Below are 141,512 nucleotides of genomic sequence, written 5' to 3' on the forward strand. Positions count from 1 at the left end.
CTTCGCGAAGGAAGGGTGGAATTCGACGTGGTAAGCGGCTAACGGGGAGTGCACCTGCCCCCTCCTACCTAAAATGGAAACTGTTTTATGCAGTGAGTCCTCCGCACCCAGTGCAGAGGCAGGATTTGTTTCCGTTGGCTTCCGGCCCGTCTGGAGGGTTGGTTGCTTAGCCGCGCAAAGAAGCCTGAGCCGACAGGCCTGCGGGCTCGAAGGATTTCAGATCGGAGAGAAGCCAGCCGGGCAGAAAGAGAGCAACGCTTGGAAAGATGAGCATCAAACCTCGGCAGGGGTGGCGGGACTTCGGAGGCTCGACGGGGTTCCAGAGCGCCTCGCGAGTTCCGTGAAAGCTTTTCACTTCCCGCTCAGCTCTGACTTCAAGAGGCGTTGTTTGGTGTGGCCACGTGGTGGTCCCCGAGTCCTGGGGCCCCACGTGGTTCGGGGGGGGCAGGGCTGTGCCCGAGCCGCACCTCGCAGAGACGCCAGGACCGTGAGCGCGGGCCTCCCTGCCTCCTCGGCCTCCAGGTCCGGCCTGCAAAGGTTCCTCCCTCAACCGTGGGGGCTGGAGGTGAGGGACTCTGGCTGGCCTGCCCCGGCAGGGACCCCTGCCCCGAGCGTGCGGTCAGAGTCAATCTCAGGTTCTCTCTCCAGCCCACAGTAGTCTGGTCTGACGCGGTGGGGAGGGTCGACGCCCTCCAGCCCCCCAGCTCGCTTTCCAGGCTCACGTCCCGTCAGTTCTGCGGCCGGTCTCCCCTCCTCAAGACCCCGGCGGCCCGTCTGGTTTTGCAGAATCTGATACAGGAAACTTGGGCTCCTTTTCACCGTGGGAGCCACATGTGTCCATTAAAACATTCTGGAAGATTCTGGGGCGCCCGGTGGGGGGGGGCTTCAGCTCAGGTCACGATCTCACGGGGCGTGGGTTCGAGCCCCGCATCGGGCTCTGCGCTGACAGCTCGGAGCCCGGGGCCTGCTTCGGATTCTGGGTCTCCCTCTCTCTCTGCCCCCGCCCCCCCCCTCAAAAATAAAGAAAAATCATTTAAAATTTTTGAAAAACAAGAGTGTGTGTGGACTGAAGATCACTTCCTCAACGGCTCTCCTGAGGAACCACGAAATCTCAAGGGCATGACGCCCTTCTCTGTGACCACCTCCACCGTCTCGCAGGTAAGTGTTCAGGAAGCTTCCATGTAACTCCTCCAGCGACCAGGACTCGGCGCCTCCTTCCTCTGCGGGACTCGACGACCTGCTAGAGACGGGTTGGCTGAGCCGCCCCTACTTTCCGGCAACAGCTGCCCATCAGTCCCTGCGGATCCCTCAGAACCGAAGACTGAGGAGAAGGCGGGAGTCCCCCATGAGGCGGCCGGCCCGGCTTGTCTCCGCCTCCCCGGCTTGCCTTCTGCACGGCGAGCACCTTCGGCCCTTCTGAACGTCACTCTCGTGACCTGGATTCCGGACATACCCTGTTCTGATGGAGGAGTCCCAGCGCACGTGTTAAATTGTCAGTGCGTGTGAGCGGGTGTGGAGGGGCGCGTGTGGAGGGGTGGGGTGTGGAGGGGTGCGATGTAGAGGGGTGGGGTGTGGAGGGGCGGTGTGTCTGGAGGGGCCTGTTTGGAGGGGTGCAGTGTGGAGGGGCACGTGTGGAGGGGTGGGATGTGGAGGGGCACGTGTGGAGGGGTGTGGGGTGGAGGGGTGTGCGTGGAGGGGTATGTATGGAGGGGTGTGTGTGGAGGGGCCTGTGTGGAGGGGTGTGTGTGGAGGGGCCTGTGTGGGAGAACATGTGTGGAGGGGTGTGGCCACAGGTCAGCCTGTTTCAGCAGGAAGGTTCTGGAAGCCAGAAGATGCTCAGGATGAGCAGGGGGCCTGAGAGGGCTCCCCGAGCGGACTTTGGAGGGAGCAGGAGGGGAGGAGCGCATCTCGGATCTTGACGACGCGCATGTGCGGAACGTGTTCAGACCGCGCTGGATAAACAGGAAACTGTCAGGAAGGAAAACAAACGGCTCGCGTGAACTCGGCTTTTGTCAGCGAATGGGATCCCGCGAGCAGCGCCCTACTCCGGGCTCTGGGGGACTCGCTGGGGACTCCAGGCCGTGCTCCCATGGGGGTGTCCCCCCCTCCCCCGGCACCTCTAACTCGGGGCCCGGGGCTGGGGGGGAACGGAGCTGCTCTGCACCCCATCCCCCACCAGCCCACAGCTGTTCAGCGGGGCACCCCGTGTGTCCCCCCCACCCCCACACAGCCACAGCCACCACGGAGGGTCGCCCAGCTCGCCAGTCCCACCCCCACCTGGGCCCCACACGGAGCTCCCCCCACTGCCTGGAGCCACCATAGCCCCAGCCTGATCCCGGGCCTCAGTGTCTTTGCACGTGCTTCCCTCCCCGCCCCCCCCCCCCCCCCACGACCCTCTGGAGAATTCTGGATGACCTGACCCCTGACCTCGGGTGGCACCGCCTCTGCAGAGCCCCCCTCAAGCGACCTCGTCACCCTCCCGGGTCAGGCGCCCCGCTCTGCGCCCCTCCGACCCCCACAGGACATTCGCACGGTGCACTGCCCTTGCCCGCTTACCTGTCCGCCCCCACGCCCGCCTTGTCCCTGGGTTCCAGTCCTGGCCTGGGTCCTGCCCTCACTTTTCCTAACCTACACAGCACAGGTGATCCACGGACATGCCTGCCCCCCCCACCCCGCCCCCCCTCTGGTTGTTGCAGGGGTAAGGTGGTGCGGGCCACCAACCCGAATGGACGGCCGCCACGGCCCCTGCGTCCCCTCAGGACGGAGATGCAGCGAGCTGGGGCGCCTGCGTGGCTCATGGGACGCCTGGGTGGCTCCGTGAGCATCCGACTCCTGATTTGGGCTCAGGTCGTGATGTCAGTTTGTAAGATCGAGCTCCGGGTCCAGCTCTGCGCTGACAGTGTGGAGCCTGCTTGGGATTCTCTCTCTCCCCGTCTCTGCGCCCCCCCCCCCCCCTTCACCGTGCCCTCTCTCTCTCTCTCTCTCTAAATAAATAAGTAAACTTAAAAAAAAAGCAGCTGGCTGGGAGAAGCCAGGAGGGGAAGGGATCTTAGGCCCCTGGCCTTTGGGGGCGCCTGTCCTGCCCAGCACCGGCCAGAGGGGGGCGGCCTCCCCTGCGGGCGGGGCAGCAGGCCGTGGGCGGCGGTAACAGGACTAAAATTGGGCGCCTCTTTTCCACCGCGGGTAAACAGGGCTGCTGTGTCGCCAGCAGGTTGCCCCGGTGAGACACTGATTGCCCAGGACTTGCAGAAACTGTTTTTAAAAGAACCCAAATGCGTGTTGCCTCATCGAAACCCACAGAACTTAGCGTGGCCCTCCCCCCCCCCTCCATCCCCCCGTGCCACACCCCAAAACCGCTCTAACTCATTCACAAGTTTGGGAGGTGCGGGATGAAAGGTAGAGCGGGAAACAGCCTGTGATGTTAGCAACGGGGCTGGGGACCGACGTGTGTGTCCCCCAAATTCACACGTGGGAGCCCCAACCCTCCTCGCGACTGTATTTGGAGCAGCGCGGGCAAGAACCCCTCTCAGGCTAAGGCGGGGGGCACGGCGGCGGGCCCCGCCCAGGCAGGCGCAGGGGCGCGTGGAGCCCAGCACAGGGTACCTCCCCGACTGATCCAGGCTGATCCAGGCTGATCCAGGCTGCCCAGCTCCCCCTGGGCTCGCGGGATTCTGCGGCCCAGCCGACACCCCCAGGACAGGGCCACGCTTGGGACCCACATCCGCAGCGCCTAATCAGCGTCATAGCCACCAAAAAACCAGGACTCCTGGCTTGGCCCCAGGCCGCCCCCCAAATTCTGTGACGTAGCCGCCGGCCCAGCGAACCGCCCCCCCCCGGCTCGGAAGGTAGACTCAGTCACGCAGCGTCACGGAAATAGCTTGAGCTGTGGTTCAAAGCCGGGGTCCGAGTTGCTTACCAGCTGCGTGATCTCGAATAAGTCGCTCACCCCCTCTGTGCCCCTGCGTTCTCAGGTACAAAATGGGGGTGAACGGGGCTCATCCCGCAGGGTTTTCGTAAGGATTGTCCTGCTTAGTCGTCAACCACCTCGTATGGTGCCTGGCAGGTGGTAACTCTTCCTCAGTGGCCCCTGTTCCTTTGAGGCAGGGACTGGCGGACTTTTCTGTAAAGGGACAGATAGTATTTTAGGCTTTGCAGCCACTGCAGCAGAGGAAAGGGTTGTGATTGGAGGAGGGACGGCCGCAGGGGGCGCAGGACCCAGGGGCCAGGGAGCCCACGCCACCTGTGAGTCATTCTCCTGCCTGAGGACGAGCGTTCGTGCACCCAACGGCCGTGGTCACCGAGGGCGCTTGGGGACCGTCGGCACACGTCCACTAAGCACCTGTCACGTGCCTGGCGCCGCTAGGGGGTGAGGAAACAGCAATGAACAGGGCAAGCCCCCGCCTTCGAGGTGACATCCCAATGGAGCGGACAGAGCCTAAGTCCTAACCCTAAACCCCGTCGGTGGCCGCGAACACGGAGGCGGTGTGGGTAGGACGATTGCTGGGAGACGGGGCCTGGGGGAGCCTCGCCTTCACCCAGCGTCCACACGCCTTTCCGAGGGGCCGACCCTGGAGCCAACTCGGCTGGCGGTTCTTCTGTTCAGACTCTCCGGGAAGCAGCCTGACGTTCTGGGAGACGGTGTAACCCCAGCCTGCGGAAGCGGGGGGGCCGAGGCCAGGAAGCGCCAGGCCCCCTGCTTCCGGCCGGGGACCCCGGAAAGACAGGACAAGGCCCTCCGCCCGCAGGTGCTCCCCGGGGAGGAGGAAGACAGCACTGGATCTGAAACCGGGCAAAGCCTGCTCTCCGAATCTCTGCTCCCCATTTATTTCCCAGGTCACAATGGATCCAAGCCTCAACTTCCCCGTCTCTAAAACGGAGACCACAGAGCCCTGTTTGTGGAGGCGTCTGGGGGCAAATGGGGGGCACAGAGGCGAGCAGCCCGCACCCGACCTTGCACAGAGCTGCGCTCCATACGTGAGGACCTCGCGGAGCTGCCCCAGACCCAGGGGTGCGGGACAAGCACTTTGTGGAACTGCTACGCAAACGTTTTGTGGAGAAGGTTGAAAGGCTTAGTGTTTTGTTTTGTTTTTAATTTTTAAATATTTATTTTTGAGAGAGAGAGACAGAATCGGAAGCAGGCTCCAGGCTCCGAGCTGTCCGCACAGAGCCCCGATGCGGGGCTCGAACCCACAAACGGTGAGATCGTGACCTGAGCCGAAGTCGGACGCTTCACCCACTGAGCCCCCGCCAGGCGGCTCTGAAGTGCCTAGTTTTGAAAGGTGTCTTCAGTCCTTTGCAGATCGAAACATCCAATCTGACCCCCACTCCCGGGGACCCCCGCAGTCCCAGCGCGACCCCCCGGTTCCCAAAGAGCGTCAGGACCACCCATCCCGAGGCGGAAAGACCACACTGCAGACGGCACGGTGGTCTCCAGGGCCTTTATTCGGGAAGGTACAGAGCATTGCAGTCTGTTCGACAGGCACTGTGTGTGTGTCGGCGGGGGGTGGGAAGAGTCTGTAACAGTTCAGTTTCCTCCAAGGTGTCGTGTCGCGGCGAAAGGGGTGCAGAGAGAGGGGGAGCCCTCTGGGGGGGGGGTCCTGTCCTCCGGAGGAAAAGCAACGGCAGAGGGTCTCTTCCCGAGCCAGGGGCCTGGGTTGTATACACACGGGGGTGGACGGGATGCAGGAGAAACTCAAAGCTAGATACAGCTCACAGAGGCAAGAGTCCGTGGGGGGGGCAGGGGGGCGGGGAGGGGGGGCAGGGCTGTGTCCAGGCTCTTTCCGCCAAGTGGGAAAGGGAATTCAGAAAGAAGGCACAGCTTTTAAGGACACACAGGATCCCCAGCCTCCCAGTCTTAGTGTTTTGTGCAATTAAAAAACCGGAAAAAATAAATATAACTTAAAAACTTCTTACATGGCGCTAAAGGCAAGTCTGCGGGCAAGCAGTTGAGAAACTTTCCTTGAACGCTAAGCACGCTGACCACTGAGGAGCCCCCCCCCCCCCCGGGGGACCCGGCAAGGACGGGGCGGGAAAGGACGTGGCTTGTCCCACCGTCCCGGCACCTGCAGCCCCAGGAGTCCCTCGGAAGGGTTCTGGTTCGGGATCCACCTATCCCTCCAGGATGGGGGGGAGGGGACAGGGAAGAGGGGAGGGAAGGTTGCGAGAGCAGGTGCAGGAGAGGAGAGCTAGCGAGTAAATACAAACCCCCCCCAACCCCTAAGAGAATAACCCTAAGAAAAAAATGCCGCTTTATACCACCTTCGCGGACAGAATGTCACCCCAAGCAACCGGTCGCCGGGAAGAGGCCCCACGGACCTCCTCTAATAAACACGTCGCTTTGCCTTTTTTTTAGCACGCTGTCTGCAGACAACGGGTGCCTGTTTAAAGTGCTTGGAAAATGTGTTCTCTTAGGAGATCAAGCTGGTCCCCTGCACTTTTTTGTTCAGAGCGTTCATTTGCTTTAGCAAATTTCCTTCATCGATGGACTGAGGGTGACCTGTGGTCCACCCACGGCGGTGGAATCGGGACGTCCAACTGAGCAATGTCCCCTCCCTGCGGACTGCTGATGCCCCGGTCCCCCCTGAGCCACGAGCGACTCCAGCTGGGGCCACCCAGCGCTGGCTTTGGTGCTCCCGCCTTTACAGGGTCACATGCTGTCACGAGGTCTCTCGCGCTCGGCCGGGACGGGGTGTGACCTTTAGCGAGAGCCCCCCACACAAGCTCCCCACTGTTTTGAACCAGAGCCAGGAAGTTTCAGACTGATTTCCTTTTCTAAAATCTGTACTCAGATAGCCTCATGCGTCCCACCCTCCGCCCCCACCGACTGTCACTCACCCAGCACGAAAGGGGAAATGCCGGGGTCACGTGCTGGGGTCAGAGGTCTCCCAGAGTCCCCGGGGCGATGGGGGGGATGGGAGGGGGGAGCCCCGGAAACCCTGACTCTTGGATCGGCCCCTCTGGGCTCACGCTCTGGGGTACACGGACCTCCACCATGTCCCCGACCCGGCTGTCTGCGGATCGCTACCCCGTCAGAGCTCGGCTCTGGGCACCGGTGCGCCTCTAACAGCCCCAAAGGGCCACGGAGCTGAGAGGTTTGTTCTTAAAAAGTCATGCCAGTTTCACGTTCTTCCCCATAATACAGACTTGCCTTGCTTTAAAATGAGAACACGGCCTACTTGGTTCCCCAGTCATCTTCAAGCAACTTAGAGGCCCCAGGACTCTTCCCCCTGCCGGGAGCACCCTCCTGACACCCGGCACCCACCACCCGCCCTGGGAGCTGCCCACACCGCATCCGGGGAATGTGGGTCCAAGCCCTTCGGACTGGAAGAGTTACTTCACGGGAGAAAAATGAGGCCAGGAAGGCCAGAAATCTGCTTCTTCCCTGCCCAGCGCTGTCCCCCGAACGTGCTGGGGACTTGACCTCGTGAAACAAGCCCAGGGATGTGGGGGGTGGGGGTGAAGGGACGTGAGACAACCGATCTTCCTCCGGGGGCCGGCTGTGCCCCGGGCCGACCCACCCAGTGCCGCGGACCTGGTCCCAACAAGGTTGGGAGCCGGAGGCACAGGTGGTTCTGGGGGTAGGGGTGGGGGCGGGGCCTCCCCCAAGGTCAGGTTTGCAGAGCGTCCCTCTGAAATCCTGGGTGATAATCAGATGGAAGAGGGGGGCTCCCGCCTGCCCCCTCCCGGGAAGGTCGAGGTCAGAGAGCACAGCCAGTGGACTCCAGCATTCTCCTGGCTCCTGGGTCCGGCCCCCAGCTGGAGGGTCTCACTGCCAGCTGGGTGGGGTCCCTGCTTTAGCAGGCCACCACTCGTCTGTGGGAGCCCCTGGGCCGCTAGGCGGAGAATGCTTTACTCGTGGCCAACGTGCACTTGCCAGTGGCTTTGTGCCCCAACCCGGAGATGCTCCAGGCGGGAGGGATGGGGCCAAGACAGGTTGAGCTCGGGGGCGGCCACCAGGGGGCAGCAGGCCCCCACTGGAAGGCTGGGGCCGGCTCCTGCGTTGGGGACCTCACTGCCACCTGAGCCTGGCTCCCCCCGCCCCCCACTCCTCTTCTGCCAGCAGATCCTGTTTATAAAGAGAAGTGGGAGCCCGGCAAGCTCTCCTCTCCTCTCCTCTCCGATCTCCACCTGGTCTCTTACAAAGTGTCTCATAGTGCAGTTCGGGAGGGTCGGCTCTGGGGCGGCACCAAGGGGAAATTCAGAAGGAGAAAGGAAGGGGGCGGCAGGGAGGAGGGGTGGGGGGGCGAGGCGGGCCGGCCCTCAGGCCAGCGGGGCGGCCTGGCACATCTCCGTCAGGATGTCGATGAGGTTGTTCAGGCCCGAGAGGTAGCCGTCCTCCCGGTTCCCCTCCTGCCAGGGGACGTTGTGCTGCAGAGTCTGGCCCTCGGGCAGGGGCGTGGTTTTCCCAAAGTCGATCATCCACACCTTGGCCTGCTCCTTCTGGTCGTGGATGAAGAGAAGAGAGCTGCCGATGACCTGAAGGGGAGGGGGCAGCTGAGGAGGGGGACTGCCGGGGGGTGGGGGTGGGGGGGGGGAGGCCCGCCCCAGGGTGGCCACCCAGGGGACAGAGGACACCGGCCACCAGGGCAGCAACTGCCTTCGGGGAGGGAGGCTGGATGACAGACCCCTGGCCGCCAGCTGCGGCTGCACACTGTCCTCTAGTTCAGGCCACGGCTGAACCTCAGGGCCTCTCCCTCCACCCTCCCCCCTTCCCCCCACCCCCGCCACACTCCACCCTGACTTCTCCTGTCCAGGAGCCCACACTGTACCCGTGGGGCAGAGGAAAGGACCTCCCCAAATGCGCACACGGCACCCCAGGGGGGTGACAGCGAGGCCCAGACCGGCCTCGTTCCAGCAGCAGGACCCTGGGCAGACATCCCGGGCAGGACAGGAAAGACCCTGGAAATTACCCCTTGGAAACACGGAGCCCACACAGGGGCTCCCTCCACCCGGGCGGAAAATACCAGAAGCCCCAGCTAATCTGGCCTCTTTCTAGGCCTGAAGCTTCTTGAGCGAGACTCCAGAAAGAGTACGGCAAAACCAATTTTCCAGAAATAACAGCAAAGCCTGGGTGCTGACGGGGGTGATGGGGTCCTTCCGCCCGGTGCGGCGGTCCTGGGGCTCGAGGCCCCCAGCCCACAGCCCTGTCCTCTGGAGCAAGGAGGCTGGGGGGGAAGGGAGGCTCCAGCAGGCTGCACCAAGACCTTTTATCAAGCTGAGAACACATCCTGGCCCTGCACACCCTGGGCCCCAGGGAGGTGACCGAGGAAAGAACGTCCTGAGAGACCTGGGTGCCACTGCTCAGGGCAGAGACCACCCAGTCTGCCCTCTGGGCACCCCAGTCCCTCCTCATGGGCGGTCCTGGGGTCAGAGCCACCACGTGTGGTGGCACAGGTGCCCCCGGGCCGAGGGGCAAGTCGGGGATAAAATCCAAGGGCAAGCTGGGCTGCCTGCCTGGAGGAAGGGCCAGCCAGGTCACCTGCACAAAGATGCTGTGAGGCTTAGCAGGGCCTGGCCCACCTCCCTTTGGGGGCACTCCCTCTGCCCGGAGCCCCGGGACCACCTGTCTCCTGTTCCTCGCGCTGGACCCCTAGCCCTCCCGGTGGGCAGGGCTCGGGCTGAGGCTCCCCCCACACAAGACCTCGAGAGGGGCTGCCTTCGGGACAGAGCTTCAGGCTTGCAGGGGCGGGGGACCTGATCGGAGGGGTCTGCCCGCGGTTGCACCACCCTAAAAACGCCGCTCCGGCTTCCAGAACGGGCAGGTCTACCGGCGTGGGAGGCCAGCAGGCCCGAGGGTCACGGCTGACCACACAGAGCGTGGCTCTCTGCCCAAGAGGACAAAAGCCCAGTATGTACCTCGTGGCATTTGAAGAAGGGAGAAACTTCCAGGGTGGCCCGAATGTCCTTCAGCCGGTCCCGGTAGGCGATCTGGGAACAGAAAAAGGCCAGAGCTGTAAACACATGGGGGGCGAGGTGGCCTCTAAGCCCCGTGTGGCCCAGACTCTTCAGGTGTCAGAGCGGAAGGGAGGCTACACCCTGGGCATGTATTCCAACCTCCTCCTCTCGACACGAAGGAGCGGAGGCCCAGATGGGGCTGTGCGCACCTGCCCTCCTTCGAGAGCGGGAGGCGCCGGAGGGCAGCCCCTCGGGGCTCCCCCCAAGGGTGGCGGGGGTTCTGGGACGCCGGCGCAAGTGCGGGGATAGCAGCGGAGCGGGCCCGTTGCCACGGTGGCCTCCGGAACACAAACCTCCGTGCCCCTGACCTTGCGACGGGCAGAGTAAGCGGGGGAGCCGCCAGCATCTCTCCAGAGGCCTCTCCGCGGACCAGGGGTGAGCTGTGCCGGCTCTGGGGGTGCCTGCCGTCCCCAGGGGCCCCGGGGTCGCTCGACACCATCCCGCGGCAACACGGTGGCCTGGGGCTCAGCACCTCGAACAGGCCCGTGCAGGCACGGGTGTGCGAACTCCGTGGCGGGCCCGGCTAAGGAGCAGGTGACCGGAAAGCAGAGGGCTCGGGCTGTGGACAACTCGGGTGCGCGCCCCACGACCAAAGCCTCCTTGTGGGGGGCTAAGGGAAGCCCAGCCCAGCCTGAAAAGGAGGGAGGGAGACTCAGGGCCAGCGAGGAGTCCGCCCAGAGAAAAGGCGGTCCGGGTCCACCCTTCCCTGCTCCACACCCCGGGAGGCTGTTCGCAAGGCACCTCTCCCAGGGGGTCCAGGACCCATGTCCCCGGGGCCCCTGGGTCCGTCCCAGGGTGCCCTTCCCTAGGGACCTAGAGGCTCAGCACACCCTACCTCCGCCTGGGGGTGGGGGGGCCTTCAAGGTCCTGACCCCACAGGTCAGGTGTCTGTCCAGCCTGTCTACCGTTGCAGTGGCAAACGTGAAGTCACTTTGTCACCAACTTGTGACACTCACAGCCCCGGGCTCGGAGAGGCTCCGACCCCCGCCCCAGGCACTTCCCTCAGGTGGCCTCAGCGCCTGGGAGAGGCCCGGGAGGCCTCGGGGAGCGCGGGGACCTGCGTGTGAGGTCCGGCTCTGTCCCTGCTGTGTCCTTGACCCCTCAGTGTCTCACCCGGAAAGTGGCACAAGAGCCTACCCACCCCAGAGGGCTGCCTGCGGCTCTGATGAGCACACCATTCTCGACGGGCAGCGAGGCTACAGAAATCCACCGAGGGAACCGTCCTCAGTGCGGAGAGGCAGGCGGCCAGGGAGAGGGAGGGCAAGCCCACCGAGTGTCCCCACATATCCAGTTGGAGGCTGGCCACCAACTCCCGCTTCATCTTTTGGGGCCGGCGTTTTCCATGCGGGCAGAGTGGCCCAGTGTGGTCCCGGGCTGGACAAGAATGTCTGCAGGGCACAGGTGTCCCTGCGCGGCCGGCCCCTCCCGGGGGGCGCCCCGACTCACCAGGATGTTGCGGTTTCCTTTAGTGAACTCTCTGAAGGCCTCGGTGACCTGCTCCCTCGTTTTGGTCTTCTTGAAGTCTCGGTTCACGGAGCCGTCTTCTTTCTGAGAACGATACGCGCCCCGGAGGGGTCAGGCACGGACCCCGCCCGCCAGCAGCTCTCGGGGGCAGTGGAGGCACCACGGTGCCCGCGGGCAGTCCGAGGAGACCCGCATCTGCACCGCCGGGCACAGGGCGTAGTCGGGTGGCACCGTGGAGCCTGTCCTGAGCCCCGACTGAGAACAAGGAGGGTGGCCTCAGTGTGCCGGGCAGAGGAAGGCGGTCAGGGAAGGCCTGGGGGGTGCGGGCCAGGACTGGAGGAGGGGGCTGAGGGCAGCAGGGGCTGGAGGAGACACATATGTCTCGGCTTCCCTTGGGGCCTGGCCCTGGGAACCCCCATGAGTGCCCCACGGGTCCCTGCCATCTGGGGGCGACCTCCCTCGCCAGACAGAAGAGAGGTGCTCCCACCGCAAGTTCAGTGAGGTTCCTTTTGTAGCTTAAGATCTTTTACCATATGTTCCCTGAACATAACCAAGATGTCACTGCCTGCCCATCTCTGCTCCCTGACCCGCCTGCTGCAAGAGACTACTCATCTTCTTAGCCTGGCGCTGTGTCTGTTCCAGGCTGTTCCCGGAAAGCACATGGAGCTTAGCTCCCCCAGGAGGACATGTGTTCTTTTTTTTTTAATTTTTTTTTCAAGTTTTATTTATTTTCAAGAGAGAGAGCATGAGTTGGGGAGAGGCAGAGAGAGAGGGAGGCAAAGAATCCGAAGCAGGCTTCAGGCTCTGAGCTGTCAGCCCAGAGCCCGACGCGGGGCTCGAACTCACAGACCGCGAGATCACGACCTGAGCTGAAGTCAGATGCTTAACCGACTGAGCCACCCAGGCGCCCCGAGATCTGTTCTTAGTTAAGGACAAAGGGTGAGGAAGCAGGGCTCCACAAGGAGCCCCCAGACTTGGGTCTGTGCATCACCAGGCCGGAGACGAGGTAACGCAATGTGGCTGCCTCTTGAAGATTAGGACGGACCCTGGGGCGGAGGGGGAACTTGCCCACAGGGGCTCGTCGCGGGGCGTTTGCCCAGAGCAGGGGAGGGGAGACGGGCTGCTGGCTGTTCCTGCAGCCGGACAACGAACGGAGGCTTGGGCACCCAGCCTGAGAGGGAGAGGTAAGGGGAAAGCGGACTGTTTCGGAGACATGAAGGAAAACGAGCACATGAGAGGGAAGCATGAAACTTGCAACCCGTACGAGGGCTGGATGCAAAAAAGGAAAAAAAAAACTGGTTTCAGATGACAGGGGAGGGACACATGGCTTTCTCAGCCCAGAGCTCACAAAGCAGCGCTGGGGAGGGGCGGATGCCCGGAGCGCCACCCTCGGCCCAAACCCAGACGCTAGGGCTGTTCGGTGACGACCCGGAGCAGGCAGAGGACAGAAACCCAGGAAGGCCGCAGGGACCGCTGTCTGCCCGGCCGGCCGGCACCTCGCAGCCCGCTCCCCAGGGTGAAGTGCGAGCCCGCACCTGCTCATCAGATCCAGGGCGGGGACACTTGGGGACGCGGAGGAGGGGCGTTTGGTCCGGCTGCCCGGGCAGAGGGAGGGTCCTGGCAGGGAAGTCACCGCAGCCCGCACGCCCCCGCCCCTGCATCTCGAGGCCCATCCCCAGCTCTCAGGCCACGGGCAGAGTGCGCGGCCCCCGCACTGGCACGCGGGTTCCTAGGTGGGCTCCCGGTCAGGGCTAGGCATGGTCAGGGCTAAGCGTAGGGTCCTCGGCAGAGGGCTGACCCCTGGGGCCGGCTAGAAGCCACCCTGTTCCGGGGCCCCGGTCCCGACTAAGAAGCGGGCGGATTTCCCCAAACACGCTGGGCCTGTGAGGAAGGAGGCTCGCGGCCTCGGAAGGCCCTGCAGGCCGCCGCCGCCCCCGGGGCGGATACGGGAGCCTCCGTCCCTTCCTTCCCCAGGCACCCGGCGGGCCTCACCTTGATGCCCTCGATCCTGAAGCCGAGGGTGGCGGTGGAACTGATGGTCTCCCTCCACTGCATGTACCGAGGCTTGGTCACAGCCCGCTGGGCTTTCTCCTCCTCGGTCGGGGCCTCGGGGTCCACCTCGATCATCTTCTGGTACATGTCCTTCCGGAGGCTGGGCTTCTTCCGGGCCTTGGTGAGCTCCTCCTCCAGGTAGGTCCTGCGTGGGAAGGGGGGCGGTGATGAGAGCCGCAGGCCGCTTACTCGGGATGCGCACACGCTCTGCTCAGGCCGGGGCCGGCTCCCGACCGGCAGAACTGGGGGCGGCCCTGCGCATGGGGCGACCTCGTGCCAACACCAAGCACTAAGGCCGAGCCAGAAGGTGGCCTCGGAAGGGGCCACGGTGGCAGAGAGGGAAGCCTGTGCCTGGGGTGGGGAGGAAGCCCGAGGGGGGGCCACACGGCCTGCCCCGCCCAGCCCGTGCCTCCTCACACCTGCCCCCCAGCCCGAAGGCCCGAGAAGGCACAGCCAGTGGAAGTCGCTCACTGTCCCGCCGTCGAACCGGCAGGGGTCCCCCGGAAACCGGAGTAGGGGCGGGACAGGACTTCAGCAGCCTGGGGCTGAATCCCCGGCCCGCGATGCCTCCCCTACCCCCATCGCCAAACAGAGATGGGGCGTCACCCCTGCCACACACACGGGCATCCTGCACGTTGCAGACGCACCCCTGCTCCCCAGTGAACCCCCCTCTTCTCCCCTGACCCCGGGCTCCACCGCTGCCCCGGACCCTTCCTGAAACAAATCACAGGACAGAGCTGTAGCGGAGGGAAGATTTCTGTGCTGGCCCATTGTGGGCGGCGGCCGTGACGGCGGCCCGGCCCCACCCTCCCCTCACACCTGCTGCTTGGGGACCCAGGACAGACTGCGCGTCAACTCATGATGCCTTCAGAGGTCGAGTTTTCACCAACCACCGTGTCAAATATAAGGAAACGACAAGTCCTGGGTTGCGAACGTGGGCCTGGTCATTTAGAACCTCCCGCAGCCCTCGCCTGTACCAGTGCACACCTCCTCCACGGGCGTGCGCACCTCCCACGCACACGTGCATGCACACAGCCATGCACACACCCACACACACGTACGTGCAGGTACACCCCCATGCACGTGTGCACGCACGCACACCCCCACGCACACGTGCACACAGACACACGTGTGCACACAGCCATGTACACCCACACCCCCACGTGCACACCCCCACACAAGTGCGTGCACACACAGCCATGTACACCCACATACCCACACGTGCACACACCCACGCACGTGTGTGCACACACAGCCATGCACACCCCTAAGCACAATTATTCACACCCACAACGTGCACTCATGCACATGCGTGCACACTCATGCACATACGCAGTGCACGCAAACCATGCACACACACGTTCATACCCCATGCACACGTACACCCACACACCCATGCACACACCCCCCACATGCACATACACCCCACACGCACGCACATCCATGCACCCCCCCACACAACATGCACACACAGCCATGTACACCCCCACACATGCACACCCCCACGTGCACACCCCCATGCACGTGCATGCACACACAGCCATGCACACTGCTACGCACACACATTCACACCCACACTGTGCACTCATGCACACGCGTGCACACTCATGCACGTACACAGTGTGTGCGAGCCATGCACGCACACATGCACACCCCGTGCACATGTACACCCACACCCATGCACACCCCACACACACGCTCATGCACACACAGCCATGTACACCCACACACACGCACACTTGCACACCACCACGCGCGCACAGAGCCATGCACACCCACGCACGGGCTTGCGCACAGCCACGCACACCCTCCATGCACATGTGCACACAGCCATGCATACCCCACGCACACGTGCATACACACACGCACACACGCACGTGCGCACACAGCCATTAACACACACGTGCACCCACACCCCCATGCACACACTCATCCCACACGCACACACCCCCACGCACACGTGCGCGCACACTCATGCATGCACACAGCCATGCACACACACCCCCCACGCACACACGCACACACGCACACACCACGGTGCCCGCCGAGCCAGGTCAGGGATGGCAGGAGCTTCAAGGCAGAGGCCGAGGGGCAGGATGCTTTTGCGTGGAGTCATGTCGGGCCGGCCCGGGTGCGGCTGTGTGTGCGTGCCACGTGGCCGGGGGTGGGCTGGCCGCCCCACATGCTCGGGGGCCCACTGTGGGGGCCTGCGGGGCGGGTGGGCGGCCGCACTTCCGCAGAGAGCTTTCAGTAGCTCCTTAAACAGGAAGCAGGCCTGGGGCTTTTTCCAGGAAGGGCCCCTGCAGCCAGTCTGGGTGGGGTCGCTCACCCTCCGCCCGGGGCACCGGTCAGCAGCTACACGGCGGGGCCTGAGCTCCCCAGTGCTGGCCTGGCCGGGCCTCCCGCCTCCGTCCGACAGCGGGATGGGGGAGCAGAGGCCTCTGCGGGGGACGGGGGTGGGGGGACGGCCACTCGGGGCGAAGGGTGGGTAGGCGGCAAGCCCGTGGGCACCCACAGCTCGCGCACCAAAGCTGGGGACGGTCCTTGTCTCCACCCCCAGCCCCGACATCAGGAAGACTCGCGTGACACACAGCACACAGGCTTACGGGGGAGAATCTAAGAAAAGTCCCTGGAACACAAGCATACATCCACGTGGAACCGCCGTCCCCGATGCCCCCGATTTAGGACACTACAGGTGCCACGTCACCTTTTCCTGAGCGCCCCCCACCCCTCCCCCCAGCTTGTGGCTGAAGCTGGCTTGGCTGGTCAGCCGTCTACTGCTTCCCCGTGACAGGTCTCAACCCCTCATGCCTGGGACTCAGTGATGGTGGTGGCCCTGGGCTCCGGCCTCCTCCCTCTGGCAAGCACTGGGCGTGGCCAAGGACTGCTGGTCTTAGGACGGGTTCTGTCTGGGGTTAAGGGTTCTGGATCGACCCAGCATGGACTCGGGGCCCCACGGAGCCCCCTCGGGGCATGGTCTGCAGCTGGAAGCCTGGCACGGACCCGGGGCCCTGCTGAGTCCGAGTCCCCGCACCTCTGTGTTTGATGTCCCCTGCTCGGACTGGACCACGCAGGACCCACGGAGGAGGGCCCATCCCTTGCATCGTGAAGCGGAGGAGAAGCTGGGGCAGGACCAGTTCTTCCCTCCCCTCCACACAGACCGCTCTCTCACCCCACAGCCTCCGCCTCGAGGCCCCGCTCCCAAGTGAGCTAACGCTGTCCCAGCCTCGCCGGTCGCTCCGGGGCGCAGTGGGACAGAAGCTGAAGACACAGGCAGGGCCCAGGGGGCGCCAGTCCCCAGAAGCCTCCCAGGGAACAGACAGCTACACGGGGCAGCCTCGTGGGACGGACTTTCCACACATCCCTCCCGCAGCGCGTGCTTTTTTGGGCCACGGTCTGAGTGAACGCTAATCGGAATATTTCTGTGTCTTCCCTTGAGAGGGCCCATCCTGGTGCACCGGGGAGGGCCTTCCGGGGACAGAAATAAGACTCTGGGGAAGGGCAGCGGCCAAGCGGTGGCTGGAGGGACATTCTGTTTCCTCCCTGTGGGCTGGAGCGGAGGGAGGGAGGAAGGGTGCGGGGGAGGGAGGTCAAGGACAGCGAGAGAGCAAATACAAGGGCCTGTACTTCCCCATCTCCGGTCCCTGCCTGGGGGCCTCGCGACGAACACGGCCTGCAGGGTCTGACTTGAGGACACAGTCCCAGGAGTGAGGAGGGAAGGAAGGGGGCTGTCGGGCCCTCTTGTCTCCTGGCCCCTGCCTGCCTTGCACACGTGTGCGCATATGCACACACACACACACACACACACGCTTCTTTCTCATTCTCGTAAGAATAAAAACCATCCAAAGCAAACCCAGGCCCCAGCTCTGAGCCGCTCCCCGGAGCCCGGTCTCCCCGGCGAGCCGTGGGCGGATGGACGAGCCGGGCGTCTGGCTGTGTAGCCTGGGCGGCTTCCCCCGCCGAGGGGAGCACGGCACCCCAATACCACGTGGCCAACAGCCCGGGAGGACTTCACGAGCCCTGCCCGCAGCAGGAGAGAGGGAGCCGCTCGGTGACTCCTTGGGACGGAGCGGCCCAAGGCCGAGATGGAGGAGAAAACCACGCCGCCAAAGCAGGGCCCAGAGCTGCGGGCGGAGGGGTCTCGGGTCCCCTCGGCTCTGCGCATCAGCCGGTCTCCTCCTGGCCACGCTGCCGGTCTCCTTCCCTCCGAGTCCTCTCCAAGCTCGGGCTTATCTCCCGGGGCAGGCGCCAGGAGTCGGATCCGAATCCGCGCACAGGCCCGAGCACCCCCTTCCGGCCTCTGTGCCCTCTCCGGGCCCCCTGGAGCACCCCGGCCCGTCCCCCGTGAAAGCAGCTCCCGGGCTCCCCCTCCACCGCACTCGTAGGGCAGGGGCGAACCTTCGTGGGCACCCCAACATATTCCACTGACCAGCTCCCCCTTCCCATGGGTGGGGGCGCGGGGGGGCGCTAAGACCCTCTACCCCAGTCTCCCCGTGCGGCCACCACCTTGCTGCCCGGCGATCCCACCCGCCCAGAAAGGCAGTTCTCTCTGCCCCACCCCTCCCAGGGAGGCTCAGCACGGAGCCCCTCTTCCGGCCCCACAGCTACTGGCTCTGGAAAAGGGGGGAGGCCGTGAGGGGCAAAGCCGGCGTCCCGTCCCCTCTGCGGGATGGCGTCACCCACGCCCCGAGCCTGCCCTGCCGCACCCCAGGCCCAGCTCACCTGATGCCCATCTTGCAGTCCATCACGCAGGGCGAGTCGAAGGCGGCCAGCAGGTCGTCCATCTGGTTGTAGCGCTCTCCGTCTTTCACCACGTCGCCGTGGTAGGCGGGGACAAAGGGCTTCAGCACATCGGCCATCAGCCGGTCGAGGCAGCGCTGCTCTGACTCACAGTGCTTCTTCAGGATCCTGCCGTTGGCAGCCGCCTTGAAACTCCCTGCAGAGCAAGGTCGGGGGAGACCCTGGGTCCGTGTCCGAGACCCTCCCCGCTCTCACCTCCCCCCACCTGCCCGCCAGCCCCCGCGGTAGGTCTCCCGGGGCTGCTTGCCCAATAAGCACCGGGGCTGAAGGTGCCCCCAGGTCCCCACTCGTGGACCGAGCACTGTAAGGGGAGTGGAGGCAAGTCCTGGCTGCAAACCGGGCTGGGTCCCCAGCTTCCCTGACCCCAGGCTCTTCTTCTGCAGATGGAGGGGCACCAGCGCTCACTGCAGGGTTCACGCACGCGAGACCCAGCCACTCCTCTTCCTGTGTCACTGTCACCACCCCCACCCCCTCATCGGTCCAGTCCTCGGGCAGTGACGGTGCCTCCGGTCTCAGGGCAGAAGCTCTGATGGGGCAGGTTCAGTCCCAGGGCAGGGACGCTGGCTGAGAAGCGGGGGTCCGAGGCCCGGCACAGGCCACCCGCGACGTGACCCTGAGTCACGCCGTCGGGGACGTATTTATTTAGGAAGGGTGTCCACCCAAGTGCCTTGGGCCCACGTGCGGGGGATATAAAAGAGGTGTCGGACCCTGGGCTGGTCTGTGGTCGTGAAGGTCAAGTCCGGGGCAGCCACGGAAACCTCCCAGGGGATGAGGCCCACCAAGGGGCCCCCGCACGTGGACCAGCCAGCGCTCAGGCTCTGGCTACAGATGTCCCCTCGTCCCCCGCGGGCGACGGGCGCCCTGGCCGCCTGCACCCAGGACTCTACACTGTCCTTCGCTTGTGGGGTGATCTGCCTGCACCTTCCACCTCCTACAAGCTCCGTTGGGGCAGACCCCCACATCTCCACGAATGCCGTGACCCCTAAGACCATGGCGACGTGGGGATACGGTGGGCGCCCAATGGCACGCTGAGCCTTGCCTCTTTGTCCAAGATGGCAGATGGTGGGCGAGCTGGAAGATGATGCTTTCGCGTATTTTGCTGAGGTGAAGCGGGAGAGAGACAGAAGGGGGAGACGGAGACACCGAAAGAGACAGAGACGAGAAAGGGGGGCTGCGTGTGCGTCTGGGGACGGGACAGGCTCCGGAGGGGGTGCTGTCCTCCCGTGTTCTCAGGGCAGTGCTCGGGCCGCATCCGGGGAGCACGCCACTGTCTCCGAGAGATCCCGTTCCAGATGCTTCCACCTCCAGGAGCATCGGGGGCCAGGCCCTCCCTGGAGAGCAGAGGGTCCCGGGGGAACTTCCACCAGGGCCTGCAGCTACCTGCGTGTCCTGCCAGCTGGATCCAGGGGTATTTCTTCTTGAAGGACATGACGAAGGGGGACCAGTGCACCATGTTTTTTATTTTCCGCCATGATTTGCTCTAGAAACAAGCGAATGAGAAAACTCTCCGTTAGCAAGGAAACCACAGGGGCGCCCGGGCGGCTCAGTCGGTTGAGCGTCCGACTCTTGGTTTCGGCTCAGATCACGATCTCGCGGTTCGTGGGATCGAGCCCCGGGTCGGGCTCCGCGCTGACAGGGCAGAGCCTGCTTGAGGTTCTCTCTCTTCCTGTCTCTCCACCCCTCCCCCACTCACATGCCCAATTTTCTCCCCACCCCCCACATAAATAAATACACATTTTAAAAAAGGGAACTACTGCTTTCTGGCTAGGACAAATCCAAAGCCAGCGGACTCGCTGCCTGTGGCCCCAGGATGACAAGTGTCAAGCCCACAGGGCTCCAAGGACGTCACCTCCCTCATCTACGCAGCAGACGGCCAGCGAGAGCTCGACAAAGCGCCCAGATGCAAGGGGACCTTCGGGGGGACGAGGGTCTGGCAGGTGCACGTGACCCCATCCCGGGCCACTGCCCCGTCAGGGAACAATAAAACCACGCTCCCCTTCTACACACCCCTCTCGGGCCTCAGTTTCCTCCTCTGCCTCGTGAGGGAGGGACAGCTGGGCCACCGGGCTCCTTGCACTGACTGCTGGACCCTCAGGGGCCCGGGGACATGTATCCCAACTGCAAAGCCCCTCGGAGGAAGACTAGAGCTGTCACCCGGCTGCGGTATGTCACCTCACACTGTGTCTGCAGACGTTGCTGCACAGAGGCCCTTCTTGCCTGCGGGCGGTTTGAAGAGAGACCTTGCAGGGAGTTCCCCGGGGACAGCACCCTCCACCCCGCGGTTCGGGTGCACACAGGGGTGAGTGGGCCCGCAGTTCCCTCCTCTTCAAGGTACTTCTCCTTCTGAGGGTGTTTCTCAAGTAAGGAGAGTGTGTGTGTGTGTGTGCGTGTGCGTGCAGGAGGGCGCCCTGGCAGAAAGGAGAACGGACACTTATTTCGCACCCGACTTTATCGTCCCAACAGGCACACAGGACAGTCGCCGTCCCGTCGGCGGGGAGAGCCCGAGCCTCAGGGACACGAGCGACGGGGACGGTTCTGGAACCTTCACCCACACCACTGCTTTACAAAAATCCCCTCCTCCCCCGGCAGTCAACGTTTCTGCAGAAGCACACAGGCCCGAGAACCCGAGCTGCAAGTCAGAGCCAGGGGACCACCACCGGTTCCTGAGAAGGCGGGTCCCTGACTGGCAAAACACAGAGCAAAGCCACGAGGCTCGGCGCCGGGAGAAGGGGCCAGAAGCTGTGCGGGAGGGGGGGGCGTGAGGAGGGGCCCGCTTCGACCGGGGACCCCGAAGACCCGGGGGGCTCGCTCCCTGCCCCACGGCCGCGTCGCTGCGGAGGCTGCGGGTGCCCAAGGTGAAACCAAGGTCACATCAGCCGCCGCTGTCACCCGGCTCTCAAGTGAAAATCTGTTTAAGGAGAAGCGTCTGCTGGAACCTGGCAATCCTCCTCCGGTGCCAGAAACCCTCACCCCGCCACCGAGACCTGGTCTATTCTTGCACGAGGCCAGCCCTCGCCAGCCCACGTGACGGGAGGGCCGGGCCTCTGCTGGCAAGGTTGTTTTTCTAGATCCTTCCGATGGAGATCACCAAAGAAGGCTAAGGAAGGCCGAGGAGTTTCTTATCTAAGCCCCCAGAAGGGCGCACAAACAATGCAGGGGGAGGCACAACGGGAAAACCTCACTGCACGAGATGAGCCGGGAGGGGGGAGTGGGGAGACGTCAAGGTGGGTCCAGAGGAAACGTGCACAGCTGGCCACCACTTGCCAGCCACGTCCCGCCATCAGAGCTCGGGGGGGGGGGGCGGGGGGACGAGGGTCTGGCAGGTGCATGTGACCCCATCCCGGGCCACTGCCCCGTCAGGGAACAATAAACCCACGCTCCCCTTCTACATGCCCCTCTCGGGCCCCAGTTTCCTCCTCTGCCTCGTGAGGGAGGGACAGCTGGGCCACCGGGCTCCTTGCACTGACTGCTGGACCCTCAGGGGCCCGGGGACACGCATCCCAACTGCAAAGCCCCTCGGAGGAAGACTAGAGCTGTCACCCGGCTGCGGTGTGCGACCTCACACTGTGTCTGCAGACGCGGTGGTCCCTCGGCCAGGGAGGGGCGTGCAAAGACGGGGGAATGCTGGGAAGGAAGGCCTTCGTGTTGGCTGCGCCCGGCAGAGGCAGGGTGGGGGCAGGGGGAAGACTGTCACAGGCAGGGGCCTGTGTGACAGAGCCCCGGCCCGGGTCTGGAACGGTTGGGTCCAGGCCTGCTGGGAAGGGCAGCTGGAGGCAGTGGGGGACTGGGGGACGAGGGTGAGCAGGTGAGGCCAGGAGGCCCGGGGCAGGGCAGCATATGCAGTGGGAAGAGGCTGGTCGGCCTGGGCCGGAGTCCTGGCTCCAGCCCCTCCTCACTGACTGACCCTGGATAGGCTCCTGACCCTCCCGGTGGCCTTATTATCTTGCCTGTAGGATGACAGCAACCCTCGGTCCCCCCCGCCCCTATCCCAGGAGGTAAAGCCATTCAGCGATCACGGGGTACGTGGGGGAGGGTCTCAGCTCTGCGTTCAAGGAAGGGGGGGTCTCTGAAGTTACCCCGGGGAGCAGCCCGTCTGGAGCTAAGCGCAGGCGTCGCCGTGGTTACTAAGGAGTAAAGACCACCGAGCCCGGGGCTGGTCAGACCCACTCAGTGTGGTCGCGGCTCCCGGAGACGCGTCCCTTCCTCACCTCCCAGGACACCCGGGGTGGTCGCTGCCCCCAGTTATCCCATTCTCCGCTCCCGCCCACAGGCGCCGGCAGGTGCTGGCTCACCCCCGGGGACCGGGCCCCAATCCTACAGCGGCTGCGCCTGACGCCGGGCGAGGGCCCTGACCCACGGTCTCCGCCAGCCCTGAGGACGCCGCGCCAGGTAACGGCAGACGGGCTGGGAAGGGCAACAAGGAGGTTTCTTCGAGGCGGGTCCCCTGGGCAGTGGGGCTGGCAGCCTGCTCTGGGGAGTCTCCTGAATGCCCCTTTAGCAGCAGGGTCCTGAGCCCTTGGGAGACGCGCCGAGGCTGGCCACCAAAACCCCGAAAGGTCCCACCTTGGGGCTGGGCAGGGGCAACTACGGGATCACACAGGCCTCTCCCAGCAGGCAGATCTGCCCGTGGCTGGAGTCGTGCACTTGGGATGTTCTCGGGAGCACGTCAAGGGGAAGGAAAGGACCAGAAGCCAGCAGGACGGGACAGGTGAGCGGCCTGGAGATGCCGGATGTTTGGAAACCGCTCCAGGCAGCCCCCGCCCCTGACCTGACAGGAGCGGAGAGAACGTGGGCAGGGCTGTAGGGGGAGAACACCACCTGGCCGCAAGCCCCGACCCTCCTCGAGGGGACGGAAGAATCTCGGTGGGACGGGCAAACCCCAGACTGGGCTTCTCCGGCCTTGGCCAGCCAGTGACGCTCCCGAACCTGCCAGCAGGGACCGGAGGCTCAGGACACAGCACCTTCCGGCTCCCCTTGCCTCTTCAGTCTAGAGGTGCCCGGCCTCACAGCAGAAGCGACTCTGGGGGCCAGGACCCGTGTGGGGCGGACGCCTTCACTCAACACCCAGAACCTCAGAGCGCACGGCTCCGGCCTGTGGTTCTCGGCCGCATCTCTCATCTTGGACTCAGAGATGCCAGAGCCCCTGAGAGCCTGGGCAGAAAGTATTCACCGGCCAGCGGGCTGCAGGGCCCAGGCTGAGCCCCAGGGAGGGGGCCCAGGGGGTGTCTGATTCTGTGTGTGTGTGTGTGTCTGTGTTTTAAAGGTTTTATTTATTTTTGAGAGAATGAGAGAGAGAGAGAATAAGCAGGGCAGGCGCAGAGAGAGGAGACAGAATCCCAAGCAGGCTCCAGGCCCCAAGCTGTCGGCACAGAGCCCGACGCGGGGCTCGAACTCGCGGACCGTGAGATCGTGACCTGAGCTGAAGTCTGACGCTCAACCGACTGAGCCCCTCAGGCACCCATCTGTGTGTTTTTCTAAACCAGACCCCAAGCCTCCCCGTGATGCTTGTGGCTCCTGGGAAAACGCCATCCTCCGGCTGGGTCCCCCAGACACCCCACGTCTGTTGCAGGGAAACCCCGCCTCCAATGAATGAAAGGGCTAATGACTAGGATCACCTCAGTCTTCCATAAACAGACAAGGAGAGTGGCGAGGGAAGGAGGGGGAGGAGGAGGAGGGGGAGGAGGGAATGGCGCAGGGAAGAGGGGAGGATGGTCACGAGTCAGCCCTCCCCTCGTTCACCTTCTGCCTGTTCCTTGGGTCTGGACTTGCTCTGTCTTCCCTGGTGGCCTCCTTCTTGCACATGGAGAGGACACTAGACCCCCAGGGGGGTGTCAGAGCCTAGTGCCCATTCCCCGCCCCTGCAGGAGCTGCCCAGGGCTGGCACTCTCTCTCCTCAGCTCAGCCCTCAGGGCCCTCTGGGGTCTGCCTCCTGCCTTCTTTCCAGCCACCGCCTGCCCCTCGCAGCCAATAAAAAGGGTAGTGATGCCGGGGACAGAGATCCCTCTGGTTCCAGGGCTGCCTCACGCACTATGGGACGTTTAGCCGCCTGGTGCCCCCTACCCCCATCCACAGGCGGCCGCGCGGCCGTTCACCAAACACGGTGTCCCAGGCCCGTGAGCCTGGCCCCACACACCTCCCCGCACCCACCCTGAGACACCTGCCAGGTGCCTGTCTCTGCCGTCAGGGATCTCTCCCCAGAACGGCTGCAGAGAACTTCGCTAACCCTGCGCAGCCCGGTGCCCCTTTCCCTGGAAGCCCTTCCTCTGCTTCAGCTGCCCCCTTCCCCCCGGGTGTTTCTAGAATGCTCTGGGCACAAGACACTGCATGCCAGCTCCTACCCGGGCAAGCGTGAGCCCCCTGAGAGCCGGGCCCCCAGGACCTGGCCCCACCGCGCACTCCCTTGCAGGGGGTCCCCGAGAGGCCACCACGGCCCTCCAGGCCTGCAGGCTGAGCACAGCCCCAGCGGTTCAGGAAGAGGGAGACCAAAGCCAAGAGGCATGCGAGGGAGGCTGCATCTGCCCATTGGGACCCACTGGGAGCCTCCTGGCACAAGCTGAGGTTTCCGGACAGGTGCGGGCTCTTCGGGGCCCTGCACCACCCCCCCCCCCCCCCTCCCATCGGCCACGGCACTGCCTGGACCGTCTGGAGAAGCAGGCCTCCTGAAGACAGCTACTCATGGCCCCATGTTTACCCCAGCGCGGCCAGCCCCTTCCTCCAACCTCCCTTCCCTCGACGTCACCAGGCCCGGGCTGGAAAGGCTGGCCTTCATGCTGGAATTCGCTGCCTTCTGGAAGGCAGCACGATGAAACAGAGCGCGATCCTGTTTGGGAGGCAGAGGGACCCCTCGGTCTACCTCCTCTCGGCTGCAGCTGCGAGCAAGCCTTTGCACCTGTCGGTCAGCGTTGGCATCTGTAAACTGGGCTCGAGAACATCGCACATGCCCGGCCCATAAGGTCGTGGGGAGGACTGCGGAGGAAAGAATACATATGTACAGGGGCTCCGTATACGGTCACGGGGCAGGCGAACCTTAGGTGTTCAGTTTGCTTTGACTTCTGTGTCTTTTTTTTTTTTTTTTTCCTTTTTAGTTGAAACAGTTTTCACCTCCAACGCACGGAAGCCTGGCAAGGATCCATCTGGGCACTTCCAGAGGATCGGATCGTGGCTAAGTGGCAAGCAGATGAGCTCATTGTGCGGTCAGCCGCTTGCAAAGCCTCCCCGTGGGTGCTCATGCGGTGGGAGCCCGCACAGCACCTCCCGAGGCCCCAGATGCGGGGAGAGTCCGAGCCGGCCGGGCCAGGCCAGGCCAGGCACTGGCAAAATTTTCGGGTTCAGAGAATCCGTAAAGCTGCCCAAGAGAGAAAAGTTTCCCAAATAACCCCATCTGCCAAGCACCGCGGAACACGGCTATTTGGGGGGGCAAAGAGATTACGGAGCAAGTTTCATTTTATAAAGGGGATTTTATATCCTTTCCTTAACTTCTCCCCACCTAACTTTTCCCCCAATTTTCCACTTTTTCCTCCAGCACGTCCCTTTTTATCTAAACAGTCTGACTACTTGGCTACCTGGTCTTTGCAGAAAATCACGAGAGTCTCCATTTTTTTCTTTTAAGTCTGAAAGAGACGAGGGCAAATCTCGAAGACATCAGAAAAGGGGAATCTTCTCTGGACCCCGCGACTCTCGAAAACACGCTGGGAACCTGGGCTCCGCTGCTCCCGTGCGCGTACGCACGAGCGTGTGTGCGCGCTGGTGAGTGGCGGTGACTGGCTTGCGGGGGAGACGGGCGAAGACATCGCCCGTGTCACACGTCTGGCGTGTTGCCGGGCATATCAGTAACACCTCACGGTCACCCTCACGCACGACGCTGCTTCTGCGAACGATGACACGCGTCCGGAGAGGTTAAGTCACTTGCCCGAGGTCACACAGCTTCCTGGTTCACACCATTTAACTCCGAGGATGTTGTTGTATTTCAGCCAACAGGGTAACTAGGCACCCCCCCCACCCCATCCTCTCTCCCCGTGCTGGGGCGACGGGCCTCGCCCCCAGTTAAAAAACAGCCTCAGGCCAACAGCAAGGGCTTTGTCCAAAGAGTGACCTTTCAGATGGGGGAGGCCTCAGTAGAGGCCTGCCCTGCCTCCTTCCAAGTCTGTTCCCAGCACTGCCTCCCCAACACACCCTTAACAAAGCCCTGCAAATGGATGGAAAAGGTCCCGGCCCGCGGATGGCCCGCGCCGCGTCAGCGCCTTTGTTCCGATCTTGCAAAAGTCTGAACGCGACTCCTTGACTTGTCCATGTTTGGAAAAAACGCTTTTTTTCTTCCTTCTTCTTTCGGTCTAAAACAGCAGCAAGGGTTTCCCCGGTGATGGTTCTGTCTCCGGCGCTGGGGGAAAGCCTGCGCTTCTCTGAGTCCCGGGGCCGGCCAACTTTGTTCATTGTGTTCCCCCTGGCAGAGCGCTCCCGTGGGGCCAGCTAGGCGAGCCCAGGCAGGTAGAGCTCCCCCCCCACCCCCCCAGGCCCAGCGGTTCCCTCCTGCAACCCCGGTTAGAAACCTCGCTGGGGCCAAAATCGAAACCCGCCCCTGCCAACAGTGAGCTGTGAGCTTGGAGGGGGCGGGGGGGGGGGGGGGGGGGCGCGGCGGGGCGGGGGGGAGGTGAGGGAAGGCCTTTCAAAACCGAGACCCCGAGGATCGGAAAAATTAAGCCCGAGGACTTGGCAGGGCAGGTGGCTGCGGCTAGGAACAAGAGCCTGGCTTTGGAGACTAACTGTCCTCCCCCCCCCCCCCCCCCCCCCCCGCTTTAACAGATAAGAACAGTCCCCTGAAAACCAAATGCAGAAACACTTTTTTTCAAGAAAGACCCGAGGAAGGTTTTCTGTCATTCCCGCCTCCCCCGCGTGACGGCCCCAAAGCTGGAGGGGGTGGGGGGTTCAGAACACTTTCCACAGAGGTTAGGGCTGGGCGCGGGTCCCCTGCATTGCCCCGCACCTGTCCTTTGGAGAGCCCAGCGACGGAGGGAGCCCCACTCTGGGTCAACGGCTGGGCTAGGCCAGTGCGGCAAGGATGGGCCTTCCTCTCGAGCCTCTTGGCCACTGTGGGTGCGAGAGGCGGGCACTGCCCGGGGTCCTGGGCTTGGCGCTCTGTCCTCTCTCTCCGAAGAGGGCTGCTGCGCCCCCAGGTCCCTGCGCACACAGGTGCAGGCGCCCTGCCTGCAGTGGCCCCCTCCTCCCTCCCGCTGATCTGCGTCCTATCTGCCTCCGAAGCTGGGACCCGCGAGCCGGCCCTTCTGCTCCGAGGGGTCTCGACACCAATCCAGCCACGCGCCCGGTTCCGGGGCCCTCCGCGAGGCAGGGGAAGGTGCGAGTGCTTCTTGACTGTGTGTTCGGCGCGGTGTCTGCCCATGAAGGGTGAGCTCCTCCCGGCACCGCCGTGGGCCCCCCCAGGCCCCGCACACAGCAAGGGCTCGGGCCCTGCCACATCCCTCCTCCTGCACGACGAAATCCACCCAAGCTGGCTCACGCCTCCGTGGACTCACCTGCCGGGGCCTGGACTTTTCCAGAGACCTCTCCAGGGAGGCGGGGGGGAGTGGGGGGCGGCATATTCGCAGGAACTTCCTGCTCAGTCTGCCTGGTTCTCTACACCCACTAACCACCCACTGTGGTTCCTGGACACTTGACAGCCTGGCTGGCCCCAGGGGTCTCTGACACACACGCGTGAGGGCTTGGCGGCCGCCCCCCCCTCAAACTGGTCAACCGAGCAAAGAAAGCTCTCCTAGTCCTGCATACTCCAGACCTCCCCCCGCCCCAATTCCTAGCTTCACAGGAGCTGGCATCCGTGGACCCACAGTCTTGCCAAATCAGCCTTTGTTTGGCTACCCAGGAACGGAGGGAGCTTTCACTCATGGAGATGTTCCCAACCCTCCCTACCAGGCGGGGCCCCACAAAGCTCCGTCTCTGGTCTAGAAGGTCCCCAACTTGGCTCCTCCTTCCTCCTCCCTCCTGGGTTCCATCCTCTTAAGAACTAAAAATAATGGAAGGCTGGAGGAAACACAGAGGGGTGGGGGGAGGAGGGAGGGAGGGGGAGGGCAGGGAAAGCCAGAAAGAGGGGCACAGAGAGGGAGGGAGGGAAAAGTTGGTACAGGCAGAGGCCCAGTGCCTCTCCTTCCAGGAGCCAGGGGGCCTCCAGGCTGTGCCCTGCAGGCTGGAATCAACAATAGGAGGAAACCGGGGAGAGGCCAGAGGCGGGAAGAGCTGGGGCTGGGGGAGGGCAGTCTCCAGCAGCTGACTTCCCAGTGGACAAAGCTCACGGGACAGAAGGGCCCGGCTCTTCCTCTGGGAAAGGGCACCCGGGGCTCTGCCCAGCTGGAGGGGGTGGTGGGAGGGGGGTCCACCCCTGCAACGCACACCGGGTCCCTTCCCACCCTTCCCCAGAGATCTTATTTTCACTTTGGTAAGATGCAAAAAAAAAAAAAAAAAAAAAAACCAAAGCTGGGTTACAGAGGGTGGAAATTTACTGAAGGTCCTCACTGGTCAGCGGACACGGGTGCCAAAGGGCTGGGGCCACTCGGTGCCCCCAGCGCCCCTCACCCTGGCCAGTTCCTCAGGGGGCCAGCCCTGCCCCAGCCCCGCCCCACACACCTGCTCCCCTAGCTTGGGGGAGGGGGGCCGGAGGCGCTGGACCCCTCCTTCCCAGCTCCCGGACACTAAGGGCGAGGCCGCGCAGGCAGTGTGGTGACGCCGGCAGCCCGTGGGCCATGCCAGTAACAGAAGCACCTAACCCGTATGGACGACTAGAGCCAGACACGGTGCTTGGCTAAGTACTACGTTATCATGTAGGTGCCGCACGAGTGTCTCAGCCTACCCTGCGGGGGCTCTCACTGTCGCGCGTGGCAGATGGGGACACAGAGGCACAGAAGACTGGATCGCCGGCCCAAGGTTCGATAGCTGGTAAGTGGCAAAGGCAGGATTCGAACCCGGGCCGTTTGGCTCCAGGGGTGCAGACGCTTCGTCACTCTGCTGGGCTGCCCCGTTGTCATCTGTGGCAAATAAGCTCACGGCCAGATAAAAGCGGGTTTCGATCCTGTCACTCCTGGCTGGCGGTGTAGTCAAGTTAGCAGCCTGTCCGAGCCCCACCTTACTTGCACAAGGTGAATGCCACCCCACCGCCTACCCGGCAGGGACTGAATCCCCTTCCCGCAGCGCCTGCTGGCGGACAGAAGCATCCAGTGCGGTGAACACTGCATACCTCCTAGGGGTCCTGTCTTGCTCTGAGCCCCGAAGGGGGTGCCTCTTTGGGGGGTGAAACAATGGCAGAGGTTCCGCCTGTGTGGGCTCAGCAGATGTGAGCCGCAGGGGCTGGGGGCCCCCTCCTCTATCCCCGGGGCGCTGGCCTTGGGATCCCTCCTCCCGCTGAGGCAAGTGCAGGGGGTGAAGCCCACAGCCTTCAGGAAGCGTGTCCCCACAAGGGTCCCATTCCTCACCATGAAATGAACCCCGGTGGGGCCTGGGCTCACCTTAAAGAGTCTTTCTGGAAACCCTGAAGGCCCCGGAGCCGCGTTCAAGTGCGAGAGACAGCAGGTGAGAGGCAGAGGCAGCCTGGCACTCGAGCCACCGGCCTGTGTCACCAGCTGCCCGCACGACCTCCTTCCCACCCCCGTCCCGTCCTCCCCTGGGGACCTACGGTCTGAAAGAAGCCGTTCCCGGAGGCTCGACCAGGTGACGGGGCCGGGCCGGGCCGCGCACCTTGGTCCCACGCAGGGACGTGACATTGACACCGCCAGGAAAACGGAAGGCAGTTTTCTGCAAAACGGCTGAAGGATCTAAAACGTCACGGCAGAGCACAGCCCTGCTACCCAAACAAACTTCCGTGTTGGAGTTTTCACAGCGCCCCCCCCCCCCCCCCCGTGTATTTCTCCCAAGATAGCCCGGGATGGAGAGTCTTGGGGTTGGTTATAAATCAGGAAGCTTAAGGACACGACTGCACACGGCAAAGGCTTCCTCGACCTCTAGCTTGCTGAAAGTTTACTTCTCCAGGCCAAGAATGTCCACGGACACAGCCCCGCCTCCTAAGTGGCTTCTGAGAATCCAGAAAGTGCTCTTAAGACATTGGCCAAGGGGGTTGCTCTGGGCGAACTCCAAAGCCAGATTTTTGGGAACTCCCACGTAAGGAATTTCCAACAAGGAAACTTTTCAGGAAGAGCCTTGCATACCCGCATGAGAACTTACAAGCAGTATCGACCACGGAGCTATATTTAGAAAATTATTTCCCAGCAAGATACGTTGGTGCAATTCGGACTTCTGACAGATTCCTCGGGCTTGCCCCTGGCTAGCTGGCACGGAGCAGAGGGCAGAGACGGTCAGAAACCCCGAGCTCGTTTCCAAAGAAGCGCCACAGCCCTGCCCCCGAGAGGCTGCCGATGCCTGGCTCTGGGTTTCGCCCGTGAGTCACCCGGCCTCCTTGTCCCGACCAGAGCCGCCCGGGACAGAGCCCGTCTCTGCTCACGTGCAGACCGCCGGGGGCACAGGAAACGGGCCGCTAAGAAGACACACCCGTGGTCCCCCAAGTAGGAGCCAGACTCGGCAGCTGTCCCCCGGGTCATCCTGACGTCTGCCTCCTCGGTAACGTGTGATTTTCATAAACAGATTGACTCATCGAGCTTCCCCCAAGCATCTCTGTCAACTGGGCCCTGAGTGCTTACTTAGCACTTTCCCACAGCTCACGAGCCTCTAGGCCAGGAGGCAGGCTTGCCTCGCCTCCCAGGGGAGCGAACAGGGGCGAAGGGACTCCCCATCAGAGGACAGGCGTGGGGGCTGCACCTCCACGTACCCCTGGCACCTGTCGGGGGGTGGGGGAGGGAGGGGGCGTCCCCACCCACCGCAAGCAGAGACACCACACCTGTTGGCTTCACTTTTCGCTTTAGGCTACAATGAGTTCACACTCCGTTCATCCGGAGACCCCTTCCAGAGGCTCCCGGGATGGCTCCAGGCGGGGTGGGCTTCGACAAAGCAGCACCGGCCGTCCTTCCTTAGACGGGGCGCACAGGGGCTCCACCCAGCCCCGCCCGTCTGCTCCCTCAGAATCACCGAGAAGCCGGCCAACGGACACGCATCTCCGTACGGCAGCCGGGCTTTCTGTCCACCTGAGACACAACGCCCTCTGCCCCGAAGCCTGAGCCCCACAAAAGTCCCCTGTCGCCTGCACGGCCTGCCCGCTTGTTCTCTCCGATGCAGTTCGCCTCCTTCCCACTGAGTGAAGGGAAATAAAACACTAGTAAGAGACATGAGCGGGTTATCTGAAACATGGCAGAGGCTGAGGACCGGGCTTAATGACCTCGGGAAGTCCTCCCCGCCAAGGGCTTGGATCCTGGACAGAAGGAACTAGAGAGACACTGGGAGGTCGGGGCTGCTCCAGGCCGGCGGGGTCTCCCCACGCGCCAGCCTGCCTCCGGGCACAGGGAAGAGGCGATGACCGTCCACATGCCTCGAGCCGGGCAGTACACGTGTCCTGGAGGAAGTCACCGAGAGAGAGCCCTGAGGACGCGGTCCCGCAGACAGGGATCCGGGATCTCATAGCGGCCGCAGCCCCCTCGCAGGCTCGGTCCCTCTGAGGCCTCTGGGGACGGCCCACATGTAGGAACTTTCTGACATCACTTCTCGGGAACAGAAACAGCTGGCTGATTTATTCCTCTTAACTTTCAATGCTATTATTAGGGCACATCTGTCTCCGAGTGAAGTCACCAAAGAAAAACCCAACTGAAGAAAACATTTTCTTTTTTTTTTTTTTAACGTTTCTTTATTTTTGATAAAGACAGAGCACGAGCGGGGGAGGGGCAGACAGAGAAGGAGACACAGAATCGGAAGCGGGCTCCAGGCTCTGAGCTGTCAGCACAGAGCCCGACGCGGGGCTCGAACCCACGAACCGCGAGATCGTGACCTGAGCCGAAGTCGGACGCTTAACCGACTGAGCCCCCCAGGCGCCCCCGAAGAAAACATTTTCAAGCCGCTGTCATTTCAATTTTTCGAAAAGGAAGCAAGGCGATAAACCTCCAGGGACCCCCCCAGATTCCAGGCTGATGGAGGGAGATGGGAGCGTATTTGTCCCAGAACGCAGGCGGCCGACCGACTCACACAGCACTTGGCCCCCAGGTCGTGACCTGACCGGCAGCTTCTCAGAGTTTCCTCTTCTCTGCCCCGAAGTAGGCTCTCTCCTTCCCCCTCCCAGCAAAGTCTGGTAAAGGTCCCCCTCGATGCTAAATCAGGCCCAGAGGAGGGCCACTTCGTGACAAGCGACCAGATAATTCAACGCACACACACTCCAGCCAGTGGCCAGCTGACTTTATTTTCTTTGTCAGAATTTTTCCTTTTTTCTAAACCAGCGGCCGACATTTACAAATCAGGGCATTTCACACAAAACTCCAGATCTCCAGCTGTCTTTGAAATAACCTGGCCCACGCTCCCGCGTGGCGTCCATCCACGGGCTGGAGCTGAGCAACTTACCTGGAGACGGGGCTTCCCTTCCGGTCACCAGGCCCTGTTCCTACACTGTCACCGGCCCCGCCGCTGACAGCGTGTGGGTCCCACCCCTGGACTTAAAGAGGGCCGAACGCGAGGATGGCCTCAGGACCTCTACTGCTCTTAAGTAGTCTACTCAACTGGCCACGTGAGCGTGGACAGACTTGTCACCCTTTTCTCGCACTTCTCCATCTGCGAGAGATGCCGGCCCCGCCTCGAAGACCGGAGGAAAGATTACACGGGGAGATGAGGGGGTACTCTGAACACCTGACTGGATCACACGCCGCGCGCGACACCGGCCCTTCAGGTCTAAAGGAAAAAAAATCAAATGCCCCAAGAAAGCTGGCCTCTCTGGTTAGATTCGCAGCCGGGCAGGGGGGCGCGGCGGGTAGGGCACAGCCGGGCATAGAACTTGAAATAGAACCTGGGACTTCTGAACCGCCCAACCGTGTGGCCGCGGCTGGCGCTCCATTGTCTGCGCACCGGAGACGTGGGACACGGCTCGGTCACAGCCGAGCAGACAGAGCTCAGCAGATTCTAGAACCGGGGCACCTGCTATGGGGCCGCTGCCAGCGGCGGCCCAGCCTGGGGGAGGGGACACGACGGCATCCGAGGTCGGCCCAGAGGAGGCCCGACACGGGTGCTAGGGGAAAGCCAGGGGACTTCAGAGCACAGCGGCCAAGTGCACCCTGGGTGCTGACCCACACCAGACCCAGAGGCCCCGGGCCGTCCCCTCCCCCCACAGCCTGCTGGAAATGAGAACGGGATGGCAGGAACGGGCACAGAAGGTTCCTCACGGACAGGGACCCACACAGGCCAGCAGGTCCTCTGGGGGAAACGCGGGAGGCACGGGCTCTGTGCGGGGCAGGCTGCAGGGAGGGGGCGCTGGTGACGGCCTGGCACCCATGACCCGGGGGCTGGCGGGCAGGACGACTCAGGGTGGGGGGCTGCGAGTTACCAGCCGCCTCCCCCCCCCCCACCAGTCCCTCGGCCCAGCATCCCGGGTGGCGGGGCCCCCAGCGCTGGTCACCGCCCCCAGTCAAGGCCTCCTGGTGGCCCGAGGGCACCCACACCTGCGGTCTGACGCCCTGCGGAGCTAATGCGGGTCACCGAGATCTCCCCGGGGGGGTGGGGTGGGCGGGCGGGGGGATCACTACCCATCAGCCTTTGCTCTTCCCTCTCCCGGATGATGACAACCTTCCCCGCCTCCAGGCATGTCCTCGGCAGCCCCTCTACACCTCAGCCCGAGAACTTTCTAGAACGTAAATCTCAGCACGCCAACTCCAGGCACCTCCTTGCTTTCAAGTTTCGCAGACTTCCCGAAAGGTTTTGTGTGCTTTGTTTGTTTGTTTGTTTTTAATTTTAGAGAGAGTGAGTGTGAGCGGGGTACAGACAGAGAGAGAATCCCAAGCGGGCTCCGCACTCAGCACGAAGACCGGGGCTCCCCACACCCAGCCCCACGCTGGTCCCACCAAGAGGCCACCTCCTTTCATGAGCCCTCCCCTTCCAGAAGGGTCAGCCTTCGTGACAGTGCTCCCCCCCCAATCTCCCTGGGTTTTCCTGGAAGAAGCAGCCCCCACTGCTGTCTCTCCTGTCTACGAAACCCGAAATCTAGTGGCAATCCTGACTATTTCCCGTCCTCCTGGCCTTCCCCGGCTGGGACGATCTGTACCCATTCAAATCCAGCAACACGTACGGGGCTCCGTGCTGCGTCCTGGGGAGCCCACAGTCCATTAAGGAGGACGAGCATGGGGCTAAATAACATAAAAGGTGGCCGGAAACATCAGCGAGTCTACGGAGGCACAGATACCGGGCCACGGCGAGTTAGTTTCTGTGGGAGGCGGGAAATAAATTCAGGGAGCTTCATGGCAAAGGTGCGTTTAAGCTACCCTGTGAAAAATAAGGAAGATGAGCTGTGTGTGCGTGCGTGTATGTGCTTGTGTGTGTGAACCGGGTAGGATTTCGGGCCTGGGGCAAAAGCATGAGCAAACGCAGAGAAAAAAGGGCACAGATAGCTCAGCGCGGCATCCGGTGCTGGACAGTTTGTCTCAGAGGCAAGCGATTCAGAGGGCAAACTGAGGGGAGTTTAACGCAGTAGAAAAGGGATCAGCTTTCTCGTGGTGAGTCGGCAATTCTGATCGCACACACTCCCACCAGCTTCTGTCCAGGCCGCCGAGCCTCCAGCCTTTCTCTCTACACCTGCTGCCCTACGGCTTCATTTTATCAATACGTGGAAGCTTCCATTTCCCGGATGTGTTAGCTATCTTTGATACGTAGCACACCCCACACAGAAGGTGCTTCAGAGAACTCTCGGGTATAAAGTCAGCCCTCCAAGATTCAGACCCAGGGGGGCCCGTGTCCCCAAGTCCTGTCCTTGAACTTCAAGAGCGGGCCAGAAACAAACGGTGGGAACGCAGAAAAAAGACAGAAGCCGGGCTGGGGCTGCTAACCTCCATCCGGTTCTAGGAGACCCCTTGCTGTTTTATTTACGTTTAATCAATCCCGAAGAAATACAGGGAAAGACAGAGTTACAATTTTTGGATTTCCTGTGAAAGGGGAAATTTGTGAATTTCTGCCAAATTTATCTTTAAGATTTTTTTTTTCCTGTTTGTATTTCTGTTGCTTCGGTTGAAAGAGACTTTTCGGGGCGCCTGGGTGGCTCAGTCGGGCAAGTGTTCGACTTCGATCTCACCGTTCGTGGGGTCAAGCCCCGCGTCAGGCTCTGTGCTGACAGCTGGGAGCTTGGAGCCTGCTTCGGATTCTGTGTCTCCCTCTCTCTCTGCGCACCCCCCACCCCCAGGTGCGCTCTGTCTCTATCGAAAAGGAATACACATGACAAAGATTTTAAAAAAGAGACTTTTCGAAATTAAAATAAGGAGTACTCTGCAGGCCAACCAAAAAGGAAGAGAGCCAGCCAAATCTGGCTCAGCCCACGAATGTGAATAGGCAGGGACCAGTTTTTATGAAGTCTGACAAATCCATACAAGACTCAAAATAGAAACTATGATGTTATAATTCATTACCACCACCGGCAGATAGAGAAGTGTAATTTCCCCCCTTTCCCAAGCATGCATTAATGTATCCAAAAGCATGACACTGGGTGACGTACAGAAGTGTTGAATCATTATATTTCATGCCAGAAAATAATATAACACTGTGTGTTAAGTATACCGAAATTAAAATTGAGTTAAAAAAATACAAAGTATTAAATCCTTTACTAACCGCCCCCGCCTCCCCCCCCCCCCCCCCACACACACCGTTTTTTTACTGGCATGATCACATACACGAAGTTCAACAGGAGGAACTAAGTTTCACCATCTGCGATGATTTTCCGGCCATTTTCATTATTTGTTTTATTTCTTGATCATTACCGAAAATAATTTTTTCATACAGGAGAGAGGAGTGCTAGAAAAATCATCCACACCCAGTGCCTAGTTCGGCTTCCAGATGCGGGGAACAGAAGGTGAGGTTTCTGCAAAGGGGAACCAGGCGATGTCCCAGGCTGACCGCAGGGCTAATGCCCTGGGGCCAGATCTCCAGGTAGGTGGGCAGACAGGGAGGACAGCACCAGAACTTTCTTGGACCCTCTAAAATGCAACACTATAAGGATCAAAGGCAAAGAAATCCCCAAACCCAAGGCCAAGTCAAATAAACTGGAGAAAATATTTTATAAAATACATTATTGTGGAAGGGTTAATGAATTTAGTGCATAAAGAACTCAACAAACAGGTAAAAAAAAAACAAAACAAAAGAAAACTCTAAGCGTCTGACTCTTAATTTTGGCTCAGGTCATGATCTCATAAGATCGAGCCCCACAGAGGGCTCTGCTTAGGATTCTCTCTCTCTCTCTCTCTCTCTCTCTCTCTGCCCCTCTCCGACTCGCTCACGCGCGCTTTCTCTCCTCTCTCAAAATAAATAAATTAACATTAAAAAAAAACAAACCTCTCAGATGCCAAGAGATAAACTTGGCACCGGGCATATAATTCAACGTACACGTAGTGAAAACAACAATGTGCTATTTCCCTATGAAATTAGCGAAAACCCAGAAAACCAGAAAAATACGAGCACAAGGGCTCATGGCGGGGAGGACCCAGAGGAACACCCAGCGACGTGGGCCTGGCGGTGCCCCAAAAGCACCCAACCCGTGGGGTGAGCAGCCCAGGGCTATGTGTCAAGGGCCGTAAAAAAAAGTCTGAAACTTTCCTTAGTTATTTTACCTCTGGAAATCTACTTAAGGAAATATGGAAAAAGTTACCAGCCCAAAGATGTTAATGATGCCATTGTTTACTTAACAATAGCATTGAAAATAGCCTAACATCCAACAATAGAGGAATGATCAAGTAAATCAGAGGCACATCCTTAGGCCTGATCATTAAGTCCTCAGCGGCAGAAAGACACATGGAACTTTCTGGATACTATGAAGTGGGGGGCGGGGGCGGGGAGGAAGCAGGATAGGCTGTAAAACTCGTACATACTTTATTAGTTTTTTTAATGTTTACTTTTGAGAGGGGGGTAGGGGCAGAGAGAGAGAGAGAGGAGGACAGATCCAAAGTGGGCTCTGGGCTGTCAGCACAGAGCCCGACGCGGGGCTCAAACTCACAAACCTGAGATGATGACCTGAGCCGAAGTCGGACGCTTAACTGACTGAACCACCCAGGCGCCCTGCCCTCCTCTTAGCTAGTTCTCACACTGCCCCGTACTGCGTGTAAGTTTCTAAGCACTCTCGAGTCCTTTCTGAAATCAGATGGAATGCCATTAGCCAGTGAACAACCAACAGAATCGTCAGGTTTAGTGACGATGACAGGGTTACGATGATGACATGCATCCTCGTCCTTTATTTTCAAAATGTCTCTCATGTGGTCAGTTTGCCGTTACAATTTAAAAAGTGTCCAGCTCCCCGCGACGCCAGGGAACGTGAACCCACCGCGGCCCTCTTTCACCCAGCACCTTCTCCCTGCTTTTGATCTGAGAACACAGCCCCCTCCCTCCAAGATGTCCCTTCATCCGAGGGAGGAACAGGGCTTCCTTCCCCTTTGTGCACGTTCCGTGAGGTCAGGACTGGACACTGGTCCCCGAAGGGGACCCCGTAGAGGTCCAGGAGCCTGAGTAACAATCGGGTAGAATCTTCCGGTGCCGGGCCTCCCACTATTTGAAAAGCGCCCGCAGAACAGGAGTGGTGAACGGGATGGGCAGAACCCTCCCGCCGAGAAGACAAAACCGAGCGCCCCCAGGACGGGGACTGTGGGATTCCTCTTTGTACCCTTGCTGCAAACACGAAGCCCAAGCACAAGGTCTAGAAGCCCCCTGTGCTAACGGGTTCCCGTATCCCTTCACTGCTGGACCGATGCTTCCGGGGCACCCACCGTGCGCCACTGTCCTGGGCTCAGAGGACAGAGCAGCGGACACAGCAAAGTCCCCGACGGTTCTACGCGGAGAGACGCAGACGATGAACAAACATACGGTCCATCCGGAGGCAGCAAGTGCTTCGAAGAAGCCTCCGCTCTTGCCTCGCAAGGAACCTTCCTGAACTCTCTGCGTGTGTGGACATCTCTGACGGGGCCTTCCAGAAGCTCAACACAGAGACACAGGGTGGCACCTCATACACATCACACACATTAGGCACGGTGTATATTTCTATTTCTTGTTCTTTCGGCTGCGTTATCTCTCTCGGCACAAAGCAGGAGCCATGACGGGCCCGTGCACAATTTTCGTTTCCGTCTCTGGGCTAGGCAACTGTGCCAGAGTTTTACCTTTTGATTTCTTTAGGATCCCCGTTCGCTCCCTTTCCCTCCAGTCCTGCCCACCAAGCCGTGCTCTGCTCCCCCCGCCGCTTCCAGAACAACTGCAAGGTCTGCTGCTTATCGCTCCGGGTGACCCACCCAGTCGGTGACTCTGCTGCTCACCCACACGCCTCTGGCTGACCCCGTGGTCCCTCCCACATTGAACGGCCTCGACAGTCCTACTGTGTGGACCCCAATCCAGTTCTCCCCAAAACGAAGCAGGAGGAGACAGCATCTCAGTTTAAACTGCACCTGACCTAGGTGGGGGTTTTCTGTTCCCAGGGGAAAAGTAAACCAGAGGGACAGGAGACGGGTCCTTCAGAACCAGGCGTGTGTGTGTGTGTGTGTGTGTGTGTGTGTGTGTGTGTAGACGCGCGCAGAAGACAAGACAAAAAAAGAAAAAAAAAGAAAAAGGAACCCAGCGCAGCTCTCAGAAGGGAATACTCTGCTGTCACCGGTGTTTACCATGCACCACTGGGTGCTGAGGAGGAAGTGGTTACTCTAACCCCAGGGGGGAAATGCTCGCTTGAAACAGGAAAATGGAACTCTTACAATTTTCCACTAGCGACGCGCACCGAGCCGCCACGCTTGGAAACCCTTGCACAAGCACTCTCCAGAGCTGAGTGCCTCAGACCCGGTGCTATTGCCCCAAACCCTATAAAAGCACAGATGGGGACCTAGATACAGGTCCGCTGGTGCCCAGAGGCATCTCAGCCCTGGAAAAATTCCCGTGGTTGCTTCCCTTACCCTGAGCAGGTGGACCGGCTGGGAGCCCCTGGGAGCTCGGGGGAGGAGGAAGGAAGGGTCCGCAGACCTCGGCTGGGGTCCCAGCCCCGCCATTTACTAGCTGTGGAAATTTGGGCAAATTACTCAACCTTCCTGCTTCTCGGTTTCTACTTCCTCTCTACGAACTGGCGATATTATTAACTGCTCTGCTCACATCCTTGCTTGTTGAGAGACTCGGGCGCCAGAAGGCCTCAAGCCGGAGGCTCCCGGGGAGCCCTAAAGCGCGTGCAAATGCAGGGGGTCACCCTCAAAGGTTGAAGTTCAGCAAGCTTTCTGCAGCGTCGACCCCCAGCGCTCCACCTGAGCACCTGAGGACGTACGTCCCCGCGCCACCCTTCTGAGCCTCAGTTATAACGCCGCCCCCAGTTCTGCGGAATCGTCCAACATCCCACGGGGTGTGTGGTCGGACCGGCTAGAAGCGGGGAGGAGTCCACGCCACGGGCTTCCCGCTCCCACAGCGCCCGACCATCCAAAGACCCAGCCTTCACCCTCGCTGACTAATTTGCCTGCTTGGAGGGCCAGGCTGGCTCCAGTTCTGAGTCATATTTTCCATGTATTAAAATGAACATCTGGCCGCCGCCTGACGCCTCCCGTGCACGGTCTCAAGGCTCGCTCACTGCTCGCTTGCAGAGGCAATCTGAGGCCTACGGCAAGGCGGACAGAATCATCTCGGCCACCCGGTGCGTGCTGATCCGTGCCGCGTGGCCCGGCGCAGGAACCTCCAGGCAGCCACCTGGGTTGCCATCCCACAGGCACATCCTAACGAAGAGAAGCCACGGCCTGCAGGAGCACGCGCATGCGTGGAGAACCGGAGAACCGCTCTCACCCGAGCGTTCCACGGGGGCTCGGGTCTCAGGAGTCACGTGCTGCGTCAGCTCAGGGCCACACAGCACCCTCTCCGTCCCTGCTCCCGTCCCCGTGTGACCTTGAACGGGCCACCCACCCTTCCGGAACCCTGGCTTCCTCCTCATCTGTAAAAAGGGGATAAGAGCGGGACAGGCCCTGCCCAGCTCCCAAGGTTACTGTGACAAGCGCGAGTGGAGACGGCTGAGAAAGTGCTCTGGAAACCACCGACGTGGTCTGAGTGCAGGGTACCCGCCAGAGTGCCTTGAGAATAACCCTTGAACCCGGAGATGTTTTATTTGAATCCATTAAGGGACGTAGGTCCTCCCTAGATTTGGAAAGAATTTAAGCTAGCCGCCCCGAGGCATTCACAAACAATTTCTAAGTTTATCCAAGCGAGTCACAAAAACAACAAGCTGGAGTGGTAAGCCGGCTTTAGGTTTTGTGTGGTTGTTGTTGTTTTACACGGGAGAACTACAATTCTCCCACTTTTCTTCCCTGGCTCTGACTTCAGCTGGAGAGCCACGAAAAGGACAATCTTAGTGTATTGTGTTGCCTTGTAGCTACAGCCGGAACGAGGTCCCCTTGGACTCCACCCTCCGCCCTCTCTGTTCCAACCTCTTTGCCTGGAACACCTTGGCCGCTCCTGAGCCAAACCTACAAGCCCTCCCAGCCCGCCCCCCCCCCCTCCCACCCCCCAGGCTGGGTTGGAAGCCCAGAGCTAAGTTTTCCTAAGGTCTCCAGGCCAAAGGCAACCCCATCAGCCTTCCAGGAGGGTGTTAACCCTGGGGGGGGGGGGGGGGAGAACAGAAGTTTCCAGGACGCACAAAAGCTTATTCTGCTCACAAAGGATATTTACCAAGTCAGCCCCACTAGAGTTTGCCAGGATCCCGGCGAAAGAGCAGAACTGGGTCGGCCTTCTGATTCACTGCCTAGCAGAGCCACCCTTGTCTATTATTAGCACCCCAGGCAAGATGCCACGGGGCTGGGGAGACCTTTGTGTCAAGGTAGAGAAGGCAGGAAGAGGTGCGTGTGCAGGAGGCAAGCAGGAGTAGCTAGCTGTTTGAGGTTTCCTCCAGAGAGGGAGGAGGAGGAGGAGGAGGAGGAGGAGGAGGAGGAGGAGGGAGGGGAGAGAGAGCCAGAGAGAGGGAGGGGGGGGAGAGGTGGGGCTTCAAACAGTCTCTCCTTCCTCCTTCCTTCTCTAACCTCATTTGACCCTCAGGCAAGCCCAGCCCCAGGATCAGAAGCCCTGGACCTCAGACCCACCTTGGCTGGGGCCCCAGGTGGCCGAGGTGTGTTCCCCTTGTGCCTTCGGGGCCTGGCCCGTCACCCAGCAGCGGACCTACTCACCCTGCTGGGCTCTGGGCTGTCCCCGAGGCTGCAAAATGGAGGCGCTCAGAGAAACGGAGCGGGAAAGTTCGAGAACCCCTCCGTCCAGAGCAAAACCCAACGTACTGCAGGCCCGACGCAGAGGTGGCCTCCACGGAGCCAATGCCGTTTAAAGAGCAGCTTACAGGGGCGCCTGGGTGGCTCAGTCGGTTAAGCGTCCGACTTCAGCTCAGGTCACGATCTCGCGGTCCGTGAGTTCGAGCCCCGCGTCGGGCTCTGGGCTGATGGCTCAGAGCCTGGAGCCTGCTTCCGATTCTGTGTCTCCCTCTCTCTCTGTCCCTCCCCCATTCATGCTCTGTCTCTCTCTGTCTCAAAAATAAATAAACGTTAAAAAAAAAATTTAAAGAGCAGCTTACAGGTACACCGCCCTTGGTCCTTCATACAGGGGGGCACCATCCTTGCATTACAGACGAGACACCGGCCTTGGGGACGCTCAGCTGCCCAGGAGAGGAATGGAGCTAACGCAGACTGAGGGGACAGGGTTGAGGCGATGGCTAGCGTCACCCTCATACATCCACGAATGCATCATTCCACGCGTGCAGGCATTTACTTGAAATGCTAGACCAAACCTGTGCAGGCATTACTTCTTAAATACTTTGAAGAACATAAAAAATAAATAATAATAATAAAATGCGCTGCCAGTCGCTGGTGGTGTCTGTGTTTGATCAGAGTGCTCCAATTCCAGAAGAGGCTCTCTGGCCACACCTCTACACTTGTCCCAACCCAAAGCGGGGCATGGAAGCTGACAAAGATGACTTTCCTCACATGACTCACACGAAAAATCCTTGCAAGAGCACCGACCGCTAAATGCCAGTTATTAAGAATGACAACGATGGTCAACGGAAAACAAAATGAAACGCCAGGCAGGGGCGCCGGAGTGGCTCTGTCGGTTAAGCGGCCGACTTCGGTTAAGCGTCCTACTTCGGCTCAGGGCATGATCTCGCGGTCCGTGAGTTCGAGCCCCGCGTCGGGCTCTGTGCTGACGGCTCAGAGCCCGGAGCCTGTTTCGGATTCTGTGTCTCCCTTTCTCTCTCTGACCCTCCCCCGTTCATGCTCTGTCTCTCTCTGTCTCAAAAATAAATAAACATTAAAAAAATAATAATAAAAAAAATAAATGCCATGCAGACTTAGGGCAGTGCAGAGAAACCAACCCGGTGTTGTTGCAAGGCCTCAGAACTCTCACTCAGAAGGGGAGAAAGGACAAGGCCGACGCGGATGGCTGGGGATGTCACAGCCCGCTGCCACAGGGCAAGGGCCGGGTCCCCGCGGGGAACCAGCTAGCCTCGCCTCCTGGTTAGAAACACGGCGACTTTAGGCGAGCTGGTCTTTGCCCCGTATGTCTCCCCATCTGTAAAACGAGCTGGGGACACGTGCTTTCTAGATGTGCCTTTTTTTAAAAAATCAATTATCTGTCCCGGGCAGGGAGAAAAAGGAGGAGTTAGTTACCTATTCCAAAAGGAGCAAGGCTGGGCCGAGGCTTCGGTCAGTTTTTACAAGGTCTGGACACCATAGACTTATTCCAGAAGGAGACGTCCCTGTGTGACGAGGGAGGCCTCCCGGGAAGTGACAACAAAGGAGTCAATGCTCCCAGCAAGAGAGAGAGGGCAGGTTCAGAGTGGGTGCTGGAAGGAGGCGCCTCCTCGGGGGCAGGTCCCAGGCAGGTGCCATTGACAGACCAAAAGCGAAAGGTGGCTGGCCAGACGGACAGGGCATGCAGCTGTCAGGACCCGGGGCTCCCAGAGTGTCTGGGCCCACCTCTGCCAGGGCTGCTCCATGCGTCCCAGAGAAGTGGGCGCCTCTCCAAGACAGAGCCCCCGCCTCTCCCCGCAGCTCCTTGCTGCTTTCTCCCAACGGGGGCAGCGTCTATTTAGAATTTTACGAGATGACGCTTTGTTTCCATTTGTAAGAAGAAAACAGAAGGAAATGCTCCCTTTCTAATGTAACTGCCTGTATCCTCTGCCCTCCTCGGCCTTTCTTATCAGAAGCCTCCACCCAGAAAGGCCTGTCCCCAGTCAGCAGTCCGGGAGTTTGGGGAGGAGCCCGACTCTGGACACAGAACGCCCGGGGCCTGCTGGGTCCCAGGTCCACGGCTAATTCCACCACCCCTGGCGGGTCAGGCCACTTCTGAGTGTCAGTCCACAAAACGGAAGGATTAACCACATAAGCGCAAAAATAATGGCTGGCCCTGACATCCCGTGGTTTGGGACAGTCTCAGAAAAGGCTGAATTGTGAGGACTGACCGGCCTGAACATTCTGCTTCCCTTCTGCAGTGGTTTTTAAGGGAGAAAGCACCTAAAAGAATGGAAGTTTTCTTCCTTCTCAGAACAACACAGAAGAGCATACTGAAAATTGCATTTTGACAACACGAAACAATTTTCGCCGGTGTTCAGGAAGAAGTGTAACAGGGTGCGAACAGGTGACTTTCGTGCCTTTGCAGTTTTCTGGGCGTATCCAACGGACGCACAACGTGCGTTAAATCATCAAGGGTTACTGTCTGCAGTTCTGTGTCGCGGGGCAGACGTTGAAGGGTCTCACTTCTGAAGTCCGGGTCTTCCCCAGTGTGACGCGACGCGGGAGGGGAGGAGGGAGGAGGGAGGATGCGGGAAGCACCCCCCCCCCACCCCCACCCGACCCCCCGACCCAGATGGATGCTTCCCACCCAGATTGACACCTGGGCCCCGGGTCTGCGCCTGGGACGTGCTGGCGGGAACCAACCCCCTCCGGGCCTCACACAGGTGGCCGGGGCCGCAGGGACCGAGCCCCAGGCCGGGTCCCCAACAGCCAGCGCGGGGCGCGGAGCGCCTTTCACAGACGCGGGACCGAGCCTAGGGCAGGAGGGCAGAGGCGGAACTCAAGGGGGCGGGGCAATGGGCGTGGCTCAGGGCAAGGGGGCGGAGCAGGGGCGGGGCGGAGCGCAGGGGGCGGGGCGAAAGACTAGACTAAAGGCGAAGGGCAGGGGACCCTGGGACCCTCGCACCCTCGCTCCGCTGTTTGGGCCCAGATCAGCTGAGACCCCCTGAGAGGCTGCTCCGCTTCTTGAGATCTAATTCGCATTTCTTATTTTTTTAATTAAAAAAATTTTTTTTCGATGTTTATTTTTGAGACAGAGAGAGAGACAGCGTAAGCAGGGGAGGGGCAGAGAGAGAGGGAGACACAGAATCCGAAGCAGGCTCCAGTCCCCGAGCTGTCAGCACAGAGGCCGACGCGGGGCTCGAACCCACAAAGTGTGGGATCATGACCTGAGCCGAAGTCGGACACTTAACCGACTGAGCCGCTCGGGGGCCCCAGCAAGCTCGGCTTTGTTGAGACGCAAGTCAAGCCCAAGAAAAGGCAGATGGAGGGAAGTACCGTCCAAGAGGCATCTTCCATGCCTTCCCTCACCTGAGGATTCGTGCTGCCCTCTCACCTTGAAACCCACTGGGCAGGAGAGCTAGCCTGTTCCTGGGAGAAACAATGTTGGGTGAATGCAAGGCCTCACCACACCCCCAGCAGACAGAGAGACCAACACCCCTTGGGAGTAAGCTAAGTGCGCGTGCTCCTTCCTATCACTACGAAAAAGTCCCCGAATAGAAAGTGTCTACCTGTGATTGAAGTCACTGCACCTGAGAGGCACCGCCCTCCGAAACCCAAATTCACCCAGGGTGGCCCGAACGACGCACGCCACGCCCACCCGACCCCCGGCAGCCTTTCAGCTGAGCACCTTGGTCAGACAACTGACCGTGGGCCTCCTGTCACCGTGTCACACGCAGTGGTCCAGCGAGAAGGTCTAATACTGGGCACTGCCCAGTCCAGTGGGCCTTTGTCACTTCCCCCGGGAGAAGCCACGTGGCTTTCTTCCCAGCCCGAGGATCACACTCTGGCCCAGGCCCGCCCTTCTGCTCTTCGGCAGTGTCAGTGTAGTCCCCCCGGAGCTGGCTGGCAAAGGGACTGTCACAGAGCAGACATGCCCATCTGTGAAATGGGGCAGAGAAGGAAGGGGAAAGAATTCACGAGTGCCAGGTGCACACGGGGTGCCGGCACGCTGCCGGAGCCCGTATCCGTCCTGGGTCCTCACCAGCCATGCTGGCAAGAACGCGGGGTGGAAGCGTAGAAACTGATCCCAGCGAGGCCCAGAGACATCAGGCGGCCGTCCCCCGACTGCCTGCGGGCGCACAGAGGACCGCCTACCTCAAGGTCAAAGAGTTGATTTCAAAATTACGGTCTTTTCTTTTAAAGGCCAATTTGCATAGTTTTGCATCGTGCAGATGTGGATCCGGGTTTTATCCCTTGCCACCTGCAGCAATATTTAAGTGCCTCAACCCGGGCCCCCGAAAGAGGCAGACCATCCTCCTGGCGCCCCCCCCCCCCGCCCCCCGCAGAACACAGCTCTCCTGGCCACACCTCACTTCCCCCTTCAAAACAAGTGTCTGTAGTCTAGCGTCTGTCCCCGAGAGGCCCGGGCTGGGAGTCCAGGTGCCGCTCGTGAGCCTCGAAGAAGAATTATAGGAAGGACGACACCATTATATAAACAGTTGGTAACCGATGTATCGGGGGGCCACCCAGAAGGCTGGCTGAAGAATTTCTCGGCCTCCTGAAGGATCCCAGCAGGTGCACGTAGCCGTCCTTGACCTCACTGTGAGCTTTGCCTGGGTCCCTCACCCCCCCGCCCCCCCGGCTCAGGGATGCTGACTTAATCGGCTTGGAGTGCACTCTAGCACAGGCCTGGCTACGACCCCCACATTTCCACCCTCCCAAAGTTCCCACACGTTTCCTGGGCGAGCACCACGGGGCCGGTGCTGGGTCACGGTGGCCCGAAAGAACTAGGAAGAAGTGAGTGGCCGCACTGAGCAAGGCACGCGGGGCTCGTGAGAACAGAGAAAGCCCCGAGGGACTTCTGTGTACTGGCGGGGACAGTGAAGGCGCGGTGACAAGGTAGAGCACAGGCTGGGATCCTGGCTCCGGCACTTTGGCCAGGGTGTGACTGTGACTGAGGCCGAGCCACTCGGGGGTTCCGAGACGGAGTCTGCTCATCTGTAAAGTGGGGGCAATCAGACTTCCCTGACAGGACTGTCTTAAGAACTAGCCGTACTAGGACACTGCCTGGCCCACCGTAGCTCCTCAGTGGATGATGTCGATGACCGTGAACCAGCAAACTGCACGGGAGCTTAGCCTGTTTGGTATGAAGAGAAGAGACGCCGTGGCCGACAGCACCCTTTGGAGGGCACCCCTGGCGAGAGTGACATCCACGCCTCCTCGGGGAGGCCCGGCACCAACAAGACGCCGAACGTGCTGGTGTGGGAGACAGGCAGGACAGCGACAGTCTGCCCAACGCTCCAGCGGTCATTCCCCACCTCCAGCCCGCTTCCTCCACCTTCTCCGCTCCCAAGTTCAGCCTCAGGGGGCAGGTCTATTTTCCGGGGAGAGCCTGGGCCGCAGCTCTGCCTCCCACAGTGGGTGGCAGTGAGACTGGATTGTGTCACCCCGGATTGTGTCACCCCAAGCAGCTCTGCCCGAGACAGGTCGGTCCGCTCCAGGACCCACGCCCGTGCGCTCCCTCCTCTGCGCCTGTCACCTGTTCTGTACAAACTCGGGCAAGCCTGGTGGGAGGGCTACACCTTGGGAATCTGTGTGACAGGTGTCCCCGGGCACAGAGCACGGGGGAGCCCAGCTCTGGAGCGACAGTCCCCCAGTTGTGCTCCAAGGAGCCCCTGGAGCCCGATTTCTCCTTTTCCTTTTCTCCTTTCACATACGGTATTCTCACGACGCTCAAAACAGCCCGGTGAGGCAGGGGACAGCAGGGGCTGAGATGGCCCTGACTCGCCAACGAGAAGACAGAGGCTCAGCAGATCCTAGGACTCGCTCAGAGTCCCCCAAGTCCTCAGAAGCAAGCCCAGGACTTGAATCCAGGTCTGGGCACCTTGCTCTCTGGGTGGTATCCAAACGGGAAATGGGGGTGTGGGGCTGGCTTCTCAGTTCTAAGACCGTGCACTTGGGCCACACATCACCCCCTTTTTTCTACGCCTCTCTTATCCTGATCTGAGAAGCGGCAGAGCCACCTGCCCGGGGCCACGGTAAAGAAAATCCCACCGTCACACACCCTGCAAAGTCTGTTCCAGAGAACAGCGCTCCTCTTACATTCGTGCCGAGGCGTCTCTAAGTTGCTGGTCCAAAGTGGAAAATGTCCGATTCCGGCCAAAGAAGGCAGGTCCACCCTGCTAACGCCCTGGGGCATGGTCCGGGCGACTTGGGAGATTGCCCCGCCAGCCTGGGGACCCCACTGTCCTCTCTCCGAAGCCTGCGTGGCCTCTGCCTACATTTGGACTCACAAAACAGTCTTTATGTCCGCGCGCAGGGGAGGGGAGAGCAAGAAAGAGCTGGTTTGGGGTTGTTTTTTTTTTTTTTTTTTTTCCTGAGCGGGGCACCCAGATTCGGCCCATACGAACCCGAAATCATTCCGGTCCCAGGACCGGGATCTCAAAGATCAAAGAGCCCACGTCCTTGGGCAGAAAGTCCCTCCCACCGTGGAGGAGGCTGGCCAGCAAGCCCCTGGGAACATGTGAGGATATCAGGCCTCGTGCTCTTCAAGTGACATCCACGGGCCCTTCGTGGGGACTCCCCACGGCAGGCAGTCGCGCACGTGTGACCGGGGATAAGAAGACCCAGGCACAGGGGGTCTAAAGGACTTGCATGGGGACGCACGGGTGGGCTCAGAGTCCAGAGGCACCAGGGCCATCGCGCTGCCCAGCAGGGCACGCTGCCCCCCTCCCCCAACCCCGACCCTCCACAGGCAAAGGCCGGCATTGGTGGGGGCGGAAGACGGAGCTCAGGATCGGGCCGGTCCACTGGTCCTGCCCGGGGACGGCACGACGGGGTCAGGAAAAACTGATTTCTGTTTCCCTCTTGAAGCCTGAGCGGACACCGACACCGAGGTGGAGGATGAAGGGGGCTGCCTTCCACGGGGCAGGGGGGAAGCAGTCCCTAGATGGCACAACGCAGCTCGAGGCATCCCCAGGTCCCCGTGCTCAGAGGTCCTACCGCTCTCCACCTGGCTTCGCTGATGCCCCTTTCAGAACCAGACGTGTCCTCCGGTCACCCCCGGGGTCTTTTTGTTCCCTGAGGGCGCGCACCCCCAAACCCAGCCCGCGCCGTGCTCCATATCCAGGATGCTCGGGACACGGGCCCCAGCGCCCCACCCCCTGCTCCCCGGGGGATCCCACTCACCATCTCCCGGTCCCGCCACATCGTCTCGGGTTTGGGCTGCGGGATCTTTCAACCCGGAATCTTTCCTCCCTCCCCGTCCCGCCATGGGAGCCCAACTGGGCGCTGACGATCTGGCCTGACCGTCCCCGCTTCTGGGAAGCCTTCCCAGCTCGTGCTGGGGAGCCTCCCCGCACGCCCAGGGCAGAGGACACCCCTCCCTGGCTGTGCCCCACCGCCCTGCCCCTGGCTCTCCCGGGCCCCGCCATCGGATGGCACGTCCCTGTGACCAGCTACCCCTCCTGCGGGGCAGGTCCTGGACGGTACCAAGCATCTGGTTCAGTGTCTCCAAGACGAACTATGTAGCAGAAGGGAAAAAAAAAAAAAAAAAAATCCCCTCTGGTCATGAGACTGCGGATCCGGGGAAGCCAGGGGCTTGCTTCGGAGCGTGAGGAGTGGGGGGAGAGGTTCTCCCCTGGGGCGCCAGGGAGCCGAGGACCGTGTGGGCAGCGGGCGCAGAGGCGGGGAGGAGAAAGATTAACCAGGCGCCTGCCGTGGGCGAGAGAACAGCCTGTCCGGCCTGCCGGGGAGGCCCACGCGCAGAGCCCAGCAGAGAACCTTGGGAGGACCCATGGGGAAGCCAAGCGAGCAGGCCTCCTAACCGGTCTGTCTGCCACAACAGGAGGCGGCGGAGGTGGGCGGGCAGGGGCCAGATCAGCAGCAAGGCTCTGACGGTGCCCCAACCTCCTAGGGAGCCTAATTTCATTTCTGGCCCGGACGGAAAGGAGGTGATGGTTAGTTACCAAAGGACGTGGAAAAATTCCTTTCGGTTCACGGAGACCCCACGACCGGCCTCGGATCCCCCAGAGAGAGCATCTCCCAGGCCGGAGCCGGGGATCCCCTTCGGGCTTGGGGGAAATGAGGACACATTCTCAAGGATCGGGCCGTTGAAGCCTCCCGAGCTCCCGCCCTGCCCCTCCTTACCCTGAGAGGCCCGAAGCCCATCCAGCTTGCCGTGTGATGGGCCCTCCACCCCAGCACTGACCGACACCAGCAGGAAACCTCATTAAAGCCACGGGCCAGTGTGCTCTCCAAACCCAGCCAGGGCTGACGGGGGATCTCTAGGCGCGTACCTCCTAACTGGGATTCCTTTCCGGAAGGTACTATGTAGCTGTGCGCAGTGTTGGACAAGAGCTTGGGTGTGTGTCCGGCCCTCCTAAGGCTTGTCCTGGGTGAGAAGTGTGCACCTGCCAGGGTGTCCTGGGGGCTCCGGGTGGGGATGGTGACCAGAGGGGGACATAGGGCGACGCTTGGCTACTCCCCGAGGCCTGACTGTGTGCAACAAACCAGCCCCCTGGGGCAGCCAGCCTCGGCCGGGGGGGCCCGAGTCCGAGCCTCCGGGGAGCCGCGACGGCCTGGACCGCACCTGCCTCACCGATGTGAGGCGCGGGACATTTATCGCCTTGGGTTCCTAGCACTGCAGCCAGTGAGCAAACAGAATTGGCTAAAGAAGGGATCTCTCTAGGGCATCACTTACACTGGGGCTGAAGGGAGTTCAGCACAGAGCAAACTACCCTCTGGTCAAGCCGACAGGGCAGAAACGGGGCGGAATGCTGCTGAACCACAGGCCGTCTGTGAACGCTGCTCTTTCAGAGCCACGAGGCTACAGCTCCCATCCTCGGATGAAAACGAAAAATCTCACCCACCGCCCACGCCGGGGTGTCCACGACGGGTCTAAAAGAGGGGGGCCGGCGGGATGCCAGGGCCACGTCACCCCCAGACGCCGGGTGTCTGTTCTCCAGCTCAGGGGCCGGCCCGGGGAGCAGACCGCGTTGCATTCCGGGAACGGCGCTCTACACGGAGACAGGTGCACGAGGCGAGCTCAGATCTGCTCAGCGGGGGCCCGGCCTGGTGCAGAGATGGGGCCACAGTGGCCGCTCTGCTTCAAGGGCCCCCTGCGTGCGGCCCTCTGCTCAAGGCAACGCAGACCGAGGTCACAAGACACCATCCTCGAGGACCTCACCAACTGCCACAGGCCTTTGGGGAGAGGGCAGAGCTGGTCCCGCGGGCCAGGAGTCTGCGGGGCCAGCAGGCGAGTTCCTGCAGCAACTTTTCCTCCCACAACAAGAAACAGGACAGAGCCCCCAAGCTCCCTCAGCCTTCCGTAAGTGGAAGCCGATACCAAGTCTGGCCCAAGTCCAAGTCTCAATGCTTCCGACAGTCTTAACCCTCCTGACAGGGCCGAGCTAGGATTCTGAGTCCCTCTGAGAATGACACATCGGGCTGGGGACGTTCCTATAAAAGAGATCCCTGCAGGCCTCCAGCGTCCCGGGAAAGACAAACACCCCTTTGGAAGCCACCAGGGGAAGAGAGGACGGTCTCCATCACAGAAGCAAGCCCGAGAGCGTCTCACTCAGCCCGTCCAACCCAGGGCAGAGCTTTTACGCAGGAACCTGTGTTTCTCCACCGGACGTGCGGAAACCCACCCACGACCCCTGTATTGGTCCTTCTCCCTGCCCGAGCCACAAACTACCCACGGAGGCTGGCTGGTAGGATTCACCGACCAAACCAAAGACCCATGCCCTCGGTGGGGTGGGCATGGGGTCCAGAAGGAATGGCTCGAACGCTCTCTGCTCCCATGAGCAGCCCTTTGGTGTCCCCCCCCCCCGATACACAAGTGCTCCCCACTCCACGGACAACCACATGCCAGGCCACCGGCTTGGGACCGGGTGAGTTCGCGCTCTGACCTCCTCGGGGTATTGTTTGGTGACTCGACCAAAACAGCCCTCTCTGAGATGTTCAGCTTTATGAAAATTCCTCAAGACATCGGGATATGCCTTCCTGCCAAGACAGCTGACAACTGGCCTATTTCTGAAGTCCCAACCAATAATCTTTTTAAAAGCACTCTACGCGCGGCCAAGGAGGGGATGACCAAAAAAGTAATGGGGCCGAAAATTAGGTTTGTGTTTCTCAAACAAGCCAGGATCTACCCCTCCAAATAAATAATGGTCCCTTTAGAAGGTCCTGCTCTCAGTCCATGGTGCTGTGTTTGCTCAGAACGTTTCTGTAAAGTCCTGCTGTGGGACAGCCTTCGTTTCAGAGCGTTGAGGACAACGTTCATAAGCATTCAGGTGGAAGCCTTACTGTGTGTGGGGTTCTGTTGAGGCCCTGGGGGCCCTCGAGGTAAGTCAAGCAAGATCCTTCCCGGCAAGGGGCTCAGGGTAGAGAAGGGAGGAGAATGGAAACCAAAGATTTTCTGAACACGCACCACAAAGCAGTACTGGGCCGACAGCATCGGAGAGATTGTCTTTATTTTTTAATGTTTGTTTATTTTTGAGAGGCAGAGACAGCGTGTGAACCGGGGAGGGGCAGGGAGAGAGGGAGACACAGAATCCGAACCTGGTTCCAGGTCCTGAGCTGTCAGCACAGAGCCCGACGCGGGGCTCGAACTCACGAACCGTGAGATCATGCCATGAGCCGAAGTCAGACGCTCAACTGACTGAGCCACCCAGGCGGCCCTGGGTTGTTGCCCTTAACACGCACAGAGAAATTCTTTAATTTTTTTAACATTTATTTTTGAGAGAGAGCGAGCAAGTGAGCACGAGTGGGGGAGGGGAGAGAGAGGGAGACACAGAATCCGAAGCAGGCTCCGGGCTCTGAGCTGTCAGCACAGAGCCCGACGTGGGGCTTGAACTCACGGACTGCGAGATCATGACCCGAGCTGAAGCCTGACGCTTAACCGACTGAGCCACCCAGGGGCTCGGAGAAATTCTCTTAAACGCAAAGGGTGAGATTGAGGGAAGCCAGGTCCTAAGCCAATGTCAGCCAACCCCCGGCTGCCTGCGGGGAACGGCTCATCCCCGTGCAGAAGGCACTGGCCGAGGCTGGGGGGAGCAGCTGCCCCCAGTGGGGGAACTCCACCTGCGTCATCCGGGACCCGGGGCAGGAGCCCGCCACGCGTCTCTGAGACACCGAGTCCGGCCTCCGAGCACCTCTTGTTTACCCTTTCATCTAGAGTCTGTCACAAGCCAGGTGGCGGGGAGAGCTCGTCCAGATAGAAAACAGGACTTGTTCTGCCCCGTTTACGCAAACACAGACAGGCACTCAAACGCGCCCGCACATACCACACTTAGTCATACGGAGGACGGGCAATTCAACCTGTCGACCTCACGGGGAGGCAGGGAAAGCAGGACTTCATCTCAGCACGTCAAAACGAGCTTCTTAGGGGCGCCTGGGTGGCTCAGTCGTTGAGCGTCCAACTCTCGATTCCAGCTCAGGGCGTGGTCTTCCGTCCGGTTCATGAGTTCGAGCCCTGCACTAATAGGAAGGAGCCTGCTTGGGACTCTCTCTCTCTCTCTCTCGCAAAATAAACTTAAAAAAAAAAAAATGAGCTTCTTATAAGAGCCACAAGGTAGGAACAACCCAAGTGCGCGTGGACGGACGAACAGGTGAACAAAGATGGTGTATACACAGAGCGGAATATTACTCAGCCTTAAAAAGGAGGGACGCGGGGACGCCTGCTACGTCACGGACGAACCTTGCGGGCGCTGCGCTGGAAGACTCCGTCAGGAGGCGGGGGCTGTACGATTCCACCCATAGGAAGCGCGTTGAGCAGTCAGGGTCGTAGGGACAGGAAGCAGAACGGTGGCTACCAGGGCTGGGGGACGGCGGGGGCTCACAGGGACAGGGTTTCGGTTGGGGAAGATGAAACGAGGGTCACCCAACAGTGGTGCACAGAAATGCGGTTTCTAATGGTTAAAGTGGTCAACTTTAGATTATGTGTATTTTACCACAAACTCAACACGAGCTTGTTCTCTTTCAGGGCCAGGACGCACATTCTTTCCCCCACACTAACTGTAGACGCTTGGCTAAGATCAGTGTGTTCTCTTCTCTTCCCAATCTCGGGCTGTAAGGCCTCGCATGCCAGTGGGGGGCCAGGCTGTGGTGCCGAGCAGGCCCGGGAGGGCTCTGTGCTGACGGCTCGGAGCCTGGAGCCTGTTTCCGATTCTGTGTCTCCCTCTCTCTCTGCCCCTCCCCCGCTCGTGCTCTGTCTCTGTCAAAAATAAACATTAAAAAAAAGAAAAGAAAAGAAAACTTGGTTCTCTGACCCGTTTCAGCCTTCCCGACACGTAATAATGCTGTAAGGCCAAGCATCCGTGTACGTTGCCTCCCTCTCTCCCCTCACGTCATTGTACTGGACAGGTTCAAGTTTAAAGGCCCCCAAACCAAAACCCAAGCCCTGGAGAGTGCTGGAACAGCACTAGATTTAACGGACCCTCATCCTGAAGGCTGGCGTGCCCAGGTCCCTGGAGGCCTCCCCGCCCCCTCCGGGCCCACCTGGCGTGCACAGCACCCTTTGTTCTGGGCTCCCGGGCACCTGTCGAAATCCAGATGGGTGATCTACCAAGAGCCAGTGATGGAAAATAAGTCTCAGGAAGACAAAGATACAAGGCCTGGGAGCATTTGTCAAGGGCCTACTGTGCACAAGGGGCTAAGGGCCTACTATGCGCAAGGGGCTATGCCTTCATTTTTCACTGAGCTTTCGCAATCCTATAATTATCATGTTTTTTAAATAATGTTTTAATGTTTATTTTACTTCTGAGAGAGACAGAGAGAGAGAGACAGAGACAGAGCATAAGCAGGGGAGGGGCAGAGAGAGAGGGAGACACGATCCGAAGCAGGCTCCAGGCTCTGAGCTGGCAGCACAGAGCGCGACATGGGGCTCGAACCCACAAACTGTGAGATCATGCCCTGAGCCGATGTCGGATACCTAACTGAGGCACCCAGGCAGCCCTGTCGCAGTTTTAAGAAGAAATTCAGCAATATGACCAATATGACTCCCATCATGAGTCACCTGACCCGAAGTTTACATTCTTTCTATCACACTGGACTGCCTCTCAGAATGAGGTGTTTTGTGTTTTTGTTTTGTTGTTTTGTTTGTTTGGGTTTTCTGGTGGGGGGAGGGGAATCCCGCCTGCCTGGCTTCCAAAGTTCTCCATGTTTTCCGTAGGCCCGGCCCAGCCCAATTTTCCATTTGGGTAAAAAGAGCCTCGTCCCAGTGCTCGTCCCAAGTCACGTGAAGTGGCGAGAAGAGACTTGATAAACACAAGCCCCAAAGCCTCTTTAAATAAATAAGAAAGTGGAAATCACTTTTACAGGGTGAGCTTCCCCAGAAAGCGCTCCTGTTCTGCAGCCCTGGAATCCTTAACATAAACCAGGGCCGCTCCTCCCCCGCCCTGCACGGAGCAGCTGAGGCTGAACTCGGCCTCCGAGGCCTCCTTCCTCCTTCAGAGAGCCTGGGGGTCCGGGCAGTACCTGGGCAGGCCGTCTCTGAGCAGGCCCCGGTCAGGCAGAGCCACATCAAACCACCATGGGTCCTGCTGTCGGGAAGAGAGCCTGAGGGTGCGTGTCCTTTGAGGGATTTACCCTTCGAATGCAGAATTATTAATGCCCAAAGTAGAAATACTGATCATCGAGCTTGAGGAGGATGCCAACTTCTTTAACATGAAAGGGGAGGGAGGGAGGGAGGAAGGGAGGAGAGAGACAGGGAGGGAGGAGGGAGGAGGGAGGCAGGAGTGAGGGAGGGAGGAAGGGAGGAGAGAGAGAGAGGGAGGGAGGGAGGGAGGGAGGAGGGGAAGGAGGGGAAGGAGGGAGGAAGGAAAGGAGGAAGGAGGGAAGGAGGAAGAAGGGAGATAGGGAGGAGGGAAGGAGGGAGGGAGGGAGGGAGGGAGGAGGGAAGGAGGGAAGGAGGGGGGAGGAAGGGAGGAGGGAAGGAGGGAGGAGGGAGGAAGGGAGGAAGGAGGGAGGGAGGGAGGGAGGAAGAAGAAGAAAGAAAGAAAGAAAGAAAGAAAGAAAGAAAGAAAGAAAGAAAGGGAGAAACAGAGAGGGAGGGAGGAAGAAAGGAGGGAGAAAAGGAGGAGGAAGGAGGGGAGGAGGAAGGAGGGAAGGAGGAGGAGGGAGGGAGGGAGGAGGAGGGAGGAAGGGAGGAGGGAGGAAGGGAGAAGGGACGGAGGAAGGGGGGTGGGAGGGAGACAGTCCCCACACAACACTGTTCCATGTATTTTTACCAAGGCGAACACTGTCGTTCATTCCTCCTTTTTCCTCTTTTCCTAACAAGCACCAACAACCAGCAGACGACACAATCTCAACATGTGGCTCCTGAGTTCTTGGCCGTGGCCCAGTCCTGGACCTGAGGGCGCGGGCCTCGGCTGAAATCCCTGACAAGCAGACGTCTGGTCCCCGTGTGGGCGCCGCTCTCGTCCAGGGACCCAGGAGCCCCCCGAGGCAGCAGCACTGGGACAGACTCTTCTGGTGACCTCCTGTGAGCAGACGGCACCGGGCCGGCTTTCTCAGGAGGATGGAGGCGGCTGCTGGGAGGGGAGGGGGGAGGGCAGGAGCCTCCCCCCTCCCCCCAGCAGAGCTGGGGAGCCCCGGAGGCTCTGGAGGTGCGCAGGCCCCTGCAGCAACCCTTCCCCGGCTGGTCTAAACTGACCACCTGCCAGGCAAGGCCGACAGCCTGTCACATGCAGAGATCACACAGGCTGACAGGGTGGCGGGAGAGCTTATTCTAGACCCTGGACCCACTTCCTACGTGGGTCCAGAGACCACTGCCGGCTCCCACCCAGCCTTGTCCCGTGACCCCTCGGAAGCAATCACATTTGCAGCGTGCCCCGTACATTCCTCTCTCTCTCTCTCTCACGCACCACTGGTAACAGAACTTACACTGCTTTGAGCGATGCACTCGGAGAGGTGTTTTCTCCTCTAACTCGTTAAAACTGACTGGCTGTGACCTCGACCCCCACTGGAGGTGGTTGTAAAACCGCCGTGGCTCCTGCAGCCAGCATCCTACCTTCCCGGGCAAACATCGTGGGCTGACGTCATAGGTCAGGCAGAAATTCTACACCAGGGGCTTGGTTTCTCTCATTGCCCTTTTCTGGAAATTTCCCCGTAGAGCCCCGCGCCGCCGGTGCTCTGAACAGAATTCAGATAAGCCCACGGCCCCGCCCCCGCGGGTTCTCAAGGCACACCTTGCTTGCTTTCCTGGTCTTTCCAAGGAGAATCCTGTAAGATCTCCACTCCACCTTTAAGACAGCACGGAGAATGGGAGAAGGGTCAGAAGACTAAAGACGGGTAAATATTTGTCTAACGTTTTTGCCAAATTGGACTCTGGAGGCTTCTGACTGGCCGGGTGACAGAACAAGTGATTTGTGAACATTTACAGGGAAAAGCAGAAATCACTAGCCGTCTAAATGGGTTCAGTAAGAAAAAAAATCTCAACAAACCAACCTCATTTCTTCTTCTGGCGCGGGCTATAAAACCCAAAAGAGTGCCACGGAGAATATGTTTGGATCTCCTTGAGTTGCATGAAAAAAAAAAAACCACAAAAAACAAACAAATAAATCTGCTTCGGGGAGGGGGTGGACAATTTTGGAGGCTACTGATAACAGAGACCCTTAGGAACCCTGAGGAATGCTTCCAGGAAGACCCGAGTCCCCGGAGTCTGGGGACTCAGACTGGTCGCGCTGGCCGTCAACGACTTCTCTAATCTGTGAACCAATGGTAATGGCGTGGCATGCCTTTGATCGTAACTGATAAATGCACGAACCGGCCCCACACCTAGAACTTCACAGTTTTACCAAGTACGTTCACATGCCTTACCTCATTCCGCCCTCTCAAGGCAGAGGGCCAGGCATCATCAGGCTCGGCCGTCGGGGTTTCTCAAGCCCGGCCGTGCGGACGCTTTGGGCGGATGGACTCCCTGCAAGGATGCCAGGAGCACTCGCCCCACAGCGGCGATGGAAAAACGTCTCCAGACCTTGTCACACGTCCCCCGGGGACCAAAATCACCCTGGTTGAAACCCACTGGCTTCAGTGGCTTGATCACGGTCCAGAATTAAGAGGGTGCTGGGTCAGCATCTGCCTTCAAGTCTCCTCAATTCAATTCCTCCTACGTTCTCCGAAAGCTGGGAGGGAGAGCGGAGATGATGGATGGTGGAGACCAAGAACCAAAGCTATCCTGACTGAAGTGCTAGGCCGAAATCAATGCTAGAGGAGCCCAAAGGTCCGTAATCTGGCTTTAAAGGGGTCCGTCTTTGTTCCTCCTCTGCTCCTCCCGCTCCTCACCCAGGGCACCTGCCGACCCCCAATACCCATCCACGAACGTCCCCATCTGGGAGTCTTGGGGATCCAGTACATTTGGTTAAAATCCTGGCTCTGCCCCCCGGTTTCTGTCGCTAGGAAAGGATTACTAATATCAGCCTCCTGGTTTTGCTTCTGGGATTCAGAGAGAATCCACTCGGCACACGGCAAGTTCGCTGGGAGCCGGCGTCAGTGATGGCAGGTAAACAGGCAAACAGCGAGCACGTCTTATACCCCAAACGTCAGCCCCCACCTCGGACAAGGTGAAGGTCAGAGAAGAAAGGACAGCAGGCCTGGGCCTGGACTTTCTCTCCCATTTCCTGAGAACACCGTCTTGTCCTCAGAGCGTCAACGGCTACCATTTCTCAGGGTCCCTCTGGTGACAAAGTGACCACGAAGAGGACGGACTCTCTCCAGAGAATTCGCTGCTGGCTTCGGCAACGAGAAAGGCCAACAACGCAAAGGTTAACATGCGGTGAGGGCTCTGAATAGTTTCTAAGTGTTTCATCACACTCACTAAGGTCACAGGCTCTCAGAGCTGAGACACGGCAGAGGTGGTGTGGTCCGGGCCTCCCCGGCGAGGCCGGAGTGCCGCCTGCAGCCCCCTACCAGCTTCAGGGGGGGCCGGTCACCGCCCGTCCCCCACTCCCAGGAAAATATCTGGGCCCAGATCACCCTCAGGGATGCCAGCTTCCTACAGGGAGGACAGGCACAATATCCCGCATTAAAAAGAGGGCATATCCTGATGTTCACTCGTCCAGGCCTCCCAGGAACAAACCATACCAGCACCCACTGAGCAAACTGGCTCGATCGAATTTGGAGGTGTTATCATCTGAGAGTAACAAAATACAGTTCATTGAACCAGAACACGTGCGCAAGCATCAACGAAAAGCCGGTAGGTCCAGGAAGAAATCCACGGATTCAGGCTACGTGCCTGTCACAACTCGGTTAACCTTCTGGAATCTGTTTCCTCGTCTGAAAGGTGACGGAAATGGACGTAAGGCGTGATGCGTTCAAGGGCACAGTACAGCGTCTGGCTAACAGTCAACAAACGTTAAGTTTCTCTCCCCTTCCTGCGCCAACAGGCAGATCTGAGACTATCACAAACACGCAGTGCAGAAAGTACGAGAAACAGAATTTCCCCCTTTCAGACAAGCAAGCGTCGCCGAGTCGAGCCTGGGCACAAGCAATGGGGTGGGAGGGGGGGGGGGCTTGTTTCCTCCTCTCGTCACCCCTGTCGTCTGAGGTCACGTGGGGGATCTCTCTGCATCCGAGTCTCCAGCTCAGCAAACTGTGGCTGGAGCACTCTGAGGGAGAAGCTGAGATCGAACACTGGGTTTGCGGGGGGAGAGCTGGGCTTTCTGCAGTGGCCAGTGCGCGGATCGGCACGTCACAGAGACACAGTCAGAGAGGGGAGGCGGCGGGGGTCAGAGAGGGGAGGCGGCGGGAGTCAGCTAGGGGAGGCGGTGGGAGTCAGGGGAGTGGTGGGTGTCTCCTGGGAGACCTCACACACATGGGTGCAGGTCTGTGGGGCAACAGGCTCCGGAGCCTTCCCCCCCCACGCTGAGCGCACAACGGGGACAGTAACGGCCACAGCCCAGTCCTAGAGGGAAGGCGGAATTTGGCAACGCGGCCAGTCCCCTGCTACACGGTAGCCCCCAAAGGGCCTCTTGCACGCCCATGAGAGCCGAATCGTCTCTTCAGAGATCACTCCGGGAGGCGAACAAGAGCAGCAGGCAAAACGGGTGCCTTCACCCCTGCGCGGGAAGGGGTCTCAGAGAGGAGCTCACACCCTCTTGGGGCAGCCCCGGTCACAGCCACCAGACCCGAAGGCAGGGTCTCGCGCAGACACCGGGAGCACGATGCCACCCCCGGGGAAGGCCAGCACTGTGGGCTGGAAGGCGGCTCCGGGTTTGCCGGTCTGCCCGACCGGTTCAAACCTTGTTTTCTGTCCCCTAAATGTCACGGGTGTAACTGTCAAGGAGCCAGAGGGCTCGCCCACATTGGACAGTTCCTTTAAGGGCAGAAGCTTGGCTGGATTTCTGTTTCCACAGCACGCAGCGAGGTGCCTGGCATAGGGCGGATGCCTGGGAAATAAATGTCGCGTGAAGATTTCCTCCGGGGCCCTCAAGGGGCAGGTGCAGGGCACGGGGCTCCAGGGCGGGCCTTGATGCTGAGGCACAGGGGACGGGAGCCTCTCCCCAAGGAGGGTACGGGTGCCCGTGACCGCCAGGCTGGAAAGCGTGTACCCTTCCCCTTCCTTTTGCCTCTCCTGGACGCAGAGTGGGGCTTAGCTCAACCACACCTGGAAAAGACAGAGAGGCCCAGGGGACAGGCAGTGTTCACTCACAAGTGAACGGGTCACGACCCAACCCACCAGCAGCTGGAGGATGGAAAGGAAACTCTTCTCCTGGGCGGCCAATCCCGAAGCAAAGGCGCTGACGACTGAGGTCAGAGCAGGAAGAGGGAAGGCATCATCCGCAGGAGGTTCTGGAAGGCAGCACCCCCCCACCCCCCGCCGAGGCAACCTCTCCCCGCTCAGCTCGGGCCCTGGCTTCTCCTCCTGCTGACTCAGGACTCACTCAGATGCCGACGGGTCTCCAGCGAGAGCCCTGAGAGGCGCCGGCTCTGTCACCCTGCTCGGATCTCAGGCTGCGGCACGGATGTGCTTAAAATTAAGAAGTCCAACCTTGGCGCCAATCTGGAGTCGGCTGCACCCTGCGACAACCGCCGGGGAGGGCTCAGGGAAGAGCTGCGGGGAAGGAAGAGTGCCCTCAATCCTCCTCGAGCTTCTCTCCCTCCTTCCATCCCCTCCGTGAAGACCGGCCTTGGCTTTCTAACAAGCAGATGATAAGGGCCCATCAGGCCGGGAGGGCGGGAAGGTCTCAGCCGAAAGGAAAGCACTCGGTGGCCCATTTGCCCAGAAGGAAATCTAACAGCCTGCACGGAGAGGGCCCAGATGCCCGCCGGGCTGCCTGCGTTCACGTCCTGGAATTTTCTCTGACGCCTGAGAAGTTACGCAGCCGCTCTGGGCCTCAGGTGACCCGCCTGCAGAAGAGCCACATTAACGGAGCTTCCCTCAGAGGGCCACCGCAAGGACTGTGTGGGCCAAAGTATTTAAAGTACTGCAGGGCCAGACCTGGCCCGTAACAGAGTTCAACAGTTAGCCATTAACATCGTCACTGCCGGGGGGCTCTCGGAGTGCTGCCCTTGCTGGGATCCTTCCCCCCCAACCCCCGCAGCCCCCCGCCACCGCCCAGCCTCAGTAACTGAAAATCAGGACAATCAGTAGCACTTACTGTGCAGAACGGGGGGCCCAGACGACAGTCAAGCCAGAAGAGGAAGAGAGCGACAAAGGGAAAAGCTGGAGATGTCAGAAGCCATTCACTATCTTGTAGAGATCCGTGTCTCGTCTCCTGGATCTCGGTTGGCCATCACCTAACGGCTTTTCCTTGGCCTCTGGGTGTTTAGATTACACGGGGCATTCATTGCACGGTAGCACGTAGCGCCTTGGGTAAGAAACCGAGGCGGGCAGTGTGGAAACAGGCTGTGTGGACGCAGATGGGGACAAGAGCTCTCGACAGGACCCAGCTGCTCAATCACACGGATTCTCCATGGAAATGCGGATCCTGCACGAATCTCACGTGCTCCTAATAACCCTCTTGCTCCGAAGCCAGCCACGCGGGGTCTGGGAGCTGCAGGCGAGGCGCCCTGTTAGATAAGCCCGAGCTCCTGCTTTTGGAGGAACAGAATGCACAGACCCAAGAGAATTCCTACAGGAACTGTGCAGGCTCGCACGTCTTACTGACAACGGCTGTGCTTCAAGAAGTTGATTTTCGGGGCGCCTGGGTGGCTCAGTCGGTTAAGCGGCCGACTTCGGCTCGGGTCATGATCTCGCGGTCTGTGAGTTCGAGCCCCGTGTGGGGCTCTGTGCTGACAGCTCGGAGCCTGGAGCCTGCTTCGGATTCTGTGTCTCCCTCTTTCTCTCTCTCTCTTCCCCTACCCCCCCTGCACCCTGTCTCTTTCTCAAGAAAAGTAAATAAAGAAAAATTTTAAATAGGAGGTATGGGGAGCCTTCCCCAAGCCTGCTGCTGATTGGGCCCAGAATGAACACACCTCAGGGGGTCCTCGCTAACCCACCCGGTCGGGATGACAGGGCTCAGTGTCACCACCACCCACCGAACAGCTTCGGCACCGAAACACTCCCCAGTTCTGTAGACCGGTCAGTACCAAGAGCCATTCCGCTCACCGAGCGCTCCTTTATCAGAAACCCTCCTCTACCACTCCCTGCACACAGGGAGAGTCAGAAAAGGCAGCAAATGCTTCCCTAAACCCAGAGGACACGGACAGACAAGAACGGTGCATCGGGTATGCGGGACAGCGCAACTCCTTCCCCCACAGAAAGATCCACGCACGGCCCCCCTGTTTCACCCTGGCGAGGCCCCTCCGAGGACCACCTTCTGCTGGCCGCCTGTGTGCTTCCCGGGGCCTCGCTGGATCCGCCTGTCCGGGTCCCGGAGCCCAGCGGCGCTGGCTACACTCGCACCGAGAACACAAGACACTCACGAACCCACGCGCGCGCCCGGCAGCGGTTGCAAAGACCCCGGAGCCGGGCCCCGCTCTCTGAGCCTGGACAAGATGGGCCCGGACGGGGAAGGTCGGTCCCAGCGGCCGCTGCGGCACTTTTCTGGGACTGTCCCTGACCCCAGCCTCAAAGGAACGCTTTTACTCCTTTCGAATCTCACACCTCCCCCTCCGGTGCACGATCCACACGGACGCTGTCGAGGGAAACACCTCAGCTGGTGCCCCTGCGGGAGGTGACTTATTTTTACAGCAGTTAAGATACCGCAGCCAAACATGCCCTGTGTTTCTGCGAGGAGAGACAGAGGTCCGGGCAAGGGAGGGAGGCAGGTGCGCGCACTGCGCGAGGACACGCTGCGCGCGGAGCCTGAACTGTGCGCCGGGTCCCCAGCCCCACAGCGGCGGCCCTCAGCCCTCCCGGTGGCCGGGAACTGCAGGTCCGGGACCGCCGGCGTCCGGAAGGGCCTCTTCCCCGCGCGGCCACCGCCCGCGCCCACGCGTCTTAGACCCGCGCGCGGGGGGCCGCCTCCCGGCATGCTCGGCGGCGGAGCGCGCGCCCGCGCGGTCACGTGACGAACGGCGGGGGCGGGGCGGTCACGTGACGGGGCGGGCCGCCACCGCCCGCCCGGAGGGGTCCCTGCGTCTCGGTCCCGGCCTGTGCACCCGGCGGCGCGGCTCCCCGCGGGGGGCTCACCGAGGGCGCGCGACGGGGATGGTGGCCGGCGGCGAGGGCCCCGCGTGTCACCCCGCCACGTGGGCTGCCCGCCTGGGGCCCAGGGCTGACTTCTCAACCCGTCAGCTTGGGGGTCTTTCTCGGACCCCGCGGCTGCAGGCGCTGCTGCGCTCTCGAGTACGGCCCGATGCGCGCGCGAACCCCAGTGCCCGGTCCCTTCGGCTCACACTGCCCTGCAGAGGGGGCCGGGTCTGCGCCCCAGTGTCAGGCTGCAGACCCGGAGGGGCCCAGGCCCCATGCTGTCTGTCCAGATCCCAGGCTGCAGACGTCTGTCCAGACCCCAGACTGCAGACCATGGAAGGGCCAGGCCCCATACTGTCTGTCCAGACCCCAGGCTGCAAACTGCGGGAGGGCCAAGCCCTAGGCTGTCTGTCCAGGCTCAGTGCTGCACTCTGTCCGTCTAGATCCCAGACTGCAGACCACGGGAGGCCCAGGCCCGCAGGCTGTCTGTCCAGACCCCAGGCTGCAGACCAGGGAGGGCTAGGCCACATGCTGTCTGTCCAGACTCTGCTGTCTGTCCAGACTCCTGGGAACGGGAATGTCTGATAATTCAGGTTTAGCCTGAAGTCAGCATTGTTTGCAGTATAATAAAAAGGGCGTGCTCAACAGGGGCACCTGGGTGGCTCAGTTGGCTGAGTGTCTGACTCTTGATTTCGGCTCAGGTTACGATCTCAGTTTGTGGGACTGAACCCCAAGTTGGGCTGTGGGCTGACAGCATGGAGCCTGCTTGGGATTCTCTCTTCCTCTCTCTCGGTGCCCTTCCCCTGCTCACGTGTGCGCGTGCACACGTGCGCACTCTCTCCCTCTGAAAATAAACATTTTTAAAAAGCGTCTAATGTTCTGAGAAGCAGAACAGCTCCAGTGACTCCGGTAAAATCAGACCCAGAGGTTCCCTGCGCTCAGGTCGCTGTCCACACAGCAGAATCATCCCAGAATCTCATAGAAGATTGAGGAGCTAATTCATTGATCGCTCACTCACCTCACATTTTACAGAAACACTCTGGCGGCGAGAAGGAGGATAGAGATTGGGGAAACGTAAAACTGGGGTCCACAACGCCGGTTCTCTCCCTCCCGCCTCCCGTGTCCTGCCAACTTCCTGGGTCACGTCGCTATTCAGAAGCACCTGAGTGCACATGGGCACCCATTCCTTCAGCCGCCAACTAGAAGGACTTGGGTCTGTGACGGCCTCCACCCCATCCCACGAGGCTGGGCTGGACTCGACGCTGGAGGCCGCGGGCGTCTCCCCGCCAGCTACCGTGAAACCACGCTGGGAGCGTTCTCCTGCCCCTGAGAACAGATCTTGGAGCAGCTCCCTCTCAAACAGGTCACTTGAGGCTTTGAGGCACACCTGGGGGGCTCAGTCAGTCGAGCGTCTGACTCTTGATTTCGGCTCAGGACGTGATCTTGCAGTTCATGGGATCGAGTCCCGCGTCGGGCTCTGCACTGATGGCACAGAGACTGCTTGGGATTCGCTCTCTCTCTTCACTCTCTGCCCCTCCCCAGCTTGTGCACGCATGCTCTCTATCTCTCTCTGTCTCTCAGAATAAATAAACATTAAAAAAAAAAAAAAAAAAAACACAGGTCATTTGAGGAATTTGAAAAGTCCCTGGGACTGAAGCAAATCGTCTTAAGCAAGCGCAGAGGTGCTGGGAAGGCACTGTGATCAACCAGAAGAGATCTTCTGCCCTGTCTCCCAACTCCAGGAGCCCAAACATCACCCCACCAGCCCGCTCTCTCTCCTTCCAAGCAGCTGAGGGCTAAGGGTGCCACCCGCGGGGAGTTGCCGGGAACATCTGGGCAGATGGTCCCCCTTGCCCTTCCTGGGCTGTGAAGGTCAAATGCATTCAGAAGCCCCCCACCCCACTAACCAGAAAGATTTCAAGAGTTTCAGGCAGAGGCAAGTACAAATATTTTTTAGCTTTATTTCCAGAAAGAGAGAGAGAGAGAGAGAGAGAGAGAATCCCAAGCAGGCTCTGTGCCATCAGCCCAGAGCCCGATGCGGGGCTTGAACTCATGAACCGTGAGATCATGACCCGAGCCCCGAAGCTGGATGGTCAACCAGCTGAGCCCCCCAGGTGCCCCAAGGCAGTATAAAATTTCTACCGAGTCAGGTGAAGGGGACGAACAGGGTGTCCGGAAGTTGAATTCAACTCCCGCAAAATAACAAATAATAGAAAACAAGTAACAAATACCTGACAGTGAACCATTTGGGGCTGGACAGCTGTTTCCTCTGAGTAACTACACACGCAGCTTCCTTTCGCAGCTCCCTTTCGCCTACTTCCATCCCCAGCTTCCTTGACGGGGAACTTTCTAGAACTTGCTGAAAGGGAGCTCAGGAGATCAACAAGTCTTTGGGTTCTAAACCTCCAGACTGCAGCTGAGACTGGCTTCCAGCCATGGATGTCCTAAAGGGGCGTGCACGAGGGTTTGGGACGTATGCATTTCCCCAGCGGGGAAGGAACACCACTTTCGACCGCTTTCCAAAATGACACGAGACCCCAAAGGGGTTAAAATCCACCGGTCTGGCCTAGCTCACAGAGGAGCCCCAGAAAACTCAACTCAGTGCTCCAGGTGACAGAGCAAATTATATGTCACCTTCTAAAGCTGGTTGGGGTCCGTGGGAGGAGGAAGGCACCACATGAGCTAACAGGCCTTTTCCCTTACTAATTACAAGGATTCCGTGAAGTTTCCAGCCGCCACTCTGTCTGGCTTTCTGGGCCTGGGTGTGTCGGTCGCCACTCTGTTGCCAAGGTGTGCAGATGGCCAGGAGACTGGGGGTGGCTGGGTCTGGCCAGGGGCCAGCTAGCTAACACCCAGGCACCTGCTCTCAGCCGAATGCTATCTGGGAATTCAAAAAGGGGTTTAAAAAAAAAAACCCTTCTTAGGGCGAGGCACAGTTCAGTCCTCTAAGAACCCATCACAAAGGTCGGCCGCGTAAGAAAAATTAGTGAAAAACCATCTCCCGCGAGGACCGGATTGTCCCCGTGTTCAGGCCAGGATGATTACGAACAATCTCGAAAAGGGGAAAAGGAAAATTCTACCAGGATAAGTCAGAAGGGCAGCATGGCTGCAAATAAAGTCGGATTTGAAGAGCAAACCACAGAAGAGAAAAATATTTGTAAATAGCCACTGAGAGCTCACCATATAAAAACGCTATCAACACGGGCCACCACTTCTGCAGGGCATTTATACACTTGCTCCATAGGGATAAAGCAGGAGTTTACAGAGGAGTAATTAAGGGCCATCATCACAAGGAAACACGGAGAGCCCCACTTGAAAACTAAAGGATCACAAATTTCAAACTTTAAGGCACGAGCCGTACCAAAAACAAAGCAAACCCAGTGGCGGCGGAGAAACCAAAGCACTCAGGCTTTGCGGGTGGCTCTGTGATGGGTTCTGCTTACACTCCTGGACCCCCGTCCGCCTCATCTGAAGAGGGATTGCTCAGCCCGAAGAGAAATCATTCACAGAAAACACCCAGAGCTGTGCCCGGTTCAGTGAGCGGCTATTACTATTATGTAATACTGTACCCACTGAAAATCACAAGCAGAGGACCTAGGTCAACTCACGAAACAGAGTATGTGAGAGGTCATCACCACGATGAAATCAAAAGATAAAAACGAGCACGATCGGATTGCAGTTAATGCGAAACAAAATGACGCAGCTTATCAAAGACCCGAGTACACTTGGAAGGAGTTAAATCGGCCCCTTGGCCGTGGGTATCGTTAGATTCTTTCTCAGTAATATTTAAGTTTACGTTAAAAAAAAATCACAAAGAACAGGGGCGTCTGGGAGGCTCAGTTGGTTAAGCGTCCGACTCCGGCTCAGGTCGTGATCTCACGGTTGGTGAGTTCGAGCCCCGCGTGGGGTTGTGGGTTGACGGTGCGAGCCTGCTTGGGATTCTCTCTGTTTCCCATTTTGTGCAGCTGAGGGCTCCTTAACTAACAAGGCAAGGGTCCCAGGCAGGCCCCTCGGGTCTCTGAGCCTTATGGGTTGTGCCAGGACGTGTCACCGTGTCCCAGCCGTGGAGAGAGCCCAGGGGCGGGGGCACAGGCCTAAGGACGGCTCCAGGTGAAACGGCGAGCCGGTGACAGCACTGGGCAGCAGGGCGCCAGACGTCTAGCCCCTTAATAGGGGACCCCCTGGCCACCAGCACTCCCATTTCCGGAATGCCACATCTCACAAAGGCTGTGACAGAACTGCCCTCTGGAGCAGGCTTCCAGAAGAGGTACAGGACAGCAGGCTCAGTTTGAGTTGCAGATAAACAACGAGTCACGTTTTGGTATAGACATGTCCCATACGGGAGGCTTTCTGTGCTTCTGGTCCAGCTGTCTCTCCTCTCTGCCAGGTACCAGACCAGGGACAAGGGCCTCTCTGCCCCCTCGGCATCCGGGCTGCCCTGGGTGTGTCTGGCCCCACGAGGTCTCTGAGGATTCTGGAAAGGTCTAGCATGAGTTTTACAGCCATAAACAGGACGTGGCCGATACTGGAAATGCAGAGGGGGAGTGGGCATCCCTGGGGCCCTGGGAGGGTTGGGAACGATTCACGGTGGCCCCTGACATCCAGTGTCCCCCAAGGAATGTCTCAGATGGAGCAGAGGATATGATGTCTACCCTGTCTCGGAACGAAACCCCCAAGACCGTCAACAAGCCACAGAAAGCACCAGTGAGGGAGGGGCCCTAGCCCTCGTCTGTCCACCGTCTACAGCCACCTTATGTGAGGTCACGCTGGGCTCAGTCTTCCTCCAGCAGGCCACGCATGGTCCCCCAGACTGAGACCAAGGCCAAGGCCAAGGCCAAGGTCTGTTGAAGGTGCTTGGTGTGGCACCATCCACCTGCTCACAAACGACCCTTTAGTGAGCTTGGCCCGTGATACGGGTCTCATTTCCTGGAAATGTCCCATCTGCTGTCCCTCCAGTGTCCTGCCCAGAGCTGGTCCCTGTGAAGAAACAGCTCACCGACCGTGGAAGACTCATGACCGACCGGCCACAACCTTCAGCCAAGTCCCAGCGAAAGACAGACTTCCCTCCCCTTCTCACCCCCGTCTGCTGCCTCCTGTCAAAGGTGCTGTGCTAACAGGTGATGCTAGAAAAGCAGCTTGGGTTGGGTGGGGGGAGGGGGGTGGGCTGGCGACCTCGACCCCTGGGAGGACCGCAGGGAGGGGACACACAGAACCTCCGATGGCGGCTGTGATCCCTTTTGGTCAGTTGCCTTTGTTCTTTGCAGAGACGCGGAGAAAACTAACCAGAAGCGGCAGGAAAGAAGGAAGCGAGTAGAGCCCACGACACGATCCACAGGGCTTTGTGTGAAAGCGACACAGTGCGGCACCCCAAAAAGGAGGGGGAAAACAAGGCGAGAGGGCCACGAAAGGTAATGAAATATAAATCTCTCTTCTGCAGTCGCTCTCCCAACCTGATCTACTCGCTTCTTTACTCTCTGATGTCTCCGGGGGAATCAGACCCTCCGGGGACCCAGGGGCCTCCTCCCTGCGACTCTGGCCAGGGGCGGGGCGTCTCCCCTTTCCCTCTCAGAACCGGCTCATTGTGTGGCTCCGCCAGCCTGGGGTGTGGACGGAAGTCACATCCCGGCTGGGGACACCAGCACACCAGCAGCAGGGACTCTGGGCCCACGTGAGCAGTTGCTGGGGGGCAGGGAGAGGGAGGCCGGCTGGGGCCTGAGTCCCCGGGGGACTCAGGCTCCATTGTGTCACTGGGCTTCATCTACAAAACACACACTCAAAGAGAAAATGATTAAGAATTTCAAGAGGGGAGGGTGGGGGGAGCCTGGGTGGCTCAGTAGGTTAAGCATCTGACTTGGGCTCAGGTCATGATCTCCTGGCTCATGAGTTCGAGCCCCGCGCGGGTCTCAGTGCTGACAGCTCGGAGCCTGGAGCCTGCCTCCTATCCGCTGTCCCCCTCTCTCACTGCCCCTCCTCTGCTCATTCTCTCTCTCTCTCTCTCAAAAATAAACATAAAAAAAAGAATTTCAAGACCATGGTTTCAGAGCATTAAATCCCAAGGGCACGACCCAAGGGCACGACTGTGGGAGCGAAGGGCCCTGGGCTGTGCTGGTCACATGCCCAGGACACAGTCCTGAGGTAACTAACGGTGCTCATTAAGAGAGAAGGAGGAATGAAAAGAAAAAAAAAAAAAAAAAAAAAGCACAAAAGTTCCTCCTGTTAAGTGAGGGTGCCCGGGGGCTCATTAACATAGGATGAAATATTTAACTTTTGTCACTTAAAAAAATTAGGCCCAGGGGCGCCTGAGTGGCTCAGTCGGTTAAAGCGTCCGACTTCAGCTCAGGTCACGATCTCGTGGTCCGTGAGTTCGAGCCCCGCGTCGGGCTCTGGGCTGATGGCTCAGAGCCTGGAGCCTGCTTCCGATTCTGTGTCTCCCCCTCTCTCTGCCCCTGCCCCGTTCATGCTCTGTCTCTCTCTGTCTCAAAAATAAATAAAACGTTAAAAAAAAAATTAAAAAAAAAAAATTGGGCCCACACTCTCTCCGAGCTGACAAGACAGTTCTTAGTGGGACATGCACCGTCTGCCCCCCCAGTACCCCCCCAGAATCCCTGAACTCGGCTTGACATCCTCTCGAGATTCTGCCAAAGTAAAACGTTTCTCGCAGCGGTTCCCCAACCGGAAACAGTCACCTGCTCGGACCCTGGAGTGTGTCTGGAAGTGGGGGGAGGGGGCCGCACAGTGGCGGCGGTGGGCGGGGGGGTTCCCACTGGCAAAGGACACCCCGGGGCCAGAGAGGCTGAATGACCTGAGGGCACTGGGCAGCCCCAAATAAAGAAGGTAAAGCCCCAAATGCCAATCATGCCCCACTTGGAAAAACTGCACAGCGAAGTTACCAGTAACGAGATTAAATGGAAACCTACCGTCTAGACCCACTCTCACTTGTCACGTCCCTGAACAACAGAAATCCCTCGTGACTGCTGTCCGTGGTCCCTTCGAGGTCTGAGCCGAACCTACTAGGGTGTCTGCCCCACCACCATTTCCCCCTCACCCAGAGGCGAGAAGGGGAAGGAGGGGCTTTCCCTGCAGTCTGGGACCCCGCTGTTCCCCCCACCGTCGGTTAGGGGGACCCCACTTGTGGGAGGGGGATGTCTGTCGAGACATCCTTATTTCTCCTCCCTCTGCCCAAGCAGGCCTACAACAGGCCTTCTGGGGGGGGGGGGGGGGATGTTCAGTCTCCCACAGAGAGTCGTCGTCTTCCCCCCGCCCCCCCCCCCCCCGTCGGCCTGGCCCCAGGGGTCTGGGAGGAGGGCTCCAGGAAATCTCACGGTGGCACGCAGTGAAGCTGCCAGGGTGGAAACTTAGCAAGAGTGAGATAATGGCCTTGGTTTTATATATAGCACCTGTGTCTTCCGGAGACCACAGAGCACAGGGTGAGACCAGGGTGAACCTTCTACCGCCCTGAGGGGTAGGCCGCCCTTCTGGGAGCCCGGGGCCTCTTGCGGGGAACCGTCCGGTCGCGGTGAGGTCCACACCAGTCTGGAGTCCCGCCCTCCCGGCCACCGTGGGCACGGACCCGAAGCCGGGGCGAGCGAGGGGGAAGCAGGTGTTTAGGGCAGCCCCACGCTCGGGGTGCGGTGGGGAAAGGCAGCGGAGAGGGCCCGGCCACAATGCCACCGCTGGGGCCTCCTTTACCGAAACAAATTCCCAGAGCGGGCACATGTGCGAGGCTTCCTGCTCAGCCGAATGCAGCATGCCCATTCTGCAGCTGAGAAAGTAAAGGTGTTGCAGGCACCGGGGTCACGGTCAAGGGAGCGCCGGGCTGGGGGGGAAGGGCAGCTGGCCTTCTGGTCTTACGTGCGCTTGTCCTGCACGGCCTGCCGAAGCTTCTAGAAGGACCACATCGCTTTGTTGCCCTCAGAGTGAGAAGAGAACAACGGCACGGGCTGGGGCGGGGGGGCGGTGAAAAATGTTAGAGAGCCACCGGTGCATCACAGGTGCCCCTGAGAACCCGACGGAGGAGGGGGACATACACACAACCGGCTGAGGCGCCCGGCAGCAAACCGCGGGCTGCTGGTGACACTCCCCTGTCTGCACACCCTTCGGCGGCAGCCCCCCCCGGGGGGGGCACATGCGTGCACACTCCACCCACCACACATATGCACACACTCACACACGTGCATGCACACTCATGCACATGAGCGCACACACACCCATGCACACCTACACCCACACCTGTGCACACACTCATACACGCGCGTGTGAACACACTCACACGCGCCCATACCCATACACACATGCACACACTCATACACGTGTGCACACCCCATACACATGCGGATGCACACACCTATACCCACCCACCCATGTGCACATATTCATACATCTGTGCATGCACACACGTGTGCATGTACACACCCACACACGCGCATGCACACTCACACATGGACGCACACACCTACACCCACTCATACATGCACACACACGAATGCACACCATGCACACACTCATACACACACATATACACCCATGCACACACACACACCTACACCCACACACATGCATACGTTCATACACACGTGCATGCGCACACACCTGCACACCCTCATACACATGCGGATACACACACCTACACCCACCCATCCCATGTGCACACATTCATACACATGTACATGTACACACACACACATACACACCCACACAAGCATGCACACTCATGCACACGTGTGCACACACGCATGAGCGCGGACATGTGCACACTCACACCTACATCCACACCCATACACAGACCCACACACACCCATACACACCCACACCCACGTGTGCACACACTCATACACGTGCGCACACACACCCACGTACATGCAGGAATGTGCCTACACCCACACCCATACACACGCGTGTGTGCTCCAGCAAGACCCCAGGGGTGATGGGACTCTGGACTTAGCCGGCTGTCCTGGGCTCTTCCCGTCTCTGGAATGCCCCCTACCTCCCCGTTCCCAGACGGTGACTAATCTTGTCTCCCTTCGAGTCCACCCGTACCCTCCCCCCGACACACACTTCTGTCCACCTCACTTGCCCCGGCTCCCTACACACCAGGGCGAAAAACAATTCAGAAATAGAGTGGAAACCAGGTTTGGAGAGAGCACGTCACCGGGGAGGGACGTGGCCACCGGCTGCTATTTTTATTTCTATTTTTCCAAGACCTCTGTGCCCCCTGTCGAGGGGTGACAAGGGCTGAATCCTCCCCACAGGTTTCCGGTTTTCTCCCAGTTTAGAGTCACCGCAGCCAGGCTCTGTCTCTATCTCCCCTCTCCAGGGCCTGGGACACAGTCGCGGTCTGAATGAGTTCCCAACAAGGAAAACACTCCTGGTTTTATCGAGCATTTGTTCAGGCTTTTGGAGAGCACCCGGGACGCCCTCGGTCAGGGCTGCTCACGCCCAGCGTGATCACACTCTTCCATCTCAAAAATCTATGGTTCGCAAAGGCTATCATCTTGCTCGACACTTGCCTTGGGCTCGAAAGCTGTTCTGTTTCCTCCAGTAACGGTGGGAGAAAGCCTCCCGGGGTCCAGATAAACACCCGTATCCCGATCAACCACTCCCCCCTCACGGACGCTAGCCACTGGATCCAGGTCGTGTCGACACGAACGCTCTCTCCCACGCCCAACGTTGTAACTCTAAAAATGAGGGCCCGTGACCCGATCCTAACCCGATGAGGGCCTCCTTGACTTTTTCGGGCAACTAAAATTTTGTGGCATCCTGATGGTCAAATTCTCTCTTTTCGTTCAACGGTCTCTCACTGAGCTTGGCGATAGGCCATTCCCTGAAGCCACGCTAGGAGGCCGCCAGAGACACGGCAAGGTGCCCACGCTCACACGGCTCAGGTACCCGCCTTGGACATCAGCGCCGTCCCCCAGGTCTTTCCAGTTCTTGTCCTGGACCCGTGGTAGGACTCGATGCCCTGCCCACTTCACATTAGGGGAGGACACCACACTTGCTTGGCCAACGAAGTATGAGCAGAAGTGACGCGTGCTACTGCTCTGAGCCAGAACGTGACTCGTCATAGTCTCGTTCTCTCTGCCGCGGTGACCGGCCACGCTCCGAAGAGCGGCTGCGCCGTTGGCCTGGGGCTCAGAGTGAGGACACCACGCAGCAGAGCCCACGGCTGACCCAGACCGGGTGTGCAGGAGGCACAAGAAAGAAACCTTGGCGGTTTCACACTGCAGCTTGTGGGGCTGTTTGTTACGCCCGCAGAGCCTCACCCGTCCTGACCGATGCAAACCGGTGCTTGAAAACGTTCCATAGCTGCTGTGAACCTGCTTGCTGCTTGAAAGGAAGGAACAAGAAAACAGCAAGAGGGACGGAAGCGCAGGGTCCACAGCAAACTAACTATCTGTCTGTCATTCCTTAAATCTGCCTTGTCTTCTCACGCTCTCCTGCTTGTAGGCCTGTGTCCTTCTGCTCCGGAGATGGTTCCCTTTCTCTGCCTGGGTGAACTCCCTCAAACTGCCACCAAATCCCAGAGCGCCGTCTCTGGGGGTTCTCTTCCCGACAACCTCTGCTTCCAGCGGGACTGTGGATGGACTCGCCCTCCGCGCACAAGGACACAGTAAGGCGGCACGTAGCGTCGGGAAGGCGGCTCGAAGGACAACCTCTAGAGCACCGACTTTCCCCCCGACGGAGCACATCCGTCAGATGCGCACAACAGCTCCCCCCAAACCAAAACTTATCGGGCCCCAGACAGCAGGGGTGCCGCATCTGAGACACCCTTTTCCACAGCTCGAAGGCCTGGCTTCACGTCCTGAGGCTTCCGTGACTGTGATCTGGGGCACGTCACGTGACCCCTCGTTCAATGCGTAGCCGTAGCAAATACAGGCCCCAGCCGCTGCCACTTACCTAAGGTTCCCAGAAGGTAGGGTCTACGCGTGACGTATACACACAGATCCCTCCCTGTCAGCACAACGTGGATACACTCAGCACCCAGTAAGTGTGTGTGGGCTGTGTCAGGAAAGAGCGGACCCTTTCCGGAAACCCACCCGTTTGTAAGTAGTGCACAAAGCCCTCTGCCTGGTCCCCCAAGGACCAGGGTCTGTGCGTGCAGCCGACCTTCGCGGGTTTGCGCGTCGGGTATCCTGTCGCTTCCAGTTGACCGCAAAGTACGAGCACCATTACGGTAACTCTCAGTGAACCAGACTATTTCAGCAACGAGACCAACGCGCAGCACCCTGGACGAATGCAGGTTCACGGGAAATAAATGTTACGACCGCGACGCTATCTGGAGAAGCGACTTAAGCCGAATGAACCAGTCACCGAGAGCCATAACACATTTTATTTATTCGACCTCAACCCGAGCACAGATAGCAAGTTTTAACTGGAACCAGGAGTGTAACAAGAGGGCTCCCCCCCCCCTTCTTTCCTCGCCTCTATTGAACAAGTTCAAACGGGAATCAAACCTATTGGTTTATTTTAAGTTTATTTATTTAATTTTGAAAGAGAGAGAGGCGAGGAGGGGCAGAGAGAGACGGGGAGAGAGAAGCCCGAGCAGGCTCCGCACCGTCAGTGCAGAGCCCTCCGCGGGGCTCGAACTCACGAACCGTGAGATCGTGACCTGGGCCGAAATCAAGAGGCGGGCGCTCGACCAACTGAGCCACCCAGGAGCCCACCCCCACCCCCTCAAACGGAGGCTTTGAAAAAGTACCAAACCAGAAAAATATTCTGAACCAAACTGTCATGTGATTCAGCTACCTCTTTGATCTTGGGCCCCATCAAATGACGGCTGAGAGGGGCCAGAATATTCTAGTAGGGCCACAGGGACTGTGTGGAAAGTCTGCGATCATCTACCCCCATGACACTATCTCCACTAGCCGGGCTCAGGGGACTCCTGTCAAAATGCTCTGTTCATTCTCCGAGAACCCCCTGAGCCACACAGAAAACAATCCCTTCTTTGTGGGAGACTGTTTGTACAAATTCACCAAAGGAGGTTTGGCAAATATTATACTTCATTATACCGAGGAAGAAACAGTCACGCCTTTTCATTTCTTATGACTCATTGAAACAGACGAAGGATGCGTATTTCACACACACTGTGAAGTCCCAGGTACATCACGAGGCGGAAAAACAAAAGTAAACACATTCTTAAGCCGAGGACATCCGTGGGACCTCACCCCATTAACACCCAAGGCCACTTCCTGCTGCCCCTCCTGGGACAGGGGGCAAGAGGCAAAAAACCATCAACAACGCTGCCCACCGGCCCGCCATGCGAGGTGCGACCTCGGTGCTGGTTTTCGAGAGAAAAAAAGGACCCCGGTCACCACTGCTTCGAGCAGTTTTAAATTCTACACTCGCTTTTTCTTTCGTGTGTAATCAACACAAAAAGGGAAGCGTTTCTGGGACCTTCAGCACGACCCTGTTGCAAAACTAAACCCCAAAGCGCAGGCCGGGCTGAAGAGGTGCAAAGGGAAGCTGGCTGGGGGGCCTGCTCCTTAGCCGGGGTCCTCAGGGAGGCCTGGAGGGAGGCCCACTGAGGGGCCAAGGAGACACTACGGGCTCGTGCCTTTGGTTTTCTCCTTATTTCCGGGCCCAACAATCAATAGACAACTTGCCTTAACTACAGCCCCCCCGCCCCCCCCACTGTGTGAGTCAGCCTCGATGGGATCCCGTGGCCACAGATGGGTGGGTGATGGTGTGGGTGGGGGCCACGTCAGCGGGGAGGCTGCTCTGGGTCACGGTCACCACTCTATTTGGGAGACAGAGAAGGTAGGAGCGGGACGGGACCTCAGGGGTGACCAAGTACCCTCCCTGGAGCGCAGAGAGGCACAGCCCCGCGATGGGACACACGGTGGGTGGGGGGACCAATGCACAAGGCTTTTGACACCCTGCCCGCATCTTCCAGCACCCCTGGGGAATGTTTTTTTAAAACCAGATCGGGGGCGCCTGGGTGTCTCAGTGGGTTAAGCGTCCGACTTCGGCTCAGGTCATGATCTCACCGTCTGTGAGTTCAAGCCCCGTGTCGGGCTCTGTGCTGACAGCTCAGAGCCTGGAGCCTGCTTCGGAGTCTGTGTCCCCTCTCTCTCTTCTCCTCCCTGCCCGTGCTTCATCTCTCTCTCTCTCTCTCTGTGTCTCTCAAAAAATAAACATTACAAAAAATTTTTAAGCCAGATCACTTCACCAAAAAGGATATACCGATGGCCAAGAAGCACATGAAAAGATGTTGAACGCCGTGAGCCATTCAGGAAAAAGAGATTCGAACCGCAGTGAGCCAGCCCCGCACAGCTAGAGAGTGGCTAACGTAAAAAACAGTATCCACACCACAGGCTGGCAAGGATGCGGAAAAACCGGATCACTCACACACCGCTGGTGCGGTCACTCTGGAAGACAGCGTGGCAACTTCTCAAAAACCGACACGAGTGTGGGACTCCCCTAGGACCCGGCACAGGCCCGGGGCGCTTCTCACAGACAAGGGAAAGCTCCCGGGCACACAGAAAAAAAACCTGTACTTGAGTGTTCACGGCAGCTTCCTTCGTCACGGCCTAACGCTGCCCACGCGGATGTCCCCTTCCTCGAGGGACAGTGCAATCGCATCTCAGATGGAGGCGAGGCCAGGCCGAGGAGGCCCTCGTCCTCGGGTGGAACGAACCCTCTCCCTTGACCGTGCGCGGTCTCCTAACTCAACCCAAGTCTGCAGGAGGCAGTGCGATACGATGCGTTCGATTCCGGCTTCGGCCCACCCCGTACGTCTGAACACACAAACGCACGACAGGTTTCCACCCGTGTCACTGGACAGGATCCGCAACGTCTGGGTGCCGCGCCCGACAGCCAGCGAGCCCCGGGACACGCGTGGACGTGAGCTCCGAACGTGTGAAGGTGTCCCTGCAGGAGGCGGCGGGCTGGGTCCCTGGGGAGCAGGCCCGTCGGGCATGCGTTCCCCGTCCTCACAGTCCGGGGCTCACTGCCCGGCCCCGTGGGCGGCGGCGAGGGGCTTCGACTTCTCTGCTTCCCTCCCCACCGGGCCTGGGAGCTTCGACGCCGCGCCGGCAGCTCCCTTTTTGCTGCGCCTGCACCGACTGAGTCTGTGCGTTCGTACAAAGGCCCATTCATTTCCAGGGGAAAGAATCCTCTCCCGGGTGCACCTCGGAGAGTCGAAAATTGATCTCGAACCAGACTGAAGCGTGACTCCAGGGCAAGTAGATGATAGGCGACTCTCCGACCCCCCACCCCGACCCCCAGATGACAGAGTATGTCCAAGGCACGGCGACCCGGATGCCCTCGACCATCTGTCTCCACGGCTTCTGCTCAGACCCCTTGGCCAGCAAACCCCTTTCTCACTGTCCTCAGTACAGCCAGCCCCCAACCCCCTGAAGCCCAGGGCCCAGAACTGAAGCGAGCGCTCCCTGCGCACAGAGGACCACCTTCCTCCCAGGTGACACATTACGGACGGCCGTTTACGGGCTGTGTGGCTGGACGACAACCTCGTCCATCAGATCCTCAGTCCGTTGGCTGTGGAAGAAGGAAAATACACACCTCGCAAAAGTTAAAACGAAGTTGTTCAGGGAACGCGCCTGGCACACAACAGACACGCCAGAAATCGTAGCTGCTCTCGTTTCATTACTGCTGTTTATTGTTTATTGATATTGCTGCACCCCACGGTTAACTCGTGTTGAATTTTTAGTAACGTAACCCCCGGGGAATGTCAGAAGAAGCACTGATGAGCCAGGTCCTCTCCATCCTATCCTCCGTGCCCCTGCGTGTTCGAAACCTCTATTCAGGACTCACGTTCTCTTCTAGAATACCGGGTCGTGCGGTCACAGTGAACTGTTTCCTTTTTTTTTTTTTTAAGTTTATCATTTTTTTTAAACTTATTTTGAGAGAGAAGGCATGCACGCGATCGGGGGAGAAGCAGAGAGAGGGAGAGAGAGAATCCCAAGCAGGCTCTGTGCTGTCAGCACAGAACCCGACGCGGGGCTCGAACTCACGGACCGTGAGATCCTGACCCGAGCTGAAACCAAGACTCGAGACGCGCAGGCCGACTGAGCCACCCGGGGCCCCGCACGGTGAACTGTTTTCTGAAGTTCTTGAAATCTTCTTTCCAAAGGCGGTGTCACATGTCCCCAAAGTACAGTGGGGGGCCAGGCTGACAGTCCCCAGTGACGCGCCATCTGGGACGCTCAGGACCCTTCCCGTAGGCCCCAGGGCTCCCGGCCGCTGCAGCTCCTGGGTGAGACTCTCCTGGGGATGTGGTATCTGAGGCCCGTGGCTGAAAATGGGAAACCCAGGCCAGGCCAGAGGGGACGCCACGGAGAGCCTCGGGACCTGCAGGACGGTGTTCAGCTTCTCCGTGCGGACCGGCAGCCTTCAGTTAGGCGCGAGGGGCTCTCCCCAGGGAGCAGGATGATTTTTGAATGTATAGTGTGATGCCGCAAGGCAAACAGTGTCCCAGACGCTGCTCCTATGGCTTTGGCCTGGGCTCGAAATTAATTACGGCGCTGTGTGTATTTCCAGACTGGGGCAAAATAAGGCAGCCTCTGTCCAGCTCGGCCTCTCACACCGCCCCTGAGGTCAAGGCTGCCACAGACTAACGAGCTCTTTTAGTGGTTTCGTTCCTCCCAGACGCCAGCCTCTGGGTCCCTGCAAAGGGCAGGAGTCTGGGGCTCGGGGAAGACGTACCCCCGGGCCAGGCCGGGGACACGTCTCTCCGGAAAGGGGCACGGCCCACAAACGTCAGACGAAGGAGCCGACCGTTCAGGGCCTGGACACTCTGCCCAGAGGTCTCGCCGCCGTCCTGGGACACACGTGGGCTCATGTGGACCAGCCGCAGGCAGGAAAGGTGGGGAGCCCGAGGGTTAAGGCAGCAGGCCGCCCGCCCCACTTTACAGCCAGGAGGAAAGAAGGGTTTCCACACCCGTGTTAAAGGGGTGGTGATGCAGACGCCGGGATTCGGCAGGCGGGGGCCCGGGGCTATGTCGACGTCAGCCCTGGTGGGGACCAGTCACCCCACAGCTCCAGCTCCCGCCGGCGTCTGCACAGGGTCCCACGGGCCTTGCTGGGGCTCCGACGCTCGCCATCCACCTGACTGGGTCTTCCCTTCACACCCCCGGCTACCACCCCGGCCCTGAGGAACAGTCCAGCAGCCAGGTCTGGACAATGGCAAAGAGCAGCCATGCGACCAGGAGGTGCTGGGAAGGCTCCCCTCTGCTCGCGTCGGAGGAGGAGCCGGGGGGGGGGGGGGGGGGCGCGTGCGAAGCGGCCCGCGGAGACCCCCCAGCCTGGTCCCCAAGGCCTCCGTGGGGCCTGCAGTGAAAGCAAGCATCTCTTGAAGCGGAGAAAGAGCCTGCTTTAGTAAGCATGCGCCCAGCCCGCCAGCAGCTAGGGCCCAGGGAAGGCCAATGAAGTCACACATCCGAGGCGTCCCTGGTCCCAGATGATCCCCAGCTGGACAAAGTGGTGGGGTTTCTTAGATACACGCATGTACCCCTCCTGTCTCCCGTGAGCCGCGCTGAGCAAGCAGGGCAGCGGGGGGGAGGGGCGAGAAGGGATGGGGCCTTCCACCCCTCTGCCTGGATGACCCGGGCCGGTTTCCACCTCCAAAACATTATCAGGAGGGACTGGTCTCGGGTGAGTAACCAGACACCCCCTGGCCGGCAGCTGAATACAGCGCATTGTTTTCGACACTTCAGGGCTGTGCCCTGGTACCAGAGTGAGGCCCTCTCCTGCAACAGAGAAACCTCTTGGAGAAAGTCAGTCCTCCCTGGTTTGTCATCCTGGGCCACGAGCTGCACTTGGCATGGGGACCTCTTCCCACGCCCGTCCTGGGCTGCACGGCCCACTTCGTCTCCCCAACGGCCCAGGAGGGCGAGACGAGGAAACCGAGGCACAGAGGAGTGAAGTCCCCGCAAGGGACAGACTCCGGGACAGAATGTGGGGGCTAATTCGGGCCCAAAGGCCTGAGCCCCCCACTCTCCAGTGCCCGTCTTACTTCCGTGCTCCCCGGGAGCAGCACAGCCCCTCCTCCAAAGCCCCTGTGCCTCCTTCCAGGGGAAAAAGGGTCCCTCGGGAACCCGCTTCTCACCCAAGCGGACAACGATGACCAGGGACCCCACGGCCGCATCCAAGGCACGTGGTTACTGTCTGCTGTGCATTTCGAGAGCACGAGCCGCTCCAGACCCGGTACGAGGCACCGCAAAATGTACGAGGCCTCACGTAAGGCCCACGACCTGAAGGCGGAGTTATCAGTCCCGTTTGACAGATGTTGAAACGGAGGGGCAGAAAGGAAAAGGAGGGGCGCCTGGGTGGCTCAGCCGGTTGAGCTTTATGATCTCGCGATTCATGATCTCGCGGTCTTCGACTTCGACTCATGATCTCGAGGTCTGTGAGTTCGAGCCCCGTGTCGGGCTCACCGTCAATCTGCATGGAGTCCGATGCGTGGCGTTAAGGCGAGGGGAGGGGATGCAGGGGACGAGCTGTGCTGCCCCCTTTCTTTCCAACCTCCTGGAGCCTTCGGATCCAGAACAGTCCCTCTGGCTTGGCCACCTTTAGCAGAAGTAGCAACCTCAAGGCCTCACCCAGACTCCCTTCCCAGGGGCCAGTGCCCAAATTCAGTCCCGCGTCACCCTGTTTGTTGTTCTACAACATGCACTGGGGCTGCCTGTGTTTCGCCCGCCAACTCGCTACTTATTAGCTCCCGTCTAAGGAGCATGCCTGTCCTCAAGGCCACACAACCTGTTCTTGAGTTTCGCAAATCTCAAGTATGTCTGTTGGCACCGGCTCTGCCTTCAGAGGGCAGATGTCCAAGGACGGGCATCAGTTAAGACGTTGTCTTCCGCACAGGTATCTGCAGACACGGCCGGCAGGTACACGCCAGCTGTCTGGGCAGCCACTGGGCCGCAACGTCCGCCCGTCACCGTGGGCAGCCACCAGATGGGAGGTCCAGCTCTGTGCCGAGGTTTCCGGGTCCAGCCCAGGGCCCAGACACGCTTAGGAAGTGCCCAGTTGATAGCTGCTGCATGTAACGTCCGCTCTAAACATTCAAGACCTTGCTGGATTCTCCTCTTGCACAGTGCGGGACCCAGGAGAGAAAATCACAACGTGGTATTGGAAAAATCAATGCTCCCGTTAGATATCCTCAAACCCTAGACGGAGCACGGTCTCCTTCTCAATTATTCACGAGCCCACAGGCCTGTTCCAGGAACACCGGACCCCTGCCTCATGGCCCCCTCCTCGCCCTTCGCAGCTGCCCGAATGTCCATCACATCTGCTTCCCGACCTATGCACAGAGGCAGCAAAGCACAGGGCAGGAAGCTTCGCCCACGGTCCACGCGGGCCGAGGGGGTGGCTCAGGCAGGGGGCGGCTGTACTGACAGCAGGATGCGGACCCCAGAATGGCCTACTCACCGCCGCTCCCTGCCCGCGCGGCAATGTCCCCAGCAGGAGCTGCTCTGCTATGCGTGTGACGGCTGCTTTTGACACCGTCCTCGGCCCATTCTCTTCCAGCAACACAGGCGTGGGACCACCTTGCACGAGCACAGCGACTGTCTTTGTCCGTCTTCTTTTGGGAAAGCTTTCAAAGCAGTGTCACGGTGCTCGTAAATAAGACTAGTTTAGGCAGGTGCCCGGGTGGCTCAGTGGGTTAAGCGTCTGACTCCGGCTCAGGTTATGATTTCGCAATTTGTGGGTTCGAGCCCCACATCGGACTCTCTGCTGTCAGCGGACCTTGGGATTCTCTGTCTCCCTCTCTCTCTCTGCCCCTCCCCTGCTTTTGTGCTGGTGATCTCTCTCTCTCTCTCTCTCTCTCAAAGATAAATAAACATTAAAGAAAAAAAACTAGTGGGGCGCCTGGGTGGCTCAGTTGGTTGGGTGACCGACTTCGGCTCAGGGCATGATCTCGCAGTTTGTGAGTTCGAACCCCGCGTCGGGCTCTGTGCTGATTGCTCAGAGCCTGGAGCCTGCTTCAGATTCTACCTCTCTCTACCCCTCCCCTGCTCACGCTCTGTGTCTCTCTGTCTCTCAATAATAAATAAATGTTAAAAAAAAAAATTAAAAAAAAAAACTAGTTTAGGCAGGAAAGACTCACACTCTCTCAAAAGGACTCTACAGACGCGATCTCACTAGAGACTCACAAAGACCACACGAAGTAGAAAGGCTTTATCAATATACCCATTTCACAGATGAGGATCCCACGGCCCAAAGATGCCAGGTGCGGATCCGAGAGGCACTGGCCTTTCCAGCACACTGCACTCTGGGAGTACGCCCAGCAGAGTCCCCAGGGGACTCCTAAATGACTTGAAAATAGCAAGATGCTCCATGCTAATGAGTCCTTAATGCTGGAGCCACAGTGATGATGGCCTGGCGACAGGGCAGGGGGAAGAGGTTTCCAAGAACCTCATTTAGACTCAAATATCCACTACAAGGCGTGTGAAATGCCCCCCCCCCCCATTAGCCGATTCTGCATCTGTAAGGACTTTTCAGCACTTTCTCAGACCCAGACAGTGTCTCCCAACCTCCCAGCTTGAACACTCAGCAACCTGGAATTTGCCGCCCCTACAAAACGTCCCAGCCATTTCTTACGCTACTGGCTGCGGCTGGATTTTCCACTTGACATTGTTAAGAGATTCAACTGCTTATGTCATTGTCATACACAGGCCTTTTCGGTTTCCTGCTGCCAGATTCAGGTTAGATAAGGATGACAGAAGTGATACACTCCCAAGTTCCCCTCGACACCCCAGCCGGTACGAGCTCCCCGGAGTGGAGAGGCGAACTGTATTATGTATCGCATCTACCCTTCAGGTCCCTCACTTGTAAAAACCAGTACGCACCCCTGCACCGCGGGGGGCTAGACACACACCAGCTCCTATATTAACTCTGGAAGCAGCCCTCGCAGGAGATTATGCAGAATCATACACTTTATGACCCAGTCATCAATTGCCATAGAGAAGAGGAAAACAAATTGAGCTGAGCCTGGAAAGAATGTCAGGGAAATTGGAAAAACACGTGCTGGAAACGGCCTGGGGGCGCAGTGACCTCCCCTGTAACCACCCAGGCCCCGCCAGCTTGCAGCATACCAAGAGAGATTGCGGACTGAGCTGGTGGATGGCCCGTCCCCAAATCCCTCCGTCCCGCGGAGTCAAGCCTGGTAATATACAACCTATTACAGCTTCTTCTTGCAAAACAGTCCAGTTTATTCATTCCGATTACATGGGGGGGGGGGGGGTGCAGACGCAGAGGCCCCTTGAGCCGGGTGTCTGTGCTCTCAGTGCCCCAAAAGCCCAAGGCCAAAGTCCCTCATTCCTGCCCTCGGATGCCCGCAGGGTCGCTTTGTGACCGGGGCCAAGAAAGGGTTCCTTTGGGGAGAGCCCGCTGGGCGGGCGGGGGGGGAACCTCGGCCGGCATCAGCACCTTCTGAGTTAGGCAAACCCCAATTGAATCGTTACCACAAAAGTACAAAATGCTCGATTCACAGGATGAACCGTGAACTTCATGAGGGAGGATCTTCTTTAGATGAAAAGTCACCCCCATGCCCCGCCTCAAGGTGGAGTGAGAATTTTTCCTGCTTATTCCAAGGTGGGGAGTAAAAACGTATCCCCCCAATTACATTATACGTGAATATGAACGGCAGAGACAGTCTGCTCGCTTACTGGCTGTATGAAGCTCCTGCTTTTTGGTTAACTCATAAAACTGAGCCAGTTTGGTGCAAAAGAGAAGTAAAAATTCCTGGGGGGGGGGGGGGGCGGGGAGGGAGTATTGACTGCAGACACCCGCAAAGTTACCTTCCATTGAATGGGTTTCCATTAAGTGATAACAAGTCAATAAAATGCCCAAGTAAAGCTCAACGGAGGGGAAAGATCTGATTTCTAACAGGGAATTCTTAACGCAGTTGTTGAGAAACATGCCGGACCAGTTAGTCAAAGCCGGTGTGTTGACTTAGCCCAAGCCACTCCTCACCAGAGAAGGCCTGCAAGGTCCCGCCAGCACACCAGCGTGGTCGCCCCGTATGCACTCCGCCCCGAGGGTCTCCTGGACGCCCCGTCCCAACGGAATCCCATCCCCGAGACCACACAAAAGGAAACCACTCTAGGAAAACGGCGACAGAAGGGCCGGCCGGCCTTGCTCTCGACGTCCCGCGACCACCGCAGCACGAAACGCCTGTGTTTCCACGACGGCCTGCGAACTGTGGTCTCTGAGAAATTCATTTCATCCCAGCCCTTGTGGCGGAGGGAGATTCACCACGAGGAAACGCCATCCCAGGATTGCCACAGGGCATTTCTTGCAAGGGGCCCAAGGAATTTTCCAGATGCGGCCCCGATGCTCAGAATGTCTCCCGACCCCACCTCGACTGACACCCACTGGAGCCTCTCCTGCAAGCCAGGCGCGGCGCTAGGCACTCTCACAAACCCATCTTCACTCAGCTCGCAGCAGCCCGGGGGGGTCACCCCTGCTCTCGCCATGTTCCGCAGGGCCAGGGGCACACTGGGATCTCACCAAGTCGCCTACACCCCGGTCGGGCACCCTGAACCGTGTGGCCGTAAGGTCACAGAAGAAGGAGTGAGCTGGTCTTCATTGTTCTTTTTCCCCTTTCATCGTTCTCCATCTTCTAGAAGATTCTATATTTCCTTCATGCGCAGATAACGCAGCAGAGATACTGTCATTCATTCATTCATTCATTCATTCATTCCCCCAACGGTTTCACAAAGGTTTTGAAAACATGCACTATATTTAAAGCCAAGGAGGGTCTCCCAGGGGGAGTAAGGAGCTTATCCACTAGCCACGTTTTTAAAGCAAAAAGAAGAATGTAAAGGTGGGTCTGGCCACTGTACTGAATATTCTTCGGCTTTGCTGTTCTCACCAGTAAAATGTGGGTATTGAAGGAATCGAGCTCTAGGATTTATATTATGCTAACTACATACGCTATAGTAAGGTTCTTCTTATTTTTTTTTAACGTTTATTTAATTTTGAGAGAGAGACAGAGCGCGAGCAGGGGAGGGGCAGAGAGAGAGGGAGACACAGAATCCGAAGCAGGCTCCAGGCTCTGAGCTGTCCGCACAGAGCCCGAGGCGGGGCTCAAACGCATGAGCCGTGAGAGCATGACCTGAGCCAAGATCAAGAGTCGGACGCTTAACCGATGGAGCCACCCGGGCGCCCAGTGTGGTTGCTATTTTGTTAATATCAAGAACAGAGGCTCAACATCCTCGTGAGATCAAACACATTTAGGGTGCCTTCCAGCCACGGAGACCCGCACCGTCTTTAAAATAATAGCTCCCTCCTGGAAAAATGAACTACCAGATGTCTGGCAGGACCGCAGTGAGACTCAGGCTGGTGGCAGAACCCCCGCAAGCTGACTGTGACTGCAGGGTCACGGGACCAGGGCAGCGGGTTCCTCCAGACCTCCACGGTGGCCTCCACGGCCAGGTGCGCTGGACCCGCCGGTCGGAGGGAGTGCCACAATGCTGGGTGTTCCTGCCCCAGGTGTTGAGACCGCCTATAGCACCAATGACCTCGAGTCACCAAGCTCACAGCATGCCGGCCGTCACAGGAAGGCCGCACGGTCTCGGGAGAATCGGACATACAAAATCCCAAACGTCCACATGTTAAAATGGCAGTCGGGCAGGTGCCTGGGCGGCTCAGTCAGTGAAGCGTCCGACTCTTGATTTCGGCTCAGGTCCTGATCTCACGGTTCGTGAGTTCGAGCCCCGCAGGGGGCTCTGCGCTGACAGTGCGGAGCCTGCTTGGGATTCTCTCTCTCCCCCTGTCTGCCCCTCCCCCCATCGCACGCACACTCTCTCTCTCTCTCTCTCTCTCGCTCACTCTCAAAATAAATATACTTTACAAAAATGGCAGTTGGCCCTCTAAATGGCTTTTCATATTATGAAAGAGTCCACATTTGCATTTGGTTTGATTTCCTAAACAGTGTGCTCCCGGATTCGTGAAAAAGCCATCTTTTCCATTGTCAATTCTACCTGGTCAGGAGAAAAAAAATATCACTGCAAATCATGGATGTGAGGGCCTGGAGCGCAGAACTTCGCTGCCCCTCAAAACCCGTAGCACTTTCCATGCTGGAGGTGCGACGACGACGACACCCCGCAGGACGTCCCGAATTAATCTCGAGTCACCGGCGGCGGAGGACCTCAAAGTCTTTTCTACCAAGATAGAAAATTCTTCCCATTAAGTACTTTCACATCCTGCCTTCGGGTAAGTTAAGTCGCAACCCGGCAGAATAGAATAAGCCTCGGCAATGTTACCAATCCTCCTGGGAGCTCGCACAGAACTCCATCGAATCTGTAACTACACTTGGCAGGCGTGTGCCAACAAAAATCAGAAAAGTGACGGCAGCGCGTAAAGAACAAAAGTTCTGGAAATGATTCACGGGACACCGGAAAGGCCTTTCTCTAAAAGCAGCAACTGACTAGTGCAATACGTTTTTCTTGTCAAACCTGAAGGCCAGGTACAGCTTGAGCTGCGTTTCTGCAACGCCTCACCGTTCGGCTCGCTTTTTCTCGATACCTCGTCGCCTCTGGTAACACGATCGTCGGAAGGGATGTTCTGGCTCTGTGCAGTCCAAGTCTGTTTCCAAACTTAAATATCTGCGGGAGTCAAAGCCCTCAGATAACAGAATGTCTCTTTGACTTCTCAGGTTCACGTTCTGGCCTCCGATCAGAACTGCCTCTAAATAGCAGTCTGATTATTAACGAGAATCTTGGGTATGGTACTGACGACGTGTGACGCTTTTTCAATGCGATATTACAAAGAACCAGTCTTCCGGTAAAGAGAGGAAGAGAGGCAGATCAACCGATGGGTCTTCAGCAAAAGCACGAAATTAAACGTGCCCGGTTTGGGCCTCGGCATCCGAGGGCCACGCTTCCAGACACACTGACGCATTCTTCGCCTACGCCAGGTTTGATGCAAAAGTCTAGAATTATATCGTCACAGAGACAGCCCTAGACGGAGATCGAGTATCTCCACGAGAGCATCTTCACACAATACGTACATTTCAAAAGGAGGAAACTGAGTCAGGGAGGTGAACCTTGGGCCTCCTTCTCTTTCTGAGTCTCGGTTTCCTCATCCCTAAACAGATCAGGCTAACACCTGAGCCTTACATAAATGACTCGGGGGGCTGAGGCCTCACCAGAAAGATCTTCCCCGAGAGAAAAAAGGGGGACCCCATCTCCAGAAAATAGCACGTGCAGCCTGGACCCCGAACCCCACAGATCTGAGACTTCAGTATTCTCATCCAGAAAAGAATTTTCTCTCTAAGAGTACTCACCATTAGATTGATTTTTTTCTAAGTACCCCTGGAAACGTTTCTAAATTTTAACTTGGTTTACCCAAAATAAAGGTTTTACATTTTTCAAAACCACATAAAACCATTTTAAACGGTTTGAATTTTTACCGCATGTCAGAGTTAGTTTTTCACTAAAAAACAAAAACAAAAACACAGAACTACTCAATATTAAAAAAGAAAAAGAAACAAATTTCCAGTGGCCCTTAAAAAACAGTAAGCCCAAAGAAGGCAAGGATTTTGGAAGGATTTTAGAAGATGCTTCTTTATGTATTCCCCGGGTCCGTAGCCAGTGTTTTGTTTTGTTTCAGGCACACGTCACTGATAATACAATTTTGGAATAAATCAATAAAATCCACTTTTTAAAGTCAGCCGCGTGCGTGTTTTTTTTTTAATTTTTAAAAAATCGTTATTGATTTTTGAGAGAGAGACAGAGTGTGAGCCGGGGAGGAGCAGAGAGAGAGGGAGACACAGAATCCGAAGCAGGCTCCAGGCCCCGAGCTGTCAGCACAGAGCCCGACGCGGGGCGCGAACCCACAAACCGCAAGATCATGACCTGAGCCGAAGTTGGATGCTCGACCGCCTGAGCCACCCAGGCGCCCCAAGCTGCATGCATATTTTAACATACCCTTTAAGCCTGGCGTTTCAATGGCCCAGATACTTTTAATGGAAAGACAGAGGAAAGTAAGGAACTGCTGATTAATTTGTAGTCGTCTCACAGGACAAGAGCAAGGACACCATCCTCGCTGGTGCAATTCGCTTCCCTTCAGATGGCAGAGAACAGTAGTGGGGATGGGCCTGAATGCAAGCCCTCGGAACACGAGGCAGGCGATGCTGTCACTTCTGAGCACATTTCAAGCCTCTGATCTTTCACGAACAGACAGGCAGGTGCAAAACCTTGGAACCTTCCAGGGCAGGGGCAGGCACCTGGCAGGTTCATCAGAAGCAAAGCCCACGCTGCAGGAAAGGCCTGAGGCACTCTGCACGTTTCTGAGGATGTCTGCGCAGCTCCCACTCCCGGAAGCAAAGGAGAGACCGGCCTGCTGCCCACATTCCCTTCCAGTAAAAAGGCCCCTGCCATCGTGCGTCATCTGAATGGCCACGCAACTTTCAGAGCGCGCTTCCAAACAACCTGCTCTTCGCTTTGTTTTGAACCACAGGGAGGGCTCGTGGATTTCGTGCACTGGCCCCAGGGTGGCGGGAGACGCGGCGGGAGCTAACAAAGCCACCAGCTTCAGCATCCCCCCCCCCCCGCCCCGCCACCGCCCGCACAGCGTCACAAACCCACTCCTCTGCACAAGTAAGGCACCTGCTGCACGAGGCTGAAAAGGCTTCACTCCGGGGAGAGGCAGAGCAGCATAAAACATTCTCAGTGTGGGTCCGAGGGCCAGCTGAATGTGCAATTTCAAGCCTGTGTGTATGCGTGGGTGTGAGCGAGCAGGTGTGAGGGTGTGTGTGAGGGTGAACATGAGAGGGCAAGGGTGAGCATGCGTGGGTGTGAGCAGGGGTGAGTGTGAACGTGCGAGGGTGTGTGCACCGGTGGGGCAGGGCAGCCCTACAGACAGGAGCAGCGGAGCCGGGAGGGGAGAGAGGACCCCGGTCCGTGGCCCCTCAGAAGACGGCGACACCCAGGTTTCCCCGCAAAGCCCTGAGGGCCCCGCCAGAAGGCCCAGCCCATCAAGCCGTCTGGCCTCCTGTGGACAAAATATCCATCTCGGATAATCAAGTGATGTTTGACCCAAGAAGGTGTTTTGGGGCCCCAGATGAGGCTCCACCAAAAGTCTGTACAAGAGAAAGAAAACTTGGCTTAGCGCACAAGCACTCAACCAGAAGCTGAAAAGTCCCTAGGATCCCATAATTTCCAGTTGGTTACCCGCCCTGCCCCCTCCCCCACGCACGCCCCGTCGGCCCCACGTGACTCAGAGTGAAGCCGGCAGGGGATTTTTCCCTGGCTCCGCTCCGTGGGTGTCCGAAAACCTTGCAGAGGTGGGAGGCAGGCTGGCCCACCCAACCCTAACCCACCCGCAGGCCTCACTCCCGCCTCTGGACCTGTGAGCTCACGCAACGCCACTCAAACATCCGCTCCCTCGGTTGGCAAATGAACAAAAAGAGTCAGCACCTGTCGTGCCTCATCTCGCCTTTAACTCGCTTCCCGGACGAGAGTGCTCCGCAGACATTGGGACACGGAGGCTGTTTTGAGAACTAGCCAACAGGAGCCGCTAATCCATCACGAGAGAGGCCGAATGCAAGGCTGGAGAAGAAGTCGAAGCAGCTCTGGCCGTGCGGGGAGGGCGGCGGGGGGGGGGGGGGGGCGGTTTGAAAAGCAAATGGCAAAAGAACCGAGGACCGTCTCTCCTCCACCAGGCCTGCGACTGTGGGCAGGAAGGCAGAGAAATGCGAACTGCGCCCGCAGTGAGAGGCAGTCCCTTCACCCGCCTGTCTCGCTCCTTCCAGGCACACCATGCCTCCTCCAAGATGGTATGGGTGTGCCCCGTGCCCGCAGCCCCGTCCCGCCCCAAAACGCCAGGCTGATCGGGGCCAGACTTTGCACAGACATTTGCCCCCGCCTCATCAGCAGAAAGTGGAGCTTCAAGAAAAGAAATGCCCACAACTGTGATTTCTCCAGGGGGAGTCACAGAGGAACGTGCGTTAAGGTCCAAAATGCCTTAGAGAAGGATGCGAGGTGCAAATCCACGGTTCTCGGTAGCCGTGGCTGAAGTGAACTGCGGTACAGTGAACGGTCCATGCTATTTAAAATGAAATCGGAAAGCTACCTGCTACAAGAAAATGCAGACTTCCTTCCCCCCCCCCACCCCGGGGTTGCACAAGACCTAGGAAATTCCCCATACTCTGGAAAAGCTAAGAGAAAGTCCAGACCTTTTCAGAAGTGCTAGCGTCGACTCTTAACGTCTTCCGTGAGATGCTCTGATCCTAAGAGTGAAAACAGCCTAGGCCTGAGATTCACTATGTTACAGAAATAAAACTCCCGTCTGTCCACCGCCACAGCCAGAACAGGATGTCAGTATGATGAAACGCAGTTGAAAACGGATCTGAAATGCACCTACACCAGCCACCAGGCACATCTATTAGGAGTTATCAACCCCAGAGGTAACACCCAGTGCCTGTCTCGGGCAGTTCAACCGAACATAACATTCTGGTATTTTAAAAACTGTCTGCTTAGCTCAAAGCATGGTTTTGTTTTTAATTCACACACCAAACCTGTATCTCAGTTACACTGGTCCCACAAACACTGCAGTGTCCTGACTTTACTACCTGAGGCTAGGTCGTTCTGCACCCAACAGACCGGTCACAAGCACACCCACAGCTTTCGGGGCCCCAGCAGAGAATCCCATCGCTCATTTCCCTTGGCCTGTCCCTAGAAGCTGGGTTAATTCCATGACCTGCTCAGTCTCCCTCCGCCTAAAGGTATCACAGAATTAAGTGTTTCACCTCATCAGACGAAAAAGCTAGTCAGCAGCTCTGTTTATGATCTTTGGGGATTAATCAGGAAGTTTTTGGTAATACTCATGAATATTATCTCCCCAAGAAGTGAATGGCGACCTACCAGAGAGGCACGTTAAAAAATTGTTTTTTAACATGTACATGGAAATAGCGATCGAAGTGACTCGATTCACTGTCCAAGCTGCAAAGTGCACAGTCAGTGCCTAGCACTCCCCCCCCCCCCACCCCCCAGCAAATGCACCTGCAGAGGACTGTAAGTTGTGACTGCCCCAGGGCATGGATCAAGAGTCTCCAAGAGACTCAGTAGAAAGGAAGAAAAACAGGGGGGTAAAAACTAGTTAAAGGAAAATCTCTGAACAAGACTTACCACTCTGGGCTTCTGCTGGTCCAGGGTATGCAGGAAGGCGGAGTTGGGGTCCAGACAGCGCTCAGGGTCACTGGAGATGTCCTCCTCCGAGTCCTCATAGGAAGAGGAGAAGCCAGTGGAGGAGGCAGACGAAGAGGACAGTTTCCTCAGGGGCAAGGTGCCCCGGGGACTTCCCTGCACCTCCTCCACAGTCTGGTCCTCCTGGGCACCCATGTCGGTAATGATGACGGCAGGTATATTGCTGGGGCTGCGGGCCTCTCTCGGGGAGGGCTTGTCCTTCGGATCCGGGGACAGCACCTCTGGGCTGGGGTGGGCGTCTCCGTCAGGCGGCTGGCTTCCCCAAGTCCCCTGTGGCTGTACTCCTGTGCCACACGTCCAGGCCCGGGCTTCCTCCATGGGGCCCAGCCAAGCCCTGGAGCTCCCAGGCTGCACACCCACCCTGTCTCCAGGAAGGCACTGAGGTTTCTTCAGATCTTTCGCGGCTGTCCAGCAGGGCAAAGGCTCCAGCATCGCGCCAGAGGGAATTCCTGCCTCCAACTCCCGGGTCGCTGGCTGGGCTGAGCGGCTGCCCCCAAGCAGGCCGGGCGTCAGAGACCCTTCATCCACTCCGCTGGAGCGCCGCCGAGGCTCCCCGACCACCGGGGCCCCACCCTGGGTCGCAGCAGGGCCTACTGAACCCAGGTCTGGAGATGGCTTGACCCGGCTCGGGGATTCAGAAAGCTCCGAGCTTTGCGCGTTCACAGTCCTGTCCTCCGGCCTTCGGGGTTCAGGCGCCCCGGAGCCCCGCACGCCGCCACCGGGCGGATCTCCGTCCTCCACCTTCCCAGGGGGCTCTCGGCTGCAGGGCCCACCCCTCTCTGGGGCTGGGCTCTTCTCTCCGCTCAGAGGCGGCCGGAGACATTGCGCCAGAGACCCCCGGGGCGCACACCCCCAAGCTCGCGGGGCCTCTCAGCTGGCTCAGTGAGGCCAGGGTCGTGTGGCTGGTGGGGCCCACTGGATGTGGTTCTCGCTGCCACTTCTGTGGACGTCACCACGTTCACGCGGATCAGCCCCGCCGGGGGAACTTGGCCGCTGCGCGCTCCCAAAGGCGGAGAGACCCTCTGGTCAGTTTGCATAGCTCTGGGTGAGCCACAGTGGGGTCTGGCAGGGATCCCCTTCTCCACCGCAGAAGCCGCTGGGCCCCGAGCCCCTGATCCTGGGGGGACGGCCGGGCCGGGGAAGGGCGCCACCCACTCCTCGCCCTCGGAGAGGCACTGGCCCGGCGCCCTTCCTCTCCGGCCGGAGCCGGCCTCCGCCGTCTCTGGACATTGCTCCCCCAACGACTTTGTCCTCCGTTCCTCGCTCTGAGCCGGCACCCTTCCCGGGGGCTGGCTGCTGCTGCGGAAGGGGCACGGCGAGGGCGAGCGAGCCCTGCCCAAACGCGGGCTGCGGGGCGCTTGACCGGCGGAGCTCTGCGCCTGGATGTGCGCCTCGAACAGGCCCACTTTCTGGTTCACCTGCACGTTCTGCAACTCGCGCTGCAGGATTCGCGGCTTCCTCTTGGCCTCCTCCGGCCCGGGAGGGGAGAGGGAGCCGGCGCTCACCACCTGCCGCCCGTCCCCTCTGGGGCGGCCCGCCCAACTCGGGCTGCCCACGCCGCCGCCACCGCCGCCGCTCAGCCTGCGCCGGCCGCCCCGCCAGCCCCCGGGGCTCCCGGGCTCCTCGGGCGACAGCGGCTCGGCTGGGGGGAAGAGGAAGGAGGCGCCTCTCCCGGGGCTGAAGACGCTGCCGGGGCTCAGCGCCGCCCTGCCCGGCGGCGGGGGCGTCTCGCTGCTGCTGGGCCCGGGGCCGCCGCTCTTCACCTGGTCGGCGCTATTCATGATCACCAGGCTGTTGAGTGCATAGCAGTACACAGCCATAGTACTGGGGCCGCCGCGGCTCCGGCCCGGGCTCCGCCGCCGGCGCCTCCTCCTCGCGCGGCCCCCGGCTCAGCCCCGCAGGCCCGGCGGCCGCGGCTCGGCGCGCGCAGGCGGGGGCATGGCCCGGGCTGCGGGCGGGGGGCAACACCGAGGGCTCAGCCCCCGCCCAGAGCTCCATACACGACCGCGCCGCTGTGGAGACACAAGGAAGAGAGTCAGACCCCGGAGGGCAGGGGCCGGGGGAGGGGGAGGGGGTTCGCGATCGCCACCGCGGAAGCCCAGTCTGTCCGGGATGGGGTGCCACCGGACGTGTCAGCTCCCGGGAGTGCGCGGCGCGGCGCGGACTAGAGCCCGGCCGCGGGCGTGGGTCTCCCGAGGGCGCTTCCACCCCTCCCCCCACCCCGTGCTGCGACGCGCTCGGGGGTCGCTACAAATTCCACCTTCTAAGATTCCTCCCCGGAGCCACGCGGACCGGCGGCCACTGGGTCCCCAAGTGAGCTGCGAGCGGGGCGCGGCTGGCTCGGATCTCCCCGAGGGTGCGGACGCCCCGTCCGCGTCCGCGGGGCTCCTCGCCCCCAGCAAACGCGGCTCAGGTCGGGTGGAAGGGAAGCCCGCCCCTGGGCTGCAGCCTCCGCCGCTCCACCCTCTCTGGCCTCGGGGACCCGCTCGGGAGGGAACCTGCCTCCCCAGCCGCTACCTGCTCGGGGCTCGGGGTGGGGGTGGGGGGAACTCCCGCGCGCCGGCCGCTCGCCTCCCGGACCCCGGGCTTGGGGCCGGATCCCTCGGCCTACGAAGGCCCGGGCGCGCGGCGGGGCCGCAGCCGAGGCATTTTCCAGCACCGGCCTTGTCGCCGGTCCCCCAAACAAGTGTGTTTTGTGAGTGTGGGCGCGCCTGCGCGCGCCCGGGGCCGAGGCGCTGCCGGTCCCCTGTACCGGAACCACTACTCGCCGCCCCCTGTCGTCGCCCCCTGCGGAGGGGGGTGTGTGTGTGTGTGTGTGTGTGTGTGTGTGCAGCCCTCCGCACGCCCTGTGCCGCAGGACGCGGCTACCTCTGCGGCTCCGGGACCCGCGCCCACTCGGAGGAACCCCGGGGCCCGCGCGCCTGCAGCCCGGAGGGAGCCCCGGCTCCGCTCCCCACGCCGCGCCGCGCGGCCGAGGGCCGGGCTCGTCCGCATCCTGGGCAGCCGCGCCCGGCGCCGGCCCAGCGGCCCGGCCGCCCAGTGCAGAGGACGCCCCGAGCGCGCGGGGAGGGCGGCGAGGGGCCAGCGGCCCGGAAGGCGAGCGCGAGACACGGCCCGACCCCGTCCCGCCTCCCCTGCCCGCGCCCCTGCCCCTGCCCCCGCCGCCCTCCCAGTCCGCGCCCCCCGCAGCCCATCTCTGCGCTCTTCTTCCAGAACGCCCGGGCTCGCTCGCTCCGGGGCAGGGGAGGGGAGAGAGGGCTCGGAGGCGAGAGCCGGGGAAAAAGCCGCCAAACTTACCTGCGATTCCTCAGCTGCCCGGGCCCGTGCGGGCGGTATGGCCCAGGGACGCAGACCTCGTAGGAACAAGATGGCTCGAAAAGTGAAAAAGCTGAGGATCGACGTCCGCGGCTGGCTACGGAAGACAAACACCGGGAGCCCGAGCGCGGGGAGAGAGAGCTCCTGGGCAGGGGCCGGCGATGGCGCGGAGGATCCGCCGGGCCGGCCCCGCACGCCCTTCTCGGCCGTGCAGATACTAGCCCTGTCAGTGTTTGCTAGGCTACTTCAGTGTTTGTTCAATGTGCGATTTAAAAAAAAAAAAAAAAAAAAAAAAAAATGTGGGGGGGAGTGGGGAGGAGGCAGGGAGGAGGAGGGAGGGGGAGGAGGGAGAAAGGCGGGGGCTTGGGGGAGGAAAGCAGGAAGGAAGTTGTGAGCCCGTCTGGGGTTGAACTCAGCGGAACAAGTTTTTCTTTTCTTCTTTTTTTTTTTTTTTTTCTATTGCTTGGCAAGACCGAGGGAGGGAAACACTTAAAAAAAAAAAAAAAGTTTCCATTGTTAGCTGACAACAAAAAAAATAAAAGCCTTTTAACTTCTGCGGGTTAAAGATACACGATCCATTTTCCACCCCTCCACCGAGCCTTACTGATGCCTTGCTTATTTTTGAAAAATGTTTTTAATAAAGTTTTGAGTGTGCATTTAAGCAAAGCAACTCAGGGGGACCTTTTGAGCACTTAAAACTAGTTAGATCCTCTATCAACGGTGTGTGTTCTCTACACAAATATGCAAATTCAAAGAAGGTACTTTGTGGGCGCCTCCTTGCAAAGCTGCAGATCTTTTAAATGCATCGCATCGTGTTTTGGAAGATTGTTGGGCTGTGAGCTGTTCATGGTTTTGCAGAGCGCTTGCTGGCTGTATAAACATGCCTGGACGCTGCACACTTATCTGTCACAGTAGATGTGACATGGGCATAGTTTTGCACTTCATTCTCAAAGTTATTTTAAGAAAAAGGATAGTCCTGAAGGGAAGAAACCTGAGACCCCCCTCCTTGCTCGGGCTCTCCTAGCTGGATCATTTTCAGGATCCCTTTCCCCCCACCATCAGCAAAAAAAAAAAAAAAAAAAAAAAGGTGTGGATGCAACAGTCAATACCCACCCCCACCCCCCAACCCCCCACCCCCACCCCCGGGGTAGAGAATCCTACCCCATTTGAGTTCTGGTGCTGCAAGAGATTTTGGGTTTTTGGTGTTTTGGTGTTGGTTTTTTTTTTTTTTCCCGTAATTCCCTAAATCCTAAACGACAGCATTTAGTTGAAAGAATGAAAACACAGCTGCCAGGCTGGGGAGATTTAAAAATTGAAAGCCTGAATCAGTCCTTCTATTCCTATTAGCTACCATTTTGATGGAAATTTTGACTCTGTTTGTCGCAAATACATCTCTTGCTTGTTTATGGAACAATACTGTTCAAGTGAACAGAGCAGTCTGTTGGCTCCGCCAGGAAGACGCTCACGTTAAATCTGAAACCAAGAGATCCTTTAGCTAAGACTTTCTGGGAATCAGACACTTTGGGTCCTTTCTAATTTTTTTTTTCTTCCAAATATGCCATGAAAGGATTGAGCCTAGTCAGTCTCCCACCCACAATGGGGCTAAATAAAAAGGGCCCAGACTTTATTCAGGTGTTGAGTCGGGATCTGGGCAGTCACTAAGGCCTATCCTTGGCCCTAATTCGGTTCCCTAGTGGCGAAAAAGGGGAATTGCCCGTTCCCTGGCGACCCATTCTGTGGACTTTCTGGCTCTTCTAGGAGATGCAAAGACCCATGGCAGATGTCACGGCGAAAGCAACTGGAAGGCGCAGCAATGCATACGGTGAACGTGGAAATTTCGCTCGCTAGTCCCTGGGAAATCTCACTGTCACCTCATGAATAGACATCACCGGCCTTTCCCAGAATGGAGGCATTCCGGCTTCTGCAATGGACAATTAGGCTGAAGAATTTTTGCTCAGAAGGCAGCCAGCAGCTGGTCAGGGGTGGACATTAAGAAAAAATTTCTGGGGCGCCTGGGTGGCTCAGTCGGTTGAGCGTCCGACTTCGGCTCAGGTCATGATCTCACGGTTCATGAGTTTGAGCCCCGCGTCGGGCTCTGTACTGCTAGCTCAGAGCCTGGAGCCTGCTTCTGCTTCTGTGTCTCCCTCTCTCTCTGCCCCTAACCCACTCGCATTCTGTCTCTGTCTCTCTCAAAAATAAATAAAAATCAAAAAAAAAAAAAAAAAAAGGAAAGAAAACATTTCTGCCGTGGGCTGGAGGTGGGGTTGGATGATAATCCCACCAGTCTAAAATTCTAACTGGAACACAATCCAGTTGTCTTCTACGATTCTAAATGAACAGAGGGGATCAAAATTATACAGCACTTCATATTAGCCAGGCACTGTTCTGAGTACATGCTAAATATTTATCCATTTTAATCTTCATAGCAACCCGATGAGATAGATACTCTTATTACCCCCTTTCACAGAGGAAGAAATCAAAACACAAGTCATTTACCCCCAAATCCCACAGCTGGCGAGTCGCGAGGCTCGGGTTTGAACCTGCACAGCCTGGGGCCAGGTTCTTTCTTCCTCCATATTCTAGACTAGAGACCGGCGACCAGAGGAGACGGTAGGGAAAGTTGGCCTAACTCTCAGGGTTTCCATTTTCCCACTTTTGAAACGGAATTTTAAAAATCGTAGCTATGAAACTGGGGCGCCTGGGTGGCCTCAGTTGGTGAAGCGGCCGACTTCGGCTCAGGTCACGATCTCGCAGTTTGTGGGTTCGAGCCCCGCATCGGGTTCGGTGCTGACAGCTCAGAGCCCGGAGCCGGATTCCGATTCTGTGTCTCCGGCTCTCTCTGCCCCTCCCCCACTCCTGCTCTGTCTCAAAATTAAATAAACATTAAAAAAAATTTTAAACATCATAGCTATGAAACTAAGAACAGAAAGGGAGTTTCCTCAACTCGACAAAGGGCATTTATGAGAAAAACTACAGCTAACTTCATACTTACTGGTGAAGGGCTGAATATCCGCCCCCTTAGGTCAGGAGCAGGTAAGGCTGTCTCTTACCGCTCCCACTCGATACGGTACTGGGAGTTCTGGGCAGAGGAGTTAGATGACGAACATACATAAAAGGTGTCCAGATTGGAAAGAAGGAAGTAAAACTATATTTACAGTCAATATGATTGTCTCTGTGGGGGCGCCTGGGTGGCTCAGTCAGTTGAGCGTCCGACTTCGGCTCGGGTCATGATCTCGCGATTCATGAGTTCAAGTCCCGCGTCTGGGTCTGTGCCGACAGCTCGGAGCCTGGAGGCTGCTTCGGATTCTGTGTCTCCCTCTCTCTCTGCCCCGCCTCTGCTCACGCTCTCTCTCTCTCAAAAATAAATAGACGTTAAAAAATAATAATAAGATAAAGAATAATAATTTCTAATAGCATCACAAACTATGAACTACATAGGAATGGACATGACAGAAAGTGTGTAAGACGATACCATGGAAACTACCGAGCACTACTGATGGAATTTGAAGGCCTAGGTACAAGGACAGAAGATCCTCGGCGTGCACAAACTGGAAAATTCGGTATTGTTCAGATGTCCAGTCTCCGCAATTCCGATCGATGTCCCAGAAAGTTTTTACTTTTGTAGACACTGACAAGCTGATTGTAAGTTTCACAGGGATATACGAAGGATCTGGACTCACGGGAAGAGCTTTGAAAAAAGGACAAAGTGAAAGGACCACCACTCTCTGAGTTCAGGACTTATTGTACATTTTTAAGTTTTTTATTTTATTTTTTAGAGAGAGACAGAGTGTGAGCGGGGCAGGGGCAGAGAGAGAGGGAGACACAGAATCCGAAGCAGGCTCCAGGCTCCGAGCTGTTGGCACAGAGCCCGACGCCGGGTTTAAACCCGCGAACCGTGAGATCATCACCTGAGCCGAAGTCGTATGCTCAACTGACTGAGCCCCCCCAGGCACCCAGGACTTATTTTAAAGCTATAACTACCAACGCATAATGGTATTGGCATAAAGTTAGACAAATAGACGATCATGACGGTATAGAGTCCGGAAATAGACCAGTATGTATGGAGACAACTGATTTTTGACACGGTGCAGAAGAATGGGGAAAGACTTCTTTTGACAAATAACGAAGGAACAACTGGATATTCATATATATAAAAAAAAAGAACTTCAATCCACATCATGTACCACATACAAAAATTAACTCAAAATGACTCACAAACTGGGGTGCCTGCGTGGCTCAGTTGGTTAAGTGTCTGACTCTTGATTTCGGCTCAGGTCATGATCCCAGAGTCACGGGACCAAGTCCTGGGTTGGCTCTGTGCTGGGCATGGGGCCTGCTTAAGAATCTCAATCTCTCGGGGCGCCTGGGTGGCTCAGTCGGTTAAGCGGCCGACTTCGGCTCAGGTCATGATCTCACAGTCCGTGAGTTCAAGCCCCGCGTCGGGCTCTGTGCTGACAGCTCAGAGCCTGGAGCCTGTTTCAGACTCTGTGACTCCCTCTCTCTGACCCTCCCCTGTTCATGCTCTGTCTCTCCCTGTCTCAAAAATAAATAAGACGTTAAAAAAAAATTAAAAAAAAAAAAGAATCTCAATCTCTCTCTCTCTGTCTCTCTGTCTCTCTCTCACCTTAAAAGAAAAGACTCGGGGCGCCTGGGTGGCTCAGTCGGTTAAGCGTCCGACTTCGGCTCAGGTCATGATCTCACGGTCCGTGAGTTCGAGCCCCGCGTCGGGCTCTGTGCTGGCAGCTCAGAGCCTGGAGCCTGTTTCAGGTTCTGTGTCTCCCTCCCTCTCTCTGACCCTCCCCCGTTCATGCTCTGTCTCTCTCTGTCTCAAAAATAAATAAACATTAAAAAAAGTTTTTTTTTTTAAAAAGAAAAGACTCATACATCTAAGTGTAAAACCTAACTACAAAACTTTTAGAAGGAAACGTAAGGAAAAATCTTTTGGACCTTCAGTTGAGCGAACATTTGTTAGACATGACACCAAAAGCATGATCCGCAAAATAAATAAAATTGACAAATTGGGCTACGTTAAAATTAAATGCTCTTCTTAAAAAAATGAAAAGACAAGGTACAGACTGAGATAAAATGTAGGTAAAGTGTGTATATATTTTTAAATGTTTATTTATTTATTTTGAGAGAGAGAGAGAGAGAGAGAGAGGGAGAGCCTGTGCAGGAGCCGGGGCGGGGCAAAGAGAGAGGGAGAGAGAATCCCAAGCAGGCTCTGGGTGACAGTACGGAGTCCCATGTAGGGCCTGAGCTCACAAACCGTGGGATCACGACCTGAGCCGAAATCAAGAGTCATGGACGCTTAACTGGCTGAGCCACCCAGGCTCCCCACACAGTGTATATCTGATGAAAGACTTGTATCTAGAATACATAAAGAACTCTCACAACTCGATAATCAGAGAACATAAAACCCCGCGAAAATTTGGGCTGACACCTCATCCAAGGAGTCACGCACGTGGCGAAGACGCATTGAAAAGATTCTCGCCATCAGCAGTCCGCGGGGAAACGTGAGTTGAACCACAGCGAAACACAATTTTAAACGCGTACTTGGCGAGGATGTGGCGGGAGTCAGCTCTCGCGCACCGCCAGTGGGAACATCAGTGATCTGACCACTTTGGAAAACAGTTTGACAGTTTCTTACAAAGCTAAACATACACCATTCCACTCGTAGGTGTTGGCCCAAGACACGCGAAAGCAGATGTCCGTATGAAGACTTGTACACAAATGTGCATAGCAGCTTTATCTGAATTGACCACAAAATGAGAGACAGTCCAAATACCCTTCAACACGCGAATGGGCAAAGAGATCGCAGTCTATCTATGCGGTAGAATATCGCCCATCAACGAAAAGAAATAAACTATTGATAAACACACAGCACAGATGCCTCTCAACGGGATTATGCCGAGTGAAAGAAGCCAGACAGGGCAGAGCACCCACGTAAAATTCCATTTGTAGAAAATTCTAGAACGCTGGCAAGTCTGTAACAGAAAGCTGATTGTTGGCTGCCGGAATACGGAAGGCGGTAGGGAGGGGCAGGAGACAAGGAAGACAAAACGGCACGGGGACACTTTGGGACGTGATGGATCTGTTCACCGCGTTGATTGCGGGGCTGACTTCACAAGTGAAAACAGACCAACGTATAAAGTGTCAAATATGTGCGCTTTATTGCATACGGACTATAAGTCCATAAATGTGGTTTTTAAAAAACACGGGTGCCTTGGGGCGCCTTGGGTGGCTCAGTCGGTTAAGCGTCCGACTCTTGATTTCGGCTCAGGTCAAGATCTCTTGGTTCATGGGTTCGAGCCCCGCATCATGCCCTGCACTGACAGTGAGGATCCTGCTTGGGATTCTCTCTCTCTGTCCTTCTCTCTCTTCCTTTTCCCCCGCTCTCTCACTCTAAATAAGTAAATAAACAAACTTTTAAAAAATGTTTGAAAAAACGAGGGCGCCTGGGTGGCTCAGTCGGTTAAGTGTCTGACCCATGATCTCAGCTCAGGTCATGATCTCCCGGTTCATGAATTTGAGCTCTGCATCGGGCTCTGCACGGACAGCACAGAGCCTGCTCGGGATTCTGTGTCTCTCTCTCTCTCTCTCTCTCTCTCTGCCCCTTTCCTGCTTGCACTTTCTCTCCCTCTCTCTCTCTCAAAATAAATAAACTTCAAAAAAAAAATTTTTAAGTGTTTATTTATTTTTGAGAGAGAGAGACAGGCAGACAGAATCCCAAGCAGGCTCCAGGCTCTGAGCTGTCAGCACAGAGCCCAATGTGGGGCTCAAACTCGTGAGCCGTGAGATCACGAACCGAGCCAAAGTCGATGGTTTAACCAACTGAGCCACCCAGGCGCCCCAGAATAATTTTTTAAATAAATAAAAAAATAGCTGTGGATGGATGACGATGTTACGGGCCCCGTTCTACGGCAAAGCCCAGTGCCCGACACCGAACATCCCTTTGGGTAGAATATTAAGTCCTTCCTCGGTGATGCACTCGTGTATATTTCATGGAATGACTCTGTGTTCCACTTTCCCGCCATCTCTAACTCTAGAAAATTATTTGATGCCATATGTAGTAATCTTCAGTCTCCCTGCCTTTCTTTGTTCCCTACCGGATAGTGAGCTCTTCAAGGAGAGGGCCCCCCGATCTATAGATCTCTCCCGCTTTCGGTGTTAGCCCCCCACACAGTATATCTATCTATACATGTTTATTAAATCAAAACAATAGATGAGTCAAACAACCTCATCACTGGGGGGGAAGAAAAGAGGCCTGGGCACCACCAGGAAAGCTGCCCCCTCCCATGTCCCAGACAGCAGGAGGGCGGAGCCTGGCTGGGGGGGGCGGGGCTGGCGGGGGAGGGATTGGATGAGGCCTCCATCATTCTTCCCTTTGCCTCTACTCCTGGAGTGAAATAAATCTTCCTTCCAAAGTTCCCCAGACACCAACAGCCCGAGGCATGGCTGAGGCCGAGTTGGGTCCCTAAGGGAAGTTACCGGCACCTTCTCCCATCCAGCTCGGGCCAAGGCTGCAAACAAGGAAGTATCTTCATACCTCCTTTCACCTCTGCCCTGGCCTTCTGGGAACTTCTTCACTTGTCCCTCACCTTCCCCTTGATCTGGGTAATGCAGCAGACCATTCATCCGTTTCTTCATGTCCTGGCCTGTTGGGTGTGAACTGGGCATCAGGCCGGTGAGGGCTCCCAGGGTAGGAGCCGAGGCCCGTGTGCCCATCAGGAACATTGTGTGGTCCCGAGGCAAGTAACCGAAACTCTCTGAGCCTCAGTTTTGAGCTCCGGAAAATGGGAAGGATTATAACACCGGGTCCTGGACAGGGGCAGCCGGGCTGATTGGGAATGTTCCCGTAGCAGAGCATGACATCCCTCCAGGTATCTACCCCATCGCAGACCCCGAGACAACCCTCTGCTTTCAAACTGACTCCTCAACCGCTCGAGTAACTGATTTCCGCACGGTTGGGCTGGCCCTGACCCAAGGACAGAGACCCAAAAGCCATGGATTGGCCGTTATCTGAACCAGTGGTTTTTGCACATATGTGTATTTTTTTTTTTTTTTTTTTTTTGCTGTCTGGAATCAGCCGTGCCCTGATAAGAGTCAGATTGAAAAGATGTACCCCTGACTCTCATATCTGCTTGTGAACTTGGCCGAGGTAAACCCTCATGTTGAAATGTGGTGTCAGCACTTCACTTACATCTAAACTGAGTCATTTGCTGCTGGTTTCAGATATTGGCTCTATGGTTTTGTAGCCCATACGCCCCCTCTCCAGGGAGCCCCCCCAGCACACAGGGCCTGTCTGTGCCCCAGCCTCTCCGCTCCTGGGACAAAAATCAGTGCTGAGAAAAGGCATCCAGGGTGTGAAAGTTATCTGCATAATTGTTTTAAGATTTTAGTTTTGGGGCGCCTGGGGGGGCTCAGTGGGTTAAGCGTTCGACTCCGGCTCAGGTCACGATCTCGCGGTTGGTGAGTTCGAGCCCTGCGTCGGGCTCTGTGCCGACAGCTCGGGGCCTGGAGCCTGCTGCGGATTCTGTCTCCCTCTCTCTCTGTCCCTCCCCCACTCACCTCTCTTTCTTTCTCTCTCTCTCTCTCAAAAAATAAATATACATTAAAAAAAATTTTTTTATAGATTTTAGTTTTAAGTAATCTCTACACTCAACGTGGGGCTCAAACTCACAACCCTGAGATCAAGAATCACACGTTCCCCCAAAGGAGCCAGCGGGGCAACCCCCTGCCATGAAATTTATAAGACAATTTTCTTTTTTCTTTGCGGTTTGGATATCAGCGGCCACAATCAGCAAGCCCAGGAGAGCCCGGGAGAGTCTTCGAGTGAAGCCTGTCCCATCATTTGATACTTTAGGAACAGGGAGGAAGTTCAGTTTACACACTGGGGCTTGAAGAACCACGTCTCGGGACAGGTCACCCTGTAATGTTCTAACACAAAATCGACGGCCATCTCCAGCAGAAGGAGGAAGTCCTTGGGCCCTGCTTATCCCCCACAGTGAAGGGACAGTACCAGTGACACGAGATTCTATCTCTAGTGCTTGCGGACGTCCCTCGGTCAATGCTCCACGTGTCTCTGGAGCTTGTCCTTCGCCACCGCCACCGCAGCCAACTTAGCCCTCCTCTGACCCGCGCCTGGCTCGTTTCAGCCTTGGCCGCTGCTGGGAATGCCATTCATATACCCAGCGAGCCACTTGTGCATTTTCTAGGCAGGAGGAGGGGGAGACGAGGACATGAAGGAGTATAGAGGGGTAGCAAGTTCAGCGGAGGGAACTGAGACTCAGAAGGGAGCCGAGCCTTGAAATGATTACAGTTCAGGGGCGCCTGGGTGGCTCAGTGGGTTAAGCGTCTGACTTCGGCTCAGGTCATGATCTCGCGGTTCGTGAGTTCGAGCCTCGCGTCGGGTTCTGTGCTGACAGCTCGGAGCCTGGAGCCTGCTTCGGATTCTGTGTCTCCCTCTCTCTGCCCCTCCCCTGCTCGTGCTCTGTCTCTCAAAAATGAATAAACGTTAAAAAATTTTTTTTTAAATGCTAGGGAGTCGGGGCGCCTGGGTGGTTCAGTCCGTTACGCGTCATGAGATCGAGCCCTGTGTCGGGCTCTGGCTGACAGCTCGGAGCCTGCTTGGGATTCTCTCTCCCTCCCTCTCTGCCCCTCCCCTACTCACACATTCTCACTCTCTCAAAATCAATAAACTTAAAAAAAAAACAACCCACCGATTTGTCATCTGACACTTGACGTGAGGCTCAGCGTGGCCTCGCTGGGCCCCCTGCTTCAGGCCACGGTCGAGGGATTGGCTGAGCCGGGGTTTCGAACGGGGAAGGGTCTACTTCCAAGCTCACAGGGCTGTCGGCGGGGCTCGGCCGATCTGGGGCTCTGGCCAGAGGCCGCCCTCCGCCCCCTTTGACGCGCTTCGTCAAAGCGTGTGAGCCCAGAAGGCAGTCGAGGGAGGCAGCTGACAAGACAGAAGTCACAGCCTCACATAACACAGTGGCAGGAGTGACCGGCCGCCTCCTTTGCTCTTCTCTCGTGGGGACGTCAAGGCCCAAGGCCCAGCCACACCCGCGGGGAGAGGCTAACACGTGAACAGCCGCAGGCGTCAGAGTCCTTCTCCGTGGAAGGAGTCGGATCTCGGACCGTCTCAGAATAATCAGGGAAAAATCAGACAGGGGTATTCCCAGCGGGCTGTGAGATCTGAGCTTCTCGGGACCAATCCAGGGGGGAGGGGATGTCTCCTCCTCCAGGCAGTCCACTTATGAGGTTATCGCTGTGGCCCTGGGAGAGGCCCAACAGCTGAACTTGCCCTGTTCACTCTACTCCTACGATCTCTACGGTCCTTTGGCTGAAAGGTCTGTGACGGGGGCACCCGGAGGGCTCAGTCGGTTAAGCGTCTGACTCTCGACCTCAGCTCAGGCCGTGATCTCGCCGTTCGTGGGTTCGAGCCCCGCGTCGGGGTCTGCGCTGGCAGAGGGATTCTGTCTCTCCCTCTCTCTGCCCCTCTCCTGCTCTCTCTCTCTCTCTCAAAATAAATTAACTAATTAAAAAAAAAGTCTGTGATAGAGACACAGGCTTGGCCCCAGCTCTGACATCCACAGCGGTGTGGATTCGGAAGCTGCCTGAGCATCCGCACCCTAACCTGCAGAGAAAGGGTGCTGTCGCTCACCCCGTGGGGCCGAGAGGACAGACGGAAAAGAACCCAGCACCGCCCGGGGCCACGTAGGAGCTCGGCCAGTAACTCGGGCCACGCTGGAACTCGGGCAAAATGGTGCAGACCACGGCGGCCTTTAAGGCCCTGTTCAGGGTCACCCACAAAGCAAGCCCTGGCTGTCACACGGCCTGGACTCCAGGCTTCTCCTCGGCGGGCCGTGAGCCAGACTCTCACAGACACACCCAACATCAAGGCTGCCTCGGTGGTACCAGCAGGACGCCCCCGCCTCTCCATGGTGTGGACACTCCAGGACCGGGCTCTGGGGCCACACCCTCCTCCAGAAGGTCCGCCAGGCCCCGAAAACAGGCTGGTCCCCTCCAGATCCAGTGTTCACGCGACGGTTCACGCACGGCGTTGGGCACCGGGGGGGACGTGAAGCCTCGTTCCCCATGGTTGACATCTCAAGTCCAACCCAGGGGACTCAGAGGTGGGAATTCCTCCCGAGGTCATTCCCTGACCCCTGACTTGACTCTCCGTCCATACGTCTCTCACTTATTCCGTTGTCCCTCGGGCCGAGAGCTTCCTGTCCAGAGTCCGGCTCCCTGTGGTGAAAACGCCACCAGCCTGGATGGCTCACATCACGTGGAGGGCGGAGACCCGTCGGAAGGAGACGCCTGAATGTCCAGATGCACAATCGCGTCAGGAACAGACACCTTCTCCAAAGAGCAGGGACGCTGCAAAAAACCCAAAGGTGACACATTTCCCGCTGTGGGTTCTGGGGACGCCGGCCTGCTCCCGTCAAGGGAGATGCTGAGAGGCTAAGGTTTTGGCGAGCCCGTCGCTTGTCCCGTGGCTCCCTGCCCAGCTGGCCCTGCACACCCCCATGTGCCACGGGTGCTGGGGCTCCTGGCGGTGAGTGCCGAGCCGCAGAGCCCAGTACTGGTCGGGGCTCCCGGTGGCAGGCAGCAGAAAGTGGGGCAGGACACGGGGACGCTCCTGAGCCCAAGCGGTCTGGTTCCATCCACGCCTGGGCCCTGGAGGCTGGTCGTGGCCACCGCTGCAGCTGCCTCCCCTCCCCCCTGCCATCACCACCGATGTTCTCTGTGGCCCGCGCGTCCGCGACCGTGCACATATCCAGTCGGCTTTTTGTATGTTGATTACAACTCGATAAAGTGGTTTTTCTTTTAAGTGCTTTTTTTTTTTTTAAATTTGAGAGAAAGACAGAGTGCAAGTGGGAGAGGAACAGAGAGAGAGGCAGACCCAGAATCCGAAGCAGGCTCCAGGCTCTGAGCGGTCAGCACAGAGCCCGACGCGGGGCTCGAACCCACGAACCGGGAGATCATGACCTGAGCCGAAGTCGGACGCTTAACCGACGGAGCCACCCAGGTGCCCCAAGGGTGTAAGAGTAATTTTACTACTAGAACCCGAAGTTTACCAGCTCATTATCCCATTGTTTAAGGGAAAAGAGTTCTCAAATAACTCTAAGTGCTGACAGCCTTTTTTTTAGTATAAAGTTCCTTAGATGTGTGCACACATAAAATTGTGTGTAAACCCCGCATCGTTAAAGTCTTACATCACTAGAACACCAAACGAATTTTGAAATCAAACGCCCCCTCCGCTACCGCTTTCCGCTGCCTTAGACAAGCAGCTTTCAAACCATTTTTAATGGGCAGCCAGCAAGAGATACATTTTACCCAAGGAATAAATAGCGAACATGTTTCCTCAGAAATTAAATGCCGATGATAACAACGTGTACTCCAGGAGTTGTCATGAAGAGGGGGTGAGATCACATGTAGAAAGAAGTTAGTCTATCACAGGGACGCCTGGTGGCTCTGTCGGTTGAGTGAATGACTTCGGCTCAGGTCATGATCTCACGGTTCATGGGTTCGAGCCCCGCGTCGGGCTCTGTGCTGACAGCTCGGAGCCTGGAGCCTGCTTCGGATTCTGTGTCTCCCTCTCTCTCTGCCTCTCCCCTGCTTGTGCTCTGTGTGTGTGTCTCTCTCTTAAAAATTAAAACTTTTTTTTAGAAAAGAAAACTTGGTATTAGTTTAGCAGTAACTAGCTATCCTTGTTCCTGGTGATGATAATTGTAATTTCCTTGACAATTAATTCCCTCTGAAGCCTTGGCTAGCTGACTGGAGAAGGCTAAGGGTTCCTAAAGCAGGAACGCGCACCCAATGCTTTCTGGTTCAGATCTGCACGTGGCAATTCGGTACCAAAAGGCCCTTTGGGTCCAACCAATTCCACTTGGACCCAAATCCCCAGTGTCCCCTTCCCGTGATGCCACCTAAGATGCAAAGGTCACACGGCCCCCCTGGGGTGGGGGAGGGCAGCTCACAGAGACTGGATTCAGATTTAGGATGAAATCGTCAACCCAGCCCTGAAATAAGTCCCAGGCTGTAGGACAAAGGGAGTGGGGTGGGGGGCGGGGGGCTGGGAGATTCTGGGAAGTGTCCCCACGCTGGGTCTCTGTCCCCAGCAACAAGAGAGCTGGCTCGGTCTCAGAGTCACAAATTGTGCTGACGTCACTGTTTCCAGAGCCTGAATTGTAAGCCTTCCCGGGATGTTCCCCTGTCTGACACTCAGCATTTCCTGCTTGGTGCTCATCTACCGACACCTCCCTTCACTTCACCAAGTAGGGTATTGAAATGCCTCGTTCCTGCTGAATTTTCAGAACTTCAGATGACTCATACTGTGCACTTGAGAGTATGCAAAAAGAATCGAACCATCCCTGTTGTTAAAGGCGGCGGTTTCACATTTTTGAGATTGTATAAATCTGCATTTTCTTCTTGTACTTTGGAAACCCTTGCGGGGGCGGGGGGTGATGGCAGAATCAGGAAGGAGGTGGACCTGGAGGAAGTCAAACCGGACACAAACGTGACGTTCGTCTGCATGGCCGCTTTTTCTATTTCTGGAAACATTTTCTGGGATCTGGAGCTTGATGGAATCCGATTTCTTTGCCTCTGATCCCTCCCTCACCTTAAATGCAGGTAAGTGGTTCATTCCTCTGCCCCACTGTCTTGTCTAACCCCAGAGCCTTCACCTTCACCCTTGCTGATGACGCCCCAGATTCTGTCCAGCCCCGTTCTTTCGTGAACATCAGCCCCATGGCCAAGGCAGTCCAGTGATATCAGACCCAGAAAGTTCAAGGTGAACAACCCAGCATCTTCTGCAGTATTTGTGTTCCTTCTTTGCATTAAGAACCTAATGACACCACGCATTCATCTAAGCTGGAAACCCTAGGGTCTTCAGTTTCCCTTGAGGAGCAGCCTGGGCTTCTGATTCACTGCCCTTCACCCACCTGTATCTACTACAGTTTCAGTATCTCTCAAATCCACCCCCTTCTCCCCATTTCTGCTGCCATCGTTCAGGCTCACAGCATCTTTGTGTGAAGCTATGGTGATGGCCTTCTAATTGATTTCCTTGTTTCTCCATCCAACCATCCATCCATCCAACCATCCGTCCATCCAATCATCCGTCCGTCCATCCAACCATCCATCCATCCAACCGTCCATCCATCCATCCATCCGTCCATCCATCTGTCCGTCCATCCAACCGTCCATCCATCCAACCATCCAACCAACCATCCATCCATCCATCCATCCAACCATCCATCCATCCATCCATCCGTCCGTCCATCCAACCATCCATCCATCCAACCATCCATCCATCCATCCATCCGTCCATCCAACCATCCATCCATCCAACCATCCATCTATCCTACAAATATTTATTGAGCCCCTACTATACATCAAGCACTGTTGTAGGACTCAGGGATACAGATAAACCAAATAAGATTCCTGCCTTTATGGAATTTACATTCTCGTGGTGTAGCCAGATAACGTGCAACAAATAAAGGGCTTCTGGATGGGACAGTAGATTGGAACTTTCCTGTAGAGTCTTGTACTGCCGATGCCTCAAAAAAATAAAGGATATGCAGGGTGCCTGGGCGCTTGGGTGGCTCAGTTGGTTAAGCATCTGACTTTGGCTCAGGTCATGATCTCGCTGTTTGTGAGTTCGAGCCCCATGTCAGGCTCTGTGCTGACAGCTCAGAGCCTGGAGTCTGCTTCGGATTCTCTCTCTCTGTCTCTCTTTCTGACACTCCCTAACTTGTGCTCTGTCTCCCTTTCTCTCTCAAAAATAATAACAGTTTAAAAATTTCTTAAAAGAATAAGCAAAAAAATTCATCCACAACAATCATATCAGGAATGAGGGACAGCTAGGACAATAAACTTCAAAAGCTGTTAACTGAGACAAGAAACAAGATGCTGGGTGGATTAGGGAAGCTGGAGAGGGCTGGTCGTTGACTCCTAGCCTTGGTCCCTGCTCCCCTGGAAACTGCAGAGAGAATCTACAAGGTCCTGAGGATTCTAATGCCCCCAAAGCCCAGAGAGGCTGAGCATGTAGGTATCCGTATGCATTTACTCCACTAAGAAGTAGAAGAAAGGGGTACAATGTGGGGAGTGGGCAGCAGGACTGATTCTGACCAAAGAGAAGGTTCCAGGGCAACCTGCTAAGCCTGGCGACAATGAAAGCTTTCTGTGTTCTGCCTGGCGGGGAGGAGATTCTGACTCCACAATCTCACAGAGGGAGCAGAACCCGGGCTTTCTACCGCCAACACTCTATCCACTGAGCTCCCTGCGCCCCCAGGTCCCCCGACCCCCACAATGAAATGCAGAGAGAGAAAGGCAAACCAATCACAGTTACAAGAGGGAAGAGTCAAGGAGTCACCTGCAGCCCATCAGAGCAAATAAAACCAACAGATGTACTTCCAAGAGCAGGAGGAGGATGGGGAGAACATTGCAGCTACGAAAGCAGGAGACGGAGGGAGGGGGGAAATGTAGCAGGCAAAAGTCAGGCCCGCATGAGAAGAAGTCAGAACGCAGACAACAGAAGAAAGTTCCAGAAGACGGGAATCTCTTCCTGTTCTGCAGCTTGACGAGACAATGAATCCAGCGGAACAAGGACTCAAAGATGAGACGGTAAAACAGGAACGAGAGAAGGGAGATTTCAGATTTCAGGGAACGAACAAATTAAGGGCCACATCATTATAGAATTAAAGTATGAACTAGAAATAAGAAGAGGGGCCCCTGGGTGGGGGGGCTCAGTCGGCTGAGTGTCCGACTTTGGCTCAGGTCGCGATCTCATGGTTTGTGGGTTCGAGCCCTGCGTGACCGAGGATACAATAGCCAGACCAGATACCGCTTCAGTAGGAAGACAAAAGGCAGATGTTCACAAAGAGGTCAAGGAATAGAGTGTCCAAAGTCTTTTTTGAAGATAAAAACAAAACAAAAAACAAAACAAAACAAAAACCCATTGCTTGTTATAAAATCAAACCTGAAGGGGAACGAATCGAATGAAGAACGCAAGAATGGAGATATCATTGCAAAACAAAAGACGTGGGGAGGATATTGAATCCATTTAAACACAGAATTGTTGCTGAAATAAAAAGGGGGGCGGGTAGAGGATGGAATCATGGCCACCAGCCAGAACATACATCGTATAAACCTGGACCGTGTGTAGCAACAATACTGGAAGACTTCCGCGGCCACCAGGGATGTGCTTTCACATCTGGTCGTGTTGGAGTGACAGGTACTGGATGTAGTTTCCCGTGAAACCACTACTTAAGTGGGCAGAGGAGACACCTATATCCGGAACCGGCAGCGCAGGGCTGAGGTCCTGCAATACCGATGTCAAAGGCATAACGTAAATCAGGGCAAGGAGACAAAAACGCTTTCATCATTAGAGAGGAAATGCGGCTCGAGGATGGATTTGGATGCCCTCTGGGTGGCCCACGCCGTGTCTTTTTCCTCCTCTGGAATATGTGTCGTGAGAGATGAGGTCTATTCTTTAGGGCAATTAGTGCTTTTCTCTGTTTGAGTGGCTCGTGTTTGGTATTTCGTATTAATTTTCCGTCCTTTTGATGTGTTTTATTCAAATGTCTACATCAGGGCCAGCTGTTTTCCATTGTTGAAATCTACAATCTAAGGGGCGCCCGGGTGGTTCACTCGGTTGAGCGTGCGACTTTGGCTCAGGTCGTGATGTCACGGTTCGTGAGTTCGAGCCCCGCGTCGGGCTCCATGCTGACGGCTCGGAGCCTGGAGCCTGCTTCCGATTCTGTGTCTCCCTCTCTCTCTGCCCCTCCCCTGCTCACACTCTGTCTCTCTCTGTCTCTCAAAAATGAATAAACGTTAAAAAAAATAATTTAGAAATACATAACCTACGAGCACTACATATTTCCTCATAACAACAATAAACTGTACATTTGTTATTATATCTTATTTTAAAATCAGGAAGCCTCTGAAACATCTACTATATAACCCTACCACAGAAACACGACTCGTTGTCTGTTCTTATGTCATTAGCACTTAAGAACAAGAATTGTAAGAGGCACTTGGATGGCTCAGTCGGTTAAGTGTCCAACCCTTGATTTAGGCTCAGGTCCTGATCTCATGGTTCATGGGTTCGAGCCCCGCGTCAGACTCTGCACCATCACCATGGACCCTGCTTGGGATTCTTTCTCTGCCCCTACACTGTGCTCGCATGTATGCTCTCTCTCAGTCTCTCTCGCAAAAATAAATAAATAGGGGCGCCTGGTTGGCTCAGTCGGTTAAGCGTCCGACTTCGGCTCAGGTCACGATCTCGCGGTCCGTGAGTTCGAGCCCCGCGTCGGGCTCCGTGCTGACAGCTCAGAGCCTGGAGCCTGTTTCGGATTCTGTGTCTCCCTCTCTCTCTGCCCCTCCCCCGTTCATGCTCTGTCTCTCTCTGTCTCAAAAATAAAATAAATGTTAAAAAAAAAAATTTAAAATAAATAAATAAATAAATAAATATAAAAAAAAAAAGAACAAGTGTCATACAAATACAGAATATGATTTTGGGGAAATCCCAAGAATTCCTGGGAATTATGATTTGTGCCTGGATCCCAAGGATTAATGTTACTTTGTTATCGGATGAAATCTGCATGTTCCTCAAATTTCAGCTCACACGTTCCCTCTTCTTTAAAATATCCTGTGTTTAAAATAAGCCCCAAACATCTGTATTAGCCAAGGCTGATTACTGGAAATGTCTTGAATCCAATATAATCTAGTCTAGGCAAAGGAATGCTTTACTGGCTGATGTAGCTGGGCGTGGTTGTGGCTTGAGGCACAGCTGGATCCAGGAGTTTATTTATTTATTTATTTAAGAAAATTTTTTAAATGTTTTTTTTATTTATTTTTGAGACAGAGAGACACAGAGCATGAGCAGGGGAGGGGCAGAGAGAGAGGGAGACACAGAATCCGAAGCAGGCTCCAGGTTCTGAGCTGTCAGCACAGAGCCCGACGCGGGGCTCGAACTCACGAACCATGAGATCGTGACCTGAGCCAAAGTCGGACGCTCAACCGACTGAGCCACCCAGGTGCCCCGTGGATCCAGGAGTTTAGAATGCCATGATTCTTCTCTCTGTCTCTCTCCCTCCCTCCCGGCTTTTCCTCTGACGTAGGGGTAGTTTCTCTCCACGTACAGTTAAAGATAGTCACCCGGAGCTCCAGACATGCATTTTCCGTAAAACTCATGACCCTAGCCCAAGAGAGAGCGAATGCTTTTCTAGTAGGTTTGATGAAAGTCCTCAGTAGCGTTCTGAGTGTCCCCGTGAGCACACACGCTCATCCTTGCACCCGGCAATTGGCATCTAGGATGTGGATATTCTGATTGGCCAGACTTGGGTCACCTGCCCTCATCTGGAATCAGCCCTACCTGAGTACATGGAAGGGATACAGCTGGGTGTGCGGGAGCCACGGACGCCACCAGACCTCCATTCTTCTCTCCTGCCCCAGTGGGGATCAGTACCTCTCTGTCTACACCGCCATAACTGCTATTTCTTCCCGTGTTGCGTTACCTCCCACAGGGCGCTCTTGCCTGCCTCCCCCCTGCCACCTGCCCCCGTGTGCTTCCCAAGAGGCTCCCCTTCCTCTTTGTGGCATTTTAGCGACCAGCACGTGCCTGGCACGTAGTAGGTACTCAATAGCTGAAGTGTATTGGCATCTTTTACGTGTTAGACACTGTCCAAAGTTCCGTAGGAGACTGTTTTCACAGCCATACTATGAGGCAGGTGATATTACCCCCCATTTCGATATTTATGGAACAAGTTAATAAAAATAAGTCATGGCTGTAAGAAGGTGTAAACGGAACCCCATCATACAACCCAAGGGCTGTCTGGCTCAGCGGACCACACCTGGTGCCATCAAAGGGAGCTCTTGTCTTGTGGGCGCTTGCCCGAAGGGAGCTGGTCTGACCACAGAAAAGGCTGGAGGTCACCTCCAGCAGAGAGGCTGGGTCGGTGCCAATGACGTCACCTCTGCTCCCTTTAACATCGTAAGATATCTGGGCTCCCCCCGAGGCCGGCAAACAAAAGAACAACTGCCTTTTGGAGGAAGTAATCCTGATGCTGGACGTAGTCTGAGACACACAGAAGGAATCCCTCTGGCGGATCAGTCGTGGACTACAAAGCAGGAGGGACCTTAAAAATCATCCAAGACTGTGCTTTTGTTCTCAAGATGAGGAAACAGAGGCCTGGAGAGGTTAAAGAAATCGCCCAAGGTCACACCGCTAGTGAGAAATGAGAACCTGGAAGGAGATCCCGGGTCCCTTTCTGTGTCTTCCGTGCCCCAAGGAGTCACACACCCTAAATTTTTACTCAGAGGTTCCTGGCCCTAGCTTCAAGCCGTCATTATTGGGCAGGTGGCCTCCACGCGCTGTCCTTAGTTTCTTGTACACACCCTCTGGAGGCGCCTTGGTTTGGGGAAGTCAGAGGTGGGAGCCCCAGGACACAACGCTGTTGCCTAGAACCTTCCGTGCTTAGAGTGGTAGAACAGTGCTGCCACGACCTGGATGCCAGGATGTCGGGAGGTCTGTCTCGTGTCCTCGGGGGTGGGACGGCGGAGGCCGTTCTTTTAATGATCGGATCGGCCGACCAAAGACCCTCTGATCCCGCCAGCCTCCTGCAACCCTCTCCCTGCCACGGCCATCACCTCAGGACGCCCTACATCTCCTAACACCTCCACGGCCGCTCCCAGCCTAACCCGGGGTAGCTTTTTCTAGCCCTGGGACGACATGTGGCACGATTACTGGGCTTTCTCACTTGATTCGATGCTGTTATCGACGTGTCTCCTGGGCTGGCCACTGCTCTTCATGGATGCAGAGTCCGGAACACCCCCAAACCCTCAGCCTCCCCAGGAACAGACCCTGACCCAATACGTGCGGACCCCAGGGCAAGGACGCAAGTGAGGCCCCGCACGCCGCCCATCTAAATAGCGAGATGTGATACGTCACACCCATAAACTGCCCCCACTCCTGATAAATCCATTTTTTATAGCAGCGAAATTTTAAGATATGTGTAAAGCGATGAGTTTCATGGGACTACAAGTCAGTGTGATAACAAAGACACACATAATCCACATGTTATCGGGGGATTTGTTCCGTGTAACTTGTCTTCATTTTGGCAATGTTATATTCATCATAATAGTTATTAAGTATTCGCATAATTTGTTTTCCAAACAGTAATGATCTACAAAGTAAATAATAGGGGCGCCTGGGTGGCTCAGTCAGTTAAGCGTCCGACTTTGGCTCAGGTCATGATCTCCCGGTTCGTGGGTTCGAGCCCCACGTGGGGCTTTGTGCCGACGGCTCGGAGCCCGGAGCCTGCTTCGGATTCTGTGTCTCCCTCTCTCTCTGCCCCTCCCCCACTTGTGTTCTGTCTCTCAAAAATGAAAAACACTAAAAATAATTATCTTTTAAAGTAGTGTCTGATTTCACTCCAGTTACATGGGGATCGCATACATAAACTCACGACTCTATGTTTACACATTCACCTCTTTGCTGAAATTTTTTGTAACCCAAGATCAATGCTTGCGGCACTTACCGGGTCATTGCAGACATACCCAGGGTGCAGAACACTTTGAGCCACGTGACGCAACCGTTCCAAGCTGAGGCTGAACAGGGCGAAGCTCTGCCTCCTGTGTTCACCTGTCCTATCGTGAAAACAAGTGTCTTTTCTGCCGTCCATTTAGTACCACAGATCTCACATTTCTGTGCTTTTTGGGGGTGACTTTGCTGTTTTAAATGGCCTCCAAGGCTGTCTTGTGTTCCTGAGCCCAAGAAGACTGAGAGGTACCTTACGGAGCGAGTACGTGTTCAGATGTGAGTTACGTGCTTTCAGCCGTGAGCTCGATGTTAATGAATCAACAATATCTATTGAACAAGGCATCTTTAAAAAAAAAAATTTTAATGTTTATTTATTTTTGAGAGAGAGAGGGAGAGAGAATGTAAACAGGGGAGGGACAGAGAGAGAGGGAGACGCAGAATCGGAAGCAGGCTCCAGGCTCTGAGCCGTCAGCACAGAACCCGACGCGAGGCTCGAACCCACGAACCGCGAGATCGTGACCTGAGCCGAAGTCAGACGCTTAGCCGACTGAGCCACCCAGACGCCCCAAATTCTGTATTGAAACAGAAGCACCCAGGGGCGCCTGGGTGGCGCAGTCGGTTAAGTGTACGACTTCAGCCAGGTCACGATCTCGCGGTCCGTGAGTTCGAGCCCCGCGTCAGGCTCTGGGCTGATGGCTCGGAGCCTGGAGCCTGTTTCCGATTCTGTGTCTCCCTCTCTCTCTGCCCCTCCCCCATTCATGCTCTGTCTCTCTCTGTCCCAAAAATAAATAAAAAACATTGGAAAAAAAAATTAAAAAAAAAAAAAAGAAACAGAAGCACCCATAAAGCAAGATCATGTGTGGATCCGATGACAAAAATGCTGTCACCGGAGGCACACAGGAAAGTGATCCCGTATCTCGGCTCAGTGTTCACTAACCCGGTGCTGGTGGTGATTGCACAGGCCGTGATCACCGCAGAGAATGAGAATGGACTGTATATACGAATGTGAGAGTTGAGTTTAAGATTGCAAAACACTCCACGGCGGGCTTGTGTGGCTATGGCCAGTCCCGCTCCCCGAGGGCCTCCAGAACCCCAAACGGGAACCCACCGAGGAACGAGAAGGTAGACGCTGGCATCGTGCCACCTGAGCCCCTCACAGCCACGCTGAGAAGAGGGCTTGACCAGTTACCCAATTGGTCTTTTTTACCTGCACCCTTCCACTCTTCCGACGGGTCCGTGCTCTGCAAATAGCGCCCGTCCCCGGTGTTGGCAGTGACCCAGCCCACAGACTCATGGCGTCCAGACGTAGTCACCTTGCGTTTTGAAAACACAGGGCGAGAGGAGTGGAGAGAGGCCCTTCTCTGGGGCCCGACCCCTGTTACTCAACAGAACGGAAGTTTGGGGTTACAGACCCCACAGTGCCATCACTGAGCCCCGGAGCCCAGCGACAAAGCCTTCTGCGTGTTATCTGACACATCACACTGTGTGCACACACGTGTTCGAGGGCCAGAGCGGGGTGCCGTCTGAGGACGGTCCTCCGAGGCTGCCCAGGAGGCATCCAGACCAGATATCGTACCGACGTGGGTCTTCAAGAGGATAATTTGGCTCAAGAATTTCACTGAACCTCTTTTACCACAGCCCAGCGTCACTGGCTCTGAGGCTCCAGCCAGAGAGTGAGACGATGCCCGTGAGTTTTTCCGGAATAGTGTGTTTGTGTTACGTCGTCATTGCGATCTCCTTCTGGTGAGAGGACGTTTGTTTATGGTTTTGGAGAAGGGACAGCAGATAGTTCTGTCTGGTCACCCAGCCCGTGTGTGTTTTTTTTATTTGTTTATTTTATTTTAATTTTTTTAATGTGTATTTTTGAGAGAGAGACAGAGACAGAGTGCGAGCATGGGGGAGGGGCAGAGAGTGAAGGAGACACAGAATCCGAAGCAGGCTCCAGGCTCCGAGCTGTCAGCACAGAACCCGACACGGGACTCGAACCCATGAGTAGTGAGATCATGACCTGAGCCAAAGTCAGACATTTAACTGACTGAGCCCCCAGAGGCCACATCTTTCTTTCTTTCTTTCTTTCTTTCTTTCTTTCTTTCTTTCTTTTGAAGAAAATGTGCCTTGCTTGGTTCACAGTCCCTCGAACTTAGTTAGCACTTTGCCCCAGATTCTAGCTCAGGATTGTCAGGAAATCTAACTTTTTCCCGCGAGGTGTTACTCTGCCGCTGTATGTCATTTTCTCCTTGTCCCCTCATCGGCCTTTTTGCTTATTTCCATCTTTCGGGGCTTAGCATCCAAGGCTGCTGGTCGCTAGCTGTGTGACCTTTGCAAAGTCCCTCGGTGCCTCCGTTCTGCATTTACAGCGTGGGGATGCTTGCACCCACCACGCGGCTCTGTGACAGTGACACCTTCTCTTGTCCCCCGTCGATGAGGGCCGAGCCGAGCACAGACTAGTACCTTCTCAGCACACATCCGGGGGGGCCCCCTGTGGCAGGAGGACTTAACTATTCTGTTTTCCTCTGTCACAAGGATTTCACTGAACCTAGAGCCTTCCCAGGGTCACACAGCAAGGGATCACCAAAGACGAAGGCCGCTTTTGTCGGACCCAGGGAGGCCTGGGCAGAGCAGGAAGAAACCAAATCCTTGACAGCGAGGGCTGGCAGGGCTCCTGCCCAACTAAGAGAACAAGCGCGCATTACATGGGGTGTTAACGCAGTAGAGATGAAACCCCGAGCAGGTGAACAAAGGGATCTTGGTCTTGACCTAGTAGCTTCCCCAGAGTCGGGACCAGCCTCGCTCATATCCCAACAAGGGGATTCCGTCTGGGGCGCCCAGGTCAGCTCACGCCAGGCGGGGGGGCGGCTCGCCTGTTCCTAGCCTGAGAGCGAGGGCAGCGTCCTGGGGCCACCAGGACTTGGGCAGGGGGTGGGGGAGGGGCTGAGACTGATGGGGGCGGAGCAGGAGGGGGGTGGAGCCAGGTGGATCCCACGCGGGGGGCGGGAGGAGGGAGGTTGAGGTTTGGTGGGAGCAACGGGGAAGAAGGAAGCTGTTGGGGGGGCTGGGGGTTCACAGACGGGTAGGCGGGCTCGGACCAGCCGGGAGGATTGGCCACCGCGGCCGTCATCACCGTGCCCGGTGGCGATGTCTCCGCAGACCCTGACACCCACCCACCTCCTCCAGGAAGCCGGCAGCCCACCACCACGCCAGCGGCTGCTGATCCGTCGTCTCTGACTGACCTGTGACTTGGGGGCCTCCGCCCCCGCCCCTAAGTCCCGAGGAAGACCCCGCGGATCCCAAGTAGGCCCAGCTTTCCCGCAAAGTGACAGAAATCATTAGCGCATCTAAATTAAAAGTCACCAGTCGGAAGGGCGTGGTAAGTCTCCGAAGCGCGGGAAAGAGGCAATCGGCAAGGCAAGCATTGGCTCCTTTTCAGGCCCGGCTTTATCAAAGATTTGCTGAGATCCTACTCCTACCAAGGGACAGACAGGTCACAGCTCCTGTTCTCAAGAAGCTTGCTTTCAGGGGCACCTGGGTGGCTCAGTCGGTTAAGGGTCTGACTTGATTTCGGCTCAGGTCGCGATCTCACCGTTTGTGAGTTCGGGCCCCGCGTCAGGCTCTGCGCTGACAGCTGGAAGCTTGGAGCCTGCTTGGGATTCTGTGTCTCCCTCTCTCTGCCCCTCCCCTGCTCGTTCCCTGTCTCTCTCCCCAAAAGAAATAAATAAACATTAAAAAAGGCAAAGCAAAAAGTGGGGGATACCTTTATATATATATATAGGTATATATAGGTACATATAGGTATATATCTTTATATACCTATATATACCTTTATATTTGAAGGCCTGAGAGGCAGGAGAGCCTATGGTATATGTTTCAGTGAGAATCCAAATCCAAAGGCAGCAGAAGACCAATGCCCCAGCTCGAAGACAGAGAGAGCTGGACGCAACCAACTCAGCCTTTTATTCTATTTGGGTCTTCCACTGATTAGATGAGACCCACCCACGCTGGGGAGAGCAATCTGCTTCATGCAGTCTACCGATGTGAACATCAGTCTCATCCAGAAGCACCTTCACAGACACGCCTAGAACAACGTTTAGCCAAATAGCTGGGTACTCGATGGCCCAGTCAACTGACATATAAAATTTGCCATCGAATTCTCTCTGCTTCCTAAAATCACCTCCTAAATAAGCCACACGTAAGCCTATATGTTGAGCTCGGCTTTGGGGGCAGTCCAAACTAAAATGAAAGGATTTCCAGCAGCACTGATGTCAAATAAGACGTACATAAGTCTTGCAAATAAGACAAACATACAGAGAGATCTCTGCCGTGCAAAAAGGTCTGCACAGGACAGAATATCCATCGTTCCTAGCACCTGCAAACTAAACGCCAGGAACATGCACCATCCCCAGTCACTGTGACAACCAAAAGGGCCCCATACATTTCCAGAATGCCCCAAGGAGCAGTACCACCCAAGCTATCCCCCGGATCGGAAACCATTTGTCTGGAGGAAGTGAGCTTCAGGCACGGCTTAATCAGGGCTCCACTCCTCAGCCTGCCCTTCTTCTTGCGGGCAAGTCGGCTGCAGCTGTTTTAGGAGCGTATCCGCATATGACAGAGGCCAGAAGAAGTGGGAGCAGTCTGTGCCCGCATTTCCAGCAAGATTCCTGAGACCCACCCTAAAGGGGTCGGACAAAGTCTCGTATCTGCCTCTACGGATGGCTTACCTGGAGCATGGAATTTTCTATGGGTTTTGGGCAGCCATTCACGGTCCGGTCTGGTGGAGGGGGTGGGGGTGGGGTCACCTTCTCCGAAGCCCTTGGCGTCCGGTGGCCGATGCCTGGATAAAAGCCTGAGCATTGTCAGGAGGGATAGGATGCCGGGTGGAGAGCCACTGGCTATGCACGACAGAGAATGGAAACCATGCTGTCTGTGCGTCTGTGGTGTGGGGGACAGGGGTGAGCCCATACAAGACTCCTTCATTTAATGGATTTCGCGGGTTCCCCTTGCTCCTCAGCCACGGTCCCAGTGACACGTTCGTGTCCCACACCACTCAGCATCGACGGGAACGTCTGACCGGTCCTTCCAGGGACTGTTTCTCGTTCTGAATCAACAACGGGGCGCTCTGGTCTATACATCAGTCTCTGCGAGACAGGTTAGTGTTAATCGGCCCCTGGAAAAATGGGCCCCCTCGTGGCAAGCGACATTAGATTCCTGAGCCTGCATGACGGAACCTGACCTGTGACCAATTTGCCCGGTTGGCCGTGACCTCAGGAGGCCTCGCGCCCGCTGCCCAGCTCCGCACGGCTGTGCTCCACCGGGCACCCGCCTTCGGCAGAGTTCTTAGTCCGATTTTGCAAATGAAGAAACTGAGCCTCAGAGAGGCTACGTGATTGGCCCGGGGCCCCCGGCCAGTAGGCGAGCAGCCAAGAGTGGGACCCAAGCGCCCCTGACCACACGGCGCCCGCCTCGCCTCCCATTAGCGACCTCTAACGGGCTGAAGTCGGTCCGAGGCTGCAAAGTTCCTTCCTCGTCCAGAAAATAGTCAACTATGTTCACGCAAGCGACCGCGCGCTTCGTTAAGACTTAATAAGACCAGGGTGCACGTCTTTGCCCTCTCGTTGGAGTCGTTCGTCCCTCCGGCAAGGCCCCCTTGTGCCCTTCTGTCCCTCAAGTGCCAGCACCATAGGGCTCTGACTCAGCGGGGAAGTAGCCTCTTGCAAAGACCAAATAAGGGGCGGATGCCAAGAACAGCAGTAAACCCCACAAGGTGTTGGGAATTTAAACAAAGTGTAATCCGGGGTAGGGAGGGTGTCTGTGCCCGGCTGGAGCCCGTGTGACTCCCAAAGGAAAGCTGCCCACCTCCGATGGTCGGGAAGGCGCTCCCGGACCGGGCGGCATCTCCTTAATAGGGAAGAGCCTGCGGCCTCTCGGGGAGCTTTTATTCCTGGGGCCGGAAAAGAGCCAACGGTGTTTCTTTGCTTTGCAACGTGTCGGCCTTGGACTGGGCTTTTCGTTCCCTTCTCCCGTCCCCCGGCCCCACCCCCAGCCCCGGTGTTGCCGGCCTTCCGCTCCCGTGTGAACATTTCTCTCGGGTCTTGACACCTGCTGAGACGACACTCAGCCTCTCCCTGGGGCCACGGGAGCAGGGAGCCGCAGGGATCGGAATCGAAACGTCCGCTGTCTGGGCAGCTGGACTTCGGGAGAACAAAATGGAGAAATCTGGCCCTTGTTTTGTGGGCGCCCGAGGCCTGGAGGGGCTCTGCTGCGGGGGTCAGCGCGCAGGCTGCCCGGGAGCTGGAGGCAGGGAGGCCACCCAGGGAGGCTCTTATTGTGGGGAGGCTCAGAGATCTGAGAGCACCGGTTCTGGCTTAGCTGAAGGGTTCCCTGCAGGTGGCTGTGACAGGCACGGATGCCGTTTGACGAAGACCGGATCCTCTCGGGCCGGCTTGCGGCTTGCGCCGTGTGGTCAGGGCTGGGTCAGCCTCCCCCTCCTCCCCACCAGGAGGGGGCTGGGTAGTGTGCGTGTGTGTATGTGTGTGTGTGTTCGGGGAAGCACTAGCACCCTCCCTGAGGTCAGGCTGGAAGTTTACGTAAATCCCTGTATTGTCGGAAACCTTTTTTAACGTTTTTATTTATTTTTGAGAGAGACAGAACACAAGTGGGTGAGGGGCACAGAAAGGGACACAGAATCCGAAGCAGGCCCCGGGCTCCGAGCCGTCAGCACAGAGCCCGACGCGGGGCTCGAACTCATGAACCCCGAGATCATGACCTGAGCCGAAGTCGGATGTTTCAACTGACTGGGCCCCCCAGGCGCCCCCAGGAGAAGGATTTAAACACCTGTGTTCTCAAGCCACCGACATCTTGGGGTCCCTTTGCTATAGCAAAGTTCTGGTCACCACCCCGCTAATGTGCAGAGACCCTGCCCCCCCTCCCTCTCCTAGAGGAGGGTGCGAGGCACAGGCTGGGAGCCGTGGAAAGCCGCTGTTTGGTAGAGATTTTCACTTTTGTTTTCAGCGCAGAAAGAATGAGCTGCTTGGCAGGGAAGGTTGCAAAGGATTCAAAAGCGTCTGAACCGCGTCCCATTCATTCATTCGTTCATCCCACAAACGTGGCCTAAGCACCTTTCTGTGACAGGCAGCGGGCGGCCAGCCTCCTATTCCCAACATTCTCCGCCCTCCCGACGCCCACCACGTCCAGGAACCCGCCCGGGCCTTCAGGAAGGGGGCCCGCAGACACGCGCTGTGGATTCCCGGTCAGATGCTTTGCTGTGTGGGCAGTACACGGACGAGGGTGGCCTGCTTGGGTCAAGAAAAATATTCTCGGTTCTTGGGGACCAGTCTCATTCCAGCTCTCACAGACTTGTAATTGTTCTTTCCATCTATTCGTCACCAGATTTATTCCTGACACACAAATCTCCCTCCTCCCCGGCCCCTGCCCTGCCCTGTGGCTGTTGTCCCTGGTAAGCGTTTAAAGGAGGTGGGGGCCAGATTTGGGCCGAAGGCCCGGCTCGCGCCCCGACTCTTACTGCTTGCCAGCCGGACCACCTGACTTTTAAGTCTCTGGCGTCCAGGTTCCTCATCTACAAAACGGGGATAAGCTTTTCCGTCCTGATTGTAGCACGTAGTTGCTGTAAAGTTGACGGGCCAAGTGGGAGTGTCATTACAAGTTTTTCCAAATCCCACCACGCAAGGCGTGGGGGTGGAGTGAGCTCTCAAACCGAGGGTGACATGGGCTGACGCGGTGACCCCAAATGAACCCTCTGCCCCTATCTGTGAGACCCGCCTGTAAATTTCCAGATGGTCAAATATTTCCTTTCATAGGGACCTTGCCAGGGGCGTCTGGGTGGCTCAGTCGGTTAAGCGTCCGACTTCGGCTCAGGTCACGATCTTGTGGTTTGTGGGTTCGAGCCCCGCATCGGGCTCTGTGCTGACAGCTCGGAGCCTGGAGCCTGCTTCAGATTCTGGGTCTCCCTCTCTCTCTGCCCCCCCCTCAAAAATAAATAAACTTTAAAATACATTTTTTTTAATATAGGGACCTTGCTAAAAGCAAAGGGCCCGGCCCAAAGGTCCATCAACAACAGATGACTGGATAAACAAATTGTGTTACGTACACAGGATGGAATGTTTTTCAGCCATACGACGGAATTACTAATACACATGACCATGTGGGTGAAACTCGAACTCATTATGGTAAGTGGAGGAAGCCAAACACAAAAGGTCACATGTTGTTTAATTCCATTTACGTAAAATATTCAGAAGAGATAAATCCAAACACGCATAACACAGATTGGTGATTGCCAGGGGCTGAGGTGGGGGAGAAGAAATGCGGAAAAGCTGCTTAATGGGTTTGGAGATTCACCTTGGCGTGATGGAAATATTCTGGAACGAGAGAGAGGAGTGGTGGTTGCACAGCATCATGAATGCACTAAACGCCACTGAATCGGTCACCTTCAAATGGCTAATTTTACACTGCGTGAGTTTCACCTTAATAATTTTTTTTTAATGAAGAGAGCTAATGAATCGAATTGGTAATGTTTCACGATGAAACTTCAGTAATGGCTGCCTACGAACCTTGGGATGAGTTATTTTTTTTTTTTTAATGTGTATTTATTTTTGAGGAGGGGAGGAGCAGAGAGAGAGGGAGACACAGAATCCGAAGCAGGCTCCAGGCTCTGAGCTGTCAGCACAGAGCCCGACGCGGGACTTGAACTCTTGAGCCGTGAGACCGTGACCTGAGCCGAAGTTGGACACTTAACCGACTGAGCCACCCAGGCGCCCGGAATGAGTTATTCTTTAAGCTCTCGGAGGAGGTACCTTTGGTTCTTTCCACTCAGAACCCTTCTAGCACCAGGAACCCACAAAATAATCTTGTGGGTACCATTCTTTCACGCAACCGAAGCCTGTGCCGGGGTCTGGCTAACTTCACCAAGTGGCTTCTGACTCAGCTTCTGGGTCTCTGCTCAGGGCGGCTTCAATCAGATATTCTGAAATTTATATTTATTCCTTACCTCCTACAAGTACTGGGACAGTCGTGCGAGAGAAATTAGACCCAAGTTTCTGGGCCAGATCAAGAAAGCGAAGCCTGTGCGTGTGACCGTGTGAGAATATACACTGAAATGTTAGCAGTGGTTATGTCTGATCTTTGGGGGGGGGGGGGGGGTAAGGAATGGGAATTTCCTTTTTTTTAATGTTTACCTAGGTATTTTATTTTATTTATTTATGTATTTTTATTTATTGAGAGAGATAGAGAGAAGTGTGAGATGGGGAGGGGCAAGGGGCAGAGGGAGAGAGAGAGAGAGAGAGAGAGAGAGAGAGAGAGAGAGAGAATCTTAAGTAGGCTCCAGGGCTGAGCCCAGCGCAGGGCTCGATCTTAGGATCGAGCATGTGGGATCACGCCCTGAGCTGAAGTTGAGTTAGATGCTTAACTGAGCCCCCCAGGCACCCCTACCTAGGTATTTTAAAATGAGCCTACAATAAACATGATTTTTTTATGTAATTTTAAAGAAAACATTAGGTGGGGATGGTCCATTGAAAGATGTAGGGGCGCCCGGGTGGCTCAGTCGGTTAAGCACCCGACTTCAGTTCAGATCATGATCTCATGGCTCGAGAGTTTGAGCCTCGCGTCGGGCTCTGTGCTGTCAGCTCAGAGCCTGGAGCCTGCTTCGGATTCTGTGTCTCCTTCTCTCTCTGCCCCTACCCCGCTTATGCTGTGTCTGTCTCAAAAATGAACAAACAGTAGGGGCGCCTGGGTGGCTCAGTCAGTTAAGCGTCCGACTTCGGCTCAGGTCACGATCTCAAGGTGTGTGAGTTCGAGCCCCGCGTCGGGCTCTGTACTGATGGCTCAGAGCCTGGAGCCTGCTTCCCAGTCTGTGTCTCCCGCTCTCTCTCTGCTCCTCCCCTGCTCATGCTCTGTCTCTCTCTGCCTCAAAAATAAATAAAAACATTAAAAAAAATTTTTTTTAAATGAACAAATGGTAAAAAAAAATTTTTAAATATATGGTATAAATACATAGGTAGTAAATATATAAATAAAACAAATGGCTCGTTGGGGCACCTGGGTGGCTCGGTCGATTGAGCATCGACTTCAGCTCAGGTCATGATCTCAGGTTCGTGAATTCGAGCCCCGCGTCGGGCTCTGTGCTGCCAGCTCAGAGCCTGGAGCCCGCTTTGCATTCGGTGTCTCCCTGTCTCTCTGCCCCTCCCCGACTTGCTCGCGCACACGCGTGTGCTCTCTCTCTCAAAAATAAACAAACACTAAAACAATTTACAAAAAGAGATGTAGTACATACACTGGTAAGAAAGTATACTCATTCATGAGAACTTTAGAAGCCCGCGTAGGGGTGGTGCTTATAAAAACGAGGGTGGCCCTTCCCCGAGAAGGCTCACGGCGACAATCACCCTCCTGTGATATTAGAGGGCTTCACAGAGCCATATGGAGACCCAGCTCCGTGGAAAGTAGGCGGATTCTACCCGGAGGACAAGGCGTTGGCACTACACTCTGTTCCAGCCAACTGGTCTACCCATTTCCTTCATTTCTCTAGTCCTTGTTATCCCCTTTTTTCCCTTTTATCAGAATTGTGCCCTCCTTCTGAGGACTGTCCTTGCTCCCTCTTCGGAGTCACCTTATCCCTTGCCGATGGCACCGTCCTTGTGGCACCTGTCGCATGCTGCTCACCTTTTCCTGTCTATTGCCCCAATTACATCATCGCCTTTCCTGAGGACACGCTCAACTATTCTTACCGTTCAGTAACCCCAGCATCCTAAAAAAAAAAGAAAAAAAAAGCGTGAGAGTTGTGGAGAGTTGTGATATGGTGCATATATTCTGACTCCATCAAGAATACAACGGATGAACCAGAAGAGTCTTCATGGTTCGGTGTTAAAAGTTCTGAGGATGCAGGTGGGACTGTCATAAATTAGGAGTCGGTGAGCACAAAGCCAGGCTGCTCGAAAACGCTCTTGGAGGGAGACCAAAGAAGTCTGCAAAATTAGTTTCAGAGGCAATCAATTTAGTATGCTGTGTCAAAAGCGGAAACTCTGAATACAATGTGTTTCCACGGTTGCCATCTCGTTCAAATACCCGATGTAAGATTAGGTGCCGAAAGAGTCATCGCCGGGGTCTGAAATGATTCTGCCTCTGGAACGAGAGTGACTTCTGAAAACGCCTCAGATAAACAACGCCCCTGTCGATGTATGGTCAGAAAGCCTTGCTTCGTTAGTTTGGTGGAGGCCTGGCAGTGAGTACCAGAAGCCTAGAGTCAAAGCGGCTTCTGTAAATCCAGAAGCTCGCTCCCTTCTCACGTTGTGAAGGCTGGAGGTAGTCAGCGTGGGGCTGGTGCAGCCATCCCCGCTGTCACTGTCAGGGAGCCAGGCCTCCCATCTTGCTGTGCAGCCATCTGTGGCTCCCATTCCCAAGGCCCAACATGGCCGCCGGAACTCTAGCCATCACATCTGCAATCCCGGAAGCGGAAAGAAGGAAAGAGAAAGAAAGATAGATTCCCTCCTTTTGAGGGTTCTTGGCAAACACCAGTTCTTTTTTTTTTTCTTTTTTTTTTTTACAATTTTTTTAACGTTTGTTTATTTTTGAGACGGGGGGAGGGGCAGAGAAAGGGAGACAGAATCTGAAACACATCTGAGCTGTCAGCACAGAGCCTGATGCGGGCTCAGACTCACGAGCAGTGAGATCATGACCTGAGCTGAAGTCGGACGCTTAACCCACTGAGCCACCCGGGCGCCCCCAGAATAATGTTTTTAAATGAATAAAATAAAATATGAAAGATTACAAAGTTATCCAATTACTGATATATGGTCCCAGGGACAAACTCTGAGGTCTGTAGCCCCCGAGACGAGGATGTCTTCCACAACAGAGAAGAAGGGAGCCGGTGGTCGGCCCCCGACGCCCAGTGCAGAAAACTACGGAATGGCTTCATTCACTCCGTCGCCAATCTCCAAGGCCCCAGGTTGAGCCTCGTATTGTGTCGTAGAGTGGGACACACACAGAGAAGGTTTGGGTCCTCCTCTTAGTCATGCCCTAACTCATCGTGCCAATACCTGCCTCCTGGAAGCATTCGTCCTCCCAGAGTGGGGAGTCGCGTGGGCCAGGTTTTACGGATCAGCATTAGGGGGTTCAAAATAAGGGGAAAATCACGTAGCATGGGCCTGGAGGGGGGAAGAAAGACCAGCACGAGGTGTGTTCTGAAAGGGAGAGGCAGTGTGTTTGGGGGCAGGGGGGGCGGTGCGGGCAGAGGGTCGATGGGAGACCAGGAGGGCCCTGAGAGGCTCTGGAGAAAATCATGCAGGGGAAGAGCTTGGCCAGGGGTGGGGGGACTTGGGTCTGAGCTGATAGAAGCAGAGAATCGCTATTAGTTCTCGGAACCAAAGGGATTAAAAGGAATCGAGAAATGTCTGTGTAGGTTGTGTGTAAAAATACCTAAAATGGTCTTCACATTTCTTTTCCTTTTTCTTTTTTTTTAACATTTATTTATTATTGAGAGAAAGAGACAGAACACGAGCAGGGGAGGGGCAGAGAGAGAGGGGGAGACACAGAATCCGAAGCTGGCTCCGGGCTCTGAGCCGTCAGCACAGAGCCCGACGCGGGGCTCGAACCCACGAACCGTGAGATCATGTCCTGAGCCAAAGTCGACGCTCAACCGACTGAACCATCCAGGCGCCCCAGTCTTCACATTTCTGACGGTGGTTGTCGCTTCTGGGGGGTCGAATGGGCGATAGTTTGAGGGACTGAAGTTTTGTGTGTAATATTTTCTGTCTTTAAAAATAAAAAGAGGCTGGAGGGCCGCCGGGGTGGCTCTCAGTTAAGCTCCCAACTCTTGATTTCAGCTCGGGTCATGATCTCAGGGGTCATGAGATCAAGCCACGTGTGCAGCTCTGTTTTGACATCTCAGAGCCTGCTTGGGATTCTCTCTCTCTCTCTCTCAAAATAAATAAATAAACATTAGAAAAATAAAAATAAAAAGAGGCTGGAGTCAAATAGGACAAAATGGAAACAATTAAGAGTAAGTTTGTCTTACTTCATTCTTTGGGTTTTTTCCCCCCATCTCTGTGTTTTTAAGCATTTCACTGGTTCTTAAATGTACGTTTACTCTGATCTAGATGCGATTGAACTGACTCACTACGTTCTGGCCACACCTGCTGGAAAGTTCTATACTTACTGCGTCCGGGCTGCTTTCTCCACATCCCCCCCGAGCGTGCCATGGTGGTGACTGCCTCAGGTTGTTTCCACAGTCTGGAGCCTGCCCTGGTGTCCTCCCCACCCAGCCGTTGTCCCGCTTCCTTCAGGACCTTCCAGCCCATTTTCTTTCTCCCTCCTGGGAATTCCGGTAATATCAGTCACGTTAGCGTCTACCACTGGACTCTGACTCTAACTCTCAGGGCAGACAGAGCTTCCCACTGAGCGTGGACGCGGCCTAAAATTCCCACAAAGTAGTCGAGTTGTGGGGCGCCTGGGCGGCTCAGTCGGCTGAGCGTCCAACTTAGGCTCAGGTCACGATCTCGCGGTTTGTGAGTTCGAGCCCCGTGTCGGGCTCCCTGCGGTCAGCGCAGAGCCCCCCTCAGATCCTCTGTCCCCCTCTCTCTCTGCGCCTCCCCTCCCCTTGCACACTCTCAAAAATAAATAAAAACATTAAAAAAAGGAAGAAAAAAAAAGAAGTCAGGTTGTGAACGTTGGGCCCGCAGACAAAACCCCTTTCCGTGCCTGCCTATGCATCTTTTAGAGGTTCCAAAGTGCCTGAACTGTTCCCAGGGGAGACTCAGAAGGAAGCAGCAACCTCCGAGGACCCGGAAATTATAGAAACTTTAGGCGAGCGGTTTTGAAGAAACCTCCTATCTCGCTTTGGCGATACACCCGTGGCTGATTCAGCGGTTTAGATGCGTCAAGGCCCGGTCCAGAAGGGCCTCGGCCAAGCTGGGAAAGGATACTAGGGCAAGAGGCGAACAGAGCCCCAGACCCCTGTACCCCGGCGGACCAGGACCTCTTGGCCGCCAGGCTGCGGGTGACAAGCTCCGGCCCAACGATGTGCCATCGTGCCCGCTCTTGAGCGACACGAAAAGCCCACCCAGAGCTCTGGAAGGCCTCGGAAAGCCCTCGGACAAGGGGAGGGGACGAGCGAGGAGAGAGGAATGGGTCCTCGGTGAGTCTGAGAGAGGCCTGTAAGTCAGACAGCAGGGACACGGGCCTGAGAACAAGGCCCTTGAAATCTGCTCTCGGAGACACCAGAGCCCTGAAGAAAATATGCCAACGAGCTGTGTTGAACCCTTTTCACGATGAGGTCTTGAGTTATTTATTTTTTTTCCCCAGCTTCTTTAGGCTTCTTTTCCTACTTTTCTTTTAATGTTTATTTTTATTTTTGAGAGCAAGAGAGACAGAGCACAAGCTGGGGAGGGAGGCAGAGAGAGAGGGAAACACAGAATCCGAAGCAGGCTCTGGGCTCTGGGCTGTCGGCACAGAGCCCCACGTGGGGCTCGAACCCGCGAACTGTGAGACCGTGACCTGAGCCGAAGTCAGATGCCTCACAGATGGAGCCACCCAGGCGCCCCTTCTTTTCCTACTTTTTAAAACTCCTGTGGGGGCATCTCAGTGGCTCAGTGGGTTGAGTCGATTGACTTCAGATCAGATCATGATCCAAGGGTCATGAGATCAAGCCCTTGCTGGGCTCTGTGCTGACAGCGCGAAGCCTGCTTGGGATTATCTTTCTCCTTCTGCCCCTCCCCTGCTTTCTCTCTCTAATGATAATGGTAATAATAGTTAAAATTCCTGTAATGACCATGGTTATTTCCATGGTCAGAAACTGAAAGAGAGAAAGAGAGAGAGAGAGAGAGAAAGGAAAGAAAGAAAAAAAGAAAGAAAAGAAAAGAAAGAAGGAAAGAAAGAAGGGGGGAAAAAAAAGCCTAGAGGAACATGGGTCTTTTTTTAGAGTAGTGCTAAGCTGACCTTTGGAATCAGAGGAGAAAAGTGTATCATTTCTCCCAAGAAAGTGGGGATTGGAAAACTGGAAGCAAACAGAAAACCGCTCTCTCAAAGTGCCGGGTGTGCTGACCGGCCATCCTCTCGTTTATGAGTTGTTCATTCGCTCACTCATTCGTTCAGTCATCATTCGCAGAGGCTTCCAAGAGCTGGGGACACAGGACAGCGGTAGACACACTCTCACCCTCCTGGCGGGGTTGGGGCTGGGCTGGGGGTCACAGACCTTCATCAAGGGCCCTGTAAGTGGCCCTGCCCGGGTGCATGACAGCCGGGTGGGGGTGAGGGAACCCCGTGGTCAGCTAGCCCCTCCTCAGCTAGTTCCTGCAGGCCCGTGGGCGGTGACAGGCCCTCCTCCCGGCCTCGCCCTGTCCAGGCCCTGCCGGAGCACCGCCCAATGCCACGCCCCCACGACATGAGCACCGCCCACTGTCCCGCCCCTGAAGCCAGAGCACCGCCCCCATGACCGGAGCACCTCCCACTGCCCCGCCCCACGACCAGAGCACCGCCTACTTCCCCGCCCCCATGGCCAGAGCACCTCCCATTGCCCCGCCCCCATGGCCTGAGCACCTCCCACTGCCCCGCCCCCACGGCCTGCCTTTGGTACCCAGGAGCTCCCCAACAGACTGTCCCCATTTCCGGCTGTCTCAACGTTAGGGAACTCTGTCCAGCTTGCCTGGTCCTGGGGACGCTCACCTCCCAGGGTCTCTCCACTCACCCACATGTCACCCACATGACACCAGCTTTAAGAGGTGGCTCTTCTGACCCCTCCCAGGGCACACAGCTTGCACAGCAGAGCTCAGGTGATGGTTCGGTCCCCAGTCTGCTTTCCTGTGTTATCTCTACAGGCAGACCACATACCTCTTTTTTTTTTTTTTTCTTAATATTTATTTATTTTGGGGAGCGCACAAGCAGGGGAGGGGCACAGAGAGGGAGACGGAGGATCCAAAGTGGGCTGTGCACGGGCAGTCTGACGGTAGTGAACCCCACGCGGGGGCTCGAACTCACAAACTGCGAGATCGTGACCTGGGCTGACGTCGGACGCCCAACCGACTGAGCCCCTCAGGCACCCCGAGCCCACATGCCCCTTGAGCAGGCGTTTTAAGCTTTTTGTTTGTTAACTGGCACGGAGCCGGCGCCGGGCTGGGCACTGGGTACACCACCTTGTGGGGGCTCGATCGGATTGACAGACTGAGTCTTGGGTGACAGGAACGCGTGGGCTAACCGTGGTTACCCTCCTAATTTGCTGTATGATCTTGGAAAGAGTCCTTCCTTTCCGAAGGCCCCCATTGCCTCATCCGCAAAATGGGACAGCAGGGCACTCGATGCACCTGGCGGGACCTTCCTTCCTTGATCTTCAGGAGACCTGAGAAGCAGTTGGGGCCTGCTGCTCTGGGGAGAGTGCCTCTCACAAGGGAGGCTTTTTTTTTTTTTTTTTTTTTTTTTAAGAGCCACCTCCTTCCTGGGCCCCAGCCACCTGTGGTTAACTGAAGCTCGCAAATGAAGTTTGACCCAACCGCACACCCCCAAGCTGAACACCGCAAGCGGTACTGGATTTTCCAGGGCAGCCCTGATTTCGAATCGTTTGTGTCACTGTCTACCTAGGACATGCCTGACCCCCATGCTGCAGTTTGGGGCTCAAAACCTGATCAGTCGCAGATCGGGGTGGGGGGGGCCCCAGGTGGAAGGTTAAAGTGGAGGCTGGCGCGCACGTCACCCTCTGTGCCCTGCAGCCTCACGGGGCCACCCTGCCTGCCGACCCCCCCTTTCCTTAGCTCCGCCTCGGTGCCAGCAGCCTGGCCTTAGGTCAAACCATCCCAAGAGTCATCTGGCCACCGTGCTAATGGCGGGTGCCCCGGGGGCTCTGGACACCAGGACCCTCGCTGTCTCATTCCTTAGGGACTCTGGCAGGGGGATCTTCGGGTCTTGGCCAACTGAGGGGAGGCAGAGCTGGGGGGGCGGTTTTGGGGGCTGATGAATCTTTTGAGGGGTGCACTCAGGTCGTCAGGACAGGGGCTGAGAGCAGGCAGAAGTCAGGAGAAGCCCCTTTCCTTCCGATTGTGTGTGGGCGAACAGAGGCAGGAAGAAGAGGTGTGACAGGTTTGGGGACACCAGCTGCCTGCACTCTGATGGCTCTTCCCAGGGCTCTTTTCTCATCTCTGAAAGAGGCTGGCAGCTGACCAGGTTACGGTGCAGAGTAGCAGCCGGCCACGACCGACACCGGCAGCCCCTGGCCCTTCCTGAGCTCTGGTGGCCCGGGTCTGCATGCAACACCCTCCCCCCTCCCCACCGGGCCTGGGAGCCTTGTCCCTACAAGGCAGCCCCTGCAGTCGGGGTGGCCCAGCAGAAGGGCCGAGGTCGCTGCACCAGAGATGGGTGGGAGGGGCCTCCAGGGCTGGCCTCCGCATTGAGGTGGGGGGGCGGGGCGCAGAGAGAGGTGTGTGCAGGGGATGGGGCCTGGAGGGGCAAGAGATACAGCCACAGGCACAGCAGAGTCACCCCAGGAGGGACCGAGCACGTGCACACCCACCACTGGGTGATCCTGAACAACACCCCTATTCCCCTCGAGGCCCCGACGTCCAACACCGCAGACCCTGGGTTTCTTTATCTCTGGCCTCCCTGGCCGGGGGCAAACAGCATTTGTCTCTACCCCTCACAATCTGGAAAAGTCGAAGCAAGGGCCCACCTTGCAGGATTATTATGGGAATCGATCAAAACCGTACACAGAAAACGGCCTGTGAGCGGCCGTGTACGAGGCAGGTGGTCGGCCAAGGGCAACCCAGGCCCCTGCGGTGCACACAGACCGACCCCACGGCCCCGAGCAAAGCACGGTTTCTCACCAGCGACGAGCCATGTGGACCCCGGAGACGTCTCAGCTTTACCCACCGTGCTTCAGGAACGAAATATGGACTTATGCCGGAGCAGGTGGCACTGTGCCCGTCCCAGCATGCGGGGCAGTGTCCGGCCCTGACAGAGGCCGTCACGTCGGATTTGTTGGCCCTTTTGAGGAGGACGTGTGCAGAGAATACTTGAAAAGAAATTAGGGCAGTCCTGAAGTCCCCAACACACACAGTATACAGTCGTCTGGATCGTCCCTGACCTTGGCCTCCCTGAGGAGGATGGATGAGGTGGGAAGAAGGGACAGCCGTGGCCCAGGGGGACCAGGACCGTGCAGGTGGATGAAGGACTGCATTGACGGCCGATCGTCTCGAGGCCGGACGGGTTCCCTGTGTCCCTTTCTGTCCAGCAGATTTTCACGGCAGCCCCCGTTCCCGTGCTGAACATCTGCCACTGTCTCTTCCGACCCTAAAAAAGTCAACCCAGGGCTCGGTGGTTCAGCTCAACCGGACGGAGGAGCAAACAGGGTCAGGATGAGCCGTAGGCACAGGGGGCCGAGTTCAAATTCGGATCTGCTTGATTCTGCCCCACCACGCCCAGACACGACTGCTGGAAGAATGTGACAGCGACCCGGGGCAGAGGGGAGTCCCAGGCACCACCCGGTTTGCCCATCACCCAGACTGCCTTTGATCCTGAAGGTGGAAAATGGAAAAATGCCAAATTGGTTTGGGAAGAGGTGGGGAGAGGAAGCGGGGAAGGGGGGGCGGAGGGGTGTCAGGTTGAAAATATTCTCTGCTGCGTCATTAGGAGAAAGGAAAGGGGTGAGCCTCTCGTCTTTCTCAACAAAAACAACACAGGAAGAAAACAGTTCACGAAGACGCTGCATACTTGAGCAAGTGAGCGGAGACACTTTACTGCAGTTCTCGAGAAGAAATCTTTGCAAAGGAAAGAAAAAGAGAGTCAATAGCCTTTTTTTTTTTTTTTTTTTTTTTTTAAGAAATCCTAAATGAGCTCCGATGAGCGGAAGCACGTTTGGGGGACTTTGTTTTACTGGGGACCGTCCTCCAAAGTGCCCATAATAAGTTGTCAGCTTCTCGGGGCCGAGGCTTTGCGGGTTCATACACGGATCCCACTGCCCCGGGGAGGGCTCCGCATACAGTGGGTGTACAATACGTGCTCGGTGTGCAAAAAGTGCCATCTGATTACCCACCGGGCCCCACCCACTTGTAGGGGCATCGGGGTCACAAAAAGATACACCCAGTGTCCCCTGGCCCAAAAACCCCTCTCCAAGGCTAGCAGTCCTGGAAACGACCTGGCTCAGAATGGTCTTAAAATAGGCCTCAGGGGTACCCAGTGAGGAGGGACATAACATGGGGGGGGGGGGGGTCTTTAAAGGGCCTCATGACCCTTTCTGCCCTCCGTGTCTCTAGCTGGCTCTATTCTTGCCCATCTTTCTTGGGTAGGACCTCCGACCTAAGGGACCCGTTTCAGTGGTTAGATGTCAAAGGTGAGAGGCAGACCCATTTTCACTCACCTTTCGAAATTGGGTCCCACTGCCTCCTCCTCCAGGAAGTCTTCCTTGACGCTCTGTCTCCTCCCCCAGGTCTTGCCATTCTGGATTTAATCCACGTCCTCTGTGTCCCCAGCTGTCCCTGTATCCCCATCCTGGTATTCATCGTGCCAGGTTACGATACCCGAGTCACTTATCGCTGTACAATCAGGTCCTCCAGGACTTCATATCCCTAACGCTTAGCCGAGGGCCTGGCATATAGTAAGTGCTCAGTAAATTTTGTTTCATGGGTACAAGGAAGGGAAGCAGGGAGAGAGAATACTCTGGGAAATATGAAAGTTTCTTTTCGAATCTCCTCTCACAATTACCTGCCCAATACTTGGCCACCAGGGGCATTTAAAGTCCGGGTTCTCTTTTCCGCAAAAGGCTGGGCGCCTCTGCTCTCCACGGGTGTCGTGGACACCCGAGGCAGGAGGAACTTGGGGTGGATTCCGAGGTATTTGGGAGCACGGGTGTCCAAGCAGTACATGTGTCCTAACACAGCTGTGAACTAAATGCATGGCTCTGAGCCACGTGCAGAGGCGCACAGCCACGTTTTGTCCACCTGGAACTTCGTTGCTCAACAATGTCACCTTTCAGACCACAGACGCCGCTAGTAAGCAAGCTGGGGGTGGGCGGGCAGGGGACGTGCTCTCGAGTTCGAGGCTGCAGCCACGTTGCAGGGAAGAGGGCTGGCAGTCGGTAGGTACTCCAGAGATGCTTGTGGAATGATTGTACCAGCAAGAAAAGGACGGAAGGGCAGCTTAAATGGCACACAAATCACTGCAAATATCCTGAACTTCTCTCACAGCAAAGCCCCTTCGATTCGCACTCCAGTCCCAATGACACCTACTTTACAAACAGTTCTGCCGGCCTTCATGATCTTGTTCGACACCCGCTACAGGCTGAAACCTGGGAGAGAAGAATTTTCATTCTACATTTTCTTTACCATCAGGGAAGAGGTAAGAAAAGTAGGTGCCAGACTTCAAAACACGCAGCCGATTGGGACCCGCTGGGTAGCTGTGGATGGCTTTCCACGGCGTCGCGGTGCCCGAGGACATCCCCGTACATCACAGAACGTGGCCAGTGCTCAAAGTGATAACTGAGTCGTGACAAGTGGGTAAAATTAATTCCAACGCAGCCTTCTAACAAGACAGGCGATCGGATAAAACCTTTGTAAAAGATCCTTGTTCCTTTGGGGGCCACCGAAAGAAGTGAAGGAATCCCAAAGCATTGTCATTACCTGAGACATCGTGGACTCTTTGAAGTTTTCTTTGAAGTTTTCTGCTTCTTGAGCCTGTCGCTGCTGTCCGTGGTTCCCGTCTGCGTGGCGGTCACAGGGTGCCTCTGTCTCGCCCTCAGGGCCCTGCTTGTCCTGGGTGTGTGTGTCCTGGGCGCAGCCCTGCGGAGACCCCCAAGTTAGAGCCCGTGCTCTGAAGCTGTCCTTTAACAGACCCCTTCCTGGTTAGGGCGGGAGTAGGAACAGGGTTCTCTAGGAAGTGTGGGATACTATGCTGATTGAACAGAAGTCTTGTTTAAAAGTAAAATTAGGGGTAGGGCTCCTGGCTGGCTCAGTGGGTTGAGCCTCCCACTCTTGATTTTGTCCCAGGTCATGACTCCCCCCCCCCCCAGGGTGGTGGGATCAAGCCCCAGGGTCAGGCTCCACCCTCAACATCTCTCTCCCTCTCCTTCTGCCCCTCTCCCCCGCTCACACTCCCTCTCTCTCAAATAAAATTTTAAAAAAGTAAACTTAGTAGCAACCTGGGAGGTAAACCAAGGTAGTGAAAGCCGCGTACAGCGGAGGATGGGAGCGGGGCCTTGGATTCCTGCCCCCTGCTTGTGGGGCTGTGGCGTGGGGGGCATGCAGGTACTGGCCCCATCACCCCCCACCTCCGGGATGGCACTGACCCCAGGTCAGTGAGCAAGTGAGTCCAGTTGGGGGCGTGGCGGGGCCAAGTGGAAGCTCAGGAAGAGGTGCAGAAGGCGGCACCCGGCGAGGCGAGTCAGTGAGCGACCCGGGGCGCACACCAGCAGCGGAGCGGGGGGGGGGGGGGGGGGGGGGGGGGGGGGTGTCCAGGGAAGGCTAGGCCACGCCCACAGGCTGCTCTCCCCCGGTAGACTGGGCCACACCCACAGGCTGGACCACGCCCACACGCAGGGCCTCGCCCACAGGCTGCACTCCCCGGTATGCTGGACCACGCCCACAGTCTGGACCACGCCCACACGCCGGGCCTCGCCCACACCTCTCCTCCTGTGCCAGATTCCGGGACCCTCCGCGGATTCCCGCCTCCGTCCCAAGACTGACAGATCCTGGGGGCCGCGGGCGGGGAGGGGGGGGGGCAGAGCTGCCCCTCTAGGAACGCCCACCAGGACCAGCAACGCAAAAAGTCCACCTAGTTATCTCACCCAGTACCTCAGGCTTTGACTATTTTAACCAGAACAACATAGCTACTAATTAACACGTGTTAGCCAAGAAGAAAGGCGTGCCCTGTGGCAGCCGCTGCTGTCCCTTCAGAGGTAAATAAAGCTGGGTCTGACGGCCTGCTTGTTGTCAACCATGGTTCGTGGAAGGAGCCAGCCCATACATGCTTTCAAAATAAGAAGTTTTCTATTAAAACCTGGATTACACTGGTTCCTTTTAAAAACCAGAAGGTCCTGGGGATCATGTGTTGGAAGGAGGGAAGGCAGACCCTCGGCTCCCCTGCTGCTGCCCTTCACCAGCACCCAGCACCCAGTACCTGGCATTGGACAGTCATGAGGCCCACCTGGCCCAGCAGGTGCTACCCCCACGACTTCCCAGAGACGTGTCCCCGAAATCTCACTGCTGAGTCAGGAGTGACCTACCCCCAAGCAAGAGTGGGCAGAGAACCGGGTCTGACTTCTGGAGCAGCCTCCCCGTCACTGGCTCCAGGAGGTTAGTGGGGGCAGCACACAGAGCACAGGCCCAGAGTCCCCGAGAGGAGGGCAGGGTGACCTGCCTGTTCGCGCTCTGCTCTCGCTGCCTTGAAGTCCCCGATACATTTTGAACAAGAGACCTCACATGTGCACTTGGCGTCAGGCCCTGCAAACTACACAGGCCTAATCTGGGGAGTGGACGGGTCTCCTGAGAGCCTCCTGGGGAGGCGGTGGGGGGCGGTGTCCATGGCAACAGACACAGCTGGCCGGGGCAGAGGGCACCCCAGTGTCTCCAGGGCTGGATGCGGGTTTGATGGGAACGTCCTTCAAAAACCGTAAAGAACGTGGAAGTCAGGCATTGGACTTATTACTGGTCCCTGAGCCACGTTATGGTCAATTCGCTGAACTACAGGCACGGTTTTAGGCGTCGAGGACACAGTGGTGGGCAAAGTCCCAGCCATTCGTTCCAGTAAGGAGGCAGAAAGCCAGCAAGGAGAACGTAGGGGCCCCCATCTCAGGACCCTCTTTCTCATCCTTGACTGTGTATATACAAGTCCAGCCAGATCAGGCCTTGACCACTCAACAGAACCACTGTGGGAGTATTCTGGGAAGATATATTCATGGCAAAATCTTGCTTCCTTCTGGTTTATGTACGACATGTCCCCCAAAGGAAAAAACAAAAAGTTAGCATAACTAGTGTCATCATTCTTTTCTTGCTTTTATTTTCCACTCCAGAACCATCTGTCATCACAAAGCGGTTTACTTTACACATCCAGAGGACACTGGACAGGGGACAGCGGTGACCCCTGGACGCCCCACCGCAAGGGGCCGGGAGAGGCGGGAGGGCAGTGAATCATCGTCCGAGGTTGCTCAGGAGAGAGCCGAGCTGAGTGCTCGCTGAGGCAGGCGCAAGAGTCTGGACACGGCGTCGGACGGCCCTTGGGATGGTGAGACATTCAACAGGCGTCCCCTCCTGCGGTCCCCCCCCCCCCCGCCGCCGCTCCAATCAATCAATTGGGGGAAAATGCAACGAAGTTCTGCCATTGTGGGTGTCTCAGCTGTGACACGGGGGCAGGGGAAGGGTCTGTGGTGAAAGACAGCGCAGAATGCTTTAAATTGAGATTCTTCATCCTAAAGTCTGTGGGGTCCCTATTGGCCCAGAGACAAGATTTGCAGTGATTTGTTATCAAATTCCGACCAGCCGCGGCTGCACACGGGGACCAGGTGAGACCCCACACCCACGCTGCTCCTGGAGACCCGGAGGGTTCGAAGGACCGGAAAAATCCACAGTGTCCTAATAGGCTGGCTATGCCTGTGCTGGCCCAGCCACCTGTGCTGGCGGATGTCACACGTTTCTGGGCTGATGCTGAGCTAAGGAACCTGAACTTGGTTCTTCGCTTAAGCTTAGATGAACTTTACCACAAATTGTTGAGTTACATTTTCAGGAAAACCCAAGACTGAGGGACTTTCAGTCCTGGCGACCGGAATCCACACGGTCCTCATACTGTCCCCTTGCCCGGAAGGCCCCGACTCTTCCCTGGCAGGGGACACTGCTGGCCAGAGCTGTATTTTGTAACTGCTAAGGAGCCCCTGGGGGCTTTGGAAGCAGAGTCGCATGGCCAGATGTGTGCTCTGGATGTGTGGGGGACATCCAGGGGGTCCACCTGGGACCCGGCTCAGGGACACCAGTGAGGAGCCACTGTGGTCTGAATATAGTGTCCCCCGCCCCCCTCATTCATAGGTGGAAACCTCACCCCATGTGATGGTGTTAGGAGGTGGGGCCTTTGGGAGGTGATGAGTCACGAGGCTGGTGGGTTAGCGCCCTCATCACAGAGACCCTAGAGAGCCCCTCGCCCTTCCCGCCAGGTGCGGACACAGGGAAAAGAGGATGGTCTATGAACCCGGAAGTGGGCTGGCACCAGACTCCAGATCTGCTGGCACCTTGATTTGGGACTCCAGCTTCCAGAACCGTGAGAAGTGAGTTTCTCCTGTGTTATACCGTAAGCCACTCTGTCTACGGTATTCTGTTATAGCAGCCCGAACGGACTAAGGCGGGGGCCCGCTGGAGTGCCCCGGAGGGGAGGTGAGTGGCCTGGGCGCTGTGTGCAATGATCCCAGGGCACCCAGGAACGTCTAATCCCGGGGCACTACCCACCTACCCACGGATCTCCTGGGGAAACGTGCGGGGATGGAGGCAAGGAAGGGACGGAGGGTACGACTTCTGTGAGGTCGCCATGTTAATTCCCTCTCTTCGTGTTTCCTTCCAAGTGTGGGAAGGACCGGTCCTCCATGTGGCATGAGTGCGATGCCCTGGTCCCTCTCCACCCTTCCGTGACGCCTCCCCCTGAGACAGTGCAGGCTGGGCTCCGCTCGTCCGCGTTCCAAGTCTTAGGGGAGACCCATCTGCCAGTCTCCCAGTCCGGAGGCTGACCGTGGCTGGGAACTCCTTGCTTCCGGGATAAGCCACATTCTCCAATATCTGCTTTGTCTGTAACAGACATGGTAGTTTGGCGTCCGTACGCCTTATCCCTCCTTTTTCATCTCTCGACTAGTTCAGAGGTCGGAGGAGGAAAGCAAGCTTGTAATTTATGCCCCCTGCCCCGCCAAGACCTCGGCCCTAAATCCCAGCCGGTGTTAAACCGGGTTGAACCACGTGCAGTATTTCTTCGTCCTAGGCTGGAGACCAACGCGCGTTATTTCCCCTGGATCCCAATCCCCCAATTAAAAGGGCAACCTTAAACGTGACGAGAAACCTCAGGGCAGCCGCAGGAGGCGAAGAGAGGTAGAATGCGTTTGCCCCATGAAGGATCAAGGACTTCAAGATGGCGCCTGTGTTCCTGATGGTCACCAACAGGGATCTGCGTCACGTGACCACACGAGGGGTCTTGTCTGGGGATTCACCTTATGTGGGGAGGAAGGCAGCCAGCCACCAGGCCACTAAACGCCGAGTGGCCTTGGCAAGACACCTTACCTTTCCGGGGCCTGCTTCCACCTCTGGAATAGATGGGTCAGCCTGGCTCAGTGGTCCCCACCCTGGGCTGTGCATCAGAATTCCCGGGGGGTGGGGTGGGTGGGGGGGCTTTAAAAACACAGAGTTGAGGGGCGCCTGGGTGGCTCAGAAGGGGTCAGGCCTCCGACTTCAGCTCAGGTCATGATCTCACAGTCCGTGGGTTCAAGCCCCCCATTGGGCTCTCTGTTGTCAGCACAGAGCCCGCTTCGGATCCTCTGTCCCCCCCCCTCCACCCCTCCCCTGCTTGAGTTCTCTCTCTCTCTCTCTCTCAAAAATAAATAAACAAAAAATTTTTTTTTAAAAAATAGCACCGAGTTGAGGCTCTAGGTCTGGAGATTCTGATTCACGGAGTCTGGGCTGAGACCCAGGGGTCTGTCTTATGAATAAATAGCCTCTCTCCTCTGGTGATCCCGGTGCAGCAGGGACCCCGGGCGAAGCTGGGTGGAAACGGTCCGTCCACGGCGCGCAGCGCAGGTGGGCTTGTGAGAGCGAGCCTCCGGACACAGCTGTGGCATGCAGCGAGGGTGTCAGGGTGGCTGTGGGCTTTCGGCCTTGGAGAAGGCCCGGTGGGCCCTCAAGGGCCTGCGAGAGAACAAGAGTGAGACAACAGGAAACACCGGCTTCCTCCTTCTGGTGTCTGAGGAAATAAGTCAGACCCGCCCACTGGGGATGCTCCCGGTCCCGTGCGCCCGAGGGCCCCACTGAGGATCAGACGCGTGTGTCTGGGCGACAGGGTCTCTAGCTGGGGATCTCCCTGGTTGGGAGCCTTGCAATAAGGCTCGTCGTGAAGATTCAGGACAGTAGTCACTCCAGGGGGCTTGTAGGGAAATTTCTTCTCCCGCCCCTGACTGTGCCTTGGCGGGGACCCAGGTGCTTCCTACAAAGGCTCTCGGCCCTTTCTACAGCCTTCCCTCCGCCAGCTCATCCTTCTGGCCCTCTGGACTCTCGGCCAGGGCCGCATTCCCTGATTCATCCCGAGTCAGGAGAGAAACCCGATCAGCTCTCTGCCTGGAGCTCCAGCCACGGCTCACTGGTCAACCAACTGGTCAGGTGACCCCACCC

General features: G+C 57.3%; 1 protein-coding gene across 1 annotated transcript; it reads right to left on the reverse strand.

Moving 5' to 3' along the window:
* Window positions 1-5,737: 5,737 nt before the first annotated feature.
* Window positions 5,738-94,904, reverse strand: ITPKB (inositol-trisphosphate 3-kinase B). Its single transcript, XM_042926213.1, is given in 9 exon segments — window positions 5,738-8,475; window positions 9,856-9,927; window positions 11,401-11,502; window positions 13,411-13,615; window positions 18,193-18,406; window positions 19,651-19,750; window positions 91,251-92,137; window positions 92,140-93,340; window positions 94,626-94,904. Coding segments are annotated over 8 exon segments (2,805 nt in total). The 5' UTR covers window positions 93,149-93,340; window positions 94,626-94,904; the 3' UTR covers window positions 5,738-8,259.
* Between the last annotated feature and the right edge of the window lie 46,608 nt (window positions 94,905-141,512).

The sequence above is a fragment of the Panthera leo genome, chromosome F3, assembly GCF_018350215.1.
Source record: "Panthera leo isolate Ple1 chromosome F3, P.leo_Ple1_pat1.1, whole genome shotgun sequence".
NCBI lineage: Eukaryota > Metazoa > Chordata > Mammalia > Carnivora > Felidae > Panthera > Panthera leo.